The sequence below is a fragment of the Rattus norvegicus genome, chromosome 9 (genome assembly GCF_021556685.1).
Source record: "Rattus norvegicus strain SHRSP/BbbUtx chromosome 9, alternate assembly SHRSP_T2T, whole genome shotgun sequence".
Taxonomy (NCBI): domain Eukaryota; kingdom Metazoa; phylum Chordata; class Mammalia; order Rodentia; family Muridae; genus Rattus; species Rattus norvegicus.
The window spans coordinates 81,220,123-81,327,500 of record NC_141542.1 but is presented as its reverse complement, the minus strand read 5'-3'; the positions used below and the strand labels follow the sequence as shown (position 1 = coordinate 81,327,500).

General features: G+C 42.6%; 2 protein-coding genes and 1 long non-coding RNA gene across 9 annotated transcripts; 2 read left to right on the top strand and 1 right to left on the bottom strand.

Annotated features, from left to right (window-relative positions):
• The first annotated feature begins 6,094 nt into the window (after positions 1-6,094).
• Positions 6,095-13,292, top strand: Fzd5 (frizzled class receptor 5). The gene is given in 2 exon segments (NM_173838.3): positions 6,095-6,713; positions 6,993-13,292. A coding segment is annotated over 1 exon segment (1,758 nt). The 5' UTR covers positions 6,095-6,713; positions 6,993-7,243; the 3' UTR covers positions 9,002-13,292.
• A 4,949-nt stretch (positions 13,293-18,241) lies between these two features.
• Positions 18,242-54,734, bottom strand: Ccnyl1 (cyclin Y-like 1). 4 transcript variants are annotated; one of them, XM_087566241.1, is made up of 11 exons: positions 54,482-54,734; positions 53,786-53,973; positions 43,496-43,570; positions 42,092-42,126; positions 36,207-36,307; positions 33,369-33,404; positions 31,387-31,438; positions 29,496-29,615; positions 25,464-25,630; positions 22,161-22,323; positions 18,242-20,384 (listed from the first exon to the last, which is right to left on the bottom strand). In XM_087566241.1, the coding sequence occupies exons 2-11, from the start codon at positions 53,793-53,795 to the stop codon at positions 20,268-20,270; spliced, it is 876 nt and encodes a 291-aa protein (XP_087422367.1). In that variant the 5' UTR covers positions 53,796-53,973; positions 54,482-54,734; the 3' UTR covers positions 18,242-20,267.
• LOC120094695 (uncharacterized) lies at positions 54,558-64,496 on the top strand. 4 transcript variants are annotated; one of them, NR_203073.1, is made up of 3 exons: positions 54,558-54,722; positions 57,868-57,977; positions 63,929-64,496. It is a non-coding gene; the product is annotated as an uncharacterized LOC120094695 (long non-coding RNA). The 4 variants fall into 4 exon arrangements; NR_203074.1 differs by lacking the exons at positions 54,558-54,722; positions 57,868-57,977 and adding exons at positions 54,837-55,162; positions 55,475-55,571; NR_203072.1 differs by lacking the exon at positions 57,868-57,977.
• Positions 64,497-107,378: the final 42,882 nt, after the last annotated feature.

Sequence of the window (107,378 nt, the reverse complement as noted above, 5' to 3'; positions counted from 1 at the left end):
TTCTGACATCTAGTATAAGGAACTCTACTCGTGCCTAGTCTGTTAACCCAAGCAGTAAGCGGCATCTAGATTTAAACTGGGTTCTAGATGAGTCTAGAGTCCTCAGCTCTCCTTCTCTTTCTTACCTCCAAGCAGAAGAAACCACAGGAGAACAGAAGGGACTCCGCAGAACAAAGGAAATCAATAATTGTGGCCCAGCTGGTTTTTTTTTTTTTTTTTTTTTTTGGTTCTTTTTTTTTGGAGCTGGGGACCGAACCCAGGGCCTTGCGCTCGCTCGGCAAGCACTCTACCGCTGAGCTAAATCCCCAACCCCAAGCCCAGCTGGTTTTGACCAGCCATGGCTAGGCCCACAGCCAGGCTTGCAATCAATGGGCACATAACCTCTGGGGTCGGGAAAATCTAAATCGAAGATATGCAGCCACTCTGCCAGTTACATAGCTCATCTGAACTGCAATTTCTTCATCAACAAAATGGGATAATAATATCCAGTTTTCCGGGATTCTTTGAGGAGAAGAAATTACATATGTCCAATGTTAACATGACAAGCACGGAGAGCAGTCGATTCTCACCATTGCTGTCCCTGCAGTTGTTACCGGTCCTGAATTTGACCACAGCTCCATTGAGTTATGTGTTCCCCTTAACTTATGTAGATTCTCATACAAATAGCCTAGAAGCATGTATTCTTTGCTTTGACACGTCCATGCATACAGAGATGTGTATAAAAGAGTCTTGCAGAAGGCCCGTGGGGTTTACATTGGTAGCTTCACTGAGACGGAAGCAAAGCTAATTTTGTCAGTGGTTCTTAGCCCTAGATAAAAAAGAGAGTCGCCTGGAGAATTAAAAAGCAACAATCAACAAAAACAAGCAAACAAAGTAACCCTGAAAACAGTACCCAAGGCCCTCAATCAGAAATCCCGTTCTACCAGGCCCAAGGTTGAGGGGGTTCTTAAAGGTCCCTGGGTGATTGTAACATGCAGCTTCGAGCTGTCGATCAATGTGAGAAAGATTAGTACTCCCCAACCTTGGGGAGAGGGGGTGAAGAGAGCTTTTACCTTTTTATAACCTTCACTGTGGTATGGGAGGGGAGAGGATGGAGAGGTAGAGTTTGATTGTGTGTGCGTGTGCGTGTGTGTGTGTGTGCATGTAAGCAGCTGATATGGCAGAGACAGGCCCGGACAGAGATGCTGTGGACAGGTGAGGAGCTTGTCTGGAAAAACCTGTGAGAGTCAGGCTGGCTGTGTGTGGCTGGCTCGCTGGTGCCAGCACCTGTGTGCACAGGTGATTGAGGTTGCCAGCTGTATGCCCTTTGGTCAGGACAAGTGACGAGCCCTGCTTTGGCATTCGATTTAGTTCTAAGTGCCAAAGATAACTGGTGACAGTTGGATTGTGTTCCAGGAATAGAGTACAAACACCTCCAGAAAACTGGGGAAACAGGCGGTGGAATGAATCTTAGAAAAAGCTAGGAGCAGTCACCAAAGTCTGTGTAGATTCTTCAGGTAGTAAACATAGTTCCCATCCCCTTTCCCTATAGATTCAATGCACTTCTGATGCCAACTCTGTTAGACAAGTATTTCAAACTCTCTCCTGCAGGCATAAGGAAGGGCCTGGAGTTGACAATGAGTCGCCGGAGTCCACGCGGTAAGGGCAAAGCCAACATTTGGACTCATACTGTATTGACAAAGTGGGGTCAAGCTCACGTGGTAAGTTCACCTCACCTGGCATTCATTCATTTAGTCTGCCAGGCTGTGGAACAGACTATTCAAAGTGTGTGTATTTGACATACCATTCCCACCCTAGTTAGCAATATTTTAAATAGTATACAGAGAACCTGGCATGGTAACATGGGTTTGCAACCTCTGCAGTCAAGAGATGGAGACAGGAAGTTTCCCCAGTGTTCAAGGTTAGATTTCATAGTAAACCCTGCTTTCAGAAATAAATAAATAAATACATAAGTAAATAAATAGCCTAAAAAATAAATAAAACGTATACAAAGGCTACTTATTCACCCATTCCTATAGCGTTGGGAATAATGCATTGTAAAAAACAAACAAACAAACAAACAAACAAAATACTATGATTTCAGATTCATAAGTACTTCCCCATGATAAAATATAAAATAATACTTTTTGAAAATGCATAGAATGCCAGACATTTAAAAAATGAGATAAATATCATTACCCTCCAAATTTTCAATAGTGAATAAAGATTTCTTGAACAGTAGACTAAGTTGAATTTTATGAATTTGACTGCAGAACTATTTTTAATATAGCAGTTATCAGAAGTGTGATATTTATTTAAGTGGCTTTATAGAGGAACATATGAACAAATAAATAGATGACAGTTGGTAGAGTTCCAAGTGCTTAAAAATGTCTTTGGAGCTGAGCGTGGTGGTACATGCTGTTAATTCCAGCACTACAAGAGTCAGGTGGATCTCTGATTTTGAAGCTAGCCTGGTCTACAAAGCAAAGTTCCAGGCTAGCCAGAGCTAAACAGTGAAACTCTGTCTCAAAAACAAAACAAAACAATAAAAACAAAATTAAAAAAAATTATCTTCGGACTGATAAGATGGGTCTTGCCGTGCAAACCCACTAACCTGAGTTTAATCCTGGGAACCTGGGTGGAAAGAGAGCTCTGACTGGCACACATTACCATGGTATACTTACATCAGGACACACACCTGCAGTACTAATAACAAATAAAATTAAATTATTTGTCTGGGCTGGTCGAGCATCTATCTCAGAGACCGAGAATATGCCTAGGATATACAAGACCCCAGTGCATGTACACAATTGGATCTTTTAAAAAGAGATGTTCTAATCCTTTGTAGAATAAATTGAAACTCAGAAGAAAAATCTGCATTTTAGAAGCAATTTTAACAATTAAGTTTAAATTAAACTATGCATTTATTGTGTGTAGCGGTTCGAGTGTGTGGGTTTAGACTCAGGTGTGCATGCACATTTGGAGGCCAGAAGCTTTGAGGCAGCGTCTCTTACTGAAACTGAAGCTCACTGCTACCACTAGACTAGCAGGCCAACAAGCCTAAAGAGTTGTCAGCTCTGGGATTATTGGCTTCACCACTTGCAGCTTTTGGTGGGTGTTGGAGTTCTAAACTCTGGCCCTTATGCTTGAGGGTAGGGACTTTGTGATCGAGCCATCTCTCTAGGTCCAAAAGAACTCTTTAAATTAAGTACAAATTGTATATGTTTATGACTGTAACATGGTGCCTAGATATAGCTATATCTCCTGGGATAGTTAGTTCAAATAATTTTAACATATATAACATGTTTTTCCTTTTCCTTTAAAAAACAAATCAACAAAGTTTCATCTAGCCCAGGTTGGCCTCCAACTTGATAGCAGGCAAGGATGGATAACTGAACTTCTGGTCTTCCGGACTCCACCTCTTGAATACTGGGATTATAAGCATGAGGACCATGCCGAGTTTTAGGTGGTATTTCGGATTGAACCTGGGAATTTGTGTTTGATAGGTAGCTAAATTTCTAGCCCACATACTTATCTTTGTGTGTGTTTGTGCTAAGAACGCTTAAAACCTATTCTTAGCAACTTATAATTATATCATATTGTTACTAACTGTACTAACCATTATGTATAAAAATATTGGTTGCTACCCTTTTGGTGGACTAGCTACCTCCAATAAATCCAATGAGTTGTTTTGGTGACAGTTTCTGTATCTGAGTATCCCAAGCATTAAATGAGGTAAAATATATTATTTAGCAACCTGCCTGAGATATGTTAAATATCAGCGTACTTAAACTATTCTGGTTTTAGATTTATTTATCTTTATGTGTATGAGTACTCTGCCTGCATGTATGTATGTGCACCTCATACATGCATGGTGCCCAAGGAGGTGGGAAGAGAGCACCAGCCCTCCTGGAACTGTAGTTCCAAATGGTTGTGAGCCACAGTGTGGGTGCTGGGAACTAAACCCAGGTCCTCTGCAAGAGCACACAATGCTCTTAACTGCTGAACCCCAGCCCCAGTCAGCATATCTTAAAATAATCCTTAAAGTAATATATGTGGGAAAAGAAAAACTAAAGTAATACAAAAAAACTACACATGTTTATCTTGTCACTTTTTTTGTTTTTGTTTTGAGACATGTAGCCCAGGTTGTCCTCAGACTCAGCATCCCCCTACAGAGTGTTGGACTTAGAGGTATGAGCCACCACACCCAGCCAATGTTTGTTTCCATTACTACTGTCATTACTTGGGATCTCCAAGCAAAAGTCAGATTTTTGTTGTTTAGAAGGTTGACAGAGCAGTAGACAGTAACGTCCTAGGCAGAACCAAGTGAAACAACCCAAGTATTCTGGCTGAATTCCAGTGCAAGTGGTTTACATTCTCCAACCTCCAAATAATTTTTATTATTAGCCAACACTTGTCTATCGCAGCAACATACAAGTAAAGGGTAGTAGGCCTCCCCTGGCATGTTGGCAGGCTGGACAAACTTTCCATTGCGGGTTCCTTCCTTATCTGACTGGTATGCTCTAATCTATTCTCCTTCCACTAATTCTTAGCCCGGGCTGTTTCTAGACCCTGAGGGCCAAGCGGTTACTAAGAACAAAAGAGATTAAATATGAACACCTTATAGAATTCTAGGGAATGAAGCAATGTATGTTTTAAACATTTATTAATAGCTGTGATGTCTGAGATTAAATACAGAATTTCATTAGCTCCCACAAAACCTTGTTGATACACTGAAAATGGCTTTTCAGCCTGTACAACCGGCACAGAAGACAATAACACCCAACAGATCTCAGCCAGTGAGGGCAGTTCAGAGTCCTTCAAGTACCCCTTAGGCTCTCCCCTACTTCGAATCCCTCCCACTCCCCTCCCCCAGCAGAGGGAGTGAAGGAGCAGTATACAATTTAAAGCCTCTTCATAAGCGTGTGAATGAATTTCAAGCATGCTAAACACCTCAGTCTCCCAACCTAATTAGTACTCACAGAAGAGAGGCATTTGTGAGACATTTAAAACTTGGAGTATACTAACCTATCAGGAGAGCGCCACTGTGTGTCCCTCCGTTGACAGCGGGTAGCAGGTCTTTCCACGGTTCCTACTGCCCCAGTGCGACCCCCTTACCGGGTCCCAGCCTCGCCAAAGTGCACAGCAGCCAACCCTGGGGAACCCAGCACCGTGAGCTGTACACTGTCCCAGTCCAAGAGTTTTTCTCTGTGGGTGTCTTCAGATCTGCCAGGGATTATAAATTGCTACTGCTAAGGACTACCGTCTCTAGAGTCATCCAAAACTGGAAAGAAATTCATCCTCTAGTTACAACGGCAAGATTTTGTTGTATATACGAAAGGCAAAGCCTGGGAAATATCGATATTTCCTAGGGAGGGTAAAGATTGTGAATTCTGCTGCCCAACTTCTGGTTTCGGATTCTAGGTTTGTCATCAGAGAGCCTACTGTGTGCTAGGAGCTCCCACAGGGAAGGGCACAAGTTTGTCAACGTTTCTGCTGTCTTGTTAGCTCAACTGTTTAGGTCAAGTTCTGAGGCGTTCTGGCCTCAGAATTCTAGGGTATCCAGATTGCCTATCAAGGTGTAAACGATTAACTAACACGAGGTTGCTCATTAAGTACTAGCGCGTCTGTCACCTAGCACAAGGCAGCTCAGAAGGGGGAGGACAGGTGGCACAACTGAATTGACCTCTCATCCCTTTAAACAAGCACCGGACCTCGATAAGGACACTTAACTGGAGAGAGATGGCCTAGTGGAGGCCCTGGAAGCAGGCGTTCAGAGAGCAGAACCTTCAGGAAAGTGAGTACCATTCTGGTGAACCACCACAGAGAACTCCAGGACTTGGGGCCAGGTTTCCCGCCCGGGTTCTCTGGGAGGCCTGATTAGCATTGACCCCGCCCTCGTAACTTGCCGGTCCACTATTGGCGGACGCTCTTCCGCTGCCCGCTCCGGGCGGGGCCGCGGGGCGCTCGCAGAGAGGCCAGGACAGCAGGGCGGTGGGCGGGGACCCGGAGAGGGAGCCGTGGGACGGCCCAGCTCCGGGCAGGGCGGGAGGGGGCGGGCCCGGGGCGGGGCCTCCCGGCGGGCATTAGAGGCAGGTGACCCGGGCGGGGCGGGAGAGGGCAGTCAGCCTGTAGCCGAGACTCGTCCGCTGCCGTCGCGCACCGTACGGAGCTCCCTGGAGGTGGGCGAAAGAGTGCGAGAGCGCGGGGGAGGAGCCGAGTGGGGCGCGTCCCGAGAGCGCCGCCACCGCCCCCCGGAGTCTGCTGGAGCGCGGAGCCCCCTGCAGGGGAGGCGGCGAGCGGCTGGCGGGACGCGGCGGCGGGCGCGGACCATGCAGTCCCCGCCCGGCCAGCGCTGGCTGCTCGCTGTGCTGTGAGGTGGCGGGGTCCCCTCCGGCTGCCGCATCCCTCCGCCTTCCAGTTCAAGTGCTGCCCGGCGCCCTTGCCCTTCGTCCCGGCCCCGGGACGCCGGTGGAAGGCACGGCCTGCCCCTGCCTTGCTCTGCCCGAATCATGCAGGGGGCCCCGAAGGAAGAGAAGCCGACTGACCGGCCCGCGCCGCCCGTGGTCGAGGGGCGCCCGGCTCTCTGAAAGGTCCTCCACCTGCTGCCATGTGTCGCCGCCACAGGTACCTAGCTTGTCGTTAAACTTTCCCAGCTCTGGGCCGATTCGGAGTCGCGGGACGGAGGAGCCCGGCTGGCTGCAGACATCTGCCGCCTAGCAGGATCCTCAGAGGTAAGAGCCCGCGTCTTCCCTGTTCACCCGGTTCCTCTGCCCCTTTCTCCCGGACTGAGCTCTCTGGCCCCAGGCATAGCCTGCAGGGCCGGGCCAGAAAAGAGAGGCGGGTGCGGGCAGTGGGGTGGAGGGGGTGGGGGCGTCTGAAGTTTGGCTGCAGGAGGAGGGGAGGAAAGGAGTTAATCTAGAGATTGGAGCCGGTTTACTGAGACCAAGCGGTTGGCTCTCCTCTGAGAGGAGTGGTTGCGATTTTTCTTCTCCCCTACCTTCTCTTTTAAGAGTTCTGTCCTTGGAGTCGGAGCCCTAATAGTCCCTCCAGCTCTATCTGGCGTGGAGCTGAGCGCTGCCGGCGGAGGCAGCGCCTTCCAGAAACAGTTGATCTTTGGACGGATTTCTTTAAGGAAAAGAAACCAACAGGTTGCCAGCCCGGGCGTCACAGTCAAGACTCCAGAGAGGGAAGCCCCGGCCGCAGATTCGTCGGTCAACGCAGACCCTCTCGGGCAGCGGGTGGCAAAGGGAAGAAGGGGGCGATGGCTAGACCCGACCCGTCCGCGCCGCCCTCTCTTCTGCTGCTGTTGCTGGCACAGCTGGTGGGCCGGGCAGCGGCCGCCTCCAAGGCCCCAGTGTGCCAGGAAATCACGGTGCCCATGTGCCGCGGCATCGGCTACAACCTGACGCACATGCCCAACCAGTTCAACCATGACACTCAGGACGAAGCAGGCCTGGAGGTGCACCAATTCTGGCCGCTGGTGGAGATCCACTGTTCCCCGGACCTGCGCTTCTTCCTGTGCTCCATGTACACGCCCATCTGCTTGCCTGACTACCACAAGCCGCTACCACCGTGCCGCTCCGTGTGCGAGCGCGCCAAGGCCGGCTGCTCGCCACTCATGCGCCAGTACGGCTTCGCCTGGCCCGAGCGCATGAGCTGCGACCGCCTCCCAGTGCTGGGCGGCGACGCTGAGGTTCTGTGCATGGATTATAACCGAAGTGAAGCCACCACCGCGTCCCCTAAGTCCTTCCCGGCCAAACCCACACTCCCAGGACCACCAGGGGCGCCATCTTCCGGGGGCGAATGTCCCTCGGGAGGCCCGTCTGTGTGCACGTGCCGCGAGCCCTTCGTGCCCATCCTGAAGGAGTCACACCCACTCTACAACAAGGTGCGCACCGGCCAAGTGCCCAACTGCGCAGTGCCCTGCTACCAGCCGTCCTTCAGCCCGGATGAGCGCACGTTCGCCACCTTCTGGATTGGCCTGTGGTCTGTGCTGTGCTTCATCTCCACGTCCACCACTGTAGCGACCTTCCTCATTGACATGGAACGATTCCGCTACCCTGAGCGCCCCATCATCTTCCTGTCTGCGTGCTACCTGTGTGTGTCACTGGGATTCTTGGTGCGCCTGGTTGTAGGCCATGCCAGCGTCGCCTGCAGCCGAGAGCACAGCCACATTCACTATGAGACTACCGGCCCTGCGCTGTGCACAGTCGTCTTCCTCTTAGTCTACTTCTTTGGCATGGCCAGCTCCATCTGGTGGGTCATCCTGTCGCTCACCTGGTTCTTGGCGGCTGGCATGAAGTGGGGCAATGAAGCCATCGCAGGCTATGCACAGTACTTCCACCTTGCTGCCTGGCTCATCCCCAGCGTCAAGTCCATTACGGCGCTGGCACTGAGCTCCGTGGACGGAGACCCAGTGGCTGGCATCTGTTATGTGGGCAACCAAAACCTGAACTCGCTACGAGGCTTTGTCTTGGGCCCACTGGTGCTGTACCTGTTGGTGGGCACGCTCTTCCTTCTGGCAGGCTTCGTGTCACTCTTCCGCATCCGGAGCGTCATCAAGCAGGGTGGCACTAAGACGGACAAGCTAGAGAAGCTCATGATCCGCATTGGCATCTTCACTCTGCTCTACACGGTGCCAGCCAGCATCGTGGTGGCCTGCTACCTGTATGAACAGCACTATCGGGAGAGCTGGGAGGCAGCCCTCACCTGCGCGTGTCCGGGGTCGGACGCTGGCCAGCCACGCGCCAAACCCGAGTACTGGGTGCTCATGCTCAAGTACTTCATGTGCCTGGTGGTGGGCATCACGTCGGGAGTCTGGATCTGGTCCGGAAAGACCCTGGAGTCTTGGCGGCGCTTCACCAGCCGCTGCTGCTGCAGCTCTCGACGGGGCCATAAAAGCGGTGGCGCTATGGTCGCAGGAGACTATGCGGAGGCCAGCGCCGCACTCACTGGCAGGACCGGGCCGCCGGGCCCCGCGGCCGCATACCACAAGCAAGTGTCCCTGTCGCACGTATAGGAAGGCCTGGAGGCCGAGGCCCAGGGACAGTGCTGGACGTTGAAGGGGGCGGTTGTGTAGCTTGGTAGCTTTGTGAAGGTCACTTCCGTTTACCTTCTTGGTGCTGATGCCCCCTCCCTGAGCGGCTTGGAGAGGAAAAGGGGGCGGTTTCAAAAGATTACCTGTCCCCAGTATTCTACCAGGGGGCGTGGCTTGCAGTGCTGTGGGGTTAAGTGTATTCTAGTTTGCATTTCTTACTGCTTTCTTTAGAAGTACCTTGTTTTTAATTTATATGTATATTTTAAGTTTTAAATTTGTTGCATTTTGGCAACAAAATTTACCTTTGCTTTGGGGGCTTCATAATCCTCAAACTGGCGTTGTAATGAGGTTACTGTTGGTTCAGGTTTTTTTGGACTGTGTGGTCTAAACTAGGAAAATATATTTCCTACACGTCTCTTTTTTGTTTTTGTTTTTTTGCTTTTGTTTTATTAATGTGAACAGTGAAGGGCTGCTGTGACTGGGAAGGTGTAGGGAGAGCCTTCTTTTTTAGGTGGTTTCTTCTTAGAGTGCTTAAAATGTCCAGGACACTCAGAGGCCAGAGGCCATCTGCTCCTTCTGTGTCTAGCCTCCTCAAGTCCTCTCCGGGAGTAGAATATGATGTGGTTAGGACCATCCCCCAGATGACACGGTTAGGGAGCCAGGAATTTCGTGTGCCTCCTTACCCTTGCTCAGCAAGCCGTGGGCAGCTCGCTGCGGTCATTCTCATCCCTCTTAGAGCCAGCTGGCCCGCTTGTCTTGAATAAGTTAGAGGTGGCCTTATAGACCGGACATAAACATTTGCCATAGAGCCCAAGGGCTGGGATTGGTTGACTGAACTGGTGGGAAGGTAAGCTTTCTGACAGAAGGAGGGGGTGGTTCTTAATAAGCAGTGCCCCCCCACCCCCAGAATTAAAAAAACGTGTGCTACAAATTTCAGTAAATGTAGACCCACTCCCTTTTTCTGGAAGTAGTTTGGAATCCCTGCTAAAGGGGGGCTCTCTTTTAGATTAAAGGACAAAAAACGGATATGCTTCCAGTAATTAAAGTAAATTCCCATTGCCTTGTATCTGCTGCTCTCAGCCCACCTCCTTTATCATGTTAAACAGTCTTTCTTGCTTTTCTTATTCCTCCTGGTGGAGAGCAGCGATTAGAAACCACACCCACCCACCAATGAAGAGACTGGGGGAGGGAGGCTAGTTACCTGGGAACAAACATTGGCTCAGGGAAAACAGGTCTCCCTGAACTCGAAAGTTTAAAGCCAGATATTCCCCCAAGCAGCTACCAATCCTTAGTAGTCTGAAAACAAACAAGACCCCAAACTTAAGCTTTGTAGGGCAGTGTAAAGCTGCGGGAGGAGAGACGATTTCTCCTCCTCCTTTTGACAGAGCCTGTGTAGTGATGGACAGCCCCCTCACACAGTTTCTGTGCCATTAGAAGAGTCTGTTTGCTTTCCTAATCTGTTTAACTATTCATTCACTAAGAGCATGGGGCCATTACTGGGAAAGAAATGGCAGGGCGTCAGCCAGCAAGTACCAAGGCAGAGTGGGGACTGAATTTAAGGAACTAAAATGGCCAAACAACTGAAACTTCCCAAAGCTTCCCTAGAAAAACAGCTGGAGTCTAGGCATCCCGATTTTCATTTGCAGCGGTTGGGGGGGGGGGGTAGGGAGAGTTAAGGCCAAGCCAGCTCTGCGTTCCTTGTACTGAGTGGAGAAAAGAGTTCCCATTGGGAATTTAAGCACCCAGGGTATGTAAAATACCCTGCCCTTGCTCACTTGAGTCAGAATTAAAATTTCAGTGGCTTCCAAAAGACCTTCTCCACCTAGGTGCAGAACTCTGAGGGTCTTTTTCTACTTATTCTGAAGCCCCTTCCGGGAAGCTCAACACACTCCCTGCTCAGCACCACTTCTGTTTTCCAAATGAGGTCCTTTTCTTATCACCTTGACCTCTTGCCTTGTTTAGCACAGTCTTCCCAGAATCTGCTGCACCCCGCACCCCCACCCCACCCCAGTCAGCTGTGCACAGTTTGGGTTGTTCCCTCCTCACAAAGAAAATTGAGTTGTTGAATTGTGGCAAAATCAAGAAAAGACGTAGAGAGTAAAAGTTGTGGGGTGAAGTGGATGAAAGCGATTTCATTCATTTTTTAGAATGGTTATTTTTTTTCCCCCACCTAAGCAATGTGCCAGAGCTCTAAAAAAAAAAAAAATGAGCTAATCAGTTAATTCCCTTTGGAAATACAGCAGTTGAAATGGCTATGACGCCAGAGTAGGGACTGTGTGGGGACTGCCTTTGGAAGGAGCGTCAGAAGCCTCTTGTTTTCTGTTCTCTGTGCCCCCCTTTCCTCTCCCATGCCCTTAGAGAGACAAAGCACACCTGCTTCCTCGAGGCCAACTGGAGTTTCTGGCCAGCCCTAGGGGAGGGAAGAGGGAAGCAGCCTTCAGATGGCTACCCCACCACACGTTTCCTCCACTTTGCATGTCTGTACCGATAACAAGACGGTGAAATGGGAAGCTGTGGAGTAGCCCGGCAACCTCTGTACTGCCAACTTTGTGAGAGGACAGGGGATGGGGGGGTGGAGGGGGAGGGTGGGTTTGGGCCCAGCCCGTGTGCCTTTGGCCGACCCACTCACCTCTTTAAGCGTTGGGATGGATGCCTCCCAGATTAGAGGGTGAGGGTTTAGATAATCTAAAGAAACAAGACCTCAATGACTCCAATGGCCAGATATTAGGAAGGTTTGATTATATTTTGTTTTTTAATTTAACTTTATATTATTTCCCTCACATTTTGAAGTTGTCTAAGTTGGATGAAAAATCATTTTTCTTGGTGCCTTATTGGTTTATTCTCGAAATCCCTTTGTCGTAGTTTCCTGTGATCATTGCCAGTGACCAGGGCCTGTGTGTGTGTGTGTGTGTGTGTGTGTGTGTGTGTGTGTGTGTGTGCGCGCGCGCATGTGCGCGCGCACTTGTGCGCATGTACAAGCTTAAATAATGTGCCGATGGCACTGGTTCTAAGTTGGTATTCATTAGGCTGTTCCCTCCTGGGCCAGGGCAGCACTAATCTTGACACCGGCTGCCCGGAGAAAACATCATGGATCATACACTGAACCTTAATAACAGCACCCGTGACCTGCACCGGCGCGTGCAGAACGGGAACCCCAGAGCTAGGAAGCACAGTTGTATATTTTAATGAACTGCTACCCCTGCTAAGGAAGCTGCTTTCACTTTTGTGCTCCACAGAAAGACCGAGGGGGGTAGGAGGGACAAAGCTTTGAATAAGTGCTTTCTAACACTGGCAAACAGGACCGAGCACATCACAAATCAAGGCAGGTGTGAGGTATAGCGGCTAAGAATTGCCTGCTGCCTCTCTGTGTCCTTTCTTGTCTCCAAAGTCCAATCAAGGGATCCTGGGAAAGAAGCAGCCTGGCTTGGGGAGGAAGGCTCAAAGAGAAAACCTAAAGAGACTTTAAAGAAGGGCGAAGGGCAGGGAGGGTGTGGGCAGGGAGGGTGCAACTAACCTGTTTCAGACTCTCAGAGCCGTCTGGAAGCCTGGTGACAATTGCAGCATTTATTTCATCCAGGATCTTGTCTGTCTGTGGTATATCATTTTTTAAAGAGAATATTAATTCATGTTGTTACAAACTATGTATAGTGTGTATGTTTTGTGGGTGTGTATATACTAATATATATAATATATATATGAAAGAGAGATTTAGTGACTTTTGATACGGGTTGGTGCAGGTGAATTTATTACTGAGCCACTTGAGGCACATATCGAGTCTGTAGTGGAGTCCAGGGCAGTCATGGTTTGCATTCTTCTGTAGTGCCCGTCCTATGCAGTAAGGATCATCACTGGCGTGCCACATCCAGCACTCACAACTCAGAACCAGCAATATTTTACTTGTAGACAATCAGCTTGAATCTATAGATCATGCCTGGCCAATGATTATAACTCTGAATCCATAACACTCGCAAAAGGAAACCCAGAGCATCTTGAAGAGATGATTGGTTTCGTTTGGTTTTGTGCCTGGCAGTCAGTACAACAGCAATCGTACATGGTTATGTTTAGTCTAAGATCCTTAACTTGTTGACATTATTATTATTTTGGAAATTTTTTGTATTATATTTGTGGGAAGGTAAAATAATGGTTTAAGATTTTTATCAAATATGGAGATTAGTTATTTATGAAAAACAAAGAAATGTCTATTTTTGTTTCTTTGTTCAGAATTAATGTAGATAACTTTTTTAAATGGCATTAAAGCAATGGTGAAGAAAATACGATGATGGCGTCGAGTCTTTCTCTCCTGTTTATGGAGACATGCATTGGTTTCCAAGGCTAACAGCGATGTCGACTCCAGCATGATCACCACATGTCTCAGATGTGCTTACAGTATCAGCCACTGAATTTTCATCAGTAAACTCTAATTGCAAGAAGAACTACATACAACACAGTTTCCTCTTCTGTGCCTCCTGGGTTTCTCCTGCACAGAAGACCAAGGTTGTGTCCCAGTTACGTTTTATTTGATGGCTATGTGCACGGTTCCAAATCTAGTTGAGGGACAGCAGCTCTCAGCACAGCTTATCCTTCAGATTCTGAGGTCTGACTGAAAGTCCAAATAGGTGTTGAGCTCAAATAACTAAAACAGGAGCTAAGAGAGGACCAGAATTCATTGAGCACAACACCACACTCACCCCTGGATAATTTGGATGTCAGAATGTTTACTGCCTTCTACTTGTAGGGTCCTTCCTGCTTTGGCAAAATTCTAGTGACTCCCTAAGGTAACCAGTATCTCATTTTGTGTTCTTTAGCGACAGTCTCAGGTATTGTGGGAAAATGTGAGAGAAAGATGGGTATTTAAGGTTTTAAAATGTATAGGGCAGAAGTATAATAATGATTAATTCATGTCAATATGTATGATTGTAATGGACTGCAGTGTCTGTGTTGGGGGGACAGTCTGAGAAAGAGCAACACAATTCACACGCACAGGAACTCTAGTCAGTATACCTGTCTCCACCTCTGTTCTCTCTGAGGGTCAGCTTTCACCCAGTGAAGAAAGGGTGGAAAGGGGAGTGAGAAACTGAAAGGACATGACCAGAGTTCTTTAGTTTGTAAAGATGGAAACCATGCTGAGGAGAATGGCTGTGTGTATGGACTGAAGAAGATATAGGTTGGTCAATGGTTCGAATCCCAGCTCTGCTATTTGTGGGCCCTGATCCAGAGACACTCAACCTGTTAGCATTTCAGATTTATCATCTGTGTCACATAAAATAAATGAATCAGATTTATCATTTGTGAAAAGGAGAGAAGAATAGCACTTACTTTCGGTGGTTCAGAATGTTTAAATGGTTAAATCTAGATTTTAACAGAAAGCTAGGGGCCCTCAGCAGTTCCCGGTGTGGGGTGGAGAGGAATGGAGAGGGAAGCTTTCACAGTGTGTCTGCATAAGAATCAACTGGGGCTCTGCCTGGGAAGCACATTCCAGTCTCAGCCCCAGGAATCTGAGATTTAGTCGACCCTAGGACTTCAGTGAGTTTTGATTTTTGTTATTTTTTTGTTTTTGTTTTTTTAATAAAAAGCTATTTAAACTTGGGAAAATTTCTCCCTGAATAATTAAGGGTTCTTGTTTTCCCCTTATCCATTTTCCCTAATGCTAACAATCTTTTGTTGCTTTGTTTTGTTTTGAGACAGGGTCTCTGTAGCTCTGTTGTAGAACTGTGGCCTCAGAGATCCACCAGCCTTTGCCTCCAGAGTGCTGGGATCAAAGGTGTGTTAAAAGTTGACTGTGTCACAACTAAAAAGTCAATGGGAACTCCAGACTTCATCAGGTCTTCCACTAATATTCTGGGAACCAGAGTCCATGGTACCATATTGCACTTAGAGAAAGTTCACTGCTCATGGAGGACAAGCCGCTGGGAGGTGATTTGATGGTCCTGCCTTGAGAACTAGTGGGACATTTAAAGGATGGCACTCAGTCAGGTAGTGGAGTCACCTAAGTGTTGTTGACTTGGGGCAGGTGGTTTGGTTCCTTATTTCACCTGTGCCAGGTGGCCTGCAAGCCATAGAAAGCCTGCATTTTGTCGAAGCCCCATGGAGGGCTTTTATATAGCAACCAGCATGAAGAGTGTTGTGTTGAGCATTAGTAAGAGATTACAGGGGACAAGCCAGGGATGATCTATTGCAACAGTCCCTCTGGGCCTTGAGCCCTGAGGACTGGGAGGGAGAAATGGGGGCACACTAAATGTCAGCCTTCTGAGGAGTTAGTTCTACTAGAGACTAACCGTTGGGATTGCAGGTGGTTTGTAGACTTGAAGGGTAAGGAAATGGAGCAGCAGGGTTGTTTTTAAGGGATAATATTCACCTGGATATCCTTTGAAGTCCTCACGGTATTTGGTATCTCGCTGTGGCTCTTAAGTTCTGGGACTACCATTGAATTTCCTTGATCACACTGAGACTGCCCAGTTTTTACAGCAGTTCTAAGGCTAGGTGTTTTTTTAAAACTTTTAAAGATCTGAACTTTTCCCTTTGAAAAGAATGTTAACTTTTCACCAGATTTAGAATTCCTCTTCTACACAATGTAACAGCGCCAGTGGTCATTCCTGCACACTGAAGATGTCAAACCACAGGGTGGGATTCCTAAAAGTTTATTTCAGAGCAGGAACATGTTCTCTTACTGGCAAACCCACTTAACATGGTTGAGTGAAAAAAGCCCACGAAACCGAAGTTGCTCGTATGCACTAGGGGACACAGCCCTATGTGATCCTTTGTGACATTTGCTGGCAGAGTCGGGACTCCAGGTAGGTTAAGTGGCTGGCACTTAGACCAGAAGTAATCCTATGCTGGACTTAGTGATGGGACACTAGACTCACAGTCTGCACAGAAACCAGTCCTTTACCTTGGGATATTTCTCTGCTGAGAGCTTTCTTTCTAAATGTCAAGAATGCAGCTTCTGGATGAAGGGACAGGCAGGCAAACCAATCATTTTAAAGGTGGCTGAAGCTGGGTTGCGAAAGGCTTTAGCTAGCCTGCATAGTTTATAAACACACTGCCTAACCTGATACCTTTGTTAACACTGACAGATGTCTTTGAAGCAGGGAATACTGTATTTAGGGATATAAGAAACTAAGCTGAGCTGTCATAAAGGTCTGTGTTGTTGAATTAAAACAAAACAGGAAATGTGAAAGGGTGGTCTGGGTTGAAATCTGATACAAAGAAATCTAACAGTGAACAGGGAGAGAATTACTAAGCAGCCACCACTTTTCAACCTGCAAAAATGGTAGTTATACTGGGATCAAACATGCAGTTCAGAGTTTTGTCCTTTTTGTATAATGAAATTATCATACACCAGTTAGAACTCTGAGGTCAGTGTGGTGGCACAGGTCTTTAAACTCAGCAATCTGGAGACAGAGGCAGGAGATTTTCTGAGTCCAAGGCCAGCCTACTTACAGAGTTCCAGGCCAGTTAGACCTGCATAGTGGGACACTGTCTCAAAAAATAAATACAGATCTTAAAAAGTCGAACTCTATTAGAGGTTAAAAACAAAAACCAAACAGACCACCACCACCCACCCTCTAAAACACAAAATCAAAAATGGATGAGTCTAGGCAGATGTTTCTTTTTGTAATCTTTTGAAAGTACAGAACCCCAAGACGATCTAGTTAGCACCCTACTGATTTGGTTCCCTGCCTCATTTTCAGAGACCTACCCACTTTTTTACATTCTCAGTTGATCCAATTTCCCATTTATCAAAATGACATATCCTAGCGTCAGGGTTGAGGAAGGGAAAACAATTCTCAGTGATGTTCATGATGCAAGCTTATCCAAAAGATTCACGTTCCCAGCCCCTCTTACAGGTCCTTGACATCTGACCCGTCTGCATTTCTACATGTAAGATGTAAATCTTTTAAAATTAACTTGAGTTGTACATGTGTTTGTGCCTAAGGCCGGAAGTGTGTCAGACTCCCTGGATGTGGAGTTATAGGCAGCCATTAGGTGCCTGATGTAGGTATTGGAGTTGCTCTCAGGTTCTCTGCAAGAGCAAAACATGATCTTAACCATTTCGTCATGTCTCTAGCTCTAAGGTACAAATTCTTTTGTAACTTATGACAGGTTTCCCTTCCTAAATTGTCAGTTCAATTATCCTATGTCAAGGACAAATTGATCCATCGTCAAAAGATCTAAGTTCAAACATTGGAAAAGTAAATAATGTGTAACGTGCAGGGTTTAGCAACAATCGCTGAAGCTGAGTGGCTCTTACTTCAGGAACCTAACTGAGCAGCAGAGTTGGGGGTGGGGTGGGTATTCAAGATTTCCAGATCTGCCCAGGATACAAATTAAGAGTCCTTGTCTCAAAACAAAACCAAAACCCTTAGGTTTATTCTCACCTGAAATGCAAGCCTGACACATGTTAAGCTTCATGCAACATGTTTTAAGTAATCCCAATTCAAATTCCCTTAGGTCTGCTTTACTCCCTGGAACATGTTCTAATTTGATACCATTCTAGCCACTTTTTTTAAAAAAAATATTTATTTATTTAGTATATGAGTACGCTGTCGCTGTCTTCAGACACACCAGAAAAGGGCATCGGATCCCATTACAGATGGTTGTGAGCCACCATGTGGTTGCTGGGATTTGAACTCAGGACCTCGGGAAGAGCAGTCAGTGCTCTTAACCGCTGAGCCATCTCTCCAGCCCTCTAGCCACTTTTTTCATTGGTGTTACAGCTATAATTTCATCTTCTACTGTGATTCTTCCTGATTCACGATGGACTACTCAGATAAGCTATCTACTTACTGCATGATGTCACTAAATACTGTGGCTAGACAGACTCCTTAATGCAATACATTATCTTCAGGTAGAACACATTCCCAACCTGTGGGGTGTGATCCCTTTTCAGGTAGGGTAGGGGTGGGGTGGAACCCCCTTCACAGGGGTTAAATATCAGATATCATGGAAATCGGATATTTTCATTAAAATTCATGCTTGCAAATTTAGTTATGAAGTAGCACTAAAAATAACCTAATGGTCAGGGATCAGCACAACATAAGGAACTGTATTAAAGGGTCATAGCATCAGGGAGACTGAGGACCACAATTACTACTCCTGAACTAGTGGCATGAATCAAAACAGTTTGGTTAATATGTAAAAGCTTTCACGACCACAGTAAACTCAAGCTCTAGAGAGGTAATACCCAATGGACAGAGAAGTGGTACAAACGCACTAGCCATATTTTAATTAAAATAGAATTTATTAGCTTTTCTTTTAATATAAACATGAGAAAGAAAAACCACGTTAGGTTGTAGCATTCTTTTCAAAATAAAACTGCAATCAATACTTGAATCTCTAAGCTCTGAACTCCATAAACAATGTTGTTGAGGTGGTAGATTGTAATATTCCATACATCCTTCCTTAACACTTCTGTCTGTCCTTTAAAAACATGAGCACTTACGAGCACTGAAGCATTGCAGCCTCAAGAGAGAGTATTCTTGGCCCACAAAAGTCTTGTTTACAGGTAAGATCCCCAAGGTTCGATGTGAGAAGAAATAGAATGCACAGTTGTAGGATGCAAGTCTTTTATTATTTCAGATTTAGCTGCTGCCACCATCACTTTCCCAGTCTTTGCTCCCTGCCCTTTAAAACCTGTGCTTAGGGCTGCCAAGGATGCAGTGTGAGCGAGACGCCTGCGCCCAAGGGAGCAGGCAGGATATTGTTTTAATTGCTCATTTATTTCACCTGCTGTTTGAGGTTCCGATTCCTTGTGATTTGTTACATGTGAGTTAACACAGCTTTTCATAGCCTCCCTTAACTGAGTGTAAAGACACTTAGGTGATCAAAGCAGTGAGAGTCCAGCCTGGCAAAGAACTCCGTGAAAATAGGAGTGGCTCCATGGAAAGACAGGACAGCCCCCAAGTCTCAATGCGGTTGTAAGCCCTGACGCCCGTAGAACCGTAAATGCTACAAAACTAATGAAACACTGTCTAAAAGTTTGATGTTACCTTTCTTTTCAACTTAATCCTCCAAATTTGTAATATTTTTGGTTATGTTTACAATCTTTGAGAAACAAAAAATTAATTACTTCAAATCAGTAAAATTAAAACTTTCAAGAGATGTTTTGTGAAAGTTTGTGGCTTTTATGCTTCTGTTGCAGTGTCCCCAGAGAGACCATAGGACAGTAAGTGTGAAGCAATCACTAATTTTAGGGACACTTTGTACTTTTACTATTTGATCATGATCACTGATCCGCTATGTTGTTTGGCATTATGAAAACATTTTTTAATACACTTGTTTAACAAATAAGAGAAAAGTAATCGGAAAACGAGAAGCACCATTAATAGTTCACAGGAATGCAGCGTGGACACAACAGAAGTAGTCAACAGCGGATACTTTTCTCTTATGGCTCCAAACATACCAAAAACGCTAGCGGGCAGCACTTGCAAACAACACGAATGGCGAGTGTTTCCAGCAGCTTTCTGGTAACTTAACCTGATGGCCAGTAATGACTAGCAGCTCTGACGATTCAGTGGGCAGGCAAGCCTTTAATACCTAATGATGCCACAATCCGCTCCTAGGTGGTTTCACGAGTGTTAAGAATCCCATATTTGGGGCTGAGGAGTATAGCTAAGTGGTCACATATTCACCAAGCACATGCTAGGTCTTCAGTTTGATTCCCAGCACCACAAAAATGGGGAAGGATTCTCATGTTTTAATGGTAATACTGAAATGTATCAATTCTAAAAGCATATGCAGCAGTTGGGTGGGGCAGGGGCAAGAAAAACCAGAAAAACGAAAGTTATATGGTTAGTGTCTTTAAAGTCTAAAAATTTGAGCCAGGCATGGTAATCCCAGCATTTGGGAGGTAGAGGCAGGAAGATAGGAGTTCAAGGACAGCCTCAATCATATACTGACTTTGAGGCCAGCCCAGGCTATGTAAGACCCTGTCTCAAACAAAAGTCTAAAAATTGAAACAATTTAAAAACCTCACCTATTTCACAGCCATCAGCCTACATGGTAAGCACTATCTGTGTGGTCAGCGCTTTTGCTGTGGAGTGGTTTACAGTACAAAGGACAGAGAGCTGTTGCTTTGACAAGGTCCCATTCTTTCCTATGGAGTCAGCAGTCACTGTCCAGAGTCTCTTGCATCCAAGGTCTTCCCATTCTGTGGAGTCTCACCTCTGCTGGTCTCTGATCAGGAGAGGTGCTGTTTCTCCAGTCTGTCAGAGGAGTCCCTGGTGTTCTCACTCCTCAAGTCTCTCTCTTAAGAGAGGATGGCATTAGAGCGCTGAATACCAATGAAATTATCAGCGCTTAAAGATCTTCTCATAGCAGCTCTACACAAGTCTTTGTATTTGTCTTCACACAATCTTGAAATGGCCTAGGAAAGGAAACCAAACGACACAGAGGTTTAAAAAGGAGTGCAACCTTAAGGAAAACAAAATAAAAAGCAACACAAACTACACCATGGAGCAGGCACCGACCTACTGGTGTACTAAGCCATCCTTTAGAGTCTAAACAGATGCAGCCACATGAGTTATCTGAAGATGAAGGCCGACAGTGCTGTCTTGCGGATGGTATTTCCTGCTAACTGACTAACCTTTCCAGGGTCAGGACTCAATGCTTATCAAAGGGAAACTTTATTAAGTTATTGGCGAGATACCCCTGTGAGTAAAGTGCTGGCCATGCATGCAGAACTTAGGTTTGCATTCCCTGGCAGGCATGTGAGGGCCATGCCTGTTTTCCCAGTGCTAGGGAGTGGTGAAAGGAGAAGCCCAGGACCTCAATGGTCTGTCTCTAGCAACCTGGTGAGCTCCAGATTCAACGAGAGACCTTATTTTAAAATATAAATGAAGGGTGATTCAGGAAGACACCTAGGTCAACTTCAGATAAGTGTACCACACATACAGTTCTCAACGATGTAGATGTTGTGACAGGCTTTTACATCATTATCATGTTTCTTGTGTAACTGTTTTAAACATGAGCACACACCTGTGCAAAAACAATTAGTATTTACTCAGTTTTCATTGGTCTAACAACAAGGCGGGAGAATGCTATACTCAACAGCAGGAGTCTAATGACTGAAGCATTTAGAGTTGCTAGTTCACTAGCACATTTAATAGTAGAAAAATATTTTAAATTATCAAGGAACTTAAGGAACTTTAGTATGTGAATCAGTGTGACTTATTTACTAATTTTATTAATTTTTATTATTACTAATTTAAATTTACTAAAAATGGGGTTGGGGATTTAGCTCAGTGGTAGAGCGCTTGCCTAGCATGCGCAAGGCCCTGGGTTCGGTCCTCAGCTCCGGAAAAAAAAAAATTTACTAAAAATGTTAAGCCATAAATATTACTTTGCCTTATAGAAGTTACACTTTCATTTTTAAAACATTTTTATTTATGACTGTAGTAGGGAGGAGGGAAGGGCTACTCATGGATGTCTGAAGGGTACTACTGACCCCTCAGAGCTGGACCATACCCAATTGTGAAGCTCTGGATGTGACTGCTGGTATTTGAACTCAGATCCTCTAGAAGAGTAGGAAGCACTCTTCAATCTCTGGTCCCATTACCACTCTTAACATGCGACTCAGTGTCGCCCTAACGCTGCCTAACACAGTCACGGTATCCAAACTCTGACAATCTGTCAGCTGAGTGAACTGCAGCAGATTTGTGATTAAGGATATAATTTTAAGAAATTTCAAGAAGGTTTTGTGGGAATATAGAGCTTCAACATGAAACTATTATTTTTATTTTATGTGCACTGATATTTATTTTGCCTGCATGTATGTCTGTGTGAGAAGGTCAGAGCTTGGAATTAAGACAGTGGGGAGCTGCCATGCAGTACTGGGAACTGAACCTGGGTCCTCTGCAAGTGCATTCAGTGCTCTTAACTGCTGAGCTGTCTCTCTAACCCATCAATCGGGGAAACTATTAAAACTACATTACAGTTGATTAAAATGACTCTGAGTTATGATCAGGAGGCAATATTTATTCCTCTATATGATGTAGATACTTGTAGAAACCAGAAAAGGCCCAGGAAGTATGATGCCAAAGAGATAATAACCTCTTCACTGTGTTCGTTTAAAAGCTTCCCATTGTCCTCACAGATGTTGACCGGATGGCTCGCAGAAACCCACTCAGTGATGCAGCCTTACCTCTAGGTTCTGTGCTCGCTCTTTGCTGAGAGGAGCAAACAGAAAATTCAGGTTGTTGTCATCTGCTAAGGAGCGAAGGTCAAAGTAGTATTTGGCATAAACACTGGCAGGAACATTAATATTAAACTGGAGTAGCTCCAAGAAATGCCTTTCCATCTCATTCCTGGAGGACGACAAACATCAAAACTCACACAGGACAATTTTAGTCAACTGGGCTATCTTCAAAAGTATCATTCAGAGATTCTAGAATAGTTCTAAATTCTATTTTGGAACACATGAAGGCTGCCCAGCTGGATTAATATACTAATGCTCAAACAAGGTACAGCTATTCGTGGTCCTTTCACATCACAGCACTGAGTCTGGGTGGAGGGAAAAGGTTCCAGCCTCTCATGCGCTTGTGCTGCAGAGTTCCATTAGTGCAGCTGTACGCTTCAGCTCCATGCTCACTCACAAGGCCTGCTACAGTGAGCAGATGAAAGGGATGATGTATGCTGTTTATTAGCTCTGAAGAACTTGCAGACATTTTCACCGGGCTGATAACAGGAAGGGGCTTATTGAAGTAGAGAAGCGCCAACAAAAGGAGTGGGCACATCACCACGGCAACAAATGGATCCATCAAGAGCTACGCTATTATCTCTGAGGGGGAAAAACTCTTGAGGCAACAAGGATTCATCTCAAATAAATAAATAAATAAATAAGCTACACTGGATGGGAAAGGAAATCCCTTCCCCCTGCCCAGGCACATGAGGCTATGTCAATGGGCATAATCCAAGTCTCTGCTCACCTTAATATTGCACTAAGGTGACAAACTGTTACTAAGACAGTCAAAATACTCATTTTAAATTCCGGAAAGCAGAGAGATCAAAGGCAGATGTCCTGGCTACACTAAACTCACTTTAGTCTACTACATCGAGTGGAGCACTGGACCAACAAACCTGGCTCCTGTGCAGGGAATAAAAACCCCAAGCATTTGCTGCCCTAGCTGGGACACAGGAGAGTGAGAGCTTAATAAAGTGGGAAATGTGGACAAGGGACCAAAGCGGCTCTGGGGCTGTGACCTTGCTGAAGGCTTAATAAACCTTAAAAATCAGAGTACACCTGACCAGTCACAATCCTCTCTATAAATTATAGACAAATTGTAAATACTTAAGCAAATAGGACCAAGACTTAGAACATATTTAATTTCTTGGTTCTAAGTTTTTAATTTTTTTCCTTCTTCCTTCCTTCCTTCCTTTCTTTCTTTTTTTTTTTTTTTTGCTAAGCACCTCAAAAAGTATCTGACATCCTATATGGAAAGTAGGAATTTGGTTTTCTCATTTGCTGAGACTAAAGCTAAACAGCCTATGTCCAAAATTAATGTCCTGTTCATATGGCAATAAGCCTATAGAAATGTAAATCAGACGATGTTTTGATAATCAGGTAATCAAGACTTAATTTGCTACTGGAACAAACATTCTTCACTATCCCTTTTATATTTTCTCCATTAATACATTTTAACTGTGTTAACATACGGTCCTTCACAGGATTAGCGGTGTCTATTAATAGAGGCTTAAAGAAGAAAAGCACTATGCCAACAGAATATGCACCTTGCGGGTTTTTCCACATCTAAATGACATACCATTCACGGGCACAGCACATTTTCTGAGCAACAGCTGCTTAGTTAACATATTCTTTTGAACAGAAATACATTATAACAAAATACATCCATTGTGGGAAGTTTTAAGAAAAATATGACAGGCACACATTTTTAACAACTGCAGGGGAAGGAGACAAATGTGTGTCAACCTTGTTGTCATGCTCTTTGATTGGCTGAGATCATAAACAAAAGGCAACTGTTAGGAACATGTCTCCTGGTGTTTCTCTGTTCATAACAAAAGGGCTGTGAGTACCAGAGCCTCAACCCTGCCACCACTGCCCTTGCAGTGGGCTCATGTCTGGGAAATCTAACATTTTTCTGAATCTTTTCTGATCTTACAACTACAATGAGAGCCCCTATTATCTAAGTTTAAGTTTTAAGATATTTTCAGCTATCACGTGTAGTGTGTATAATTATTTTCGGTTGTCACTTGTGGCATTGATTACACATCTTGCCTTTTCCCAGGGGCCAGTCTGTAGGGGACTGACACAATGACCAATCACTCTGGCCTCAGTAACTCACAAGTGTCTATTTATTTCAGATTCTTTTGTTGTCATATCCTTTGCTAAGATGGCTACCAGTGCCACACCATTTAGGAAAGAAGTCATTCCCACCAAACACTCCGGCTGCTGTAGCGGTCTCTTCGGTAATTCTGACTGACAGTCTACTACAGAAGTGGCTAACTTCTATTACCCTCATACCTTAGTCTTCCTATGATGTTTAACATAATCAAGGAGTTTCTTCAGAACTACACGACTTCTTGAGTGCTACCCACAAAGTGACATTTTCACTGTCAAGTGGGCACTTTCAGAGTTTGCTGGAAACCTCTCCAGTGTGCATCCTGCTTGCAAACTCCACAGCCTTGCCCATTACAGCATGAGCCCGATGCTAGTGGCCATCACAAGGCGATGCCCTCAGTGGTCTTGGGGCCAGCAGGGTGCTGCGGTAACAGGGAAAGTGCTAAGTGTGCTCACAGCCACGGAAACCTCCAAGCTGCTTCTAGGGCTGCCTGAGAGGAATCCTGGAACTGGCTTCCTGGCTCACAAGATCATCGCTAAAAACAAACAACACTCCACATGCAGGGGGGTAAAACTTTTACCTCACAGTTTCTGTTATAAATACTCAGATTAAAAGGGAGTCGGGGAGCAGCAAAAGTAAACAGACAATGAATGACTTAGGCTCAAGCTAAACTTTACAGAAGTCTAGATGCTCTGAGACACGAACACAGGCAGATGCTTTCAAAAGCCAGGCGCATGCCCTTTAAAAAGGGAGAATAGGTAGCTTTTACAAAGTAATAAAATATATACTGTACTATGCTGTTCTTGCAAAGGTCATCAAAAACACAAGAAAGATAATTTATCAAGTATATATTATTATACATATTCTACCAAGACCTACCAATTAATGATGGAAACTATGGACTACTATAAAGTTGGAGGTAAGAATGTAGTTTTATGTCTATTTCTACTGTCTGTCTAAGCAGCTGCTTAGTTAGTGTATTCTTTTGAACAGAAATTCATTATAACAAAACACATACATGGTGGGAAGTTTTAAGAACTTTAAACAAGAGTTTTAAACAGCCTTTAAAAACATTCTTTAAGTTTTAAAACTTTATGGTCGCAAAGTAAGAGTACTAGAAAAATGGTTCCAAAACCTCACATACTCACATGTCCTCAACTGTAATGTCCTTGAGGATCTGGCAATAGTCTACATTCCATACAGCCTGATCATCCCAAACCTTGGAGGCAAGAAGAATGGCTCCCAAAACAATTCTTTTCCAGTTGGTTGGACAAATGTCGATCTCAGCATAAGTTAGGAGCCTCTCTAAGTAAACCTGCAGAATAGAGTGCTGATCTTTGATTTAGTTCAGGGCACGTACTGAATGTGTGGGTGTTTCATTAGGCAGTGCTACAGAGACTCTGCTCTACCTCACCAAGAGGTCAGATCTGGAGTCAGACATCTCTGCTGCCGCCCCTGCCCATGCATCAGAGTAAGTGAGGACTGTCACTCAGTAAAGGGCATCCTGAGGAGTGAGTGATACTGGTGTCATCTTTATGCTTGCAGAGCAGCAAACAGGTCAGTGCTGATTCAGGCTGTTCATTAAATGCAAGTTTCCCACATGTAATTTTACAGGCAATGTTAATGCTAGGCTTAAATGTATAAAAACCAAGTCAGCCTGAGAATATTTAAACCCTTTCAGGTTCACAGTAACTGTGGGACTAGGACGAGAGAGCCTCCCAGTGGCTGCTGGGTAGAGCAGCGCCACAGGCACAGTACAGACCCACCTGCATCCAAGCACAGTCCTTTACACAATCATTTCCCTTTTCCACTCTCACTTCTAATCTGCAACTTAATTCCTTTGCCTTTAATCACTCCAGAGACTGAAGCAGGCGATCATAAGTGAGTGCTTTGTGAGACAGGGTATCATGATATAGCTCAGGCTGGCCCTGAGCTCACAGTATGCCTGTTTCAGTCTCTTGAGTACTATTATGTGTTCAGTCCCATGTTTTAAATCACCTCTAGATTAGTGACAATACTAAGTACAAGATAAATGCTAATGCAAATAGTTTGGAGAATGGCAAGAGAAGCTCCCCAACAAGTATTTATGGTCTATAATTGGTAGAAACAAAAAAGAGTTCAGTTGTGGAAGGCAGTCCATATATGGTATTAAGTGCTTTTTATCAAGATAAAAAGGGCAAAAAAGGAGTTTACTTTTAAGAGATAATCATTTTTTAAAGGTCATTAGACTAATGGCTCAGATTTCGTAATGTTCTTCAAACTCAAGTTTTTTCCAAACCTGAATGTCTGCCAAATATTACATGTTCTCTATGAGATTATCCTCCAGCCCCCATACTTGGCACTCTCAAGTATCTGAGGAATGAATCTCTCTCTCAGGGTACCCTCGGCTCTTCCAGAAATAGTCCAAGAGCAGTAGAGCACTGGCAAATCTTGACTGCCCTTTTCTGACAGGCATGTTAGGTCCTAGTCCTCAGGAACACTTACTTGTCCAGTGTCAGTGAGGACACAGTGAGGACTTGGTTTTCCTCAAATCAAAACCAACTCTTCTCTTTTGTGGGTCTTTCTCCCCTGCCAGAGATTAGTTCAATGTGAATGTCTGGTTGCTCTGTTCAGCTCAGCTCAGCAGCAGATCACACACATACCAGCCCACCTCCAGCCTACCGCTTGGTGCACCTACCTGTTCCTGCTCTGGCTGCTATTTGAAACAGCTCTTGCCAAGCTGCTCCTCCATGTCCTCACTTACAGACCCAGACCTTCTCACTTCACTTCCCACCTGCCTGGCTGTGGAAGCCCAAACACTGTTATCCTACTGCAGTCTTGCAAGCAGCACCTCACCTGTTCCTGTTCTCCTCATTGGCAATCTAGCGAGTCTCGATCCGGGGCATTTCTCACTGCTTGCCTGTCTCACTGTGCAGCATCCTAATGTTCCACTATTCTGACCTCTAACTGTAGTCTATCTCTCCCAAAACAGGCAGGAAAGCCTCCTAAATTAAGATCACTTTTTCCCATGCTCAAGACTTACCAAAAGTTACTAACCAACCTGGAACCTCTTTCTCCCTGTGAGACTGACCCTGGCATCTCCTTCCCCTAATTTCCCTTAGTCCTCACTCCTACTCACATGGCCATCCTACTTTCCTGAGCACATGGGATGCTCCTGTATCAGTCTTGCCCAGAGGATCTCCATCTCCCTAAGGCTGCAACCCTTTAATGCAGTTAGTTCCTCATGTTGTGGGGACCCCTATTTATAAAATTATTTTTGCTGCTACCTGATAACTCTAATTTTGCTACGGTTATGAATCATAATTTACTGAAGAGGTTGCAACTCACAGGTTGAAAACCATTGGTCTCAGCACTGCTCCACTGCCTATATAATACCTAAGCTTCTTGCTTCCTCTTTTCAGTTAGGATGTTGTTCAAATGCCACTTCTCTAAGGAGGACATTCCCCTAATGAATAAAGACTTCAGGGGACTAATCACTTGGCGAGGACTTCTGGGTTGGAGAGAGAAAGAGGGGAGGCAGGAAAAAGAGACTTGGCTTTTGGAGGGAGGAGACTGAGACAAAATGTAGTAGGTTAGTGGAGGACCTGGATCAGGTGACAGATCACTGGGATCCACTACTGGAGGATTTAACTTAGAATGGCTTACAAATTAGGATCTCGTTGCTGCACCCAGCAACTGTGTTACCTGCTGATTGTAAACTAAGTTTGTGTGGTGTTTTCTTTCATGCAGCGACTCAACTGGGTTCCAGAGAGATATGGTGGCAAAGTGTGGATTTGCGAGAAGTGCACCCCAACTAACTATGGGAATTTGGAAGCATGGGGCTGGAGTGGCAAGCCAGGTGGAGAGATTTCAGAGCTCTGGGTCAGAGAGTCTGTCAGGATGAGAATGGGCTGCCAGCAGGAGCATGGTTTTTTTTTTTTTGTTTTGTTTTGTTTTGTTTTGTTTTGTTTTTAAATATTTCCTGCTACAGTCTTCTGCTCATTTATCTAAAACAAAAAACTCTCCAGTCACTCATGAGCCCTTTACCATGCTTAATTTTCATGGTAAAACGCAACTACTTGAAACAGACATCTGCAAAAACAACCGTGGTCTTCTTTATGCTCAGGACATATTTTAAAGGCAAGACTCCTGTCCTATGTGCTCTGGTCTCTGTCCTGGTGCTACAACAGTGGTGTAGAGCAGCTGGTTGTCCAGTGGCTTGTGGCCTCCTTCAGCTTTTACCATGGTGGGAGTGCCTTACCATTGTGGGAGTGCCTTATCTTGCCTTTTCTTACTCATTCCTGCGTTTCCTCCTGGTGCGCTCTGCCTCCTCCCCGTAGACTTTCCTCTCAAACACTGAAGACAGATCTGTGAGGGTTGGCTGCCCATTTTCATTGCTAATGCTCTCTGCATTTCAGCAAATATTTTTAATTCTTTACTTCTGACTCAAATTCATTCTGCAGTCTTGGATATTCAAGGGCCAGGCAGGGCCCCTCTGTTCTTCCTCTCTCTCTTTCCAACCCCATTTCCTTCCTCCACAGCATTAGTGGCCACAGGAAGAATCTGATCATGAGCATAAGACATGTTTCTCCTTTAGAGTCTAGCTGGATGGTAAAGAAATAGGTAGTCATCTTTCCTCAGGGCCAAGCATTTGACTTTTCACTATGCATCTGCTGCAGGGCAGTAAAATCCTAACCACTAGAACAACATGAATTATTCAAAGTAAGTCTTTCTATAGGCCTTCTCAATGGGTAACGACATAAAGGTAAGCACATACCTGTAGCTTAGTGAGTTCACAAAGTCTTTCTAAGAACTACTGCACTATAATCCTGGGAACTTCACAGGCAGAAATAAGCAATCATCCAAGAAACAGAGGATGGACAGTGGCCAAGCACACAGTACAAAAGAAGCTGGGAGCCTTCAACTGCAGTGAATTGCATTCCTGCCCCATCAACATGCCTGCACATGTGTATCGAGGTATGAGGGAAGAGCTCTCTCAGCAGAGGGAAGAGCTCTCTCTTAGCAATTGTTTTGTGATGATAAAGGCAATGGTAACATTTTAAGCCATAATGACTGTAAAATTCAAGTGTGTGTCTTTGGGTTCCTTCAGAAGGTTATTAAAGATTTTATGATAATTTCAAGGACTGAAATATCTGGGTACAAGCTTTCTAATGAAGCTTGGCAGCAAAGGAATAGCTTACCAATGTCACTATTGCACATTCCGCTGTCAGCTGTGCAGCACTAAAGAGTGTGCGAACAAATCTGTAAATAAATTTGTGTTCAGGATCATGCTTAAAGTACTCCTCTGGAACTTTCTCTCTCTGAAAGAAAAAAATACAATATAAATACTGAGTGAAGGAAATCTTTAAGTATTCTTAAGAATACTTGGGTCTGTCTCCACATTGTGCTCACCCGTTCCTTAAGACAATTTCAATTGGGTAGTATGGCTGCTTTTACAGCATTCATTGTGTATGTTTGTATAAATATGTGTATGGGCATGCACAGTCACAGTGCACATGAGGTCAAAGGACAACTTTAGGAGTTGGCCTTGTCCCTTTACAGTACTGGGGGTCAAGCACAGATGCTCAGGCTTGGCAGCAAGTTCCTTTACCTGCTGAGCCATCTTGTTGGCCTGGGTAGTATGACTTATTTCAATTTTTTGTTTGTATGCTTGTTTTGAGGCAGGTTCCCTTTGTGGCCCTAGCTGTCTATGTAGATCAGGCTGTTCTGAAATTCACAGAGATCCACCTGCCTCTTCCTCCTGAGTGCTGAGGTTAAAAGTGTGTGTCACCAGGCCCAGTGACTTTCATTTTTTTTCAATATAAACAGTGTGGCAATTGGCAAGAATGACATTTTCAGGCAGTGATTAACTAAATATATAATATCAGTTCCATAAAGTCAGTGAGTACTACTACAGCCATCTTAGATGAAGTACTCTACAATTGTTACAGAATAACAAAATCACCTAACATGTTTGAGGATATACCCATTGTTAGGCGATATATGGCTATACTATAATTATTCATACCCATTCATCCTTTATTAAAAAGACACACAAACACAAGCTCAGGAATTTTATATATGCTCTTCCATTTTCCTACCCAGTTTTGTTTTTTTTTTAAATGCTGAAATCATACTGATCCTAAAGTATTACAGGGGTGACACTTGTCTGCAACATACTTTAAAAAAAAATTGTCTTAGTTAGGGTTTTACTGCTGCGAACAGAAACACCACAACCAAGGCAACTCTTATAAGGACATTTAATTGGTTTTGGCTTACAGTTTTAGAGGTTCAGTCCATTATCAAGGCAGGAGCATGGCAGCATCCAGGCAGGCATGGTGCAGGAGGAGCTGAGAGTTCTGTATCTTCATCTGAAGGCTACTAGGGTAAGACTGACTGCCAGGCAGCTAGGGCGAGGGACTCGAGCCCACAGTGACTCACCTATTCCAACAGGGCCACCTTCTAATAGTGCTACTCCATGAGTCAAGCATATACAAACCATCACAAAAACCCAAAACATTTTGTTTCCTATAACCATAGGCTCTTAACATTGTCCATATAACAGTCACAGCATGTGTGTCTCTTAAGTATCATGAGTGGCCAGCATATGTCTGATAAAGTGACCTGTTAAATTTTTGTAGATTCTTCGATTGATTGGTTGTTTTTCAAGTTAGGATCTTACTATGTTGCTCTTACTATGTAGACTGTCTTTCATATCACTATCCTACTTCAGCCTTCAAGGTACTAAAATTACACATATACCCAAAACCACACCTGGCTTATACCATTTTAACTGATTTAAAGTTTCCTAATTTCTTTTTTTTCTACGTATTTGAAGGATGTTTACAAATACTTATACTGTTTGATGTTACTGAAGAGTATCTTTAGAAAAGCTGACTTTTCTATTATTTAAGACAATAAATACATTTGCTTCTCTTAGCTCACTGTTACTCCATCACAGCTACGGTCCAACACTCCTAACTCAAGCTGGAGGGACTAGTTTTCTCATCAGCTATATAACAAGCAGACATGAAGTAAACACAGTTCTAGGAAAGAAAAACACTATTTTAAGAAAGGCAAACAGATACTTACTGTGAGAGGATGTGACCGCTCATCAAAAATGTCTAGGGATCTATTTGCATCTCTGTAAAATGCAACAATACAGGGATGTTTTAGTGTCTTAGTTAACAACTGCTGGATGTAGGGCGAGGCCCAGGGGAAGCCCAACCTTTAACAATGCAAGCAGTTTACAATTCCTCCTGGGTCCCAGTTTTAAAACCTCTTTTTATTCAGCATTGTGGCATCTTTGCTGGTCAGTGTGCCTGTAAAGACTGACACTCCAGGCAGGGCCAATAACCAGGTTAAACTTCCCCCTCCTGTAAGCAGCAGTGGACATCAGGAACTCAGAATGGTGATGAACGTGAAAACATTTGAATTTCACAGGCTTCTACCTGGCTTTAATACCTGGCTTTAATTTTCTGCATTGTTTTAAGTTATACAGTTGTGTTTTATAAATAGTATGAATTAAAACTTAACTGCCCCCCCCTTAAAACACTAGTGTGTGTGTGTGTGTGTAAGAGTTCACCAAGCAAACAAATGAAGTTCACTTATTTAATCACTGCTTTGTGAGGCTGTAGACTCAGGAGAGTCCCTGACAGGAGGCACATGGGCTCCAAAACTGTTCATTATATATTCTGCCTGCTTCTTACAACTGCACATTGTGACGACTAGGAGAGAGAGCCGACTGGGAGAGAGCGAGCACGAATGAACAAATGGACTGATCCAGGCATGGCCCTCGCTCTGCCAGCACTCTCCCCCCACTGCACTACACTGCCCTTGGCTCCCCAGCCTGCTGCTGTGTTTACATCTTTGATAATTAATGTCACTAAATCCTGGCCTTTCTTTTCTAATATTCTGAATGTGATTTACTTGTGAACTCAGCCATCCCCCTTTTTACAGAATATCATTTTATGTGTAACTACAAATACTATCAAAATTGAATGTAGTAGCCTTTCACTTTGAGGAAAACAATTTGTCATGATAAAATTCAAGCTGACAAGCTCTGTAAAGCCAAGTTTGTGGCCCTATGCCTTCTGCTATGTGCTTACAGCTTCTCCATGCTCACACTTCCTGTTAGCATTATAAAGAAGGTGACTCGTTATTATTTTCCATATGACCAGGATGTATCATCCAAATCTGTACTGGTAAAAGATTCATTTATTATACAGGCACAGATCAATGAGTACAGTGTAAAGGTTCACTGAGAAACACAGAATTTGATTAGGATGAGCTTTGGTGTAGTCCTAGAAGAGTATCCAAGTCTGAAAGTGGGGTACATGGGGAAACTCACAAACAATCAAAAGATAAAAAAAGCTGAAAGCTTTAAAAATAACTTTCCCTCAAATGAATACGAGTGAGGACTGGGTTTCTTGCTTTGTTAAAACAAACTGACAGTTGAAGACAAGGAAACATGAAACTCTATTTGTCTTCTACTAAGTCCTACATTAAAATTTATAAAAATGCAAATGACGTGCTTTTTCTCAATTTTACACAGAATAGTCATTTTTAAAAAAAATTATGTTGGGGTTGGGGATTTAGCTCAGTGGTAGAGCGCTTGCCTAGGAAGCACAAGGCCCTGGGTTCGGTCCCCAGCTCCGAAAAAAAGAACCAAAAAAAAAAAAATTATGTTAACAAGATGGTTCTTTGCTGTACTTTTTCTCTCAATGGGAACAGACAATTGTAACATTGCTAAACAACCTACAATGCGTACAGAGGAGATATACAAGGAAATAGTTAAAAATTATTAGGATCAAGTTTGAAAACTCCTGTGCTAGTTACAATGTATATTTTTACATTTTAATACATATGAACCGGCAAGTTTAGAATCTTCAGTAACTAGAGATTGTTTAAAGGGTCCTAAGAACAAGGAACTCTAATAAGATTCATTTCAATATTATAATAAAAACACTCGATAGCTTCTGGTGTCTATTGTTTTATATATATATATTGTTGTATATATTTGGTATTAGCAAGGTAATTAGCTGGAATAGTAAGACAGATTTTAACATGCTCACCTGTTCTTTATGTGGTAATATATTGCTAAGGTCACACTGTGGAAGGAAAAAAAATATTTGAAGCAATTTATTTTCTCATTTTCAAGCAGGGCTGACGTTTCGAGAAGCCCTGAAGTCTTATAGTTAGAACGGCACCACTCTACTTACAGTGCTCTGACTTCTTACACAACCAGACACCATGACTGTAGAAGGATGTGACTTTGTTGACTATGATCATGTGCAAATGCTTATATATCCCTCCTGTCATTTGCCTTTCTACCTATAGAGCCTTAGTTGTAGTATTTGTGCACATGTCTGATTAGAACAGTAGGGATTTCTGGTTAGGCCTCAGATTGCAGATAATTTACAGCTGACTATCCGTTTACCACCACAGACCATTAGCTCCCTAACGTAAGTAATGAAAGTTCTGTATACTGAATAAAAGCATTTAAAATCACTTCTGTGATTATTAGTAGAAAACTTAGTAAATATGAGTGAATGCCCACAACTCTGCTGATAGAACTAGGTATCCTGAAATTAGGGCTTTCGATTCAGCACAAAGGTATAGTATTCTTGGAGGTTTCCTGAACTAGTTTAAGTAAAAGATTAATAAGAAGACATGACCCTTAGACACTGTGTTACTCTACTACGTTTGCCACAGATGATATGAACTAGAGAACAATGTGTTCTATTTGCCATCTGCCCATGCCATCTAAAATATAAACTGAATATGTTTGAGGGAAGGCAAATCTGAATTTTAGAAGTAGTTGTATATAAATTTAAAAATTTGAACTTTGTAACATTGTTGACATCAAAGATGGATACTTCTACAGTGCTTCAGTTTTACCCTCAGACTGATTTTTAAAATCACACACACAAAAATTGGTTCTGAAAAGGACACTAAGACCTACACAACAGCTCACCCAACAATCACTTGATTAGAAAAGAGGGAACCAATGTTTAAAAGTGATGAGTCTAAGGTCCCACACCAAGTAGGCAGGCACAATTCTTTATTTTCAGTAAGCAGTGGCTCCCAAATTTTGCCTCATAACAGAGTCACCCTGATTTAAGATTAGCCCAAGGCATTCTGACCAATTGGCATTAGGTTAAACAAGGCTAGGGTAACAAGATTACTTTCAAGTTCCTAGGGTGATTCCATTGTGCTGAAAAGGTTGGGAAGCGGATATGGGAAGATCAAAGGACTTGCTCAGATGTTTTCTGCCAATGGCATTAATGCCTCACAGCATCTCCTTTCTTAAGGTACTTGTACTCATCTACGAACTGAGGAGAAGACAAAACTCGGAAAAATGTTTTTTTTTTCTTTTATTTATTTTATGTATGAGAACTCCATCTGCAGGTACCCCTGCATGCCAGAAGAGGGCATCAGATCCTAGATAGTTGTAAGCCACCAATGTGGGTGCTGGGAAATTGAACTCTGAAGAGCAGGCAATGCTCTTAACCACTGAGGCATCTCTGCAGCCCTTATCTCTCTTGTCTTAGACAAAGTCTCATGGAGCTGAGGCTGGCCTCTGACTTGCTATGTAGCCGAGCATGATTTGGAACTCTTGGATCTTGCCATCTCAGCCCCCAACTTCTGAGATTGCAAATATGAGCCACCATGTTCACATGCAGGCATGTATACTGAAAAAGGCTGTCTGAGTCAAAACAGGTTTTTAATCTCGAGAATCATACATTATTGCCTATGATAAGCATTTTTCAAAATCTTTCCTAAAAGCAATTTGCTTTAATTTTCTTGATGTTTATTTTATCAAGTAAATGTACTGACTTTTAAAATATAATTAAAGAAAACAAACTGTACTTTCAAAAGTGGATTCCTAAAAGTTAGACTAATTGTAGTTGGGGGAAGGACATGAAACCTCTTGGTGTGACCAGGATTACTCTTTAAAAATAAACAAATTGCATATAGAAACATCAGAATCATTTGAATTCAAAATCATCTGAAGACTCTAATGAAACTTCAATTATCCTTTTAGTTTCCCAGATTGAGGCTTTTCTGGAAACCCACACCCAGTGATTATTGAACAGATGATTAATTAACTCAAGACCTGCAGAGGTGAGTCTCAGTTTTTGCTGAAACACAATTTAATCTCGATTGCTGTTGTAAGTGTGAAAGGAAAGATACATTACAATGAATAGGAACTTGTAGATTTTAAATGAAATTACTGATAATTGGCCAAAATTTTGTTAAAGCTAGCATATCAGAAACAAAATTAGAATTATATGCTGATTATGCTTTTTAGACTGAGGAGTAAAATTAGGGATTAAAAGCATTAACACTCTAAAACCAAACAGTTCCCAAACTATGTTAATAAAAAATCAAGTTACAAACCAAGGAAATACATTCCCTGGTCAACTCGAGTGCAGGGGAAGCTCTGCACCTTCTGCCACTGTCATAGAATGAGCTCATCTGAATGTTGCTCACGGTCTTCTCCCACTGTCACCTATGGATGAGGCTGCTTGTGTACGATGGTGCTGGTAGAGGACAAACTATTCAAAGGTAGTTTCCAAAGCAGTAAGCATTGTCTCAGGCTGTAACTAATCAATCTGGGCACATCTCTCACGTTCAACATTGCTTTCACAATAAAATGCACCTGACAGAAGCACGCTTTTCCTGGGATTTCTTGTTTGCTAACTGGCTTGCCTTTCTGTCATGCAGTCTAAGATAAAATGGAAATTGAAATTTTACACTCAGTCCCTTAAAAATCAGTATCTAATTGACCCCAATTTCTTAAACTGTGTCTTAACAGGACAATCAAAGGACTGAAATGACCAGGCGTGGCTCAGGGGCTTTCAGCAGAGGGGCCTGTCGCTCAGCGCTGGCAGCCTAGTGGTACTCACCATTTTATTGTGGTTCTAAGGTTAGGCTGGCTGACTGTGCTGTCATCTAGAAATATTGTTGAGCATGAGCTATACTTTTTAGTAAGCTGCCCTGGAGATACCTGAAGGGGAAGGGAGATAGAAGAGAATGTCACGGTAAGTTAAACCTAGAAAATGTGTTCTTTCTTTTTCCTTGGTTAAAATGTCAAATGATAAAGCATTAAGGTATTTTTACAGTACATGAGTGAGTGCAACAGCATGTGTGGTTCTGCAGGGAACCCACTGGAGGTTTTGAATGTCCACAGATCATAGTTGAGGAACGTGTTATAAAAGGCTGCCCTCGGTATGGTATCTACAAATCAGACCTGGCAAGTTTCTTCCATCAACTTCCTTTAGAAACATTATAAACTTTTACGTAAGGCTTCAGTACTTTCTCATAAATGGCAGCTTTCTACTTCAACATAGTCACTACAATAAAATAGTCTTGACTACTGGCCTAAGAGAATCTTACTCTAAGAAATACATGGTGAATAATACATATCTTAGAGTCTGAAAGTGTTCCAATGCTAGAGTTGGTGTGCCTGGTTGCTCAATCGCTTATACCAGAGGCCACAAGTTCTCTGGGCTATTCCCTGAAGCATTAACATTCCCTCACACCTAAAAACAGAAGACAAAAGCAACTTGAGGAACTTAACCTTTATTACCCGTGTAAGTGTGCTGCCATTCTGTCTCATAAATGAGGAAATCAGTGTTACTGTTGTTCCTAGAGTTATTTGTCATGCATGACACCTTCTTGTTGTGCTGTGCATGGAAGCCCTTCCTGCCTCTGTCCCCTGGCTCCATCCACCTTCCAGCACATCTCTGCCAACAACCACACCACAGAAGGTTTCTCTTCGGGGTCTCCTAAACTGCGTCTCCAGAAGAATAATTCTCAATGGTCCTAACTCCAAACGCTAAGCACAATCTTACCAGTTTCATGGAGTTCAAGTATTTGAAGAATTATGTATTACAGTTAACATATTATAAAAAATAAATATTACAGTATAATTTAACTCTAATTAAATTAGAGCATGTAAAAACTGCCAGAAGCCACAGTCAGAAACACTCACATGGTAGGTAGAACAGTTAAAATAAGACTGGAGATGTAGCCCATTGGTAGAGGATTTGCTTGATTAGTATGCTTGAAGCCCTCAATTCAACTCTAGTACTGAAAAATTAATTGTAATTTGGGAGAAAAGTCTTACTACAGATGAACTGGTGAAGAACTGCCTGCAGTGGCACTGGAAAGAAGACAATTACCTTTTTGAGCCCTCTCAACTATCTTTAAAACACTTTAGAAGTATCCATTCATTGGCAAAGAACGCAAGAATACAGCAATTACCAGACACTGAAACAGCCTAAGGTATGTTGAGACCCATTAGGTCCACAGTCAAACAGCATCACTGAATAAAGATTAAGAGCAGCAGCATTTAGAACCACATACCAATAACTTAGCACTCTTACAGAGCCCACTATTCAGATGTGCCTTCCTTTCCTCTCTGTCACCACTGTGCCCATGAGCTCTTTCTCAGAAGACACAGTTCAAAGGGCGGAGCGTGTAAAAAGCGCCAGAAGCCCACAGTCAGAAACTCTCACATGGCAGGCAGAACAGCCTTCTGTTTGTTTCACTATAAAGCCACTTGTTCTTTATCAAAATGCCCCAGATGGTGCTATCTGAAATATTAAATATCTTTTCAAGAAGGAAGTGTTTTAGTTATATCTAAAGCTGTGATCTTTAAACTGTTCAGTTAATATATATATTTTACATTACCTATGTGTTAAAGTACATACTTTTATTAACCCAAAAGATAAATACAACATGAAAATGAAACTGATTCATTGAAATGCTTTTATTCCAGTGGAAGAAGCTACCATTTAGAGTCACTATTATAGACTGGGGATCTCAAATCAAATCCTCAGGACCAAAAGTATTGTAGTGTGTTGGCTAGTGTTTTGTGAACTTGACACAACAGTCATTTGGAAGAAATCTCAATTGAAAAAAACAAAGCCCCCCTCAGATTGTCCTACGGGCAAACCTATGGTTCATTTTCTTGAATAACGCTTGATTGAGAATCATGATTGAGGGAGGGTCTGGTTCACTGTGGGTGGTGCTACCTCTGGGCTGCTGGATTTAGGGGTGCTATAAGAAAGCAGGAACATTCTGAACAAGCCAGTTAGCAGCACTTCTCCAGGGCCTCCTGCAATAGTTCCTGACTGACGACATGTCAAATATGTGAAAATATAAGTCAAATAAATCCTTTCCTCCCCAAGTTGCTTTTAGTCACAGTACTTCATCACAGCAATAGAAAGATAGTGGGTTTTGGGATTTCCTGGAGATGGGACCCAGGTGCAGTTTTTGTTTTTATTGTTTGCCTATTACCTCACCACATGAGGTCAGATGTGGGATTTTCTACTTGTGGTATTAGGTTGGCACTCAAAAAGTTTCAGATTTCATATTTTGGAACATTATGGATTCTAAATTAAGGAAGTACAACTTGTATTAAGGGGTAACAGCATATACCTGGTAAAAGTCAATTTTGACAAAACAAAACAAACACTAAAAATGAAGTAGAAACAAACTACAGATTAGCTGGTAGGTAGGCCTTCTAGTGAAGCTTCCTCCCATTTTCTTCACTATACACAGTTTCTAATTATGAATGTATAGTGGTTTTTCTTCAAAAATATTAAAACATTTTAAGTAGATTGTCTTCTAGACCCCTAGCTGCTTTTCACTTAGCAAATCAGCAGCTTACTGGCTAGAAACACCAAACACTGCCCCTGTCAGTTCAGAGCATAAATTCCTCATATGAGAGACGGATTCCTGTATCTAACCCAGAAAAGCAGCCACTTCTGCTACTCAGCCCTGCTTCCCTCTTCAGAACACACTCCTAGTTTCAAAGAAAAAACCTTAGACAAAATCTTGCCACTAACCTGTACACAGCAGGGGACAGAGCTAACATACAACTAGTCAAATCTTTCAGTCTGGAAAGCAGACAATGGCAGAAGACAATCTCTGAGCCAAGCCTGTAAGAAGCAGCTAAAGCAAGCTTTCTCTTGATGTTGCTTGAAAACTGAAGAGCTGCCAGCTGTGGTTAGCACCTGACCATTGCTGGCCTAGAAACTCCATAAACTACACCATAAACCTAAGTCTACAAAGTGTAAAAACAAAATGAAACAAGACCAGCAAAACCCTATCTAATAGGTGGTTACTAAAACAGAACAAAGAGTGAATGTATCTTTATCTGTATTCAGTCAGCACAGGCATGCATGTACCATGTGCAGGCTTGATGCCTGCTGAGGTCAGAAGAGGGCCTCAGGTCCTCTGGAATTGAAGTTGTGGATGGTTGTGAGTCAATATGTGGGTGCTGGAAACCAAACTTGCAGGAAGCACTCTTAACCACCGAGTCATTTTTCCAGCCTCTAAATATTCATTTAAACATCATGGACTGACCACAAACCTATTTCTTTAAGAAATTTCATTTGAATTAAAAGAATAAAAGTTTCTATCAAGAGCAGGAAACAGGATTGACAGGCTTTTTAATGCTTTTAAAAGATGAAAACTAAATTGGGCATGGTGGTGTTTGCCTACGATTCCAACACTCCAGAGATGGGGACAGAAAGATCAGGAGTAAAGGCTAGCCCATTAGAGCCTGTCTCAAAACAGCAATAAGAGGTGGTATGGTAACATGATGTTGGAACTTACAGATCTCTAATGGGACAGAATTATGAGCAGACTAGAATTTAGAGACACAGCTCTTGGGCAGTGAGATAAAACATTTACCAGAGCCAAAGCCAGCTAGGTCAGAGCCCTCAGTCTACCTGGCCCTGTCTCACACACCTATTCTAGCTACTTTAGCTGAAAGTTTAAAGAGGCCAGTCTCAGAGATGCAAGGGCAGAAGTATGCACTGAAAATCACAACTGGCTCACTTCGGCAATTGCTAGAAAGCAAATCTGCACTGAGCAAACAAAGTTCACAGGTAGAAAACTGAGAGGGTTTTCTCTGAAGAAACCAAACTGTCTTACAGATTGGGACCCCAGGAAAAGACACTGAAGTCCCCAAGTTGGCTTGGCCCCCAAATCCTTACAGTATGACTCTTCAGTTAAAAATGTATGGTACTTCCAGCCACAGGAAGCCAAGGGCAGCTCTACAGTTGAGGGACTCCAGCAAGACAATCAGATTAAGGCAATAGGAAAAGGGAATTAATGAGAATGCTAACATTTCAGAAGTAAATGAAGACCTAGGAAAAACTCAAGAAGGGTTAAAACACAAAGCAAAGGAATCATCAAGAAGAAAAAGACAAACTAGAAAGAAGAGATAGAAGAGTAGTACTGAAATCCTAGTCTAGAGGCTCAACATCTGAATAACAAAAATACAAGAAAAAAAGAAAATATCAAAGAAAAAAGAAAAAAACTTGGAAGAAATTGTTTGCAGACATACTGGCTCTGAATAAAATTTAAAAGTCCATGACAAACTATATCATAAACTTTCAGAATACTAGAGATTAAGTACTTAACCTCCAGAGAAGTAGAATGTCTATGTTCATACAACAGCAACAGATGTTTAACAGCAGCGTTATGGTTTGGGGATATGACCCAGGGGAACTTGCCTAGGGTGTTCTAAGTGCTGGTTTCAATCCCCAGGACCACAAGAAATACATAAAAACAAATTAACAGAAACACTATATCCTATGTACTTGAGATTATAACAGAAAAGTATCCTAAGGACTGTGAAAAGTAGTTTCAACCTAGAACTCTATCTATAGAAGGAATTGTCCAGGCCAGATCACAACAAATATTTACATGTCCCCTCCCAAGAATAGGTGTTCTAGTACAATATAAGAAGACAAAGGGGAACAGAGCATCTAGGACATTGAGGGGCCAATACAAGAGAGAAGTCTTGAGATACCAGTAACTTCAAGGACATACTCCAGGAAAAAAATAAATTGAGAAGACCTACGCTAAACCCAGCCAAAGCCAGAATGGGATGGCACAGGCTGTGAAGGGCGCCTGCAGAAGAACCAGAACAGATGCATTTAGTAGATGGAAAACATTCCTGACAGACATGTGACATATGTGACAACATTTTGGGGTAGAAAAGATGGCTGGTTAGAAAGCTAATCCTACACACTGAAAACAAGAATGTACACACAGGGAGACCAGCCAGAGCTGCAGACTGCATTTGGCTATGTGAGCTCATAGGGCATGAAGAATTCAGATTCAAACCCACTGAAGACAAAGAACTAAGGGTGTGTCACATGACTCAGCAACTACGTGAGTAGTCATAATGCAATACTGACAGGATTAAAAAATAATGTATATGTTGAGGAAATAGAAGAGGGAAAACAATTTTTACCTGTTATGATGGGAAATCAGCATAGTACCCAAATTAATGGCTTGTTACTTCACTTAAAAGATTAGACTAAGGGGCTGGAGAAATAGCTTAGCACTTCAGAGCTTTTGCAGAGAACCCAGGTTCAGTTCCCAACACCTACATCAGGCAACTCACAGTTCCTGGGCATCTGATTCCCTCTCCTGGCCTCTGCAGGTACCTGTACACATAAAACTCTTACGGGCATACACATAAATAAATCTTCAAAAAACATTAGAGTAAAAATGGATAAAACTTCATGCATGTCTGTACTTACACTCAAGTTATCTAACTATAAGTAAATAAAATGTCAGAATCCTGTTTTAAAAATGATATTAAGTCAGACTTTCCTAAGTAAATATGAGAAAAGAATTTTAGAAAGTATACATAAACAGTCTATGCTAATAGTACTACATTCCCAGTACATTTTCTAGAAGTCACTACAGACATAGTTTTAATCAAACTACTGATTCCTTAGCTTTTCAACTATTTACTTACATGGTTTAAATGGTTGCTCTTCCTCTTTTCACGCACTAAGAATAAAAAAAAAATTAATCGATCAATTCTGATACAAATACCTCAGAACAATAAAAGTAGTTGCTACTATTTCTGATTATCAACAAGCAAAAATTAAATTCAGTTCTACTTTAAAAGTAGTTTCCAACAAAATAAATTTGTCAAAATCAACTCCATAAAGTAAATCTAAAAACTGGATTTTATTTTTTAGCTAACAGAGAATAGACACAAATGAGAATTTCCATATACAAAAGAAAGTGTCAAAATAATTTAGGGCAGTGAGAAATTCACCTAATAATAATAGGTGTATTACACAACACACCTAAACAACACCAGGTCTACCTTGATGAGCCCTGGAGTGAGAGTGCTAACCTAAGTGTGCATGACAGCACTGCACACAAAGTCAGACAGACACTTGGCCACACCAGATCCCCTGTGAACACCAGGCCCGCACGCTCAACACATTCCTTCCCACTGATGTGAGGGGCACAGACAGCTTTTCTTTTTTTTTTTTTTTTCCGGAGCTGGGGACCGAACCCAGGGCCTTGCGCTTCCTAGGCAAGCGCTCTACCACTGAGCTAAATCCCCAACCCCAGACAGCTTTTCTTTTATTGCTTTCTCACCCTTTATGCATGAAAAGCCCATGGAGATACAGCAGTAGTAATGAGAATGGATATAGTCCAAGACTTGCAAAATACACACAAGTATGAAAATACAGGCTAGAAGTACCACATCCCCTTAAAGCTGGGCTGCAGTACCGCACTATTCCAGTATTGCTGCAGAATCCTCAATTACAGTCACAGTCATAATTAACAGAAAAAGTTATTTACCTTTTAAAAATGGAGGAGGGGGCTAACCAAACATCACAGAAAATAGTACAAACAAACAAAAGAATTCCAGTTCAGACCCTCAATGTAAAATAAGCACAAATCTACACACTAACAAGCCTTTTAGGAATTATTAGGACATGTTTGCTCTGAGGTTTGTGGCAATGGAATGAAGAAGTTTTAAATGACCTGAAAGTTTTGGGTTACACAAATCTGGGTGTGACACAGGCTTACTTGGAGGGGGTACTATGTGAAATATATAAAACACTTGTTTTGGTGTTTCACTTAACCCTAAATCTTACCATTCGTCTTTGCAATACACTGGATTAAGGAAGGGAAGAGACAGCTGTGAACCCACACCACACCTACATCGACAGCAATGGGAGTGTGTCTACAAAATCTAGATGCTCCCCTAAGAGTGGCAGTAGAGCAAAGCATCTCACGCCACATCAGAAGTAAATGCATGCAAAGCTTAAGTCAGTAGACAAGTCCTACGACACTCTAACATATTGAATATCAGCACTATGCAGTCTTTTCCTCAGTGGAGAAACAGTCTTACCATCCGTTTGAGATTTGCTGAGGAAAATTGTGCTTGCCCTCGGGTGGTCGGAAGGGTTTGATTCCAAAGCTAGATCTACAGAAGGAAAGGAAAAGATGTGATTATTATTTCGGAAGAAAAGTAGATGTTTTTGAAAATTATGACTAATACTTCTTATAGGGAAATGGTTTTTAAATATGAACTTGAGGAAAATAAAGGTAACAATATACAAATTTTACTGGGGAACTTGAGAATGTGGCCACTCATGTAGAAGTTAGCAGGTATGGTTTAGACTCCTAAGTTCATACCTAAGTGTCTTATGACACTGTAGTAGAGTTATGTTCCCTTCCCCCTCCTCATCTCTGTGCTGCTATTACTAAACTGTTCCCAGACTGTCAGATACTGCTCAGTATAGCACATATGCTACAACACAGACAACTGGTCTTAATGTTCTTTAACCACTTGGCTGGTTCTAACTTCATTAGACAAAAGGATCTGTTTAGTTAACTATTTGTATGGGAGTAATTCACCATGCAGAATCAGGGCTGCATAAAGATTCAATAGCCTAATCCACATACCTTCCATGAATACGACTTAACTTTTGCCCTCAATTTCCAAGGGCACACTCACTCACTTCTTGCTGCAGTCTACCTTGGGAACAAGATGGGACTTGTTCTATTTAACCAAGACAGGGTCTTAATTAATCATAATGTACACTGTGCATGATGTAGGATAAAGGAAGTTGTAATGAGAAAGGTCAAAACCTATGACACTCCTTAGCAATGCTCACCTCAAACCATTTAACCCACCTCATGAGAAACTGGAACAAGATCCAGGTGGAAAAATGGTGAGGTAACACTGCCAAACCCTGCTAGCTAGCATTCTACTCTTTGAACAGGGAGTTTAGTAGTAATCACAGGGTACCCACTACACCCGTGGCTTTTATAGAATATATACTTGACATATTAAAAACTACTCTACTGGGCTGGATGACTCAGCAGTTAGAGATACTGTTCTTCGAAGACCTGAGTTTGGTCCCGGTACCCACCCATCCACATGAGGTGGCTCACAACTACCTACCACTGCAGCTCCAAAGGCCACGCTCCCTTCTGTCGTCCTTAGGCACCTGCACTTGTTCATACACACACACAATAAACACCACCTCCACCAGCACTTCTGTCTAACTCAGCACTCACCATACGTGTACTTAGAATGCCTTCTCTTCCTCCAATAGCAAACAGACTGTCACATGAACATATTCAGGATTTCCCAATGTAACAGGAATCTAAATTATCTATTTTAGTTTTAAATTATCTATTTAGCAATAGTATCTTACTATATAGTTCAGGCTAGCCTTGAACCCTTGGATCTTTTCTACCTCAGCCTCAAGAGGGCTAAGAGTTATAGGGGTACAATCAACTGATTCTTCTGAAGATACCCCTCCCACACACAAAATTATTTTTAAGATTTTTCTGACATCTTTAAGAGTGAGATAAAGTTAGCTATGTGGGAAAACAAAGCCATGTGTGCATGAAGTGACAGGCAGAGATCTAGTCTGTTTCTAACCTAAAGCTCTTTTCTAAAGATACAGAAACTACTTCCTTCTAAAGCAAACATATTACCATTTCAGTTAAAATGTAATTTGCAGATCACACTATTAGAAATAGTTTATAGAAAGAGCCCTAGTACGGAGCGGTCACCATGTCACAATAAAATTAATTAAAGATTTCGGGAGATGAGGCTGAAATTATATATCCTTATGTATCATACAGTATTTTCCAGCACTAGAAAAAAAACAAGGAATTTCACAAGTACAAGATTATTAAAAATAAAGAGAACTAAAGTTTAAAAAACACATGTTAAATCAAGGAGCTGGAGAACTGGCTCAATAGTAGAGAGCATTTGCTATGACTTGGGTTTGGTCCCTAGCATTCATGTTGGGTGGCTCATGATGAGCTGTTAACAACTCTGGGGGATCGGACACTTTTCTGGCCTTCTGTTCATACATGTACATGTGCATGTGCATACACACAGACATACATTCAAGTACACATTCATTCATATAAAATATATCTTAGGGAGAAGAAAAGCCAAATCAAGATGTAATGTTATGGTTCTAAAGGTGAAGTCCAAGAAGGCTATGATAAAGGCAATGACAACATGCCACAGAGAGGGGGTTTGAAGTGGATACACCTCCCAAAGTTGGCCAATCAATCACTTCTCAAAAGCACGAGGAGAGAAGCGAATGTGCTGGAGGATGTTCGCTAGTTAGAAGATGCAGTGGCTCACTGGAGAAAAGCCTTCCAGCAAAGGCAGACAGGGAAGGAGAGTCAAATGCATTCTGAGGTCACTTAATTCCCAGGTCAACCTATATCTAGTTCACCTCTCTCTGAACTCTTGCACTGGTTCTGAGATTCAGGTGTATAATTGTAAACAGTTACTCAGTAGTGTAGAACACATTAAAAATGGAATGGGTAAAACTTCCTAACAACAGAAATTAGAGAAAGCTAAAATTATGCTTCACTTGAAAAATACTTCACAATCATTAACTTTCAGTTATGATTCTTAAGCATTTCTTAAAAACCAGCTCTTAGGTTGGGAGTGTAGTTCAGTCATTAGTACCTGGTCCTAGCACATCCAAGGGCCTGAACCACAAGTAAACAAACACTCTTATCTGTTCAAAACAACAAAACCTCTTTTCAGCCCACAACTTGTGTTACAATAAAGAAAAATTGTCCTCAAACTCAATGGTTTTTTTTTTGTTGAATAATTATATAATGATACAGCAAGTATTATTCCCACTTTCGCTTAGCCAATCTAATATTGAGAATTTAGACATAAAATTCTGTCCTTTTGAGTACACAGTACTTTTTTTGTACATAATGTTTTAAAATAATGCTTTTTAATCTCCTTAAGAAGGTTCTTCAAAGGGTTGGGGATTTAGCTCAGTGGTAGAGCCCTTGCCTAGCAAGTGCAAGGCCCTGTGTTCGGTCCCCAGCTCTGAAAAAAAGAAAAAAAAAAAAAGGTTCTTCAAATATGGATTCACAAATGGGTAATTTCCATGGCTCAGTATGCACTATGCAGCTTTCTAAAGAAGGCACACTGAGGAACAGTACCTTATGGTACCTTATTTATGTTAGCTTTCACTCCTATCTTAGGTTTAGATACTTAAAATCACCTGTATAAAGCCTGTAGGAATTATATCCACTAGGGCTGCGATGCCAATTTGCACAGTGTTTTGAGAAAGTGTGCTATGTAACTTACACTTTCCACTTATTGTAAATACTACATTTTGCTATTTTATATAGAAGGGAAACGAGTCAGTAGGCCGTGACTGTCTACTTACATTATATGCACCTGGTGTTATTTCTGTACTCTTATTGGCTCCATTCCCTAGATCCTATAGAGATGCTGATAAATCATAGTACTCTATTCACCCATACAGAGGCCAAACAACTATGAACCAAAACTTTAGGCTCTATCAACACACACTCTACACACACTTAGGAAAACTTAGGAAAATGAGAATACACCTTTTTTCAGGTTTCTTTGGAAACCTGTAAGAGGGGCTGGTGAAATCTCAAGTTGGTAAAAGCGCTTAATGCACAGGTTGTGGACCTGAGTTTGGAGCCCGAGCACCCGTGTAAATAGCCAACTTGCAGCAGTGCATATGTGATCCCAGTGACAGAGAGGAAGTGACAGGAAGATCTCTGAACTCATTCTCAATCAGCCTAGACTGTCTGAAATAGATGAACACTTTCCTTACTTGTGAACTTGTACACATATGTATACAAAGACACATCCTCCATAAAGAAACCTCTAAGGATGTTTTCAACTAGGACAAATATCTCAAGACAAGGATTATTATTAAAATTATAAGATCCATTATTTTTGAATTATCAATTTTAGTTGCAATTTAACTTGAAAGCAAAGGTAGGTAAATAAAAAACTCTTCCCACCAATCTGAGATTCTAAAGTTGTATGCTCTACTTTATACATGTCAGAAATACTAAAAACATGCCACTCAGAATAAATGCATTGCTAAAGGCTAGAAATGCTAAAATTATGCAATCACATCCCATCACAAAGATTTTCTTATTAAAATCAGGCACTTGTTGAAAGGCTTAGTCTCACTGACAAGCTCCTTCATCCTGTAACATATACAGTACTAGTTTTATGGCATTGAACAGACATTCCAAGATTCATAATTGCACTGCCAACTGATGACTCTACACTGAGTCTACATTTCGCATCATTAAGTAATTCTTATTTGAAGGCCACAAGCAAGCTCATCTCAGCAGGCCTATCTAGAGCTCACTCCTGCCCAGTTCTTCTAGCTGCCAATAATTCCATCCACTTCTGCACCTGTCCCTCCATCAGTTCTGCCTTGCTCAGCCTTAATTCCCAGTCTATGCTTTAAGAGCTGTGGTTATTCATATATTGAAACTTTCTTCCTTGAGAGCATTACTCAAACTTTAAAGATCTTTTCTGTTACACATTTACTATCTGCACTTGACTGTATACTCCTCAGTGTTACTGTCTGAACACCAAATCTTACTGTCCTGAAGAGAAAACAGAAGAAAGAAAAGTAGCATCCAAAGCAGCCCATTTTGGGTCATATTCTGTAAGCTCTATGCTGATAAGTTTTACAACTGGAATTTACATTCCTCATTGACCAGGTCTTACTTGTAAAAACCTTAGAAAACTCAATTTATATTTCTTGGTAGCTCCCTTCTCATATGTAAAGCAGCTATGATTCCTGCACTACCTAACTCAAAACACTGAGAAGATAAATGAAATATACTGGACATACACAATACATTACAAAGTTTCCACCCACAAAAGCAAACACGTGAATGGTGCCATTTCCTTAGTAAATCCATAAACAAAATGATTCTTAGGCAAATATGTATGTGCTTTGGCCAAACACTAGATAAAGGGGCATATAACAGATCCACATCAAGAATGTACAAAGCTGGTAGGAAGAAAGTCAGATAGGTAATGATTGGGAAAGGGAAGTTTTACCCTAGGGTGACTGAAAGTGATTATTGTCCTTAAGTGATTTGTGAACTGTCCTAAAAGGAAAAGGAAGCAGTATGGGGTGCAGGGAGACTGCCTTGTAGACAGCTCTCTTGAGGGCTTTTCATATTAGAACGAGCTCATGTCTGTAAATGACAGAAAGTTAGAGACACAGAATGCTACAGTAGAGAGAGGGACACCAGGAGAAAGATGATGGATTAGCCCTTTAAATGCTAAGTTAGCCTTGACAACAATGTGGACTTTGGTTGTAATGAGAAGCCACTTGAGAATTATACTCAGGGGAACAAGTTCCTTATGAAGAAGACCAGATTAGTGGCTTTGTGAAAATGTACTATGATGGGGGTTGGGGATTTGGCTCAGTGGTAGAGCGCTTGCCTAGCAAGCACAAGGCCCTGGGTTCGGTCCCTAGCTCTGAAAAAAAGAAAAAAGAAAAAAGAAAAAAAAATGCACTATGATGTATGCAAGCAGACCAGGTGGGAGACTGGACAGTCATTTAAGGAAAGACATGGTGACTCAGACAAAACAGAAGTATTGCCTAGGGTCTAAAACAGGTTGACTTAAATAAATTAAGTAAATTTCAAAAATAACAAAGATGGATGGACATGCAAATAACATGACAAAGGAATGTAGGGGATCTGTAAAGTTCACACCTGAGAAGCATGAATGAAAAACTGTTTCTTTGGTAGGGTGGGAGAGAAATCCAAAAATCTGACAGTACTTCAGTGTAGTTGCAAGGGAGATTATAGTCATATATTGCTGGTAGAAATGCAAAATAATTTGATTCCATGAAGGAAAATTTAGCAAAGTCTAACAACATTGCTAACTTATTTCATCTAGAAACCCTACTTTAAGGAATTCATACTAAAGATGTCTGAGACAACATATTGTCAAAGTTCTTGCTGCATTTTCCTTAAGATGGTATTGACAGCAGCGCCTTCAGTACGGAACAGGTAAAATGAGCAGGCATATGCACATGTGGAACCATACAGTAGATCAGATCTCTTGTCAGAGCCAACTGCAGGGTGTAATGCCTGGAAGGACAAGTGGGAGGGAGAGGTCATCTGTTTGGGAGATGTGTTGTCTATGGGGAAGTACATGTTTGCTTACTTAAAATAAGTGTGGCATTCTTGATCTTGTGTTAGTATGTTATGTGCCCCTTTATCTAGTGTTTAGCCAAAGCACATACATATTTGCCTAAGAATCATTTTGTTTATGGATTTACTAAGGAAATGGCACCATTCACGTGTTTGCTTTTGTGGGTGGAAACTTTGTAATGTATTGTGTATGTTCAGTATATTTCATTCTATCTTCTCAGTGTTTTGAGTTAGGTAGTGCAGGAATCATAGCTGCTTTACATATGAGAAGGGAGCTACCAAGAAATATAAATTGAGTTTTCTAAGGTTTTTACAAGTAAGACCTGGTCAATGAGGAATGTAGATTCCAGTCGTAAAACTTATCAGCATAGGGCTGGAGAGATGGCTCAGCGGTTAAGAGCACCCGACTGCTCTTCCAGAGGTCATGAGTTCAATTCCCAGCAACCACATGGTGGCTCACAACCATCTGTAAGGAGATCTGATGCCCTCTTCTGGTGTATCTGAGGACAGCTACAGTGTACTTATATATAATAAATAAATCAAAAAAAAAAAAAACTTATCAACATAGAGCTTACAGAATATGACCCAAAATGGGCTGCTTTGGATGCTACTTTTCTTTCTTCTGTTTTCTCTTCAGGACAGTAAGATTTGGTGTTCAGACAGTAATAGACAGTCTATTCCCACCTGTCTCTAGAACAGAAGGATTGGGGGATAGGCAGGAACTACCTTTTCTATCACTGTCTCTTTCTGGAAAACCTGGCCATTCAAAGGTGTTCAGTAAACATATTCCAGGGTACTCAAGCCAGTTAAGTATCTTTCTGTTTTCCGATATTTCTCGACTGCACCTGTTTCCTGATTTCTCAGATTAGTATTATTACTGACACACCTCTTTGAGCAGTAGCTATTTAGAATTAAAGGCTTGAGATAGTCTACTAAGAATCACAAAATCTAAATCAGAATTTTAATGCCTAGTAAAAAGCCAACATTACCATCAAACTGGCATCAGAACTAAATGCTTTTAATGCCAAAGACACGTTATAAGGACCCAAATCGAAACACTAAATATTCCGTCTGAATTCTATCCAGAGGCAGAATACCCGTTATCAGATGTGTTGTCTAGGAGAGTATGTATACGTTCACTATGAAAGGTGTCTATCACAAAGGACAGGTGTATGGGATAGCCCACTACTCAATGGTGCACTCGGCAGTAAGAGAAAGCATGCCAGAGTAGTGTGCACTGGCACAAGGTAGTGCACACTCAAGAGAACCACTGTTCTAGGAAAAGGCAGCAGCACACGCCTACGGTCTCAGTTTTATAAAATGAGATGTTCTATTTAAAGACATATGAAAGGTTCAGGAAGCAGCAGCACCAAAATACTAATAAATGTTAGCTTTGAAGACTGTGAACAAATGGTTTATTTGTGTTTTCTGTATCTTACCAAAATTTCTTTTAAAAAATGGTTAAAAGCTACTGGAAAGGGGAAAGACTTTTTGCTCAGAGGCTTCCCCACATGACATTTCTAATTCTTTCCCTACTATCACCCTTCCAAGGGATGGGGAGAAAGGGTCGTTTGAGGGAGTTCTTTTTCCCAGGCAGAAACAGTCAGAACACGAAAGGTTGAGAAGAAAGAAGCTTTGGTATCATGTTCTGGTTACTGAAGTTACCATCAGTTATATCAAATACAGTCCTAGAGCCAACGATTAGGAAATACTAATTGGAAAATCCTGAAAGTGACTTTGAATGCTCTAAAATGTTTCAAAAGAAAATAAAACATCATCTATGGTTTCATGTAAAAATCAAAACAATTCCTCATTCTAATAAAAAGCTACCTTTTAATCTAAGTATTACTCAGTTTCCAAGGAAACTTGTAAAACTTTTTTCTAAAATAAAGACACTAAAGGTTTAATGTGTTTATATATATTTGGTGTTCTGATCTAGTCAAATGCTGACATTATCACTTTAGTGAATGCCAAAGAATTTAATTTTATAGAGTTTTGGCAGTACTAAGGATCAAGCCTATGAATTTGTATTTGCTCAAACTAGTCCTCCAGATCTAAAAATGAAATTTAGAGAAAATATTGAACTGAAGTTTTAATGGGATCATTAATAAAGTAAAATTCTATGTTCACACACTTACTTTTTCAAAAATTTCTAAGCATTTCCTATCATATAATTCTATGCCGACACACCTCTTGCCAGCCTTTCTTAATGTTCTGTCAGAGCATCCTCAGCTTCAAATCATGGTTGGCAGAACAGACCCACTAACATGGTCAGTAAATTTAGGTCACTCTTACCTGCCCTTTTCCTCTTTCATTGAGAGCACATATGAGATATGAGGTCTAAGGAAAGAGTTGCCTTTGCATCCGCTAACTGAAAGGAAACAGACAGGGGAGGACTACCACAAGCTCTACTGTACAGATCAAAATAGAATAGACATTTTGACAAGATTTTTCCCCCTAAGAGTCCAACTCAGACATCTACCAACTTCACATTAGTCTTTTAGAACAGTTCTATGCAGAAACAGTTTCAGTCATGTCTCAACTTTGCATCCTCATCAGCAATACAGTGAGAATGCATACAGGCTTCCTTTGTATCTGGGACGAACAAATAGGCATACATGATAATGTGGTGTAATCCCTCAAGAATTATAAAAAGGTCCTATTTGGACTCTCACTCAACACTACCCATATACTATCTGGTTTGTAAATCCAGAGACTTACCTTACAACACTGAAACAGAAGTTTTTATAAACACACACACACACACACACACACACACACACACTCACTCACTGTTTAAAGATACAATTTTTTACATTCTTTTACAATATTTGAATATTACAAAAAGTTACAAAAGAGTATCGATCGTGGGCCTTAAGTTATTCTAACATAAAGACACCAAAAGTCCAACTAAAGAAACACTTAGAGGACATTCTACCACAGAAAGGAACTAATTTGTAGCACTGAAGTGAAACATAAGCCAATCTGGCTTAAACACCTCATGATACTTTGTCTTATACATCTGTAGCCTTCATTAAATAACCACTCTGCTATCCAGAATCACTTTTACCCAGATCCACAGATTTTCAAAATTTTAATTATAAAGCACCAAGCATTTCCTCATCTCCCTCCTATCCACCCACTCAGCCCACCCTGCAGTGGTTCAGTTTGCTGAACTTCAACATTCTCAGCACTGAGTAAGAATCTCCAGGCAGAAGGTGGGGAGGGAAACGGAGCGATGGAAACAAATACTACAGGCACCCGCAGGGGCTGTCTTCTTAAATCCCAGACCTTTACATTACTAATTTAAAGCTAAATTTAAGCTTTTGCCTCCATTTAAATGGCCGACCAACAGTTTCTCCCACCCCTCTTCCTTTGGAAGAGGTAAAGTAGATGAAGTCTGTTAAGTGCCGATCGATGTATTTATCAAAATGAGAATTTTAAATCAGCAGAACTACTCCTTGTGAGGGAGGGGAAACGGTACTTTTCCACAGCCTGAAATGAAATTGACATTGACATCTTTCATAGAAGTCCCCTCCTTCCCAATTTCATCTCTGTGTTCCAATTATAATTGAAAGGAATAAAGCAACCTTTATTGAGGCTACTTTTAAAATCCTATTTAATACCATACATATTTTTGTGGCGGCCTCTACTTGAACGTAAATAAATCCTTAAACATGCGGAATCTGGATTGCTCTAGTATCAGTTACTCAACTGGTTGGGAGCAAGAGGAACCACCAGGGTCTTACCTTAGGTACCATCTGGCTATGTAAGGACAGGGGGATGGGATGGCTATTCTGAGGTTAGGGGTGCCTGGGAGTTTTATTAAGAAAAGGGGCAAATTATATAGTGTCTTGAAGTCTTGATCAAGTTCCACTGGACGGTACATAGCAGTACAAAGAGGAAGCGGTGCCGGCTGCAGGGTCCCATGTCAGAATTAGAGAATGGCAAGACTGTAGAACTGGGCGTAGGGGTTGGAAAGAAACTGGCCAGACGTGGCCGAGGAAGAATAAGGGGTGGAAACGCGAGTCACAGCATTCATTCCCGGTGCCCAGGCCTGTGCCAGGATACTCCGGCAGGAAGGAACCCGAGGCGGCGGCCGCCTCCCAGCGGGACCCTGGGAGTCGGTGGAGGCCAGAGGTGCGCCACGGCCCGGACGCGCCCGCTGCCTCCTCACCTTCGGGCATCTCTCGGTCGCTGATGTGCTGCAGGTGGTGGCCCTCGCCGGCTCCGAAATCCAACTCAGCCGGCTCCACGGCCGCAGCAGGCGCCGGCGCTACGGCCACCGCGTCCCCGGCCGCCGCCTCGTAGACCTCGGACTCGTAGTCGGGCTCTGCCGGTCCCGCGCGCCGGCCCAGCTTGGGGCTGGCATTGGGGGACACGCAACAGGTCAGCGTGTTCCCCATGGGGAGCGTCCGCTCCGCTCGGCCGACGCCTGCGCCTCCGCTCGCCCCGGACTCTGCGCCCGCCCCCTCCCCCAACAATGGCGCGGTCGGCGCCGGCAGCCCCGGGCTGAGCGGGGCTGCGCCCGCCCGCACTTGCTGCCGCGCCCGCTGCGCGCCCGCCCGCCCCGCCGCCCGGCCCGGGGCAGGGCTCCGGCCTCGGCCGCACCCCCGCCGGCTCGCCGCCGCCGCCTCCCCACAGCGGACTAGTCTGCGAGGGCGGCGACCAGCCCGGCTTATTTAAAAGGGGTGGGGACCCGACAAGCGCTGGGAGACGCAGCCACTGCGGGCCGAGAGCGCGGCCGGAGCTCCTCCTCCTTCCGTCGCCGCCTCCGGACTGAAGGCCGCTAGCCGGCTCCTGCCAACCGGAACGCGCTCCGCGGTCACCTGGTGACGGGTAGCCAATCAGACCTGGATTTCCCTCCACGCACCCGCCTACGGCCCAGGCACGTGACTCACAAAGCCCCTCCCCGTCTCTCAAGCTGAGCCGCGCGGACTCTGATTTCCATTCATCGCGAGCTGAGCGGAGTTGGGCTCCAGCTTGGCAGCTGCGGCAGTTTGTTACTCGAGGCCGCGCTTCAAGGCGGGCCCCGAAGGCCCAGCCTGGTGGAGAGTTGATTTTATCAGCAGTGTGGTTTCTCCATGTTTGACAGCTTCCCTTTGCTCACCCAAGTAAGTTGCACCGGACTTAGCCCGTTGTGTACGGCTAAATGCTCTTCTTCCGTCTTCCCAGTGTTACGTTTTCGCTTGCAACTTGGCCATAGCAACCCGGAGGCTCGCGCCTTACTCTCAATAAAGAATTGTGACTGTGTCTTGCATGAGACCCGAGGACACGTCACCCTTCAGTGTCCTCGTAGGTAAAATGAGGACCAAACTCGACCCTCTCTGTTCAGAAAAGCTGGGAGCCATCAACTTTTCGCTTGTTTTCTCCCATCACAAGTCAGGACTTTCCAGATTTCGTTTCTTTAACTAGCAATGCAGAGAGCAGTTTTCTCCCACAAAATAGAGAACCACACGGTGGAATGCCCACAGTCCTAATTGATGGGGATGGTAGAGAACAATGTTCAGAGTGCACCATGTATTGGTCACCATGCAACGGAGCTCCTTTAGCTGTAAGTCTACACAGCTGTCCAATGTTTTATCTCTCAGATTTTACTGGTTGATGGCAGGGCAGGGGGAGCTGCGATATGTAGAAATTAAGTAACTTTCTCAAGGTTACATGACTGCTCATGTAGGGGCCAGAATAGTATGGATTCCAGGTTTATCTCACAGTACCTGTAAAAGGAAGTCACACTTGGGGAAAATAACAGAGACAGTTTATTGGTGCTTGGTAGTGTTCAGTTTAAAGAAGAGCAGTCTTTTCACATGGGAATTTTAAATATCTTCCTTAATCGAATCTTCACGTTCATTCTCTGTTCCTGAAGTGTGTATCCAGCAATCCATGCTCCCAGTACATTCAGGCAAATGAGAAGCAAAGATTTGGAGAATCTAGCTGTATAAGTTCACACTGCGGATCTTGAGGTACAGACACCCCAAAGTTAATGGGGTCAAGAGTTTAGTTGCTTCTTTTTTTTTTCTCTAAATTTATATATTTATTGTATTTGTATGAGTACTCTGTAGCTGTCCTCAGACACATCAGAAGAAGCAACGGCTCCCATTACAGATGGTTGTGAGCCACCCTGTGGTTGCTGGGAATTGAACTAGGACCTCTAGAAGAGCAGTCAGTGCTCTTAACCGCTGAGCCATCTCTCCAGCCTAAGAGTTTAGATTTTATCCTTGAAATAGTTGTTGAACATGAAATTCAGAAGTCATTATCAGGTGTATTTAAGACTGTGTCATTCTGGACAGTAAGAAGAAAGGGAAGAAAGGACCAATTAAGGGCACATATTCTTTCATCTAGGAGGGAAAGACACCTCCAACAAAGGACAGTGGTGACTGAGTGGAGAAAGAACATATTTCCAAAGTGAAAGAGGAAGTACTTAGTAGCTATTGGATATGGAGGGAGAACAGAAGTAGAAGGCAAAAAAGGTCTAAAGTTCTGATTGAGGGAAGTAGGTGGATTTTGATGCCCCTCCTCCCCCGACAGATAAAGGTAGAAGAATAAGTTTGGAGAAGAAAGTAGTTTTTGACATTAAGTGTTGTATGAGAATGAATCCTTCTAAGGGGAAAAGGCGGCAGAGGCTCCATGACTAAAGAAAATTTCTCTCTTCAAGATGGGAGAAAAAGGGCTGGAGAGATGGCTCAGCGGTTAAGAGCGCCCGACTGCTCTTCCAGAGGTCATGAGTTCAATTCCCAGCAACCACATGGTGGCTCACAACCATCTGTAAAGAGATCTGATGCCCTCTTCTGGTGTGTCTGAAGACAGCTACAGTGTACTTATATATAATAAATAAATCTTTAAAAAAAAAAAAAAGATGGGAGAAAAAGCAAGACGAATGTACTTTAATATTAAAAGAGTAAGAGTCCATGAGTACAACAAAATTTCAAACTTAGAAGAAAAAAGGACTTAATAAATAATGTTCCTAAGAAGGCAGAGATATTCACAGTCCAGATCTGGAATAGATAAGCTCTGGGAAGCAGAAGCAAGCAGGGAGAAAAGACCTATGTGATGTGGAAACATGGCTGGTAGAGAAGTTTTGGGAAAGTTCACTTCGTGACCCCTGGTTTCCTATAGGTTATAGTTTGGAATGTAACTGGGGGAAACAGAGAAGTATAAGTAGAAGAAGTCTATACCTCCCAGAAATCACGTTATATTTAATGAAAACCAAATACCATTTTACTGGCTAGTTTTATGTCAACTTGGCACAAGCTAAAGTTATCTGAGAGGAGGGAGCCTCAACTGAGAAAATGCCTCCCTAAGATGGGCTATAGAAAAGCCTACCAGGCATTTTCTTAGGGATTGATGGGGGAGGGACCAGCCCATTGTGGGTGGTACCAGTCCTGGACTGGTGGTCCTGGGTTCTATGAGAAAGAAGGGGTTGAACAAACTATGAGGAGCAAGCCAGAAAGCAGCAACCCTCTGTGGCCTGCATCATTTCCTGTCTCCAGGTCCCTGCCCTGTTTGAGTTTCTGTCCTGACTTCCTTTGATGATGAAAAGTGATACCCATGTTTTTAGATACGCAAGACCTTAAAAATTAACCCTAAGACACCATTGCCCCTTAATGTTGGTAAAGAATTAACCTCAGGATCCACTACAGATACCACAATTAGAAGAAGATGAAGTCCTTATGAAATGGCACAGTATTTACATGTAACCTACCTGTGTACATTCTCCCACATATTTCAAATCAACTGAGTTACCTATAATACCTAATAGATGTCAATGCCATATATATATATATATGTATATGTATACACATATATATATTACTATATTATTTATAGAATAATGACAAGAAAAATGTGCGTGCTTGGTAGAGATGCAAGCTATTTCACATGTTTTTAGCCCACTCTTCATTGAATCCATGAAGGCAGAAGCCAGAGATAAGAGGACAATGCCTCTTCCCTCAGATGTGAGTAAATTGAGCTGTTTGAGCCAAGTCCACAGAGCTCAGCTCTAAACAGCTCTATCACAGAAGCGGAAGGGAACTGCTTCCCAAGCAGTTAAAAGAAATGGCAACAACTATGAGGAAGAGTAAACAGATAAGGAAGCACAATGTATTTGTATAAAGTATGGACCTTTTGCAGACCGTCTAGCCGCATAGAAGACCACAAAAAGGACCCAAGGGAATATTAGCCTTTTAACAGGAAGAAAAGGTTATTTCAAAAGGCAAGGGAGCAGAGGGGAATTAATTTTTAATTTAATTCCGTTTAAAGCATTTACTTAAGCACTGATGACAGAGAATGAACACTACATTACAACGTGGGAAACCACAGTGGAAGGAAAGTGTAGTTAAGTCCTCAAGACTCGATGACTGCATTCTAAGGTATGATATTGTCTGAGGTGCTAGACGTCACTGCATAGTATTTTAGATGCTTCTTGTTACTTGAAGTTATGTTTAAGATCACGTTATAAAATAGTGCCCGCACATAACAACAGACATACACAAATAGATACACAGGATCTTAAAATTTAAATAATTTAAAGAATAAGCAAAAGCACTGTGAACCATTGTTATGAAAATAGATTTTAAAACATCTAACTTTCAAGGAAGAGTAGAAAATATTAATTTAAAAAATTTCCTGTCTTGGGAAGGTGATGTACAAATGAACAAAACAGGAGTTCTGTGGTAAGTATTAAGTGAAGGTTGGAGTCTGTAAGAGAAACTGAGGTTTTATTTATATGAGCCTAAGGTAAATTCATTGATTCTTCTTGACTGATTGCCTGTGCAAAAGAGAAGACAGTCTCTAGCTATCGTATCTTGAAGCATGTATATTGTGTATTGTATGCAACGTGCATGTATATTCTAGCCTGAAGAAAGGAAGAAGGAGATTTCTCAGAAGATCCATGTAGCATAGCTTGTATATCATTGGTTTAAAGTGGACATGGCCACACCCAGCTTCAAGGGAGGCTAAAAAAAAAAAAACAAAAAAACATAGGATTGTATGAAGATGATAAATGCAGAACCAAAAACTAGAATTAAAGTAACTCATACTCTATGCTGCAGTCTGTACAGAAGCAACATCAGGAAATCATTAGCCTAAGGCAAGAATGACCGTGACTTCATCCCCATTTGTAAGCATAGTCAAAATCTACATGAGTTTTATAGTAGTCTTCTCTTAAGCTAAGAAGGCTAAAATGTAAATGATAAAAACCCGAAAATCAGCCACCACAAACAACAAAAACAAGACAGTGATTGAGACTTAAACTATAAAATAAAACAGGCTTAAAAGTAAGAAACATGGCAGTCAGCTATGGTATATTCTATGTGGTTAATTGGTTTCCATCTTGAGAACCATAACTAGTTGAATGGCATTGGTAAGAAGTCTTCTCCGAAAAGCTCGTCTAACAAAGGCTTTTCTCCTCAGCTAGTGGAACTATTTAGGGAGGTTGTAGAAACTTTAGGACATGGGTCTGTCTGGAAGAAGTAAGTTACTTAGGGGATGTCCTTGGGGCTGTATCGTGTCCTGGGTGGGTCTATTGGGTAAGTAGGGCTCTCTCTTCCTCTCCCTCCCTCCTTCCTTTCCTCCTCTTCTTCCCTCTCTTGTTCCCTTTTCCTCTTCCTCTTTACCCCTCTGTCTGCCCTTCTGTTTACTTACTTTTTAGCAGGAGGTAAATGGCCTCTGCTACATGCTTCTGTGGTTGTGATGCTCTAGGCCTCACCATGGGCCCAGAATTAACCCCTGAAACTGTGAGCTAGAGTAAATCTCTCCTCCTCTTTAAGATTGTTTTTGTCAAGTATTTTGTTACAGCAATGAAAAGTATGGCATACTACTTATAGAATAGGACTCTGTAGGTGAGTGATATGCACATATATATTTCTAAGTAGAGAATCTACAGTTAGCATCATATTCTTAAAGTCTATAAGCAAAAATGTTAAAGAATTATATTACCTGGCATGATGCAGAACAACTTGACATCTCTTGTTCTTAAATTCAAATAATTATAATGTGTTTTTTCCAGTAGTTTGGGAATTTGATGGTATAGTAGGAACATTTAATAAACTATGCATTCCTCAACCCTTTTCCCATCTTCTTTCCTCACACAATACATGGGATAAGTGCTAATTTATTTGAAATAGTGCTCAGAAAAACAGTGTCAGTTTGTCATCTTTAAAGACAGATACCCATTACATAGGTGAGTTCTGGCCCCAAATGTCTTCTGTACTAGAGATCCCAGTGTCAGGATATTTCGTGTGGACAGCTCTAGGAAAATTTACATTTGAAGAGAGACTGTTTCTTTTGCTTTCCTAGGGCTCCACTTTTTCCATCCCATATGACCTGTGTGCTTCTGGTTTCATTTTTCTAAATGCTGTAGAAATCTAAAATCTTTCTCAGCCTCTTGCTCACTCCTCTTCAGATATCTAAGTAGGGACAGAGTGTAGTGTTCAGGGTCCTGGATTTCTAAATCAGATCCCAACTCTCTTCACTGCTCCAAGGACTCTCATAAGATGGTATCTGTGCCCAGGGTGTTTCATGAGACAGTCCACCCTCTACATTTGACCAGGAAATAAACTCACTTGGAAGTCTGTTTTGGAACAAGGTAGATATAATTGTGCAAGGCAGATACTGTTCCAATTGCTATTCCCCAGTCCTGTCAACATCTCTTCCCTCCATTATCTGCTTCGATGCTCATTTCTCTTATGTGATATTTTAGGACTTTAGAATGTCAGCCCCACCCCTTATACTTATATTTTTAATGTATATTATGGATATTATATCTGCATATATGTCTGTGTAGTGCTGTGCTCTTGAGGGCTATAAGAAGGCATTGGGTCCCCTGGGTTTGGCGTTACAGATACTCGTGAGTTGCATCATGCAAGTTGGTTCCTCTGGAAGAGCAGCCTGTTTCCTTAAGTGCTGAGCCATCTCTTCATCAATATTTTTTTAATTTATTTTTTATATGAGTACACTGTTGCTATCTTCAGACACACCAGAAGAGAGCATTAGATCCCATTACAGATGGTTGTGAGCCACCATTGTGGTTGCTGGGAATTGAACTCAGGACCTCTGGAAGAAACAGTCAGTGCTCTTACCTTCCAAGCCATCTCTCCAGCCCCCTTATTTTTATTTTTTAGTTATGTGTATTTGTGTGGTGTATGTACATACAAGTATTATGAGGGCCAGAAGAGCGTGTCAGATCCCTGGAACTAGAATTATAGGTGATTATGAGTTGCTTGGTATAGGTGCTAGGAGCCAAACCTGGGTCCTCTAGCAAAACACTATGTGGTCTTAGCTGCTGAGCCATCTCTACAGCACCCAAACTCCTCTATTAAAAGGAGTCTTTGGCCAAGTGAAGCAAGTTTCTTTTATGTTAGAATCATTTCCTTGCAATGATCTGACAGTTCCCTCCAGCTTCCTCCAGAAATCTTTTTGACAGCAGCCTCTTCACATAAGCTGACATTAGAAAGACAATGCTGGAGGGGGAAGAGGAGTTTCATTAAACTTGACAGAACTGAACAGTTTGAAGAGGTCTTTTAAGCCAAGTTTATGTTCTTAGAAACACAGCTTAGACCTGAGCCAGGGTCTTTTTCTTATACTGGCTCTGTTGCCCTCCTGTCTAATAATCTTTGTCATCACAGCACAAAGTCTTCACTGAAGCGCTCTAGGATTCATGCTATCAGAAGATGTTCACACAGTAATATGGATACATGCAGGGGCCAGGGAACTTGTCTTGAGAGACTCTTGCTATAAAAAGCACATTTTTTAAAGCAAAGAAACCCCTAACCCCAACAACCTAGGTTGTATTTTCCTGGATCTAGGGCCTTCAACTCCTTTGTAGAGTGGCCCTGCATATTTTAATTGGTTTTTCAAGAATGAGTAGTTAGACTTGACAGTTTGGGGTATGGACCCCAAATTTAGTAACATGGCATCTGTGGGGTGCTTAGGTAGAAAAGGACAGTATTCTTTGACCTGTTTTTTCTAATGTTCTTCCCACACAGATGGAATAGATTATCCTTGTGAAAAAATATCCTGGTTATTCAATAAATACTCTGCGTAGGAGGAGTAGAGAAAGACTGAAACCATAGGAACAATAAAAACTCAAGTATCCAGTATAGTTCTGTCATGTTCTTTGCAGCCAGAATCAGGAATCCAGGATAGCAGCTCAGCTTGGCCATCTGGTCAACCTATACTCATTCTCTGAGGTTTATCTGGAACAGAGCTGCCTCTACAGTACTCCCTTAACTCCCTCAAGACAGGTTCTGTCTTTTGCTTGTAATGAGTTATTCTGCAGAGTCAAACTGCAGAGCAATATGCTCTCACATTGTATGATAATTACTTTCATGTCTGACAGCCCTGTTAAACCAAATTCTGAGAACACAAGACTTCTGTTCATCTTATGCATCCTTAGCACTAAGTATAAACCTGGCTTTTTGAGTGAGCATATAAATGAATGAAAGGGCCGAATAGCATGTGCCAACATCCAAAGCTGAGAACTGTGTAAAGCCATTTATGTTTTTCCAGCACTCTCTTCCTTACCTCTGCTTCTGACTTCTGTTCTTCTGTAGCCTCTCTCTAAAACAAACATCGTTTTATAATAATCTCATAACTCGGGGTCAGGAAGTGAGTCACTGCTTAAGAATCAGAGGAGTCAGCTGGAGTGAACCATTTAGCAATGGAAATGGCTAAGGTGGCTTACCAGCAGCATCAGTTCTTCCTGGAGCTGTAATACCTCATTCTTCTCCGTGCCTCAACTCCGAGGCTGGAATATCCATGCATGCCAGGCATCTGGTTTGCAAAGGTCGGGATACCTGAGACTGACTAGACACATCATGGTTTTCTCAAACACTTAACATGTGTCACGTTCTCAGAAAGGATATTAGTCTACAAATACAGGAGGAGGAGGAGAGCTATGGTCAGCCTTATTCTTTTACGGGAAAAATCCCTCAAAACCAGTTCTTAGACTGGCTCAACATTCTTGTCTGTTGTGAACAGATCAACAGATCTTATCTTTTTACTACTTTACAATGGACCAGCTAAAGATATTGGAACTAGACCTAAGTTTAGTATCCAGAGAAGCCTTGCCCCCACAAAACAGGGTTTTATATGTGTGTGTGTTTTGAGAGAGGGTCTTAATGATCCTCACTGCTTAGCCTCCTACAAAGACCAGCAGCCTTTGGGTTTTTATCCCAGGTAGAAAGAACAGGTTCCATTTTATAATGTCACCTCACACATTAAATCAAACTGAAAAGAGTAATAGAGTTAAAAAAAACCAAAACCTTCAGACTTACTGAGAACCTTACATTTTTCTGGTAATTCTTTGCAGTGAGCAACCTTGTATGATCTATGGTTTGAGCAAATGAGGATTCCTACAAGAAAAACAATTATAGAAGACAATGTCCTAAATGAGATTATTATTGCTGCTTTTAACTAGCAACTGCTATGTGGACATACACTGTGTGGTGCTCTACATGAGTGCAAACTAATACCCATGACAGTCACCTGCAGTAGTGACAGGTCAGATTCTCAGGCAAACCTCCCCTGGGCCAGAGACATCTTAAACCCATCACATACAAAGAGTAGAATGTGGGTACCATTCACTGTTGCATGCCCTTGTAACAGTGTATGCAAGGTCTCTGTGACCTCCTCCAGAAGTGCCGAGAAGAGCCTGCAGCACCTGCTGCTCTGCTAGTGCTCCTTTGAGTCAGAATTCATGCTTTGCTGGCATTTTGTTTCTATAAAAGAAACCTGTCCCTCCGTCCTCACTGACGTGAGAGGCATGATGAGTTAGCATTAGGATTGGGTATCTTACATGGATAAAAGGAATACACATGGTTAGGAAAATACATATTCTAACTAGTTTCATAACAGGCTTGACCAAAGCTAAACAGAAAGTAAACAATGCTAGTCCTTAATTGTAATTAAGTGATTTACGACTTGCGTGCGTGATGGGCCCTTACCTTCATCCACTGGGCTGGAAGAATGATTTTGTAATAATCACTGCAACCTGAAGCAATGAATATGTCAGCACTACTCACCTTTTTTAAAGTTTTTGTTAACTTGTTCACTATAGTTTCTCACATTTTTATTTTTAAGAATGACTTAGACAAAATGAATAGATATGAATGTGAGAGAAAGATTGGGGAACATGGAGGGTCAACAGATGAGATAGGTAGGTGGGAGGTGGGAGTGATCGGTATGAAAACATACAGGTGACATTGTAAAAATAAATGAAGTTGACTTAAACTGCTATCCTGGCTACTGAGTTTTTAAGGAACTACTTAAGTCCAGTGGCTCTAGCAACTGTTTCCCCATTCATTTCCCTCCATCCTTCCAGGCACCTGCCAGAACCATGTGATAGTCTGGACGTTTCCTGGCCTCCTTGTAAAGAAGATAAAGGGACACCCACACCCTTGGATGTGTTTCTGAGTGTTGTCCTGATCTTTCCAAACATTTCATCAGAAGACCCAGATAGTAGTGTGGGCCAAAGAACAGAGCCAGCCTTTGTGCTGAGGATCCCATCACCACCCATTGCTGAAGAAGAATCAGGCCCCAGGACGGTATGGAAAACACACCTGACACTACAAATCTAGACTGTGAAACTGGCTCTCACCACATGCCGTCTTCTCACCCTTCTCCACTGAAAAAGAAAAGGGAAATGTATGATAACCAATTAGAAGAGGACAGGGAATCCTCTATTAAAGCTTAATAGTAATTACTATATTTAGCTTCTTACAGAACTAAAAAATACATATTATTGTAAAGATGTTAAGAACTGCACATAAAGATGAAAATAAAACCAGACCCCATCCCAGGATACCCCTGCTTTTTTAGCATTTTATGGCATACTTCCCTAAACTTTAATAAAATGTTTCAGTGATTTAAAAGTGAAACAGTGCTACCTATATAGTTTCTCTGTCTTGCTTTCTTAGCAATATAATAATTTTCCTCTGGTGTGTGTGTGTGTGTATGTGTGTGTGTGTGTGTGTGTGTGTGTGTGTGTGTGTAATGACTTCACAATATGCATTCATTCATCCATGAATATTCATCAACAGCCTGAAAGTCTCCAGGCAATAAGCTCAAAACTGTGAGATGTGTCAGTTGGTTAAATAGAGAACTTGGCCTCCTGGGGTTGATATTTAAAAAGCAATAAATAAGCAAGTACATGTCAGTTCATAGGGCATTGTCTCCTCAGGAACACCAGGGAGTCTTCTGTATTAAGCTGTGTGGCTACATCTTATCCCTTGCTGTCTAAATGTATGTGTTGAAGTCATGACCCCTGTGACCTCAGAAAAGACTTTTGTTTTCTAATTTTATGGATTTTGGAGGGGAGGGATTGTTGTTAGTTTGAGACAGTTTCTCTTAGGTCCTGGTTAGAGGTAACTTGCCATCCTCCTGCCTCCGTACTAGCAGTACTGACAAACAGCAGCCTGCCCAGCTTGGAAGTAAGGTCTTTATGGATGTAATGGTTAAAATAAGACCAGTGAGTCAGACCCTGATCCAGTAAAGGAGTGTCCCTATAAGAAGAGGAAGTTTGGGTACTAACACGTCAAGAAGCCCATATGAAGACATAAAAAATATAGAAGCCCTAGAAGCCAATGATAGGACTCAGGGCTGACCTTTTCTTCACAGCCCTCAACGGAACCCAGTCCTACTCACACCTAGGTCTTGAACCTGCAGCCTCCAGACTTGTTCCACCTCCTGAGTTTATTGTCCAATAATGGCAGCACACACAGGCTGACCAGCATGGGTAACGTGAGAGACTGCAGCCCTCATGAGTGGCACAGCAACACACCAAAAGCAAAGCAGAGCTTGGTACTCTTAGGGGAGGGCGAGGGGCCTGGTGTCTGGGAGGATGGGTACAAGAAGCAGCAGGTTAGTGTGTAAGTCTAAAGGTTTGTTGTTTGTTTTGGATTTTCTCTATTACTGTTTACAGTTTGGTTCAATGTGTAAGGAGACATAAAAGGGAACCCATGTTCTTTTCACCTGTTACAAACCCAAAGACTGTGGCTCGTGAGTGATCTCTATAGAGAACTCCCAACCTTAAAGAAGGGCTTCAGAATATATGTTTGGGAAACAGGAGAAGTTGCTAGAAAACCAATGGCATGGCCCTGTTCTATTACTTGTGTTGTATCAAAATTCGTAACCTTGTTAATGAAAGTATATACCAGTGCTAGTGAGAGACGGAAAGGGGCTTTTGGGATTTAGAAACCTGATTCTAAATTTTCTATTCTACCATCTCCTAGCCACTTTTCTCCCCAGCCAAACACACCAACAAGCCATCATTTTAAGATAGCCTCAGACCCCTTTGTGAGTTTTCTATAGAGATAACTCATGGAGATTCTCTTTACATCATTTCAAGGTCATGGATGGACCCCTTTCCCTTATGTCCTCCCTGGGCTGTGCCCCAAGGCTTCCAGTCCTCAGGCCCTTTGGGCTTGCTGGTACCAACTGCCACGTGCCAAGATTCCATTGTTCACTGCTGCTCACCCTTCCCACCCCCACCCCTGCCTTAGCCTTAGGAAATGCAGAGATGTAAGGCTCTCTGCAATTTGCACACCCAAACAGGGAAGTGGAGAGTCCGGTTGGAGAACAAAATCCCAAGGGCTCCAACTGGCTTGGAAGCTACCATTTATGAGAATGTGTGACTCTGGAGCCCACTATGACCAGTTATTCTTTATCTTTGTTCCCTTCTCAAACTAAGGAAGGGCTCTTTGGTTTTCTTTCCCTTTTATTATTTTTCATATTGGATTATTTGAGGTAGATGGGCATGTGAGCTAAGGCGCAGCTGTGAAGATTGGAAGGCACCTAGTGGGAGTTGGTTCTCTCCTCACATTGTGTGGTTTAAGGGGATCCAACAATTCAGGTGCTTGGGCTCAGCAAACTCCTTTAACCAACTGAGCAATCTCTCCATTAGCTGAGTAGTGATTTCTTACGGAAAAATCAATCCCTCACCAGTGACTTCCTTTAGTTGTACAGGTACTTATTCATACATACTTATTTATCTCGACTAAATCCCTTTGTCTTCCTCAAACCCCACAGAAGGCCTATCAATTCTACCCTGATTTTAACTTCATTCAGTGAGACAATTGAACAAACTCAAGGCATTTGGCTTGGAAAATTAAAAGAGTGCCAGTTCAGCCCAGGCTCTTGGGCTGATCCACAGCCATGGCCCCTGATACGTCTGCATATAAGCTGTACATTCCTTTAAGCAAATGCCCCAAGATAAGAGCGCTAGTGATGGTGAATGTCATCAGCCTGACAGATCTAGAATCATTGAAGAGACACAGCTCTAAGGGAGTCTTGAGGGTATACTTGAGGTGATCAGACTCACCTTGAATGTGGGTGGTACCATTCCATGGGCTGGCCAAAGAAAGCGAGCAGAGCACAACGTGTACTCCCTGACTTCACACGTGAGAGCAGCAGCCTCCTGCTACAGCGGTCATACTTTCCCAGCACGATAAATTATATAGCTGGAGCTGTGGAGCACAGTGAAACCTTCCTACCGTCCGCTGCTCTCCCTAGGTATTTTGTCACAGCAATGAAACAAGTAAATAAAACAACGCCTCCAGGAGGATCACAGACCTGGGCCTCACTGACACAAAGGGCTCAGTATACCCAGGCCATCCTGAGAGAAGTTCGAGGGCAGGCAAGTTGTTATAAAGAAGATAGCAGCTGTCAACTTGAACTCTGCGTCATTTTTAGGCCTTGTCTGCTGTGACTAGTAGCTAGTTCATTCATAGATGTGTGTGTGTGTGTGTGTGTGTGTGTGTGTGTGTGTGTGTGTGCGTGTGCATGCATGTGTGTTTGTGTGTGTGTGTGTGTATTAACTATACCCTTTAATAAATTCCCTTAATCACCTGGGAAACACATTGAACTGAATGTGTATTGGAGTCATTGTTGTACACATTTAAAATACACCACAAATTTTATAACTCTGCTTTGCTTTTCTCTTCCCCTGCCTGGGATTTTATTGGTATGGAAATGGCCAGGGCCTCTCCTGACCTCTGAAAGGCCCAATGAAAACATGAAACCGAGGCAAGGTGACAGAGTCTGGTTATTCAGCACAGAGGGCCTCATCATGTTACTTCTTAGAAAAACAGAATGCTGCCCCGAAGGACCCAGAGCCACAGATGTTCTTCCCAGATCAAGCAGTTTCCAAATTTTTACAGTTTTAGTTTAAATGAGCCAACAGGGAAATTTCTAGACTAGAATATTTGAGCAAAAGGAAATACAAGCTTGCAAATGTAAACCACTATATTCTAGATTGGGTATAATATTCAGATAGTTCCTGGGGATAAAGCAAAGAAAGGAAGGGATTTTTCCCCCCACAGAGTCATGTCAAAAAGACAGCTACATAGCTTGCTGAATATCTTACCGGATTCTCATGTTTCTTGTCTTCCCATCCCTATGTGCCTTATTAAGGATAGCTGTAAGCCTATAGTTTAACCTCTCATTACTAACCAAACACTAATATACCCACATGTTCAGCATGGGAATGACACCATTTATAAAATATTTTAGCAACACTATTCCATAGTGACAGTGTCATCTAGAGAGTGAAGAGTCCTCTCACCCTCTTCGCTGTCATTTTAAATTCCCAGTGGTGCCAAATATAGTCATGTCAACAGATACTGTTCCAAAATACCAACATTCAATTCAGCTGTATACCAGGCAACTGACCCAACCCTTGGAGGAAACAAAAATACCTCTGTCTCGGATGACAAAGCCGTGAAAAGTCGGATACTCTGTATTTCAAATAGATGGGAAGTTGTCAAGTAAGACATGTCTGAAAAGGCTAATCAACTTTGTGTTTTCATTAGTTGTGCCATTGTAATTTGTCTCAATCTGGGTTTTTCTCAGCCATATGTGAAAATCCTGTTTTATCCAACTCTTAATAGCATCCAAGTATTAATACTAAATCATTGAGAGATGCAAAATTCTGTCATATACTGTAGCGCTGTCTGGAACATTCTGGTTCTCTTTTTCTCTTTGGGGGTAGTGCCGGGGCACAAACCCAGGGCCTCCTGGATGCAAGGCACATGCTCTGTCACGGAGCCATATTGTCAGTGCCTCTCAAACATGGTAATCATAGTAAGAGTAACTACTAAAATGTTCTCTCTTAGTACCAAAGTAGCTTTTTAAATGTATTTTTATTATTTGAGAATTGTACACAAGCATATATTCTCATCATATTCATCTATAACTCCTTCCCCTAACAGCTCCAAGCTCCACCTCCAAGTCCTTCAGGATCCATCCTTTTCCCCTCCAGCCCCTCCAACTTTGTGGCCTCTCTCTTGTTTTTTCTTTATAAGTAACTGTCCAAATCCAGTTTCTTTTGCCCATATATTCACGGGTCTGAGGCTTCCACCTGGAGTGTGATTCACCTATCAGGAGCCACACCCTTAAGGAAAACCATCTTTTCTGTCCCTAGAAGTTATTGGCTGTCAGTATCTCCTCAGTTAAAGGGTCATGGACCCCTCCCAGCTCTGTGTTAGAATGTTGATAGAGGTCTTTCTTGTGCAGGCAGACTGGTTCCTGTGAGTCAGTGAATTCAGTCAGTGGTCCTGTTGTATACACAAGATACTGTTTTATTCCAGTGCTTTCAAACTTCTTCCTATAATTTTTCTCTCCTCTCTTCCACAATGGTGCCTGGGCCTTGGTAAGTAATGGTGGTATAGATGTCCCTTTTATGGCCGCGCATCCTACTGACACTCAGCTGTACTTGGACCAGTTGTGAGTTTCTTCATCAATGTGCACCCACTGTACAAAGTAACTCATCTGATGAGATTTCACTGCAGCACCGATCTATGGGAAGATGCATAAGAATGTAGAGGCCAGTTTGACCGTGTGTCTGTTTAGCAAAGCAGTAGTAACCTCACCCGTGGTGCCTGTGAACTCCCCAAGCAGAGATTCTTGGCAACATTTACAGAATCAGGCATTTCCTCCCATGGAGAGGGCCTGAAGTTCAGTCAGAAAGCCATTGGTTATTATCATAGCATTCATGCCACTGTTACATACATGGGCGTATCTTGCCCTGTAATCCTTATTAGAGCCCACGGGTTTTAGAGTTGGCTTAGGCTGTTGGTCACTGTCTTCACTCCAAGAGGTTACATAGCATCTTCCAGTACTGTGAAAGCTAGCCAGTGGGGATGAGGTTTTCGGCTCAGTACCAACTTAATTTCTCCAGGTCTTGTGACCAAAGTCTGTTATGTCTCCAGAAATAGGGTCTTACCAACAAGTTCTGCTGGGCACCCAAGAGTAATGGCAATGACTTTTATGATTTTTTATGACTTTAAGCTTCCCAACTGTGGCCTGTGCCCTGAACTACTCGTCTACTGACCCTACTAGCCCTAGGGCATTGGAGATGAAGTGGTGCAGAGTCAATGACACAGACTCTGGGAGCAGGTGAGAAGCACCACAGCAAGCTCATCTGAACCCTGCTGCAAGCTCCTTTACCCTCCAACGGTGCCCCCATTGGTCCCAAGGAAGCAACTCTTCTGAACAGCAGTTTCTGATTGGCTGGCATTATTTGCACCAGCAATTTTTAAGTCTTTCAGGCAGTCCTCAATTAGGACCTCCTGCAGGACATGCTTTTGTGGCTGTGTGGCCCCCAGCGCTTATGTAGAAGCAGCCCTGCCATTCCTGCTACACCCAACAGATTTATGAGACAGGTAAAATGGCTAACGTATACTGTAGCCATCGCGATGCTAAGATTTTTGCTGAGAACTATGTGTTTCAAGTTCCTAGTCTGTCTTTATATAAATTCACTCCTCATAATTCCTCTACAAAAAACAGTGCTTTCAGAAGCCTCATTTTAGGTATAAGGAAGCCAAGACACAGTTGAAGTGGTCTGCACAAGATCACACAGCGGTCGGGATTAGAGTCAGTATTTGTAAACTTGGGCAGTAAATGGCTGCTTTACACTTGCAACACTTTCTTTGAGATTTGTTGTGCCCTATGCGCTGTATCAAATGCTCTTCATTCATGGTGTATTTCGTTTTTCAGAAGAGGGGAAATTTAACAGAGAAGTACTGTATAGACCAAATTAAATCAGCATGTCATCTTTTGCAGCCTAACCATAAACTTCCTTTGCAATTTTTATAAAGTGCCACTTACACAGAGCTTAGAGGTGGGATTCAATACCTGGATCTATATAGATTTCCAACCCCATGCTCTTTCCACCCAAGTTACGGTCCAGGAAATATCTGTGGCATCTAAAAGTGCAGACTACTTCATAGGACAAGAACAGACACTGGCGAAACGCAGTAAATCTGAAGCTCCGCAGACTCCCTGTGCCATACGTTAGGTCTAGAATTAAGCATGCTCTCCCAGCACCTCTGACAACCCCCATCATACTGAGCTCAGAGAGGGAGCTAAACGAGACAGGGGAAGCTCCTATCAGAAGAAATTAGTCTTGGGTGGCAAGCATCACTCTTGGTTGTAGCAAACTCTACTTTCCACAGGCTTGCTCAGGCTGGAAGACATGAGGTCAGGGCCCATCTTTGTGGTTTCTCGTATTCTCCACTGGTTTGTTTAGGCCAGTGTTTTGAAAGCTCAGGTGACAGGCAATATGAAAGCCCAAGAAAGACTGTGTGCAAAGCGAAATCCAGCTTGTGGTTTTTCCTGATTTCATTTGAGTTTCCTCTTCCTCACCATTGATATTGTTTAGGGAATTACTTAGGTTTTAAGTTGCAGGGATTTCTGGTTTTCTCAAATTACTTTTTTTTTGACACCCTCTCCCCCGTTCACTGCTTTACTTTTGACAAGTTTATTAAAACTTTGGAGATGGCGCCAGCCCCGCCTGATACTGTATGTGAATGTTCCCCAAAGCACAGTTTCATTTTCCTGCACTGTCCACATGATTAGCACTTTGTTTCTCTAGAAAGGACTTCCTTCATACAATACACTATTGTCGTGTGTGTTTCTGAAGTCACTGCTCTCTGTTGCGTTGTTGAACTGAAATGCTTCGTCCACAGTCAGGACTCTGTGTGAGTGGCACTCCCCAGGATTTTCAGAGTACAAACACACACCACAGATAGTGCCTCAACTTGACTCAACTCAAGAGTTATCCAAGGGTGTTTGTCTCAACTGAGGCAGCAGCTATTGCCTCCATCAGGGTGGCTCAGGGCTGCTCCTGTGGGACGTTGTCTGTGGGTTGGCGTAAGGGGGCCCAGCCCACTGTATGTTGTGTGATCCCTGGTCAGGAGGTCCTGGGTAGGCTAAGAAAGCTAGCTGTGAATGAACCAGAGTGAGCAAGCCAGTAAGCAGCATTTCTTTATGGTTCCTTCCTCTGCTCCTACTTGAGTTCCTGCTTTTTTGTCTCTCAGTGATGGGTGGAAACCTAGAAGTATAATCCAAGTAAACCCTCTCCTTCCCATATTGCTTTTGGGCATGGTATTTGTCATAACAACCGAGATCAAACTAGAATAGTGGCCCTGGAGGTAGATTTCTGTACCAGAATGAGAACCAAAGCCAAGACTTTAACAGGAGGGACCAGCGCCTTTGATTTCTCTTTCTCCGCTGCTCTATTTATATCTCGTCCTTTGTTTCCAAGCTTTAGTACATTAAAGTATTGTTCCTGATTTTGCAAAATCTGAGCAGACGAGTAGTGCAGTTTCTCTATGTGCACAAGACAGATGAGAAGCCAGTGCTACCCTTGATGCGGTACAATGTAATTTAGCCTTCTCAGGGTTAAGGATTGAGGGGATTTCTGCCCAAGTGTATGTTCACCTTACTTGATCACACCACTGCTGTTTTTTTAGTTAAAACTGATATAAAGAGCTGATATCGGTGCTCTCTTGGGTGTGTATTCATTGGTTCGTTGAACATTTTAGTAGTTCCATACAATTTTCAAATGTAGATACAAAGTTTCCTCAAATCCAGAATTTGAATTGGAAGCAAGAATGGGAAGGCGGTCATTGATTTCCTAACTGTTTTAGCACAGGTATACTCTATATGTCAAATGTACTAAGCCAACATCCTAGCACCTTTACATCCAACTAGTAAACATGCTTCATGAAAATCTTAATTACCCAGCAAAACTTCAAATTGCTGGTTTTGTTGCCATGACTCCTTTAAGGCAAATGTAGATGAGAGTGGAATTATCCAATGCTTGCTCTTTTTTCTTTATATGAACACTCAGATACATATGTGTCATACATGTGCATGTACACACACACACACACACACACACACACACAGCAGATTTTGTACAGTTCATGTGATGACTTTGATAATTAAAGAGAGAGGGAAAAAAAACCCAAACTGCATGCATAAGGACAAAAGCTACCTTGCATATAATTCATGCTCAGTAAATTTAACTGAATTAAAATGAAATACGATTGGATATAAGACTTATAAATCTTTGTCTCTGGACTTTAAAAAGTCATAAATACAGACTAAGGGCATAGATTATTTATTGCAGGGCTATTGGCAACGAAAAACATAGGAGCAATCCAGATATACAGTAATGAGAATCATTAAATGAATATTACATCTGTGAGGAAATTCTGTGCAACCATTGAACTGCATTTCAGTTTTAGCTTGTTATTTTTTTTTTTTTTTGGTCCTTTTTTTCGGAGCTGGGGACCAAACCCAGGGCCTTGCGCTTCCTAGGCAAGCGCTCTACCACTGAGCTAAATCCCCAACCCCTTTAGCTTGTTTTTGTGTGTGTGCATTCATGTATGGAGTGCACATGTGTATGTGCATGACCTGTTTGTGGAGGTTAGAGGACAGCCTCTGGTGCTGGCCCCGTGATGCGGTCTGTCATTGACCTGGAATTTGCTTGTCTGTTGTTGTGATAAAAGTCATAACCATGGAGATTTATAGAAGGATGGGTTTATTTAGGACTCATAGTTCCAGAGGGCTAGAGTCCATCACCACCAGGGTGAGGAACATGGCAGCAGGCAAGCATGGAATTGGAGCAGCAGCTAAGAGCTCACACTGTGACCCACACAGGGATGGAAAACCTTAGACCACCCCAGTGACACACCCCCAACAACGTCACACCTCCTAATCCTTCCGAAACAGCTACCAACTGGGGACCAACTTTTCAAATGTCTCATACCTAGTATGGGGCATCTTATGTAAGACACAGCAAAATGTTTACACATTTGTAATCTAATTAAATCTATTAAGTAGCTTACTAATCACTTTATTTTATGCACATGGGTGTGTTGCCTGCATGTTTGTCTATGTAACACACGGGGAAGGGAATTTGGGGGCCAGAAAAATTATTGGATCCCTTGGAATCGGAGTTACAAATGATTGGGAGCCACCATGTGGGTGCTGGAAATTAAGTCGAGGTTCTTTGGAAGAGCAGCCAGTGCTCTTAATCACTGATCTGTCTCTCTAGAGCCACTCAAGTGGCTTTTCCATCAAATTCAGTGAGACACACCTGACTGAGTTTCTAAAATCCTTACAAGTAATTCACACTGGAGCATAATTAATAAAAACATGCTTAAACCTACCTTCCTTCTGTACTTTTGAACAGAGGCTTTGAAGTACTGAGTGCTGACACCTTCAAACACTCTTCTCCTGGTGGCACGCTCCTTCCTTTCCTGTTCATGCTCACTTATTTTGCTGTCTTTTAATTATATTTTACTATTTATTTCCAATTATTTCAACTCTTGTGTGCTAATTCTCCTGTTTCTTTACTCTATTTCAGTGGGTCATTTTCTGTGTGTTCTTTTGGTTTCATTGTCTTTTAGCAGGCACATTGTTTTTGAGATATGTCTTGAGTGGTAAATATGTCCCCCAAAATATTTTACACTAATTCTTTCATGGTTGTTATATGATCTACTAATTTTCTATCAGCCAGAGTTCTCTAGAGGAATATAAACAAAATAATGTACATATAATTTCAAAGGGGATTTACTGGATTGGATCACATGATTGAAGTCTAAGTGGCTTTCTTCGGGGTAGAAAACCAGAAACTCCAGTAGCTGCTCATTCCAACTATCTGGACAAGAAGGACCAATGAGAAAGCTCCAGGCTGAGGCTGAGGCTGAGGCTGAGGCTTCTAAGCTCCCTGGAGAGTTGTGGGTATGAGCCTTGGTGGAGAAGCTGCAGACGTGGTAGACATGGGCAGTGGCCACACATGGTGTGCTCATTCAAAGGAACTGAGCTTTTATGTCCTGGTTGGTTGATGTTTCCTTCTTTTGTTCTGGGTGAGCCCTCGGCCTATTGGATAATGCTGCCGACACTCAGGGCAGAACTTTCTCCTCCAGTTGCTGTGCTGATCTCTGTGGAATGTTCTCATACACACCCAGGAGTGTTTTATTAGCCTGGTCATTTCTCAGTGCAAATCAAGCGGATGAGCAAGATTAACCACCTCCCTGTTCAGAACTCATTTGCACACTCACTTCTCACATCAACCGAGGAACGTGAGTTCTCATCTTATACCTTCTCATGGGTTTTAATTTCTCAAAGGAGATGTCTTTAAAAGGACCCAGGGCATAACCTCCTGTTAGGTTCCGGTTGATGTATCTAATGTCCTTCCCCAAGGAACCAAGACTGATGGCCTTTAATACTTGTAACCAGGACTCCTTGATATAAGGTCGTACGTGTATATTTATTTCATGTTTTGAGTTTAACATGTACTCTGGTTCTAGGCATTTCCTTTGGAGGGCTTTAAAAGTGTTAATGCATCTTATCCAACTATTATCTTTCATGGGAAGAATCCTGTGGAACTTTGGGAGTTTAGAATGGAAAGTTATCTCAGTTGCACTCCAAGTCTTTGCCGAGTTATTCGGTTTAATTTTTATTATATTTTGTCTATAAATGGTGTGTGTGTGTGTGTGTGTGTGTGTGTGTGTGTGTGTGTGTGTGTGTAGGGACACATTTCACACTGTGTCCGGGAAGGTCAGAAGACAAATTCCAGATGTGGATTCTGTCCTGATCACCAGTTTTGGCAATCAAACTCAGGCCATCAGACTCGTCCAGTAAGGTCATGTTTACACGGGAGCCAGCCTCTTGGTGCCTTCTAAGAACAGCGTCTTCGACTCTGGTTACATAGCTGGTATGTCTGTGTTCATTTGAGGACCATCACAAGAGACTAGTCACTAACCACAGTCATCAATACTTTACAGTGTTTTCCACTGTTTGAAGTAAATTCAAGGCTCATCCTATATGATACCACGATCCTCACTTCTTCAGCTTCTTCACTGAACAGGAACCATCTGAGAATGGCTGTCTTTCACATATGTCAGCAAAATATACTGAGACACTACCCAGGACCATACTCATGGTCCTCTCCAGCAGCCTCTGAAGATAATCTGACACCCAGACTACTGTTGGACAATTCTCTAGAAAGGAAGTTCAGCTTTAGGATGACGACTGGAAAGCTAGATTCAGTCTCTGCTCCTTTCCCGAGAACTCCACCTGATTAATTCTCAAGTGTAATTTTACTTAAGTGAAACCTACTTTATAAAGTATGTGCTGAACTGCCTGTTACCAGAGCAGTAAATGACTGGGTTTCCTAAACCCCACAGGCCTAGTCTTCAAACTGAGAAACCAAAACAAGGGAGGGAAACCCTGTTTTGATAGAGTATCCACAATGCCATGCCTTTTCTCCATGTAAACAGCATCCTTGCTCCTAAAATTGGTTTGTGTCCACCTTACCTTATTGGTGATGAAAATATTATAGGGTAGGTAGATACAGTGCAGGGCCATTGACTGTAGGTTCTGACTTTTATTTATACACTTAATGAATATTCTTCAATTATACAACATCTTGAAAAAGACTCATGATAAAAATGACCATTAATATGTTATATAAATACAATTTTAGTGTTAATTATATGTGTGTGGGGCAGGTGACTTGTGTACATGAATGCAGGGTCCTGAGAAGGCCAGAAGCATCTGCTTTCTGGAGCTGGAGTTATAATGGTTGTGTGTCACCTGATGTGGAAAACTAAACTCAGGCCCTCTGTGAAGACAGAGCATGCTCTTAACTGCTAGGCCATCTCCAGAGCTCCAGTAGGTTATATTTTTCCTTATAGAATATCACCAAGATTTTGGTAAGTTGTGGTCACTTGAAATTTTACTAACAGTGCATAAGGCTCCCTGTGTTCCAGAACCCAGAGCTTGTCCACTGAGTTTCAGGTAGTTAACAAAATGCTGATCTGAAAGCTTCTTGACTCAGTTTCTCCTTTTGCAACCACAATCTTAATCTAGCTGTTCTAACCTTTCCTCCACACCTCGGCTTCACCATTGCCGAAGTTCTCACAGCTCACTGCCTTGCCACCACAAATCTTCCCTCTTGTTCTTGAAGTAGATCTATGTGGACGTTTGCATGAGCCAACCACACATTTATCACTATGGCTTGTGTCAACCATAGGCAGTAATTCTCTTGAGCTATAATACATGAACCAGCATGATTCAGACAGAAATGGGAAGAACGGCTGTGACAAATCTCTGGAAAAATAAACATTACTTTGTACCTCTCACTTCTGATGAGAAAATGGTCAGTCTTGCAAAAGGCATGTGAGTTTATCAGGCAGATGTAGCAATAATGTAACTACTGATATATGGAATTTTTCTCACACTCTGATTATAGCTTTATTGCATACTAGCCTTTATCATGTGTTGCTTTCTAGGACTATAAAAACACCAAAGACCCTGTTCTGTTTTCACTGGCTGTCTTGAATTCGTGATTTATTTGACCAGAAACCTACCCTTTAACCATGGCACTTTGGTTTATGATCACAGTTGGTTGGACAGTAAATTAAAAACACAATTAGTACTCAGCAGAGAGCTAATTCCCTAAATTAGAATTTCTAAGTCCGTTTTTCATTTTAAGATAAAGTGTTGCTTCTACTTTTGTTCTGCAGCTTTGTAAATGTTATACAGATGAAGTCACTAAAGGCCATCAGGGCAGGCACTGCCACAGTGCTGATAAGAAGGGTCTGACCAGGGTTGCTTTAGAGCCATGAGAACTAGGAAGTAGCAGGCGGAGTTGAGGTCATCTTTTTGGAAAATGGCCAACAGGGCACAGACTAATAAGGAGTAAAATGACAGATACTATGGTGTGGCATGGGCCCCAAAGTTTTTGTGTGGGATAGTGAGCCATTGACTCATATATTAGTGGCATTTGAAGGTCAGGCTTTGGGGAAGTTTGTTAGATGAGGTCATGAAGCTGGGGCCTCTAGGATGACATGAGTATCTTTACAAGAGGAAAAGACTTGAGTACATACACACACTCTCTCTCTCTCTCATGCCATTAGACACCATGTTATAGAGTAACAAGAAGGCCCTAACCAGATGTTAGCATCTTGCTGTTGGTCTTCCCAACTTTCAGAACTGTGAGGATACATTTATTTTCCTCTTTATATGTTATCCTCTCTGAGGCTCTGTCATCCCAACAGGTAATTATCACACTCGATTTGAGGAGGGAGGTTAAAAACCAATAAAACAGGATGTCCGTTTAAATTCAATTTCGTCCCACTTTTTCATACACACATATGCCAGATCATGCATGTGTTACTTGTAGCTTATCTGAAATTTGAGTTTAATTGGGCACCTTGTGTTTTGTCTGACAACCTTATGAGGAAGTCACACACACACACACACACACATACACACACACACACACACACACACACACACACACACACACACATTGGGCATGCTAGTGTTGGGTGCTGAGTTCAGGTGGGCTGATGAGGGAATCTAGGAAACAGTAGAGAGTTACCTATAAGAGGCAGAACAGGAAAGCAGGAGCACAGGAGATGGGTAGCAAACGGGCGAGTTGCCCACGGATGCTCTCACAGATTTCCACAAACTCAGTAGCTGACAAGAACAGTAATCCATTCTCTCGTAGCTCTGAGGGCAGAGGGCTGAGGTATTCTATGCTATGATTTTGAGCTGTAGGGAGAACCTGTCTTGTTTCTCTGTACCTCTGATCACTTCAAACATTTCTTGGCTTGTGGCCAAGAACATCAATCTTTGTTTCTATACAATCTGTCTTTTTCCTGTTTATCTCTTACAAGGACGCTTAGATTGAGGACCAGATGATACAGGAGCGTCTCCTCCATCTCAAGAAGCAGAACCACACCAGTCCCTTTGCTATGTAAAGTAATGCATCATAGTTCTGGGGTTGGAACATAGAAGGCCAGCATCATTCATCTTTCCAAGCCTTCTCTCCTCCCATGAATTTCCTGCCCCCTAGGGAGTCCCCAAATACCTAATAGGTTTCTTTCAGTTTGACTCTCAGAGCCGCTTTACCATTCAGTACTTCTAGTACCATCGCCCCTTATTTTAGTCTAAATTCCCTCCTTCCATGAGTCTAAGATTCTTTGGTAATGTCTTCCAAGGCCATTGATCTGGAGATAACCTTCTAATTCCTATCACATAGAACACTACACCATTTGGCAAATACCCTACCTTATGTTCTAGGTGCTGACTATGTTGAATGGAGGCACCGTCAGGTCATAAGCAAATTGAGAGCTATGACTTATGTTTCCTCCCTTCCTTTCTTCCTTTCGATTCTGTAGGTTCTCCCTTTTATTAAAAATAGATTTTTCTCATATGATGTATCCTGATTACAGTTTCTCCTCTCTATACACTTTCAAGTTCCTCCCCACCTCACTTCCCATCTGAATCTACTCCTTTTCAGTCTCATTAGAAAAGAACAGGCTTCTAAGCAATAACAAAACATAACAAGAGGCTGCCACACAGGGGAGAGCATGCAGCACAGGCAGCCCAGCCAACTTGGCTACCAAGCCAGTTGCCAGCTCCCACACCTACTCAACCTATGAGCTGCTGGACCTTGAGGAGAACCAGAGTCACGCCATTACCACTAAAGATGAAAACCTGAAGGCCAGCTGTGACTGAGGAAGTTTCAGTTATGGTCTGGTAGTCATGGTGCTTCAGAGACCAGAGGTCTTGAGTCGGACCAATTACTCTTGGCAATGAGTATTTGCATGTAGAGCTATGTGGTTAAAAAAATATACCGAGTGACTCACTGTTGTTTCCAATGCCACTGTCTGCAAATTTGCCATGGAGCAGTGGGAAAGACAGAGGAATGAGTGGTGCGTATGCTGTGGAGAGAAGCTGCACCATGTCAAGGACTGAGGCCTGAGCTACCACTGGAGGCCATGTTGATGTCTGTGGCCTGTGCTGCTACCTGAAGCCATGTTGATGTACATGGGCTGTGATCCTGCTGGGGGCATGCAGATGTGAATAGCCTGTTATGCAATCTGAGGCCAAGTTGATATTCATGGCCCATGCAGTAGCTGGGGACCATATCTGGGTCCTGTTGCAGCCATGGGCCAAGTTGATGTCCTTGGCTAATGTTACCACCTAAAGCCATGTGAGTTCATGGTCTGTGCTGCTGCCTGAAACCATGTTGATATGCATGGTGTGGTGATTTGAATATCCTTGGCCCATGGGAAGTGCTACTATTAGGAGGTGTGGCCTTGTTGGAATAGATGTGGCCTTGTTGAAGGAAGTAAATCACTGTGGGGGTAGGCTTTGAAGCTCTGCCCAGTACAGAAGAGACCCTCCTCCTAGCTGCCTAAGAGACAGTCTTCACCTGGCTGGCTTTAGATCAAGATGTAGAAATCTCATCTCCTTCTCCAGCACCAGGTCTGCCAGGACACTGCCATGTTTTCTCGCCTAGATGATAATGGACTGAACCTCTGAACCTGTAACCCCAGTCCCAATTAAATGTTGTCCTTTATAAAAGATATCTTGGCCATGGTGTCTCTTCACAGCAGTGGAAACCCTAACAAAGACCATGGGCCAGGTTGCTTCCAGGGACTGTGTCAGTGTCCATAGCTCATACTACCACCAGAAACCATATTAAGGTTCCACACATGTGCATGCTGGAGGCCTGGTGAATGTCTGGGGTCCATGCTGTTGCCAGATACTTGTTGAAGTCCATGAATCCTGCTCCTGCTGACTGTAAAGGACAAGGAAGCTTCTGTAGAAGCATCGATGACTGCAAACTGACAGTTGAGAAATAGAGAAGACTTCTGTGAGAACCCCTAGCCCCAACCACCTGAGAACAAAGTAACAACCCAGACAGAAAGCCATCAAAGAGAACATTTAAAAATTGTGATAAGGATGCTAAATGGTAGCTCTTCTCAACAGATGGCTCCTGGTGGGGGTGGGGTGTGGAAGGACCCATTTTTCTTAAATGGGTTGGCCACTGAGGGTTTGACCATGCTCCAGTGACTCTAAAGACAACAGAAATTGCATGTGTGTGTGCGTGTGCGTGCGTGCGTGTGTGTGTGCGTGTGCGTGTGTGTGTGTGTGTTTAATCCTTTTTTTTTTCAGGGGGAGGCCACAAGGGTGAGGAGTACACCTGGAAGGTATGGGAAGTAAGGGTGATTGGTGTACATTATGTGAAGTTCCCAAATAATCAATAAAAATACTATGTTAAAAATACTAAACTGAAAGCTTACTGTATGCACAGAGGACCTGGTGCAGACCTGTACAGGACCTGTGCTTGCTGCTTCAGTCTCTGGGTCCATATGCTCAGTAGATTTAGAAGGCCTTGCTCTCTTGGTGTCCTCCATCCCCTCTAGCCCTTACACTCTTTTTGTCTCCTCTCACATGGGGTCCCCTGAGTTCTGAGGGGAGAGATTTGTGGCTGTGGGTCTCTGTATCTGTTCCCATTGGCTGCAGGAGGAAGCTTCTCTGATGACTGAAGAAGGCACTGATCTGTGAGTGTAGCAAAATGCCATCAGGAATGATTTTTTTGTTACTTTCTTGTAGACCAGTAGTCTTTTGATTTCCCCTCAGTCTCTGGGCTATCTAGTCTCTGGTTCCTGGTCACTCAAGCAGCATTGAGTTTGGGTTCCATCTCATGGAGTGGGCCTTAAGTCAAATCAGACATTGGTTGTTACTCCCACAGGATTTGTGCCACCATCGCCCTAGCCACTAGAATGTAGGAGTGAATGTTCTATGAGGTCGTCCCCTGAGTGTTCAATGAGTTGGGAAGATCTTGTCTTCAGCAAGGGGGCTTTGGTGTCAGTTTGTGCAGGGCATCCTATTATCTTGACAACAGCCTGAGCTTATTTAGGGATTTCCATAGAACACCTTTGGCCAGCAACTCAATTGGATATAACTCAGTCCTAGTACTGGAAGCTTCCTTTAATGACAAGAGATGGCCACTTGAGACTCTGTCTCCCTCATTATTTGGAGACTTCATTAAGATCACCTTCATATATTTTAGGATGTTTCCACTGTGCTAGTCCTCAGTTTTTGCTCTTTTTCCCTACATTCCCTCCCTCAATCCCATCTCTCCTCTGAACTGTATCCTCACCCCTGATTTATGTTGCTTTCTAATCCAGGGCTGTAGCACAGTTGAAGGGAGATACACAGCAAGTCTGGAAAGATGAAAAAACCAAGAGCCACAGAGAGGAATATTTCCTCTCTTGATTAAAGCTACATTCACTCACTTCCTGACTATTCTTACCTCTTCAGTGTGACAAGTTTAGAAGATGGGGTTTCATAATGATGATACAGTTACTAGGGTAGAGTCTATCTAAGTAAGATTTCACCTCTTCTTCCTGGTGCACAGAAAAGGTACTGTTTGTGAATCAGAAAGTGAGCCTCCATCAATCACCAAGTCTGCTAGCAACCTAATTTTGAACTCTATACCTTTGCAAGTGTGAGGAGGAATAAGCTTCTATTGCACATAAGCCACCAAGGCAATAGTATTTTGCTGTAGCAACCCAAACATATTAAGACATTCTTATGTGCCAACAGCAGGGGATCTCACTTCTTTCCAAGCCAAAGTGAGTGATGACTTAGTGACGTTTTTGCCTTGGACACTTCCTGTTCAACTTCTCATGTTCTTTTGATGACACCCATGTACATGGTCAACAAAGGTCACCAGCAGCACTGAAATCACCAGTGCTCTTGCAGTACAGAATCACCAGTCACCATATCGTTGTAGCCTTCAGAAGTTGGAACAGACTGGAGAAGAACCTCCAAAGTGTAGCACTGGACCTCATTGTGACATTCCTCAAAAGCTGTGGCCCCTTTTAGGTTAAGCACACCGTTCCTGGGCAGTCTGTTTTTATTTACGTTTTAGGGTTTTGTGAAGGGGATCAGGTATATAGATAGCTTCTGTTGTTGCATCCCCCACTGTGAGATGGGCACTGCCATTTACTGCCATTCATCCAGCAGAGTCAATGATAAACATGTTCCCCCATGTAAAAGTTGTCCTCTGAGCTGCACTTCAAGAACATAGTACAGGCTTGACCCCAACCACACTCTATGAATAGTTTTACTTTTCTATTACTATTTTGAAAAAGTACCATTGCTATAACACTTCTCTTATTAGTGATAGCACTCATTGAGTAGCTTTCCCTGGTTAGGGAAAAGGGATAAGGAAACTGTTGGGTCACATTAGGCCTTATGGTTTTTGCCATAAACCTGGAGTTCACATCAGTAGATGCTAGAAAATGCTCTCTGTTGTCTCATATATTTAACAGATGAGTGTTGTAGCAAATATTTTAAGATCCCAGCCCAGGGCTTCTACCCCACCTTTGATTACTGAGTTCCCAGATGAAAGACACACTCACAGCCTTCCTATTTAAATAAGCCTTAAGCAGCACAATAGCTGAGCAGATGCCTGCCCTCCATGCTGTTAGGATCCATTTCCCTACGATAACCCCGATAACCCCGAGTTATCACTATATTCCTCTGGGCTGCTCTTGGCTCCAATTGGGCAATCCTTAGAGCCACACTCTCCTGACCCATGGCCGCGTCTCCTTCTTCCTCCTGCATGTTCTTCTTCGTGGTCCTCCTCTCCCCTCAAACCCTCGAAACCTAACCCCCACCTATGTCTCTTCTGCCCAACTATTGGCTGTAGGCGTCTTTATTCACCAATTAGAATGAACTTGGGGGTGGGGTCACAGGGGCTATATGCAGACTCCAAGTCTTGGAGGCCCACACTTAGCATTACAATAGACAATAAAAGACAAAACCTCAGCAGATGGGTTTGAACATTTTTTATATAATCTGACAAGCTTTTAATATGGGAACATCTTTTCTGGTTTGGGTGAAATAATTAAATGCATAAGAAATAGTCTTGAGCATCCTTGAGTGACAAAGGCACAGGGAAAGAGAGAGTCACAGCTGTTTCAAGCATCCTTCCTGACACACTGCTGGTGATGGATTGAGCCTTAACACAAAGAAACTTAAACCTCAGGTGAAGAAATCATCAAGAAAGAGGGAGAACTGAAACCCAGAACCAAGGAGCAACTTCAGGCCCGAGACCAGAGGGAAGACCAACTTTTCTGCTCCAAGTGAACTGCCTGGTTGACTCAGGACACACAAAGGTCCCTCTGGGACCAGACACTTCCGGTTTCTAGCTGGCAACTGAACCTCGCTGATCCCAGCCCACAGCTTCCTGCTCCCAAACCCCGTGGGAGAGAGAGCTCATTGCCCAGACGTGTGGGCAATCTTGAGACTGCAGGGCAGTCTCTTCTGCCCACCTTTGCCCGCATCTCTGGCCCAAGAGGAAACTATATAGGGCTTCTGAGCACAGGAAGATAGGGGCAGTCAAGATGCAGGAGCCCTGTGGTCCAGACTTTGCCCGGATCTGAATGGACCGGGTCAAACAGCTCCCTGCACCCAAATCCTATGGGAGGGAGAGCTAGACCTTCAGAGGTGCAGACACGCCTGGGAAACCAGAGGAGACTACTCTCTGCCCACATTTCTGACTCTAGAGGAAAACACCTAGCGCCATCAGGGACCCCTGCGCACAGGGACCCAGAAGTAGGGGCAAGCCCTTCTGGTTGCTGCCCTCACAGAGAGCTGAATCCCAGCCCTGAGGAACAACTTCAGGCCCGAGACCAGAGGTAAGACCAACTTTTCTGCTCCAAGTGACCTGACTGGTGGACTTGCACCCACAGGAACAGCTGAAAGCCAGTGGTCAGGAACAACTACACACCTGAAAGCAGAACACTCTGTTCCCATAACTGACTGAAGGAAAACAGGTCTATAGCACTCCTGACACACAGGCCTATCGGACAGTCAAGACACTGTCAGAAATAGCAAAACAAGGTAACACCAGAGACAACCTGATGGCGAGAGGCAAGCACAGGAACCCAAGCAACAGAAACCAAGACTACATGGCATCATCAGAGCCCAATTCTCCCACCAAAGCAAACACTGAATATCCAAACACACCAGAAAAGCAAGATCTAGATTTAAAATCACATTTGATCACGATGATGGAGGACTTCAAGAAAGACATAAAGAAATCCCTTAGAGAAATGCAGGAAAACACAAGTAAACAAATAGAAGCCTTAGAGAGGAAACACAAAAATCCCTGAAAGAATTACAGGAAAACACAATCAAACAGGTGAAGGAATTGAAAATGGAAATATAAACAATAAAGAAGGCACAAAGGGAGAAAACCCTGGATATAGAAAACCAATGGAAGAGACAAGGAGCCATAGATACATCACCAACAGAATACAAGAGATGGAAGAGAGAATCTCAGGAGCAGAAGATTCCATAGAAATCATTGACACAACTGTCAAAGATAATGTAAAATGGAAAAAGCTACTGGTCCAAAACATACAGGAAATCCAGGACTCAATGAAAAGATCAAACCTAAGGATAATAGGTATAGAAGAGAGTGAAGACTCCCAGCTCAAAGGACCAGTAAATATCTTCAACAAAATCATAGAATTAAACTTCCCTAACCTAAAGAAAGAGATGCCCATAAACATACAAGAAGCCTACAGAACTTCAAATAGATTGGACCAGAAAAGAAACTCCTCCCGTCACATAATAGTCAAAATACCAAACGCACATAATAAAAAAGAATATTAAAAGCAGTAAGGGAAAAGGGTCAAGTAACATATAAAGGCAGACCTATCAGAATCACACCAGACTTTTCGCCAGAAACTATGAAAGCCAGAAGATCCTGGACAGATGTCATACAGACCCTAAGAGAACACAAATGCCAGCCCAGGTTACTGTATCCAGCAAAACTCTCAATTAACATAGATGGAGAAACCAAGATATTCCATGACAAAACCAAATTTACACAATATCTTTCTACAAATCCAGCCCTCCAAAGGATAATAAGTAGTAAAACCCAACAGAAGGAGGCAAGCTATACCCTAGAAAAAGCAAGAAACTAATCATTTTGCAACAAAACAAAGAGAAGACAAGCACACAAACATAATCTCGCCTCCAAATACAAAGATAACAGGAAGCAACAATCACTATTCCTTAATATCTCTCAACATCAATGGACTCAATTCCCCCAATAAGAGGACATAGATTAACAAACTGGATACATAATAAGGACCCAGCATTTTGCTGCCTACAGGAAACACACCTCAGAGACAAAGACAGACACTACCTCAGCGTAAAAGGCTGGAAAACAACTTTCCAAACAAATGGTCTGAAGAAGCAAGCGGGAGTAGCCATTCTAATATCAAATAAAATCAATTTTCAACCAAAAGTCATCAAAAAAGAAAAGGAAGGACACTTCATATTCATCAAAGGAAAAATCCACCAAGATGAACTCTCAATCCTAAATATCTATGCCCCAAATACAAGGGCACCTACATACATGAAAGAAACCTTACTAAAGCAAAAAGCACACATTGCACCTCACACAATAATAGTAGGAGATTTCAACACCCACTCTCATCAATGGACAGATCATGGAAACAGAAATTAAACAGAGACATAGACAGACTAACAGAAGTTATGAACCAAATGGACTTTACAGATATTTATAGAACATTCTATCCTAAAACAAAAGGATATACCTTCTTCTCACCACCTCATGGTACTTTCTCCAAAATTGACCATATAATCAGGCACAAAACAGGCTTCAACAGATACAGAAAGATAGAAATAATCCCATGCGTCCTATCTAACCACCCCGGGCTAAAGCTGGTCTTCAATAACAATAAGGACAGAATGCCCACCTATACATGGAAGTTGAACAATGCTCTACTCGATGATAACCTTGTCAAGGAAGAAATAAAGAAAGAAATTAAAGACTTCTTAGAATTTAATGAAAATGAGGGTGCAACATACCCAAACTTATGGGACACAATGAAAGCTGTGCTAAGAGGAAAACTCATAGCGCTGAGTGCCTGCAGAAAGAAACAGGAAAGAGCATATATCAGCAGCTTGACAGCACACCTAAAAGCTCTAGAACAAAAAGAAGCAAATACACCCAGGAGGAGTAGAAGGCAGGAAATAATCAAACTCAGAGCTGAAATCAACCAAGTAGGAAAAAAAAAAGACCATACAAAGAATCAACAAAACCAAAAGTTGGTTCTTTGAGAAAATCAACAAGATAGATAAACCCTTAGCCAGACTAATGAGAGGACACAGAGAATGTGTCCAGATAAAAATCAGAAAATAAAAGGGAGACAAAACAACAGAATCAGAGGAAATTCAACAAATCATCAGATCCTACTACAAAAGTCTTTATTCAACAAAACTTGAAAATCTGGAGGAAATGGACAATTTCCTAGACAGATACCAGGTACCGAAGTTAAATCAGGAACAAATAAACCATTTCAACAACCCCATAACTCCTAAAGAAATAGAAGCAGTCATTAGTCATTAGTCTCCCAACCAAAAAGAGCCCAGGTTCAGATGGGTTCAGTGCAGAATTCTATAAGGCCTTCATAGAAGACCTCATACGAATACTATCCAAACCATTCCACAAAATTGCAATAGACGGAGCACTACCGAATTCCTTCTATGAAGCCACAAATATTCTTATACTTAAATCACACAAAGACCCAACAAAGAAAGAGAACTTCAGACCAATTTCACTTATGAATATCAACGCAAAAATAATCAATAAAATTCTGGCAAACCGAATCCATGAACACATCAAAACAATCATCAAGTAGGCTCAATGATCAAGTAGGCTTCATCCCAGGTAAGCAGGGATGGTTTAATATCCGGAAAACCGTCAACGTAATCCACTATATAAACAAACTGAAAGATTAAAAACCACATGATCATTTCATTAGATGCTGAGAAAGCATTTGACAAAATTTAACACCCCTTCATGATAAAGGTCCTGGAAAGAACAGGAATTCAAGGCCCATACCTAAACATAGTAAAAGTCATATACGGCAAACCAGTAGCTAACATTAAAGTAAATGAAGAGAAACTTGAAGCAATCCCACTAAAATCAGGGACCAGACAAGGCTGCCCACTCTCTCCCTACTTATTCAATATAGTTCTTGAAGTTCTAGCCAGAGCAATCAGACAACAAAAGGAGATCAAAGGGATACAGATTGGAAAGGAATAATTGCAAAATATCACTATTTGCAGATGATATGATAGTATATTTAAGTGATCCCAAAAGTTCCACCAGAGAACTACTAAACCTGATAAATACCTTCAGCAAAGTGCCTGGGTATAAAATTAACTCAAATAAATCAGTAGCCATCCTCTACACATAAGAGAAACAAGCTGAGAAAGAAATTAGGGAAACGACACCCTTCATAATAGTCCCAAATAATATAAAATACCTTGGTGTGACTCTAACTAAGCAAGTGAAAGATCTGTATGATAAGAACTTCAAGCCTCTGAAGAAAGAAATTGAAGAAGACCTCAGAAGATGGAAAGATCAAAAAAAAAAATAAAAAAAAATAAAAAGAAGATGGAAAGATCTCCCATGCTCATGGATTGGCAGGATTAATATAGTAAAAATGGCCATTTTACCAAAAGCGATCTACATATTCAATGCAATCCCCATCAAAATACCAATCCAATTCTTCATAGAGTTAGACATAAAAATTTGCAAATTCATCTGGAATAACAAAAAACCCAGGATAGCTAAAACTATCCTCAACAATAAAAGGACTTCAGGGGGAATCACTATCCCTGAACTCAAGCAGTATTACAGAGCAATAGTGATAAAAACTGTATGGTATTGGTACAGAGACAGGCAGATAGACCAGTGGAATAGAATTGAAGACCCAGAAATGAACCCACACACTTATAGTCACTTGATCTTTGACAAAGGAGTCAAAATCATCCAATGGACGAAAAATAGCATTTTCAACAAATGGTGCAGGAAACCACTGAACTGAGAACAGGCTCCCCGTTGAAGGAATCAGAGAAAGGACTGGAAGAACCTGAAGGGGCTTGAGACCCCATATGAACAACAATGCCAACCAACCAGAGCTTCCAGGGACTAAGACACTACCCAAAGACTATACATGGACTGACCCTGGGCTCCAACCTCATAGGTAGGGATGAATAGCCTAGTAAGAGCACAAGTGGAAGGGGAAGCCCTTGGTCCTGCCAAGGCTGGACTCACAGTGAAAGGGATTCCTGAGGGGAGGGCAGTAATGGGGGGAGGGTAGGGAAGGGAACACCCATATAGAAGGGGAAGGGGAGGGGTTAGTGGGAAGTTGGCCTGGAAACCTCGAAAAGGAATAACATTTGAAATGTAAATAAGAAATACCCAATTTAATAAAGATGAAAAAAAATCAAGAAAGTAGTCCTTTCGACTTACTGGACAAAGGCCCCAAACCAGCCTTTTCAGGTTTGGGTAACATTGAAAGGAGCCTTTGTGAAGGATGAACTTTTTCCTCCAGCGCTAGAAAACACTTTTAGTCACACTGCTGTGAGTGTGTCCTGAATTTCAGTATAGATATGGATTTTTGCTTGTATCTACTTGTGGAGGATAAATACCTAATTATCCCTGTCCCTTTGGGGAAAAGTCTGGAAGGAAGTTAAACACAAGGCGTTTCCTCCCATTTTCAATTCAGCCTCATTGTACAGGAAATGAACAAATAGTGGTTCTCGAATATAACATTGTCCTTCTCTGTGCTGAAATGCTGCAAAACCTTACAGGAATTCCGTGTATTCCTCCGGGAGCTGAGATTTAAAGGACAAATACGAAACTTGTACTTTCATTCTCTGCAGAATGAACAGCTTTGGTCGCACCCACTCTTTCCCCATGGCCCCAGCGACACTCTGTGAGCTATGTGAAATGTTTTTCTTTCCATACCTTTTGTTGGGAGGACCTTTGTCCTAACATTGGAATGCTCATGTATATCTTCAGGGAAGGCTCTACATAAAGCTTCCACTCCCAATTAGGATTCTCCTTTCTGGAGTTTCCATAATTTTCTGTAATTGAGAAGCATAAAACAAGATGTAATGGCATACACCTGAAATACCACAATTGTTACTATAATCAGAAATGAAGTAAAAATTACTCAGTAGTTCACTAGATAAAATATAAACATGTTTCTTGAAAAGGGAAACAAACTTCTTCAGAACCAAAAGGATACATCTGTACCTCTAATCACAGAGATGCAGATACATACACACAGAAAGAGAAAAAAATAGACAGACTGACAGACACAGAGACACATCAATACATGAGTACCCAAAAATTCCAACCAATGTAAGAATTACTAACAAGACAGATGAAGTTGTCCTGTTGACTACAAATAATTTTTTAAATTTATTTATTTATTTGGCTGTAAACAATCTTATAAATAATAGAAATGAAACAAAAATAATCAAACCTTAAATTACTTTAATTTAAAAAAAGTTCCCCATGTATTTAAATACATGGGGAAATGTATTTAATTCAAGATTTTTCATTCAAATTAACATATGATGTATTCTTATTAGTTTTCTCCAAATTGGTACATGAGGTTAATAAAGGTACTAAGCAATTTCAGTGTGACTTTTAAATTCACAAAATGGCTTATTTAGGAAAACTAGACAATATTTAAAAATACATTTTGAGAAGAGAATGCATCAGGACAAGTTCTCCCTAGTATCAAGAATATAAGAGCTGCAGCAATGAAAGCACAGTGCTACCAGAAGTTGATCAGAGCAGAGGACGCAGCTGATGGATGAATCATTATGATTTACTTACTACAATTATGTGCAAACCTTCAGTAAATGATAACGAGATATGAACACATTTTCAATAAATGGTACTCAGAAATTTAGCTGTTTAGAGAGAAACACTTTACTTAATAATAAAATATATTCTATGTAGAATGTTTATATATATGTAGTCACAAACGTGTGTGTGTGTGAGTATGTGTATCTGTATGTGAGTGTGTGTGTGAGTGTGTGTGTGTGTATCTGTGTGTGTGTGTGTGTGTGTGTGTGTGTGTGTGTGTGTGTGTTACTGGGGACTGAACCCAGGGCCTTGCACATGCTAGGCAAGGGCTACACACCCAGCTCAAGCTCAAAACTTTTATATTGTAGCTTCTTTCCTGAAAAAAAAATGAGTTCGTCTGTGTCTTAGTTAGGGTTACTATTGCTAACCACAACAACCCTGAACATAAGCTAACTGGAGAGGAAAGGGTTTATTTGGCTTAGTTTCATATCATCAAAGGAAGTCAGGAACTCAAACAAAGCAGGTACTTGAGGTTGGAGTTGATGCAGAGGCCATGAAGGGCTACTGTTTACTGTATACACATACACACACACACACAAACACATACACACACACACACAAACACATACACACACACTCACATACACTCACACACACACACTCACATACACTCACACACACACACTCACATACACTCACACACACACACACACACACACACACACTATAGCATTCATTGAGTAGATCTTCCTGGTTAGGGAAGAGGGAGATATATATATATATATATATATATATATATATATATATATATATATATATGGAGAGAGAGAGAGAGAGAGAGAGAGAGAGAGAGAGAGAGAGAGAGAGAGAGAGAGAGAGGATGAATCCAGGACTACCACCACCCCAGGGATGGTACCACTCACAATGGGCGAGGCCCTCCCCTCATCAATCATCTCTTAAGGAAAGTCTTACAGCTGGATCTTATGGCTGCATCATGTCAGTTAAGAGTCCCTCTTTTCAAATAACTCTGGATTGTATGTCAAATTGACATAAGACCAGGCAGCATAATCCTCATCCTCAGACTCCATATATATTCAAGGTATAATAAAATGATAATATATTATATAATTATTATTACATATCATAATAATAGCATATAAAAAGAAGTCAGACTGATGTAATTGGATTCAAAAAGCATAAGTGTAAAGACTGCAGTGTCATGTAAACAAACAAAACTGACACGGGGCTGCACGGGTGTACATGCTGGCCTCTCATTTCTGGGTCCATAGCTTTCCTCCCTCGGGTTATCCAATACTGACAGTGTTTTCCATATTATGGAGTGCCTTGAGGGTCAGGGTGAGAGTTGAGACTCCTGTTGGTAGGAGACTGAGAGAGCTGGCTAACTAACCCATTACTTCAGCCATGGGTTTGTCAGAAGGTGCATATAGTTGGGAGTAGAGTTAGAGGCATATCCTGATGTAGTGGGAGGTTCTGTGGTGTCTATAATATCAGGGTAAGGTAAGAATACCAAAATACTACTGTCTTCCTCCTCACATACGGTTCCAGGTTGCCATGTAGAAGTGAAAGTCATATTAGCAGGTATGAGGTAGTGAGGATGTAAGAAATGAGAGTGGAAAAAGGAAAAGACTGAAGCTCTTCCCACTCCATATCAGCCTTCTGCAAAATTGTGTCCCCACACTGTACCAAGAGCCCTAAAATGAGGCGAATTATGAACCCTACTCCCATTTGGAACATGTTTCACCGAAGATAAAAATCAGTTTTGTAGAACTGTTAGTATATAATTGAAAACAGGCGTGGATAGATGGCTCAGTGAAAAGAATACTTGTTACTCTTCCAGGGGTCCAGGGTTATATTCCCAGAACTCAAATGGTGGCCAACACTCATCTGTAACTCCACTTCCAATGGTCTGGTGCCCTTTTCTGCCTCTGTGGGCACCAGGTGGTGCACAGACATACCTGGGGCAAAACACATAAAGTAAAAATATACCTTAAAAAGAGTTGAAAATAAGAAGGCTTAAATTGCTAAAAGAGATAAATGAAAATACTCCTTTCATTAAATATGAACATGAAAATAAGCAAAAATTTATTCACGAAATCAACAAGTCTCAGTTTTTGAAGATGATAATATTTTGCAGGTCAGTCCCATGTGGTTTGAGCATACTTAACACTACAGACCTGCACTCCTAAGAATGGTTAAGATACCCCCAACAACTGGAGCGGAAGCTCCCCCTAAAGCTATAGCCTGATTGTGTTATAGGTTCCCCAACTGGGCTACCTTGTCTGCCCTAGTGGGAGAGGATGCACCTAATCTGGCAGAGACTTAATGGGCCAAGGTTGGGGGATTCTATGGAGAGGCACCCTCTCAGAGGAGAAGGGGAGAGGGATGGGCAGAGGAGGATCTGGGAAGGAGGCAGCTTTTGGGATGTTAATAAGTAAATAAATTTAAATAATAAAAAGAATGGTTAAGATAGCACTGTCTCATCCTCTTTCTTTTTTCTTTTTACTCCTACAGCAAGGAAACTGCTACTCCCTCAGAGATTGCTAATTTCTCTGTCGGAGCAGGAGAGGGAAGGAAGGCAGTGTGCACTTCCTAAAGCTTCCTGGGTGGTTTTTAAAGGTACAGCTCAGGGTAAAAAGCACTGAATGGTGTGCTGCCTTGAGGGACTGGGTGGGAAGGAAGCCACATGAGTTTAGGGGCAGAAAGTGTATCTGGAGATCTATGAGACGCAGAGCAAGCACAGAAGTGGGAAAGTGCCAGCTTAGCAGTTGTTGATTCTAGACAAACTACAGTGTGAGACACAGAGCTCAGGTAACAGGGATGGTACATGGTAATCATGCAGAAAATCACGCTTACTCATAAATTCGTACATAGTTAGCAACAGCATTGTGAGATATAAAAGGCAAAAGCCTGTTGGAATGAAAATAAGCTACCATCCAAAGTCATATTGGGGAACGTCTGGCACTTTTGTCAGGAAGTAGTAAATCCTAGGAACAAAACCTTGGGAGAATGCAGGCCATTAAGGGAAGACAATTAGCAAAACTGATATAACAGGGACATAGAGAATCCCTACAGTGATGAACAGCATATATTCATCTTTCCCACAAACACATGGAGCAATTATAACAATGTATAACCTCAGGTTGACCACAGTAGCTCTAATCCTAGCACTCCCTGACAGAGTCAGGCAGATGTCTGTGAGTTTGAGGCCAGCCTGGTCTACATAGCAAGTTCCATGTGAACAAGACCCTTTTTTTTCTTTTTTACAAACACAAACAAAACAATAGCAAAAAACAAACTTCAAGGTCACAAAGACAGTCTCAAAAAATTTCAAAAGTTTATTAGGTCTTGTACAGATTATATATTTTTATTTCCTATAACGACTTGTTTCCTATTAATTCCTATTCAGATACATATCTGAAGGCCTGGTGACTTAGTTAGGGTTTCCATTGCTGCGATGAAACACCGTGGCCAAAAAGCAAGTTGGAGAGGAAAAGGTTTAGTTGGCTTATACTTCCATATTGCTGTTCATTATCAAAGGACAGGAACTTGAACAGGCCAGGAACCTGGAGGCAGGAGCTGATGCAGAGGCCATGGAGGAGTGCTGCTTACTGGCTTGCTCCTCATGACTTGCTTCGCCTGTTTCCTTATAGAACCCAGGACCACTTGCACAGAAATGGAAGACTCATAATGGGCTGGGCCCTCCCCCACTGATCACTAATTTAAAAACTGCCATGCAGGTGGATCTTATAGAGGCATTTTCTCAATCCAGGTTCCCTCCTCTCAGATAACTCTAGCTTACGTCAAGTTGACTTGAAGCTATCTGGCACCTGTGGCAGCACATTAGTTAGTAGAGCCACATAACTAAACCACAGTGGACTATGACAACTGTGCAATCCCTCTTGAGGTTTAGAACTATCAGTTAATCCTTACTGAGGTGGCTCACCACGCTGAGTCAGATGACAGCGGAAGAACGGTCCCGTGAAGACTCTGTCATGAAAGGTGTCTAGACAAGCTGGCATGGGAAGGGGCCACTGTTTCTCCAGGCACCTCTCCCAAGCAGCTTGAGAACATGCATAACATGGTGGTTTCAGGGAAGCTGGATGTAACCGTGACCCGGGGCTTCAGGGGGAGATAGGAGGAAGAAATGGCCCCGAAGCCGTCACTTCCGGTGTATTCTGTTGAGCGGCCTGCACAGAGTGAAAGAAGGACAGGTTCAGCCCCTCACTAGGTACAGTGTCAAGACACAGTCAGTTTTCATCTGCCAAAGGACAGAAGACCAAATGGAGTAGTCTATGCAACCCCAGTGGACAGGCTGCTACCGGAAGAATTCATCTGCATGTACCCCAGTCCCATCTCCAAGGCTGGATAATTGTTTACGTCAGAGAAGGAAGGTGTGCTGGTGACAGTCCCACTTACAACAGGAAGGCAAGGAGTGAATGGATGCCAGGGAGGAAAAAACAAAACCAGAAAACAAAACACACAAACAAAAAAACCACAAAGGGAAACAAAACCGATATACCCTACCTCAGATACTCAGTGTCAATTCATAAGGAGAGTAGAATCCTCACAAGCATGCACACCCCTCCCTCATTTTCTTCACACGGAACATGCATTCTCCAGTCCCCCCCCCCCCCCCCCATAACAGGTATTTCCTGTGGCAGTGCTTGGCAGGCCTAGGCTAGGGTCAGCAGCCAGATAAAGAAGAGTCCCGCCCAGAGCTGTCCCCACCCCGTGTTCATGACAGGAGAAAGGAAACGGAGAGTTCTTCAGAGGCAGCATTGTTTCCAGCTCCTCATGACTCTTGCGTGTCTGCTACTTACTCTGTGTGGTGGAAGAACATCAAAGCCGTCTGGACAGTTCTGGGCTCCTTCCCTCCATGTGAGGTCTCCTCCAAGGCAGGACGGTTCAGGAGGCAAACTACAGAAGCCATTACCCACGGACTTACACAGGTCTGCCCACAAAGAAGAGGACGCCAGTGAAATATTATCTGAATAAACCCTGCAACAATGTAGTCCTTCACTGCCTCACTAAGATCCCATGCATTAGACGTAGGAATTAAAGACGCTAGAGTTCCCTACTACATCTTTACCTTTTTACCCCAGTAGGAGGAAATACCTTCCTGTCGGTGTCTCCTGCTTCAATCACTGACATTTCATTTGGATGCGCTCTTTCTCTTTGGCTGTGCAGAAATGTCAAATAAAGGCAACTGACCGAGTAGTAAAGTATCCTTGGGTGGCCATCATTCAGTCACAGTCTCAGATGCCCTGTGCACAGTGGCACACCTCAGTGAGGGGCATCACGGAATTACTCTTATTCTGGGCACACCATCAGAATGTTGCCTTTGGAATAGGCTTCCAGGCCTTTCTGAGAAAACACTGTTTCCCGTTTTTGTTTCTTATTTTTAAATGACAGATGGTTAGGAAATATCTTCTTCACTCTTATAATTTTTCCCCCCAGTTTTTCTCCATCAAACAGCAATTACTCTCAGGCACACTCCTGTAAGTAGTTATTTTCTAACTCCTGAAGAGAATAATCACAGTGATGTATTCATCTTATGCACTTCGTGGCTTTTCTCGAACTTCCACAGAATATAATTTGTACCCCGGTAACCCACATTGACACTTGAAACATGCTCTGTAGTTAATTTTTTTAAAAGTGGGTCATACTTTCTGGTGAAGTACTCATCGGTTTCATGAAGGATAGTTTTCCCAGACTCTCCTACAAAGCATACCTTCAAAACAGAAATTAGAAATGTCACTACCATACTGCAGACATTTTCTGAGAGATTCAGTAAGGGAAAAACAAAAAATCTTTATCTTTGGCTTAAATTACCAAACATTTCTGCCATGCTAAACAATTTACAAAACATGCAAATTATCTGCCTTGTAGAGAAATAAAATCCATTCTGAATTTATTTTTCAATATTAGCAATATTGAAAACAAGTTAATTTACATTACACACCCCCCCAAAGTCCTCTTAAGATAGTATTAACTCCTGGCAAAGTGTCAGAAAGAAGTAATTACCAAATCCACAGGGGGATTGTCACATGTTTATATTTGGAAGTACTAAACGAATGTCAAAGGACAAAATCCAGAGATTTGGGCATTTTTAAATTGTAATATTAAATGTCCAAGAAACCTTATTTCACCAGAAATCATCCATGATTAGTTTGGAAAAAAAAATTCCTGGCGTTTTTTTGTTCAATGATGACCACCTTTCATAAATAATCCTTTAAGCCAGCGGAAGGATTTTGAATCAAAATTTGTGGTGTGCCGAGAGAAGGGTGTGCCTGACAGTCTGTCACTGAGATCTTTTTCCTGACTCTACTGTAGGTCTTTCATGCTGTTAGAACAAAATATTACACTAAGTAATTCATGAGGGGGAATAAAATTGTTATTCTCTGGGCTGGAGAAATGACTCAGTAGTTAAGAGCACCGGCTGCTCCTCCCGAGGACTAGGGTTTGGTTCCCAGCACCCGCAAGACAACGACTGTGTGTAAATACAGTTCCGGGGAAACCCATGTCTGCTTCTGGCTTAAGTAGGTGCTGCACTCAAGTGGTACACGTACATACATGTAGGGAAAACACCCATACACCCATACATGGACAGTTTGGATGGCTGGTGAGCGCCTAGTTGCTGTTTCCAGGGTAGAGTTGCGAATGGCACCTCCTCCGGAGAAGACAAACACTGTCCAGTGGCAGAGAGGGAGTGCGGAAGGAAGAACTCTGCCAGGCTGTATTAAAGGAATCTGACTCTGCCACCGCTCTGTTCTCGTGATGCAGTTACCTCAGGACGCCACCTCTGAATGCTCTCACTTAGGTAGCTGTTTCAAATCATGGATCTGGAAGGAGACACGAGCATGCAAACTATGGCCACCTCCCAGCACCTGAGCTTCTTAGTCTTTTTACCCTCTTCCAGAAGTTAAATGTCAATGCGGTTGTATGAAGGAAAGCGTTTGCTACCATCGGGCAGTAAGGTTTCTAAATGTGGAGGTTTAAAAGCATCTCGCCAACAACGCACTTCTACAGAGCAATAATAATGTCCTTGTAAACTATGATAGAAAAGGATAAAGGCAAAGTTCACGAATCTCTGGAGGATTCATGGACCCCTCAGTGGTTCTCAACCCCTCTGGGGATCAAACGATCTTTCTACAGGGGTCACATAGCAGATATCCTGTATATCAGATATTTACATTACGGTTCATAACAGTAGCAAAATTACAGTTATGAAATAGCAGGGGCATATTTTTATGGTTGGGGGTCACCACAACATGAGGAACTGTACCAAAGGGTCACAGCTTTAGTGAAGTTGAGAATCAACATTAGAGTCTGATTAGTTTAGGGAAAATGCAGTTTTGGATATAGATGATGGTATTCAAGGAAATCAACACTACTGCTTAAAACAAGAAGAAGAAAGAAAATAAAGGAGACAAGGAAAGGCAGAGGAGCCTTCCCAGAGTTATGCAAACAAGCCAGTTCATGTGAATTCTGACAGCGAGTCCTTTGTTTCCAATTGCCTCCAGTGCAAGGTCAGTGACAGGCGAGCTGGCCAATGCCCAGACCTCCCCAGCTAGGCACGTCTATGATGATTATACACCATGAGGTAATGATAGTGGTTCCTAGCCACTCCCACATTCCTCAGGGTTGCCATACCTCCATCCTGCTTTTCTCTGAGCCTGTCCCACCCTCAGCCCTCAAGCTGGACTGCTGCTCTCCTTCTGCCCTGTGAAACACTTCCTGTAGAGGTGCCATTTAATGTGCCAGTGAATGCATGCCCCTGGAACCTCTGCAGAGGAATGCCCCATAGCCTCCATGAAAGACTCATTCACAGTTGTGTTTCTGCTCCTTCCATGCTCGGCCCTTAAGCCCCATTCTCCTCCTCTTCTGGCTCCTGCTTCTCTGGAGCAGTGAGGATTGATGTCTTATTTACACCTCCCAGGATAGTCCCTGATGGGCTATTCTCCCCACCACAAGTCTGGACTCCGGGCAGAACCTATTTTCAGCCAGAACGACAGATTGCCTGAAGGGTTTTGCTGCTAGAAAGTCATCTCATACCATGTTCCATAACTCTTAACCTCAAACAGATTTGGATTTTTCCCTCCTTCGCACCTCACCCTCTCGGCTAGTCTATAAACTCCCTGAAGTCAGAGCCAGTACAATTAATTTTCAAGCCCAGTAGTTTAGCATGGGGATGGACAGTGTTAAATACTTTTTGAAGGGAGTAGTGTATAATGACTCACTTCCGAAACTCCAACCACTAGAGAGGCTGAGGCAGGAGGCTTATTATCTATGAGTTGGAGGGCAGACTAGGCTATATAATGAGTCCTAGGCCATTTGGGCTACAGGGTGAGACCCTGTCGCAAAACCCCAGAAGCAACAAAGACATAATAAATTCTGAAGGAAGTAAGGCAGTTTGAAGGGTGGCGGTCAAACAAGAACTGTAGGAGACAGGACTGGGGTTCTTTTCCCTTTGGGCTCCAGCCAGCTATATAGAAGCCTCCTAACCCACTGTCTCTCCCTCTGAAGTTCAACATCCTTACCTCCTCTATTCCCACTCAAGGGCTCACAGGGGGACTCAAGAACTATACCATGATGTTCCAGTGCAGCCTGCCAACAGAATCAGACCTTGGGTTACTAAGGAGAAACCTTCCCTAGATGAGACACTTGGAAGCCCCCAGGTATGCTGGCACACCAGCCTCTACACTCAGCAGCCCTGCCCAGGGTCCTCACTGCGAGAGTGCTCTAGTGATTGTATCGTGACTCCTTGAGGTTGGAGCCTTTGCAGATTTCCAGTAGATGTGGTCTGGAATAATTACAGTCATGCGTCTCTTAATGATGAGGATCTACTCTAAGAAATGCATCTGTAGGCAGTTTTGTGGAGGAACGTCATGGAGGATTCTCACAGGCCTGGAGGGAAAAGATCAGTCACTCAGACAGGCAATAGACACTGGGTGGTCTCCCTGTTAACCAAGGAAATGCTTGTTTTAGTCTGGAAGCAGTATACACTAAGAATAGTAAACAGTCTAGTGAATGATTCTCTAAGATAGTCATCTGTTATCAAGTATTTTCTATCGTGACCAAAGAGATGTTGGTCCAGAGTAGCACCACAGACATGTGGAAACATGTTATGCCTCAAATGTCACTGAGTGATAGGAAATTTTCAGTTCTATTATAGTCTTATAGTCATCACACCCTCATTTATATCATCTGTCATTGAAACATCATTAAACCACACATGGCCATATTTATCAGCCCTCAGCTGAGCCGTCTACTGACCTCGAGGTTTTTAGAACAGGAAGATGACTTAGTGTCTGTGTGATCTAATCCCCTCATTTTGTAGATCTGGAAAGCTGACAGCTTGACAGTTACTGTATGTAGAACAATAACTAGACTTGAATACAATGCTTGGCAGAGGAAAAAGATTTTTCTCTGACTTTTAACAGTCTGCTTTTTTTCCCCTTCTGATAAAAATAACTCAAGCTCAGTGCTTAGAAAATTAAAAACTAAATAAAACCAGGAGCAGTGCCCATGGCTGAGAAAGATGGCTCTGAGGAAGAGCATTTAAGTTCAAGCATAAAGACTTGAGCTAGGCTCTCCAGCATCTCTGTAAAATAGCTAGACAACAGCCACACACACACAGTGGCCACACACGTGCCTGTAGCCCCAGTGGCATGGGCAGCAAAGACAGAAAATTGTCCGGGGCTTGACATTTGCCAGCCTAGCTCCAGGTTCAATGAGAGACCCTGCTTCACAGGAAGAGGGGAGCGTGTCTTAGAGAGGGGCATCTGATATACTCTGAAAGAGCCAGAGTTGGGGCCAATCTGGGGCCAGTGGGAAAATTCCCACCACAAACCTCCGAGTAGAAGGACTCCTCCCTTCCAGGAAGAAAAAAAGCTGGTTAGTTCCTGGAACAGCCAAACTGTTACACAAAGCTACCTGAGTCCCAACCAAAAATCCTGAATGATATGCTAAGTTGATCTGAACGTTGTTTTGCTCCACCAAATACATATGCATAGTACCCTGCCTAGTTATCATAGTGTCCTGCCTACTTATCATAGTACCCTGCCTAGTTATCATAGTGTCCTGCCTACTTATCATAGTGCCCTGCGTAGTTATCATTGGGAAAACTCTGCCCCAATGTTTGCAAGGTAAATAACTCCCTGTTAGAGTCTGCTCAGGGTCGTCTCCCCTTGAAGTGGGACGGCTCCAACATGTTGGAATGATTAAATTCCTCTTGCTTTTGCATTGGTCATCCCTTCTGTAAATCTCATTTCAGAAGGTCCAGGTAGAGGTTGAATTTGAGCCTCACACTCCTCTGATCTATGGATGCATGCACATAGGAGTACATACCCAGATACATACACATGCACATAAACTACATGTACATAGGTGTACATACCCAGACACATACACATGCACATAAACTACATGCACATAGGTGTACATACCCAGACACATACACATGCACATAAACCACACAGATACATACAACATAAAATTAACCCATATTTTATAACTCATTGGTGCTGTCACACTGACCCATTTAGACTCTAGTAAATAGATGTATTTGCTTGGTGGAGGCTTGTATACTTACATGTTCATGCACATAAATAAGTGGTATTATGTCTTTATAAAATGTATTTTATTTTATTGAAACATTAATTTTTTTATGATGGAGGTGGATTTTAGTCATAATCAGTGAGCACTGCTTTCTCACCAGGAAAAGGAAACATAAAAAAAAAAATGCAATTCTAGGGACTAACAAGTTGGCTCCATCAGTAAGGTTCCCATTGCATAAGCAATAGAATCTGAATCCCCAGCACTTATGTCGAGGTCATGTGGCCTGTGTCTGCAGCCCCAGAGTGGAGTCTTGGAGCTTGCTGGTCTGTCAGTGTGACCAATTGAGAGTTTAAGTTTCAATGAGGGACACTGTCTCAAAAAATAAGGTGGATAGGGGTTGGGGATTTAGCTCAGTGGTAGAGCGCTTGCCTAGGAAGCGCAAGGCCCTGGGTTCGGTCCCCAGCTCCGGAAAAAAAAAAACCAAAAAAAAAGGTGGAGAAGAAGATTGAGTAAGATATCTGTTTTCCCTGGCCTCTACCCACCTGTAAACTTATGTGCATAAATGTGCATGAGTGCTCTTGTGTACATGTTCTTGAATTTACACACACACACACACACACACACACACACACACACACACACACACACACACACTACACACACACACTTTTGGTTTTTTGGGTTTTTTTCTTTTGTTTTTTTTTTTCTCTTCACCTTTATTAACTTGGGTATTTCTTATTTACATTTCAATTGTTATTCCCTTTCCCAGTTTCCGGGCCAACATCCCCCTAACCCCTCCAACTCCCCTTCTCTATGGGTGTTCCCCATTACCACCCTCCCCCCAAAAATCATGTTCTCTGGGGGTTCAGTCTTAGCAGGACCCAGGGCTTCCCCTTCCACTGGTGATCTTACTAGGATATTCATTGCTACCTATGAGGTTGGAGCCCAGGGTCAGTCCATGTATAGTCTTTGGGTAGTGGCTTAGTCCCTGGAAGCTCTGGTTGCTTGGCATTGTTGTTCATATGGGGTCTCGAGCCCCTTCAAGCTCTTCCAGTCCTTTCTCTGATTCCTTCAACGGGGGTCCTATTCTCAGTTCAGTGATTTGCTGCTGGCATTCGCCTCTGTATTTGCTGTATTCTGGCTGTGTCTCTCAGGAGCGATCTACATCCGGCTCCTGTCGGCCTGCACTTCTTTGCTTCATCCATTTTGTCTAATTGGATGGCTGTATATGTATGGGCCACATATGGGGCTGGCTCTGAATGGGTGTTCCTTCAGCCTCTGTTCTAAACATTGTTGTTGTTGTTTTTAAGACAGGGTCTCTTTCTATAGCTTTGGCTGACCTGGAACTCACTATGTAGACCAGGCTGGCCTTGAATTCATAGAGATCCACCTGCCACTGCCTCCTGAGCGCTGTTAAAAGTGTAGGCCACTACATCCGGTCACGTTCGATTTTTAAGTTAAAAAAGTGAAAAATTCAATGCTAAAATAAAACTCTCTTATTCCACCTCTGCTGACGTGTTGATTATCATGGTTGCTTTTTGCTGTTTGTCCAAGTGTGTGTGATTGAACCATTGGAATTGGTATTTTAAGTTCCCAGTACATATTGCCCAATTATTTTGTAGCTTTATTCTAATTTAAACACATTAGCATCACTGAGTGAGAACGATTACCACAGTATCTTCAGATTCTTGCAAAAACTCGATTATCTTAAATTGAATTAAAAGAATAAAAGTGTTAGATAAAGAAGAGCCTCAAGTGAAAGCTGCAGCAGAGATGGAGGGAGCATCTCTTGTAATCTGGGTTTTTGTCTCTTTATTTCCCAAGTTCTCTCAAAGGGAAAACCCACAGCAAAATACACTGAGCACAGAGTATAGGGCAAAGCTCTCAGATCCCAATGACTTCTTAAATACTTAGGCGTTCTTTAGAACCACTGCCCATTTGGAGGGGTATACTCCATCAACAGGATCCAAAGACCGCCGAATGTTGAAGCTAATCTCATGAAACAGTTAATTCTTAGTTCTCTGACTGCCCTCCTAAGGCTTGCTGTGAAGACACACACGCCATGCATGACCAGGGTCACACTTATGAAAGAAAGCGTTTAACTGGGGGCTTGCTTACACTTTTTCTTAGAGGGTTAGTCTATGATCTTGGTGGGAAGTGGACAGGCGTGGCACTGGAGTAGTAGCTGAGAGCTTTATATCCTGATCCACAGGCAGCAGGCAAAGAGAGACACAGGGCCATGCGTGGGCTTTTGAAACCTCAAGACCCACCACCAGTGACACCTCTCTTCCAGCAAGGCCATACCTCCTGATCCTTCTCAAACAGTTTCACTCACTGGTGATAAAACATTCAAAATATGAGCGTATGGGGCCATTCTCCTTCAAACCACCACCAGCTCCCCAGCACTGATGTTTGTGCTGCCTTTGTTACTTTGGGTCTAAAAATTTTTAAGTAAATAATAACATGGATTAAATAACCAATGTGAATCATACACAGTAATACTGGGACTGCACTGTTGAGGGGGAAGGAAAATCACATTAATGGAATGTTGGTAGAGGCAGAGTTCACAGCCCTTAGTAGGTTTCTCTTTCCTAGTGAAGGGGTGGCATGGTTAGTATGTGATATCAGCATGAAAGGCTAGCTCTGCTATCTCTAGATAACTGAGTGATAGCCCTGGGAGAAATGGAGCAAGCGTGGAGTGGAAATCCCTGGGTTGTGTTTCATGAACATCAGGGTGCGTGGGAACAAGTATAAAATTCCGTTAGATAACGATGCTGCCACTGGCGGTACTGTTCGAGAAGTGGAATTCCTTCATGCTGAATGCATTTGCTGGTCTCTGACTGTTACTTGTTCAGTAACAATCAATGCTGCATTGTTCTGAAGCCTTTGAGTTAAAATATGCATAAAAACCTTAGTAATGGCAGAGTGGAAATCAAAATCTCCTGACATTAAAGGTCTTAGATACCAGGTCGCTCGGTACCTTTGAAGCCTGATCCCTCCCCTAGGCAGAGCTTTGCTGCAGGGTAACTGGGTGTACAGCATTCCTTCCCATGGCCTTATGAGTGCATCTCAGTGATCTGTGGGTTAGGACAAATGAGTGATGTCTTGTAGCCACCACTACAGCTTCTTTAAAAGCATCTTCACCGACATCTGTAGCACATCAAGTCAATGCAGACTGCACATCTCCCACTGAATGAAATGGGATACACAGGCAGGCAACAAAGTCAGGGACAGTCCCCATTCTTGCTGTTGGGGAACCCACATGAAGACCAAACTGCACATCTGCCTATGTGCCTGGAGCCTTGGTCCAGACTGTGTATGCTCTTTAGTTGATAGCTCGGTCTCTGGGAGCCCCCAGGAGTCCAGGTTAGCTGACTCTGTTGGTCTTTTGAAGTCCCTATCCCCTCCAGGTCCCTCAATTCTTTCCCCTACTCTTCCATAAGACTCCCTGAGTTCCATCCAATGATCGGCTGTGGGTCTCTTCTGTGGTTGTTTCAGCCAGTTGCTGGGTGGAGCCTCTCAGAGGACAGTTATGCTAGGCCCCTGTCTGCAAGCATAGCAGAGTATCATTAATAGTGTCAGGGACTGGTTTTTGCCCATGGGATGGGTCTCAAGTTGTGCTGGTTACTGGTTGACTATTTCCTCAGTCTCTGCTTCGTCTTCATCCTTACACTTCTTAGAGCTGTGGGGGGCTCCCCCTTATCAGAGGAGAAGAGGTGGGGGAGGGGGCTATGTGAAGGGCCTGGGAGTAATGGGGGCTGCAACCAGGATGTAAAGTGAATAAAAACAAATTAATGGACACACACCCCAAAGTATTCTCTCTGTGCTGAAAATCTCTTGTAATCCCTAGTTGGTCTATCCCACCTACCTGTCACCTACCATTGGCAGCCATAGGTCTTTTTGCTGTATTCATAGTTTTCCCTTTTCTGGTATACCAAGTAGTAAAAACTTATACAACACACATTCGTTTTAGATTGGCTTTCTCTCCTGCCAACCTCCTCTTCTGTGTGTGTGTTATGCATGTGTACATATACATGTATTAGGCACATGTACATGTACATGTGTTAAGCATGTGTGTATGTTTGTGAGTGTACATGTGTACATGTATATGTATTATGCATGTGTGTGTTCTTGAGTGTACATGTACTTGTGTTATGCGTGTATACATGTACATGTGTTATGCATGTGTATGTGTACATGTGTTATACATGTGTTCATGAACATGTGGTATGCATGTATACATGTACATGTGTTATGCACGTGTATGTGTACATGTGTTATACATGTGTTCATGTACATGTGTTATGCATGTATGAGTGTGGATGTGGGCTCATGTGGGGACTAGAGGTTGAGTTTAGGTGTCTTTCTTTATCATGCTCCACCTTAGCTCGAGGCACGGTTTCTCATTGTTCAGAGCTCATCAGTTAAGCAAGATTCACCTCGTGTGCTCCGAGGATCCTGTCTCCACTTCCTTAGCACCAGGGCAACAGGCTCAGACCTCCATGCCTGGAGAGCTTTTTACATTAATGCTGGAGATCTGATTTCCGATTCTCACACTTGGGCAGCAAACACTTACCAACTGAACTGTCTCCCAACTCAGGCTGGCTTCTTGCTCTCAGTAATAATATGAGGTTAATTTTTCAAGGCTTTAAAATATTGGTTCTGAATTTTATTCCACTGTCTGGTTACAATAGAGTTTGTTTATTAATTCACCCTCTGAAGATTGATTCCAAGCTCTGGCAATTCTGAGCTAGGCTGTGGGTTTGTGTAAACACATGCTTTTAGATCTCATGGAAAATTCCAGGGCATGTAATCATGGGATCATGGGATGAGTGTGTATGGATTTTGACATGTTATCAAATTGTCTACCGAGCTGACTGTCTTGTCATTTTACACCCTCAGCAGGAGTGTTAGCTCCTCTCTTAGCTTTTGTTATTGTCGTTGTTCAGAATTTTGAACATATCAGTAATGGTATCTTACTGTTTTAATTTATATTTACTTGTTTCTTATGCAGAATGAACTTTACGTGGGTACGTAGTCTCTTTGATGAGGTATTTGTCAAGGCTTTCGGCCTATTTTTCTGTTGGCTTGTCTGTTTCCTTATTATTTTTGTTTCTTAGATCCATGTAATCTCCAGCACCCCACCTCAGTGAATTAGAGTCAGCCTTATGTTCAAATAATCACTTGTCACGTGTGGGCTTTGAAAATACCCTCTGGAGCTGAGATGCAGCTCTGGCTTAGTGGTAGAACATTTCAGAGGCCCTGGGTTCGATACCTAGCACTGCAGGAGAAGAGAGTACTTCCCCCAGTCTGCCCTCTTGTTGTCTTCACACACATATTGTTAATGCTGATGAAGTCTAGCATGTCCACTGTCTTGTAGATTGTACTTTTGGTGTTTGTATAAACAGAACCATCACATTCAAGGTCGTCTAGCTTGTTTTGTGTCATCTCTAGGAGATTTATAGTGTCATGTTTTAAATTTTGGCATATGAATCATTTTGAGTGTTTTTTTGTTGTTGTTGTTTTTTTTTTTTTGTTTTGTTTTTGTCAAAGAGGTAAGGCCTGTGTCTAGGTTTTTTTCCTTTTCAGAGCGATGACGTTAATTGGTGATAGCACTACTTGTGAAAAATGACCTTTTTCCCCTTCTCCATTACATTGTCTTTGTTCATTTATCAAAATCCTCTGAGGACTGGGGATATGGAGCCACCAGTAAGGTGCTTGCCTTGTGGACAGAAGGACCTGCTTTGATTTCCAGACCACACAGAATGCCAGGTCAAGCCTGGAGTCATGCTTGTGGAGTGGGTGGAGACAGGAGGATCTCTGGGGCTTGCTGCCCAGACAGATTAGGTGTAGCCTAATCGACAAGCTTCAGGTCTGGTGTGGGGGGAGGCTCCCTCAAAGGAAGTCGGCAGTTTTCCTGGAAATAACAAGAGATACTATTCTCAGCTTCCACATGTACACACACACACACACACACACACACACACACACACACACACACACACACTTGCAAGCAGACTCATAAATGATCAGTTGACTATGTTTTTACTATATTGTTTCCGGTCCATTGACCTGATTTTCTAGTCTGGCACATGTACTGTTGCTGCCTTGATTATGCAGCCTTACAGTAAGTCATGAGGCCAGGTAACGTCAGTCCTGTAGCATTTCAATATTGTGTTGTCATTGCAAGTTCATCTGCTTCTCCTTGTGCATTAGTCTAGGATGTTCGTTATACCACGAAGTAACTTTCTAGATTTTGACTGGGGTCACACTGAATCCGTGAATCAAGTTGTGAGGAAATGACATACTGACCAATTTGTGTCTACCTGCCCATGAACATAGAATGCCTTTCCATTTATCAGATTCC

Excerpts from the sequence above, each read along its gene's own strand:
- Ccnyl1 (XM_087566242.1), bottom strand. The coding sequence starts at position 54,014 with ATGGGGAACACGCTGACCTGTTGCGTGTCCCCCAATGCCAGCCCCAAG. Across the intron at positions 42,127-43,495 it reads CAGCAAATCTCAAACGGATG|TGCGTGAAAAGAGGAAGAGC; the intron begins GTAAGACTGTTT and ends TTTTATTCTTAG. Across the intron at positions 20,385-22,160 it reads AGCGAGCACAGAACCTAGAG|GCCATTTCAAGATTGTGTGA; the intron begins GTAAGGCTGCAT and ends TTCCTTTCCTAG.